This window comes from Notolabrus celidotus, chromosome 20, assembly GCF_009762535.1.
Source record: "Notolabrus celidotus isolate fNotCel1 chromosome 20, fNotCel1.pri, whole genome shotgun sequence".
In the NCBI taxonomy this organism is placed as follows: domain Eukaryota; kingdom Metazoa; phylum Chordata; class Actinopteri; order Labriformes; family Labridae; genus Notolabrus; species Notolabrus celidotus.
The window spans coordinates 10,834,205-10,961,851 of record NC_048291.1 but is presented as its reverse complement, the minus strand read 5'-3'; the positions used below and the strand labels follow the sequence as shown (position 1 = coordinate 10,961,851).

General features: G+C 41.3%; 1 protein-coding gene and 2 long non-coding RNA genes across 4 annotated transcripts; all 3 read right to left on the bottom strand.

The window, feature by feature from the left end:
* Window positions 1-7,092: 7,092 nt before the first annotated feature.
* Window positions 7,093-68,044, bottom strand: fam20ca (FAM20C golgi associated secretory pathway kinase a). Of its 2 annotated transcripts, XM_034710980.1 has the most exons (11): window positions 67,980-68,044; window positions 55,644-56,973; window positions 54,860-55,044; window positions 50,036-50,114; window positions 16,910-17,002; window positions 11,328-11,443; window positions 10,408-10,588; window positions 10,204-10,313; window positions 9,993-10,074; window positions 9,794-9,853; window positions 7,093-8,850 (listed from the first exon to the last, which is right to left on the bottom strand). In XM_034710980.1, the coding sequence occupies exons 2-11, from the start codon at window positions 56,189-56,191 to the stop codon at window positions 8,592-8,594; spliced, it is 1,713 nt and encodes a 570-aa protein (XP_034566871.1). In that variant the 5' UTR covers window positions 56,192-56,973; window positions 67,980-68,044; the 3' UTR covers window positions 7,093-8,591. The 2 variants fall into 2 exon arrangements, with proteins under 2 accessions (XP_034566871.1, XP_034566872.1); XM_034710981.1 differs by lacking the exon at window positions 67,980-68,044 and having other exon boundaries at window positions 55,644-57,129.
* Window positions 68,045-86,903: 18,859 nt separating this feature from the next.
* On the bottom strand, window positions 86,904-88,133 carry LOC117832055. The gene is made up of 2 exons (XR_004635130.1): window positions 87,961-88,133; window positions 86,904-87,732 (listed from the first exon to the last, which is right to left on the bottom strand). It is a non-coding gene; the product is annotated as an uncharacterized LOC117832055 (long non-coding RNA).
* A 26,392-nt stretch (window positions 88,134-114,525) lies between these two features.
* Window positions 114,526-115,590, bottom strand: LOC117832052. The gene is made up of 2 exons (XR_004635126.1): window positions 115,235-115,590; window positions 114,526-115,011 (listed from the first exon to the last, which is right to left on the bottom strand). It is a non-coding gene; the product is annotated as an uncharacterized LOC117832052 (long non-coding RNA).
* Between the last annotated feature and the right edge of the window lie 12,057 nt (window positions 115,591-127,647).

Genomic DNA, 127,647 nt, shown 5'->3' with positions numbered 1-127,647 from the left:
TCTTTCCCTCTCTCTCTCTCCTGCTCTCTAGCTCACCTCCCTCTTCTGCTTGTCTGCTGCCATGTTGAGTGCACGCAGGGCGAGGGGCGGGCTGAAAGCAGAAGGGGAGAGGTGGGGGTGTGATGGTGGTGGAGGAGAGAAGAGGAGGAGGAGAAAGTGAGGGGGACTCAGGGGGATAAGAAAGCAATTAGAAGACAGACCCTCTTCCTTCCAGTCAGGAATGTATAATGGAATTAGCTCTTGGTAAGGAGGTTGGGTTGGGGTGGGGGTGGGGTGGGGGGGGGGGGGGGGGGGGTGGGGGGGGGTAGTGTTGGGTAAAGTGGAAGTGGGGGGCGTTGGGGTGCTTTGTCCTGCAGCCTCTGCTGGGGAGTCTATCTGCCTGTCCCACAGCCACCACGCACAAGTGTGTGTGTATGTGCGTGTGTGTATATGTGTGTGTCTAAGGGTTGAGTGAGAGTAGAAGGGGGTCGTGTGGAGTGATTGCCATCGTGCTGAGCATGTGTGTGTGTGTGTGTGTGTGTGTGTGTGTGTGTGTGTGTGCGTGCGTGTGCGTGCGCGTGCATGTGTGTGTGTGTGCGTGTGTGTGTGGTGTGTGTGTAGGTGTGTCTGTGCATGATGGGTGTGCGTGTGTGTCTGTCAGGGCTAGAAAGGTTGTGATGAGAGAGAGAATGAGAGAGGGAGGGAAAGAAAGAGAGATTGCTGATGAGGGGAAAGAGAGGAGAGGTTGAGCAAAAGGACCACCTGCTCCATGCATCTCTCTCTCTCTCTCTCTCTCTCTCTCTCTCTCCCTCTCTCTCTCTCTCTCTCTCTCTCTCTCTCTCTCTCTCTCTCTCTCTCTCTCTCGCACTCAGGAACAGCCGACAGGAGAGAGAAAGGGCAGGCGGCAGCTTTAAAGCTCTCCTCTGTCTCAGGTTTGCTCTCCCTCCCTCCCTCCCTCCTTCACTCTCTCTCTCCCTCTGTCCCTCTCTGAGTGGGTGGTGAGGAAGCAGCATGTGTGTCTGGAAACACAACTGCTTCTGTGTGTGTGTGAATGTGTGTGTGTAAGTGAATGTGTTTGAGACATTCTTTCATTGTTGTTTCACTTGTGAAGGAAAACAGATGACCAGAATCTGGCGTGAAAGACAGAGAAAAACGAAAAATGAAGGGGACTGTAGTGAGTTTCTGTGGTTACAAGAAAATTAGATAAGAGAGGATGGCATGTGTCTGTCCCTATGTAAAGTTGTGTGAGTATTTGTATGTAAGAGAGAGAGATTTTGAGAGAAGGGGAGAGAGAGGGAGAGATATGTCTTTTGATGGAGAGGGACTCAGCCAGGCTCTGCATGGGGGAGATATGTCTATGTGATGTGTGTGTCTCTGATTGTGCCATGAATGAAAATAAGGAAAGAGGGAGGGGAGGGGGAGGAGAAAGGGGAGGAGGAGGGGGGGCAGTGGGACCCTGACTCTCCTCCCATTCAACCTCTCCTCCTCCTCCTCTTGACTGACAGATGAGGGGCTGCTGGCAGCTTGCTCAGGCGCGCGTCAATAATTAGCATCCTTCTCCTTTCCTTTCCTCTTCTCTTCTCTCCTTTCTCCTCTCGTTTTCATTTGCTGTGTGTCGTGCAAAAGGAGCGATTGTCGCAGCGCACCGAGCCGCTCGTGCGTAGCCTATCTCGGTCATTCTGAATTTCTCCTGCGCAATCAAGGGTGCTTCATCGGGTTTACAAGCCCTACCTCCCCGTCGTGTATGCATTGGCCCGTGATCGCTCCTGGCATGCAGACACACACGCGCCAGGGTGGTCAGATGCGTTGATGAGCGGCGTGCTCAACCTCGGCTGCTTTCTCTCACTTTCATATAAGAATTGCATGCCCGAGCATTAGCTGGCAGTCTGTCAGTCACACGCGCTTACACAATCGCGCGCACACTCACGCTGAGTGGTTCAAGGGCAATTGATTTGGAGTTTAATTTCTCTCCTGGTGCTCCTGACGCAAAATGATGCGCCTCCGTCTGACCTTGACAACAGACAGACGGGGGGAGTTTTGTCTCTTGTCGCCATACAGGCTGAAGCCGCTCGGGAAACACACACACGCGCACACACACTCAAGCACACACTCACATATAGCATCCTCACCTGGAAACGTCAAAACCTTTCATGCACCGTTATAAATGAACGCCTTCCATCTGCTTTCTAATTATAGCCAACATAAGGCTATTCCTAATTTTAGCTGCTGCCGCGAAATAGTCGTCTCTTTAATAATTCATGAGTTCAGACACAGAGCCTGCTCCGACAGGCACGCTGACTGCCGGGGTGCTGCTCTCAGAAAAACAAGCTGGATCCGCCTGGCTTTTTCAGAGGGACACGGTGCAGCGACAAAGCTTGTAAAGTTCCCAGCAAAAGTAATAATCCGGCTGTATTACGCACTGGAAAAGTACGATTTTAGCATGACAGGCGACTTGGTCCTTGTTTGGGTTGAAACATTCAGCCTTAAAGAAGAGAATAATATGAGTTAAGAAAATATGCTGCTGATCTGATATCTGACTGTTATGAAATGCGTCCAAGCCACCCCCCATGCCAATACGTGCTCACACCACTGTGCCTCAATCGTTTGGGTGAGCTATCCTCCCAGGGACGTATTTGTTTTGATCAATGCGGATCTGAGTGAAGCGTGATTTTGCCTACAGCGCTGACATCAATCGAGACGGACAGGGGTTAAAAACGACTGCCTCTGAAGGAGCGTTTGAAAGCGCCTCTCATCTCTCGCCATACGCGCTGCTCTGATGCACGCACACGAACAGGCCTGTTTGTGTGTGCGTGCAGGTCTTCAGTGTGTTTTGCAATCAGATATAGCAGCAGGAGAGATGGTTCATGCGCCACACGAGAATAGCTGAGAGGGAGGCCTTCTCAAATCATCCTAAACGTGTCTACAGAACTCAACTGGTAAACCGTTATTAGAATACCGTACTTTTTTTCCTTTTTGTGATAACCGTCTTATTGTTTAGCATTTCAATGCAGTCCAGATTGAGTGGCATGTTTTAGATTTCTAGAATATGTTTGTAATATTTGTGTTGGATATCACATGAACTTAAAATATATAATTCAAGAAATGCTCATCCAAATGCAAGCAGACTTCAAGTTCTCTGATGGGGGGGAGTGGGGGAGGGACACAGGGGTCAGGGTCATCGAGAACTCCACACACACGGACACCTTGGATCAATGGGAGGCAGGCCAAGAAGGGGGTTGCTGCTCTGTTGCCATAGTGACGGGAGGACAGTGGTGTTGGATACTGTTACTAGGCAGGAGAGGCTGCTGCTGAATGAGAGGCTGCGGGGTGGTCTGCCGTTGAAGGTAACAGCATCAGGCCTGATTGGGACAGGTAGTCTGTTATACTGTTCCTCTGATTTTTTTTTTCTCGGCAGTTAGAATTAAATTACTATTTTTTTTTAATTGAATAAATGCGGAGAAAGTTTGATGCCAAGTAAGAAAAACAGACCACTTTGACAAACACACATTTAATCTAACTAACATGACTGTAAAACTCATGAAGTGAAAGACTTATTAAGTTGTGTTATGGTTGCTTTTGTCGAATCAATTCATAATTGTGCATTTAGTTTTGTGTGTTGTGAAGCTCTAGTGCTCAACCCAGTGGTCATTTGGATGAAGTGCAGCAACAAGGCTCACTGATATTATTGTAAATTCTATCCAAATGAAAATAAAAGTTGTATTCTAAATCTGTATTTTTTCTAAAGTACAAAAAATCCCACTGTGTTTTCAGTTTGTATTATTACTGTCATACTGATGTCATGTGTCTGTCTTTTTTCTCTGTTACCCTCAGTCAATGCAAAGTTAATAATCATAACACTGAAGACATTGGTTTTAAACTACATCAGAAGGACTAACCACGTTTTTAACATTTACTGAGGCCAGGGGCATCACCAGGAATTCTGGGCCCCCTGAAAAGATATGTAAGTGAGCCCCATCACCACAGCCAACCCTACAAAATATAACATTGCTGCTATAATACTGGTTTATTTGCATTAAACAAAACATAACTGATTTAAATCTAAGCTACATATCTAGATTATGATTACTACTTTTTTTTTTTCTTTTTTTTTTTTTACAATTTCTCTTAATGTAAGTGCACAATATTGACCTTCAGACTGTCCACCTCTGTAAACAAGATTATTTGAAGCCAAGTGACTTGTTGATTAACAACAATGGGGGCTTTACTCTAAAAATCTACAGTTTACTTTCAATCAGATTCAGCCACACTTGATGCTATGAAAATATGACAAGTCCCCACTTTAGGCATGAGACGCACATCTCATGGAGCCGATCAATCTAGTCGACAGGAAGAGACTCCCCTTTTTTCCAGAAAGGAATTCTGAATGTTTGTTTATTTATTCAGACAATTTAGTTATCTTATTGCAGTTTTCACAAAAGAAAAGAAAAGCGTAGTAGAGAACACATTTTATTTCAGGCCCATTAAGGGCCCCCCTCCCCACTTGGGCCCTAGGTAGTCAGTCCCACTTTTCCCCCCACTACGACACTCCTGACTCAGGCCAGGGCATCATCTCAATGATCAACGTGTAAGCCTCCCCAACGTGCAGTCAGTGCTCCAATGCCATCAAGTGTCTTTTACTTGTAACAGCTTCACTTCATAGAGCTCTGCAATCAGATCCACGGTATACTAGCGCTCTCTCCTGGTTGAATAAGGTAACCTACATCGTGCTTCATTGTCAATAAAGTATATAATCCGTCTCGTGAAAGCCAGCAGCAACCCCCGGTAGTTTGCTATAAGTAATGATTTAAAAATGAATCAGTGAAACTTGCAATTTCCAGAATAATCCAACTGCATTCAGTTCGTCTGAAAACATCCCGGCGCTGTCCGTGGTGCTGTCCACGGTTCAGACAACGGCGATGTTTTCTTTCAGCACCATGGACAGTGCCTGTCTCTATTTCTCAGCGTCTGACCATCCACCCACGTGGCATCGGAATGATCGCTTCACACGGTTATGACGGGTAAGGTCACGTGAACTCCTAATGCTATCAGAGGAAATTTTGTTTCCCTACTTGCCGAATTGATTTCACATTTCCTAGGAAAATTGCGGACAAAGTACATTTGTCAATGCTAAAACTTACACTACCAGTCAAAAGTTTGGAAACACCTTCTCATTCAATGGTTTGTATTTATTTTTATTATTTTAAAAACTGTACATTCATACAGAAGACATCAAAACTATGAAAGAACATATATGTAATTATTTTATTAACAAAAAAAGTGTTAAACAAACCAGAACATGTTTTATATTTTAGATACTGCAAAGTAGCCCCCTTTTTCCTTCATGACAGTTTTGCACACTCTTGGTATTCTGTCAATCTGCTTCATTAAGTGGTCTCCTGGAATGGATTCTAATTAACATGAGCCTTCTCAAGAGTTCATTTGTTGAACGACTTGCCTAATTAATGTGTTGGAAACCATCAGTTGTGTTGCAGAGGTAGGGTTAGCAGACAATGGATAGCCCTATTTGACTACTGTTGTAACCCATATTATGGCAAAACCATATTATTTCATAGTTTTGATGTCTTCAGTATTAAATTACAATGTTAAAAATAATTAAATAAATAAAAACCATTGAATGAGAAGGTGTGTGCAAACTTCTGACCGGTAGTGTATATTTTAAGCATTTGTTGCTAAAACATTAAGAAACTCTGAGCAATGAAATACATTTGATTCAGCATTTAATGTTTGTTTAACTTTTAAAAAACTATATATTAATAGATATATGTAGATTTTACAGGGAAAAGTTCATATTTGACTCACAGAACTTTAAAAACAACATAGTTTCAATCAAAGAAATAGAACGTGTGACTCATCTTTAATTAGTAGTAACTGCACAAGTTTCATGCAATGTAAATTATGTAGTTTGTGGAACATGACAGATTTAACTTCACCTTTATGCCTGTCAAACCTGTCTAAGTAAAGAATACTACAGAATTTCTCCTACCTTTCAGCACACCCACAAAGAGGTTACAACTTTTATAGTACACACTGTGGAGTGTGCTCAGTATTATCTTGAAAAAAATAATTGACTTTAAACTGAACTCTGATGATAACTGTGAAGCTTTGTGTAAAAAGTGACACCAGTGATTGTTCCATCTTCTTGTCACATTGACAGAATCTTGTTTGGTATCAAATGGTCCAGTAGCCTGATAGACTGAAGACACAAAATTTGTATTTATTGACTATATATGGATCTTTTTTATTAATTTTGATCTTGTTTTTACTGATGACACATTTTAATTGCTTTCATTAGCCGTGCTTTTATTGATTGATTTTTTTAATGTTTTGTTTCTACCTTCTTTATTTAAACCTTGTTTTTACTGATGGCTTATTTTATCTTGTTTTCACTGAGGGTTACCCTTTTAGTACTGAACTCTATTGTCACTTGTGTATCATGTCTTGTGTTCGACTGTTTGTTTGTGTAAAAGGAGGCTTACTCACTCTGTGAAACAGAAGCAGGAGAACTGAATTGTACTCATCATTCATTCATAAGTCATCATTTATTCACTTCAATTCCTGTCCTTATCTCCCTAACTCTTAGCTAATTATGGGTGTTCACTCTTTCAAGCATCAAACCAACCAGATTTAGCCTCTACTTCTATTGACCAATCATCCTGCTGCAGCTGAATATTTAAATCTGTTCTTCTGTCTCCTTTCAGTCACCATTTCAGTTTGGGTGTTTCAACCCTCCTCTAGCCTAGTCACCTCCAGTCCATCTCATCAGTGTCCATCTCTAGTACCTCAGCTCATCCTTCATCCTTCCTTCACCTCCACAGTGTTTAGACTCCATAGGGGTTATAGCATCCTGCTCTCTGCCTTACTTCCCCTTTGAGTACATGAGGACAACACGATGTAGTCTGATCACCATAGACAATGCACATTTCTCATATTTTTTAAACTTGTCATTCACTCATAATGAAGTCTCTCCTGATTGAAATTGACGCTTAGTTTTCTGCATGCAGTGCAACCATTATATAAGACACCTACCTTTTACTCACCCTCACAGAGAAGAAAGAGAAGTGTCAAATGTCTGCAGCCACCTTCACAATGTGATGAGATTGTGCTCACTTTTGTTTTTATTGCACACTTTAATCATTTAGTAAACAGATCTTCACAGTAACAATGCAATAAGCAGAAAACAGAAGCAAATCACTGTGCAGTGAAGCTTGTTAGGTCTTCAACATATTTAGAATTATTTACACTGAGATTATGAAAACAGTGCCAGAGGTTTTCCCTGTAAGGAGATGAGGCATTCTAACCTCTTTATCACCCTAAAAGCACTTCTCAGACTTGAATCCAGCCTCTCTGGCTTTACACTGTTTGTAGCTCTATGAATCCTGTCCACACTGCAAACCCAAAAACATTCAAGTACTGTATTCTGTCATTGCACAGGTACCGGGTTAGCCAGTGCACAGGACTCTCAGGAGGAAAAACTGCATGGCACCATTTCAACAACTTGATGTCCAGAAGTTTTGTCGTTTTTCTATAACCCAAACATGAAGTACCCAGAGGAATGTCAATTTAAATAGGATCCAAATGCTGAGGTACCTAATGTAAATATTCCCCAACAAATGGAGCAAAAACAAAAACCAGAACCTGTTAAAACACTCAAATTCCCAATAAATAGTCATTAGGACATGAAATAAAATATGACTCAATATACAAACTGTGACTTTTTGCATTGTATAAATAGACAGCTGTAAATGTGGCAGACTTTTATGTCAGAATGATAGTGCATTCAAACCGTTTGATGAACACTAATTAGCATGCTGGTCTCCAGGCTTTGCAGTTTAAGTATTTTTGGTTTGAGAAATCAGATTTTAACATTGTGTCGTTGTACTGCATGTAGAGAAAGCCAGATTTGCAGGAGAGATGGGAAATGATAAAAAACAACAACAATAAGGCAAAGTGAAGGTGATGTTTGTAGTACAACATGAGATTATGCTGCTCAGAAGTTTATGCCAACATTTTCAGTCGGTCGGTTGTAGGTCTGTGCTAAAACAAAAAGCTTATAAGATAAACAAAACACACTGTTTTGTTTCTCTCCTGGCTGTAGATTATTTTTGCTGATTGTAGAAGTCGAAAACTGAGGAAGTGACATGTTTGACAAAAAAGAAATCATCTTCCGCACAACTTTTCAACCTTTTCATACATTGTGGTGGCTGATAATAAAGCTTATTGTCTGACCGTATGCTGCTTAGTCAGTGTGAGTTCTCATTTGGTTATGTTCTAATATGATAAAACCCATAAAACAAACTGGTACCCTCTGTGTTTAAAACAAACAGGACTGGCTCCTTTATGATTCACGTAACGTGAAAAGAGCAAAACACATCTGTCTCTAAGAAAGCCTCTGTGTAGCACCGTCTCTCTTGGTGTCTGTGGACAGTCTTTATAAACACACTTATAAGCAGGTTCCATAGAGGCAATAACGGCAAGTCTTGGAATTCACTGAATTCAGCTTGATAGCAGAAGTGGGACTCTTCTTTCCCGTTGCTTTAAAGCCACAGACGTCCATTATCTTGTATTAGTGGCTGCATCAAGTGTTGCCCTCACTACCTGTGGCCTGGGCTCCTGTGGGTGGTTGTGTCCCCGACTAGATCCTCCTCCACCACATTAACATAGCCTTCTTTCTCTATGCAGCCTGCCAGAACCTGCAGGACCAGCCGGAGCCTGCGGTCCATGGCCTGGAGGTGAGGCTGGATCAGGATGGGGGTCAGTTTGTCTCGGAGCAGAGATTCCTCCATCAGCGAGCTGAGCTTGTACTCCTCTTTGGCCAGCAGCTGGAGGCGCAAGTAGGTCGATTTCCTCACTCTGAAAACAAACAACAAAGGATGATCAAATGATTATTTTTTAAAACCCAAACATTGAGTAAGCATTAGTTTAGACAAGCTTGGCCCACAGTACATGAGCTGCTCTTAACAAGCCCCATCAGCTGACAGCTCAGCTGATTACATCTATGCATCCTCCTGGAAAATAGAGAAATGGGCGTTCTATTTAAACTGCTTTAGCCTGCCTACTCTTGCTGCTTCACCTGTAAACAGCTTTGCAACCCACACCTCCTTTATGCTGTTTCTGATTTCATCAGTGTCGTATGTATTGTCACTGTTGCCTGCTCTGTTCTGTAACCTGGGAGGTCTTTGCTGCTGCTGCTCTCCCTGCCGTGGCTTTTCATGTATGCACATGAAAGAGAGGGAATGTGTGCTCTCCCCACCTCAGACTTTGGCCTTCCATGTGGGCAGAAGGAAGTGCAGGGGGCTCCCAGAATCAAGTTATAACACCAAATATAACTTATTGCATACAAATAATACATTATTTTGGCAAGAGTGGTCTTTACGGAAAAACCCAGATTTATGTTCTTACCATGGTGACAATTCAAGACATGTAATCATGTATTCTTCCTTTCCATTTATTGGAAAGATGAATGCTTTAGTGAAAGGCTGCACATATCTTTGATTTTTCATGGAAAAAAAAGGATCTTGTGAGTTTTCCTTTTTGCATCCAGCAGCGAAAGAATTGTCGCATGAAGTGTTTCACTTATTTTCCCTCACTTTCCATACCATGTTCGGTAATGCATTGTAATTTACAGACTATTCTAAGGCGAGCTGGCTGTTGACTCTACTTTCTCATGTCTGAGGTGTTGGAAGTGCTGAAGTCTTGACTTTACCACTAACCAACATCCCTCAGGCTCTTTAGCTGTCAGGACAAAGACACTGTTAACCCGACCAAAAAGAACTGATAGAACCAGAAGACTGACCTGCAGCACTGGCTGAGAGGCACCAGGATGGACAGCTCATCATGGGAGTGTTTCCCAAACCTGCAAAGAATGGAAAATTAAGCAGAATCTTAGACAGTTGTTAACCCTTAATACACATATGATTTGAGTCTTTGTAGGATTTCACATTTACGAGATCAAACATTTAGTGGTTGTTTTGCAGTCGTTTGAATGACTTTACCCTCTTCCGTTGTCCAGGTGAATAATGAAGGTGTCATTTCCGAATTTCTCAAAAGTTTCATAATGATGTCGATCCATGTTACCTGAACAAAGAGTCAGTGAAGAGTTGTGAAAATTGAGGACTGTAGTTCATTGAAATGCTGGTAAAAAACAGAGGTATATATAAGCCCTTTGTTATTAGTGATGTCATAGCCAGCTTCATCCTCTCTTACCCATCAAGAAGTCAAAGACGGTCATATCCATGACGTCCAGCAGCCGGGTGCCTCGGTCATAAGGAGGAGTCTGTTTGACCTCATCGCAGTAATCCTGGTCAACCTCCCATCTGAGAATACAAGCAGAACAGAAACATGTCTAACCTGACAGTCACGATGTGGCCTTGGATTCATGAATGTGCTGATTCAGTGTGGTTTCTTTACTCTGCTTTCTTGCGTTTGTGGTAGGAGCGTCTCCAGGGGTTCCTCCATGTCTTGCGTTTGGCGAGGTTCAGGTCGGGCAGGAAGGCTGCGAGCGAGCCTTCGATCTGGTCTGGTTTACCACAGAGGGCATGCTCTGTGGAGCAGTAGTAGGAGCACTCGCCATAGAAGCAGACGTTGTTAGCTTAGCAGAGTAAAGGAAACATACAGATTTAGAAATGTTGGCAGGGAGGGAGAACTGAGGTTTTGCAGAATGGTCTTTGTTGGTGAGTTTGTACAAATATACGAAACAAAGAGAGCCTGACCATTGTTCATACAGTTTCCTAGTTTGCTTTTAGAAACTACATTAGCATGATGAAAGACGAATAAAATCTTTCAACAAACTCTCTAAATTAGGAAACATGTTCCCTGTTCCTTTTGTATGCACAGGTGGATGTCTAAATTTGCCCCTTTGACCGCAACTAATCGTCTTTGCTGCAACATGGAATCTACTCATATGTTCCACGTGGCTTGCTGAGCATGCTGTGCCTTCATTTTCATTTACAGTTGCTCAGAATTAGACTATTTTTCTTCTTATAATAATCCAGTATATCTAAATTGGTTGGTGTCAAGTTCTAAACTCTTCATCATTAAAATCCTGAGCATGAGCTGACCTACAGTGCCACCTAGTGGCTGCCTTCATTTATGGCGTACGGCTTTATTAATCATGACACCTGCTGTGGTGAATTCCTGCTTTAAAGAGCAGACCACAACATTCAAACTCAGACTATCAGGCACATAGCCCGCTTCATATCTCACTGTGTTTACTTTAAGCTGAAGCCAGTCCTATGCAGTTTGTTTTGTTCTCCTTCCAAACAGGATGAGTGATGCAGCCAAGTAGCTGTATCACCGTGCCAAGCTGCAGAGGCTGGCAGAGTTTCTACCTGGTGAGATAAAGAAGGTCCTCCACAGCTTTTTATCCCGTGTCACGTCTCTGATCTCCCTCGTCATGTTGACAAGTCTTCCCGCCACCGGGGGCACCCTGCGGAAGTCGAGGATCCTATAGAAGGAAGAGACAAAAGGTTCTGAGAGACAGCAAAGAATCCACAAACTTGTGCCCTTTTGGAAAGTTTTGCAAACCTCCAATGTCATGGCAGCATATATACAGTACTTCACGTATGGATTCACACACATCACCAGCAAACCTCTGTGACATATTTGGACATATTGGACATGTTTTCCCAGCACATGTCTATTATCTCTAAATCAGGCATCAGGATAATTTTCCTCATGATTAATGTTGCCAATCAAACCTGTCAGGGCAATGCTTAGTGTGTTATATATTATCACACTTAATGTTCAATAATTCATCATCTTTACATTGCTACCTCGCAGCTTTTGAGATCAGCATCAAAAGAAGCAATAACAGACACGTAGTATCCAAACATAGACACAAAAGGAACACGCCTTTGTGAACAACCTCTATCTCATCTACGCTTTGATGGCAAATTGGATGTTTACTTCGCTCTTGCTCCCATTCTTTCTCCACCTGTCTGCCCGGCTCATTCTTCTGCTCTACGTCTGAACACTACACCTACCTACCCTCTCTTAAGCCTGCCTCTCTGTGTGTTTGCAATCCAAATGACCCAGAACATGGAAACTAAAACTAAGCCTCCTGGGAGCAGACACACACAGAGTTTGGGGAAACTCTAGCCCACAGAGGAGAGTATTCAGGATCAGCAAACTGCAACGTCATGTCTGGCCACGGTGACAAAGGAGCACCTGTGTGTGTGCGTTCCCGTGTGCCAATACGCCTGTGCTAGTCCGTTTGTGTGTTCACCTCCAAACACACATTCATGACTCCGATGAGATGATAATGTATTGCACTGGTAAAGAGCAGAGGAGAAAATCAACTCCTGAGATATCAGTGATTACTAGTGAGAAGTGACGCCACTTCTTCTCAAAGACCTAAAAGATATTTTGGTACATTTGATCAAAATGGTCTAGACTTAGAAATCAAATTAAAGAAAGTTTCAGTTCAAAACATCCTCCTACTCTGCAGTCCTGAGCCAATATAAATCCCAATGGTTTCAAGAGGCTGCTGTGGTGAGGAAATTACTATAATTCTCTGCTCTCAAGACTTGCCCCAGCGGTTTGAAGTGCCTGTGATTTCCTGTTTGGCTCTTTCTTACTGCCTACGTAGACACATGCATCTAAGGTCATCGAACAGAGACTGACAGAGTATTTCTGAGGACACCTAAACTGACTAAACAGGCCTAGCTCAGACTGCAGAAGGTCATCCTTCAGTGTTGCAGTACTCCAGGACTCAGATTTTCAGGTCTCGTGACTCGGACATGTACTCAGGCTTTGGCTGCGTTAAGGCTCGGAGGATGGAATGGAGAGGAGGACATACTGATAAAGACATTTTTACAGTTTTTGACAGTTTTGACAGACCCTCGTAATATATTTAGGGCTGGCACCTGCTTGCCTGCCTGCACATTCATGTGCGGTCTTGTTCAGCTGTAGTTCCAGAATACCGAGGCGCTTTGCATCCTTTGTTTTGCATTCAAACATTTTACAACAAATGCAAGCAAGAGAGGTACAACCTGTGCAATTTGTTTAAGGACTATCGGGGAGAAGATGGGGGACAAGCTCAAACTTTATCAAACATCTGTCCAGGATGCATCCAGAAAAGTAAGGGAGATGCTGAAGTTACTCAGATGGTTGATTAGCAAGCTAACGACAGTGATTAATGGCAGGTGGGCTGCGGGTATTTAAGATAAGATAAAGATAAGATAAGATATGGGGGGGTGTCAGTGGTCAGCATGGTGCAGTCTGTGGCCTCCGTTACTGTTCAACAGTCTGATGGCAGTGGGCACAAAGGAGCGCCTGAAGCGTTCAGTCTTGCACTGTGGTGGGATGATGCGTTGACTGAACGAGCTCCCCATCAGCCACAGCTCATCATGGAGAGGGTAAGAGGGGTTGTCCAGAATGGCTCGCAGTTTGTCCATCAACCTCCTCTCAGCCACTGACTCCAGACTGTCCAGTTCTAGGCCAACCACAGAGCGGGCCTTCTTTACCAGCTTGTTGAGCTTGCTGGCCTCACCCCTCTTGATACCTCCACCCCAGCACGCCACAGCAAAGAAGAGAGCACTGGCCACCACAGACTGATAGAAGGTCTTCAGAAGCCTGCTGCAGACACTGAAGGACCTGAGTCTCCTCAGGAAGAACAGTCTGCTCTGTCCCTTCCTGTAGATGGCATCAGTGTTGGTGGACCAGTCCAGTTTATTGTTTATTTGGACCTCGAGGTACTTGTATGAGTCCACCCTCTCCACTTCCTCCCCCTGGATGAGGACTGGGGTTGGGGGCCTCCTGTTCCTCCGGTAGTTCACCACCATCACCTTAGTCTTGCTGTTGTTGAGCTTCAGGTGATTGCAGTCGCACCACGCGATGAAGCTCTCTATCAGTCCTCTGTACTCCTCCGCGTCATCTTCACTAATGCGTCCAACGATGGAGGAGTCGTCGGAAAACTTCTGGAGGTGGCAGGAACCGGAGTCGAAGCGGAAGTCGGAGGTGTAGAGGGGGAAGAGGAATGGTGCCAGAACAGTCCCCTGGGGGGCGCCAGTGCTGCTCGTGACCACCTCAGAGGTACAGCCATCCACTCTGACGTACTGCGGCCGTCCAGTGAGGTAGTTCATGATCCAGTCTGTGGTGTCCGGGTGAAGCTGCATGGCCAGCAGTTTGTCTCTCAGAAGGCAGGGCTGGATGGTGTTAAAAGCACTGGAAAAGTCAAAAAACATGACTCTCACAGTGCTTCCCTGCTTCTCTAGGTGGGAGAGAGACTTCAGGAAGATGATGGCATCCTCCACACCGATGTGCGGCCTATATGCGAACTGCAGCAGGTCCAGGAAAGCAGTCAGCAGTGTCCTCAGGTGCTGAAGAACCAGTCTCTTGAATGTCTTCATCACATGTGACGTGAGTGCCACAGGTCTGTAGTCATTGAGAGCGCTGGGTCGTCCTTTCTTTGGCACCGGGATGATGCAGGAAGTCTTCCACAGCTCTGGCACGATCATCAACCTCATGGAGAGATTGAAGAGGTGCTGAAAGTCCCCTGCAAGCTGCCCCGCACACACCTTGAGGACCCTTGGGCTGATGTTGTCTGGCCCGCTGGCTTTGTTGATGCGGAGTCTGGAGAGCTCCTTCTGCACCTGGCTGGAGGTGAAGTGGGGGGGGGGGGGGGGGGGGGGGGGGGAGTGCTGTGGAAAGTTGACCATTGTGGAGGTAATGTCAATGTGCGGCAGGAGGGAGCAGGAGGAGGATGATGATGATGATGATGATGATGATGATGATGATGATGATGGGCTGTCCATAGAAGCTGCTGGTGGGCTGGAGGGGTGGTGGGGTGGGGGGTAGCCAAGCCAATTGTATTTTCAAGTTTGTTAGACACCTGCCGTGATCTCACCGCAACAGAATCAATGAGTGCGTCCCTTCATTTGGAGAAGCACAGTGTGCACAGTGTACTCTATTTTATATTATTAACGAAGACCCAACATCAAGACAGGGTAAGATCCAGTCCCATCTTACAGACAGGACTCTGTTTTATCCCACAGTCCTGTAACTTCATTGATCATTTAAAATCTCCAGACATAGTGACAGGATCGGTCAGATTTTCACGTTAATAAATTGTAAAAAAGGCCTGTCACTTTAAGACGGTAGAGAGGGTTAGGGTTAGCCATGATCAGCCAATCGGTGCCTGGCAGAGGGAGCTGCACAGACCATAGACTGTATAAAATATGGATGTAGGATCCGTGACATCACCTATCTGTTTCTGAAGCGCTGTTTTGAGGCCAATCAGCGGTGGCAGCCATATTGCTGCTGTCAAGCGAGTATGACGTAAACAGGGGGAGTTTGAGCGTCCATTGAACAGTAAGTTGTTTGACTTGTCGTAATTGTCTGAGGTTGTAGTATTGTGTTTGTACATTTCTGTTTCATGCTTGTAGAGTTATGTTTGATAGTAGAAGCGTGATTAAGCACATAGAGTAAGATTTTACAGTTATTCAAAGATAGAATAACTAAGTTTGACATGCTTTGTTTGTGTTTTCCAGAAACCACTCACAATTTCAATGATTAAAGGACACTTTTACTACAGAAGCCTGGTCATTGGATTCACCTCTGAGAGTTCTTACTGGACTCTCCACAGCGATTCGACTTATCCTACCTCCCTTCACTAGTCGCACTATATTACCTAATGAAATGTGTTTTCTACACATCCCAGGGTCCCACACAGTCAGTTCATGTTCATACAGTGAATAGTGTGGAGTGAAACAGCCAGTCGCCTTACAAGAAATAACACAATAAGGACTAGACTCAGACTTGGACTCAGGTAATGGGAAGGCTTAGTGACTCGACTACCACACTCTCCATTGAACTCAAAAGGTGAGAGTTCATGGTTAATCTTCTCTATCATCTCAAATGTGCACACGCAAGATTGGAAAATAACGGGTCTTCGATCACTGCAGGATGATGTTCAGATTATCCTGTGTGTCAGAGGGAGCACAACCTTGTTGTGCGAGCTCACATGATCTAATGTGATCTCACAGTGGCAGATGTAAACCGAACGGAGCCTGAGTACAACCTGCTGCAGTAATGCTACAGAGGTGGGGAAACAGAAAAAGAAGAGCAGACAAGACAAGACAGGTCTGGAGAGAAAAGGTGTGGGGAGGCCGGTCGACATGAGTAGTCCAATTGGTGGTGAGAACTGGAGGTGAGACTGTACCTGTTAGCTTCAGTCAGCAGTCACATACTACCCAACATTAGCCTGAGGATAACTGTTTGCAGGAGGAGACCTTGGGATCTTGTCCTTCTCTATCTCTGTTTCTCTCTCATTGGCTGTTAAAGTCCAGCTCAGACTGGAATGATGTAAACATCCAGATTTAAATCCTAAATGTCAAACATATTTGATATAATCTGGACATCTCCAGCTGTTCTGCAAGGAGGTTAGAAATTAGATTTGTAAAACCATTACGTCACTAAATAATCTGGTCCAAACCTCCATCACGACCAAGGGCACAAACCAGATCCTTTCACCAATTTCTCAGCGGGAAGAATCAGGTTTTAATTTGTCCACTTCCAGCCCGAGACAACCTGCACACCATTAATCATCCTCCTAGAATCCAGACTGTCAGATTGGACTCCTTTTAGTGTTCCTCTGCTGAGAATTTCTTTTCCCTTGTCTGCTAAAATCTGCAGAGTAAAAGGATCATGTGGGAATCATTATACTCAGCAGCAAGTAAAGATGATCTGAGTGCTCTGCGTGTTATCTAATCCCTCATGTACTAAATCCCATTCATATTTTCACAGCTTAAGTGCATTACGGTGCACCTATGGTTTAAAAAAAAAGGTGAATGTTTCAACTGAGAGGGAACTAGTGTGACCCCATCTCTCTAGCCCAAACAGACCATGAAAGAAGATTTTTTTTAAAAAGAGAACTGGAGGAGTCCCGGTGAAGTCTCAGCACAAACCTCACCTGTCCAAGTGAAAAGCCGCAATCTCAGCGTTGTGTCTCTCAAAGTCAGAGAAGTAGAAGAAGTCTGGAGGGGTTTCCTGCTCCCGGGTCTGCCTGAAAGAGAGAAGTAAAGAAAACATCAGCAAGGGGGAGGGTTTGAATAAGACCATTAAGTGCTTTTTAATGTATGTCTTTGCTACAAAACAATTAGATGAACGCAAAAAAAAGGAGGGAAAATAAGAACACAGTCGAAGAACAATTAAAATGTCTGTTATTTCTTTATCCACAAACAGCCTAGAGAGAAAAAGATCGCTCAAAACAGGGCTGAAAATATGAATTTGACCTGAGGTGATTGTCTCATGAGAAGGAGGATGATGTTAAATACAATATCCTAATAAAGATATGAGTAAGTAAGCTCCAAACAATATCTCTAACCGCCTTCAGTTTTTCTCTAAATCAGAATCTGTTTTTGTGTGTGCCAACTTCTGATTTCAGACATTTCTGCTTCTGTCTATGCAAATCTCCTCAGCTTTCATCGTTTTTTTTTTTTTCATCTCCTGCGGGCTGAAACTCATCTCGTCGTCTGCATCCCTTTCTGGGACAGCGGCTGACGCACAAGACCAAAGCCTATGTGGACAAGGCTGCTGAGGGGAAGCTGGATGAGAATCTTGCTCACATGCTGCAGTTTCCTCCAAGCAAACACACAGACACACAGACGCACACAGACACACACACTGCACAGACATCCAAGATGTGAATCCCTGCCAGCCGAGCCATGGATCTGAGTCAGAAACTGCTAGAAGCCTCTTTGTGTCTGCCTGTCTGTCTCTCCTCTCTCTCTGTCTGTCTTGCAGCAGGATATTATCCCTCCACACTTGCTTTCTCTTCCTCACACTCATACAGATACACCCGGCATTAACCTGCTGCAACTGCTCCACATCCAAACACACACATATACTCTTACATGCTGCCACTTGCTGCACCTCCACGCGCTCTCCTCTCTGAGAGAATTGGACTTTAAGGTGCAGAGCGTTGCTTTAGCCTCTGTCTTCCCCAAAATGAACAGAAAATAGCCTCTCCTCCTGTTCACTGACGTGTCAGGGAAGAAGAATTTACCCGTAAATCAATTGCTTCTTTTGTGATCCCTTCTTTTCTTTTCTTTTTTCCAAGCATGAGGAAAGGACTAATGGTGTTTTTATTTTTAGAGTACTGTGCAGCAGAGAAAAGATACACTGAGTAAGCAAAAGTTTTAAAAAGGTGACCTGTACAAGCCTGTGACGCATTTTATTATCAGTCAAATATGCTGTTATCAAGACACCTTATCATGCACAGAATTTTTTTTTTGAAAAGGATATGCAGCAAAATGAAGCCAAAATGAAGGGGCAAAATGGAGGCTTTTCTTCTTCATGTTATTCTCATGAGTTGTGCATAGTAATGGCTTTTATTCTCTTAAAATACTCTGCTTAGAAAATCAGTTAGAAAGAAAAATGTAATGTCAAAAGTTGAAGGTTGTTCATCTCCAGAGAATCTTAGAGAGAATCTGTCAGTTGCTATAACAACTCCTTTTTTCCCATTCCACCATGACCCCCATCCCCTCCCCATATTTCTCTTTAGGCTGTGCATCAAGTGTAACGTAAACCTGACTGACACGCAATGCAATTTAAAATGCAATTTCCTGTTAGGTATCAAGCTCCTTAGAGTTCTGAATGTAGGCGGCAGCAGGTTTGTGATGTGAAAAGCACTACTGCAAGAAAACACAAACACACACACACACACACACACACACACACACACACACAGACACACACACACACACACACACACAAATATCAACACACACACTAAAAAAAAAGGAAAAAGAATCACATGTCCCCTCACAGTCGTGTACAGACACACTCATGTGATTGAGTGTCCTTGATAATAAAAGGCTCTTTATCTGAAGCTGAGTGTGATTAGGTTGCAGTGTCTGTGTGTGTGTGTGTGTGTGTGTGTGTGTGTGTGTGTGTGTGTGTGTGTGTGTGTGTGTGTGTATGTGTGTGTGTGTGTGTGTGTGTGGAGTGATGAAGCTGAACTGCTTTCCTCTGTGGACTCTGTTTGCGCTGACTTGGCACTTTTAATGCTCTTTCATGAGCTAAGACCTGCACAGTGGAGGGTTATATTAAAGCGATGGGAGGGGGAGGGGGGTGAACACGACAACAGCTGTGGCCCAGACTCAGCAGACACACTCGTCTTCTCTCTCTCTCTCTCTCTCTCTCTCTCTCTTTCTCTCTCTCTCTCTCTCTCACACACACACACACACACACATGCTATGACACAGGCAAACTAATCAGACGTGTTAACGACAGAAAGAGGGCAGCAGAGATAAAACCAGCTTAAGGAAATGAATGTGCTATGGCCATTGACTGTATATAAAGATGGGCGGCATAGCTCCTTCTCCTGCTTATCAAAAGTGAAGCCAAAACATGCAAATAGGCGATGATATCTTGTTTGCGGTGTCATTTGGAGCCGTAGTCCTGCTCATTCCATCAACCACAAGATGCTTTTGTCCCCTTTAGAGCCCTTGTGGAGAATTTTTACTTGTGATGTAGAATGGCAGGATTTTATGGGTCATGTTTCTATCATTAGTAAGTTTATGAAATTAAGATGATATGACATACACAGTGAAGCACATACTTTGCATGGTTAGCAAAGTTACAATACACAGCAGAACATTTCCTGAAAGGATTTCAGTAAGTTTCAGTAGTTCAGTAGTTTGCTGTTAGTTGTGTATAGCATAGGCTCTACACATGGCTTACGTTAGGTGGTAGCTAGCTAGCTTTCCAGTTTCACAAGTAGTTATCTGAAAGTAGCAGATACAGAATCAGAATCAGAAATACTTAATTCAGTTGTTACAGAATGCTCTTATACACAGTATGAAAAAGTCAAAATAATAATAGAAAGAAGGAATAAAATAAGATATAGATAAGAATAAAATAATATGAATTGGATTAAAAATAAGTATATACAGAAACGCAGAATAGTTACAGTTCGCTATGTACAAAAGCGCTGTCAAGTGGGATAAAAGTGATAAAAAAAATCACCATATTGGTCCGAATATGAGAACCCCCCCCCCCCCCCCCCCCCGCAATTCATCGAGAATCCCTGCAGAATGGCTGCAGAAACACCACATACACACCAATTTAAAAAAGACCAGCTTTACAGCTTTAATAAACATGCTTACAGCCTGGTTCAAAAATGGCTTGGGTCTACGAAGTTAATTTCTCTATTGGCACACACTGTACGGGGACGAATTTTATTCTAACAGAACAGTTCAGAAGATATTAAGATTACGAGTTTTTGCCCAAATAGGGACACGACTGACCTTATTGACACACGCACGTGGGAACACATAGCTGTTGGCGAGGAGGCTCAAGCACCTCCTCTTTATGTCACACTCTTTTGGATGAGTTCAGCATTTCTGATATGGCTACTGCCGACGATTGGCTTCAAAACAGCGCTCAGGAACAGACGGATACTCACGGATACTACGTCCATTATTTATACAGCCTATGATTCCAACACATATTCAGAACAGTGCAGTGAAGCTAACGCCAAAGGCGCTTTTACTGACTGACATAGCAACAGAGACAACAGTAGGACCTGGATGCAGTCAGGGGGTCAATTTAGCTCGAGAGAAGTAGCAGGAAAACACTTCTCCATTTATTTTAAAGAAAGAGAGGAAACACAGCTGAACTTTGACCCCTGTCCAGGAAATATGGTTAAAACATAGAGGCTCCTGTACTGGTGGGAGCAGGATTATCGATAAACTGGAATGTTATATATGTGAGAGAATCCACAGTAAATGGCAATATAAACCTCCACAACTTGATCAGCAAAGAGAAATTTGCACCACACTGAGAGACAGGAGGGAAGGGGAGGACTCTGCTGCTTGTGATTTTCAGTCTCCAAACAGTTTTTCGAACAGATCCAGATCCAGAATCATGAACATAACATTCCTAGAATGCTTGTTGGCACTAGATTCTTCTTGTGAGCCCTTTGAAGTCATACTGAAAAGGCATATTGTAGTGATGTATTTTTACTTAAATCTACATGTGTGAGTACTAGTCAACTAGGTAAAATCTATAGTCAAAGAGGCCCTGTTGTACACTCCCACTGATCTAATACTGTAATGGCATCCTGCTGAGTCACTGCAGACAATGAGAGAGAGAGCTTGCAGGGGAGATCTTTCATCCATTGGTAATCTACACCAGATTACAGCCCCCCACTGACAAGCATTTTGTCTCTGTCTAGCTCCCTGCCATGCGTGTGTGTGTGTGGCTAAGAGGACAACGTGGATTGCATTGCAACAAGATCTGAACATACAACATTATTTGAACCTGAACCTGAACCCAAACTAAAAGATTTTGAACATTTAGAATCACGTTATTTGTTGTAAAGCATCAAAAATTTCCTGATTTGAGAGAAACAGAAATAAGATGAGGAGAACATAATTTAAGTGTTTAAGATCCTGCTTAGTTTTTTCTATCTTTCTTTGATTGACCAATTCTGTTTGGTTACTGTGCAGCCAAATGAAATTCCCTTTCGCCAGCCTGACCCCACTTAACACCAATTATCAAGCATCCTGCAGCTTCTCTCCTTTGCTCCTCCTCTCCTTTTTTCACATCCTCATTTGGCGCCCATGTTTGCATTAAGTCCCACTCTTTGCTTTTTCAAGTTCTTTACCCTCAGATTTTTTTCAACCAATCACTGTTCATTTTCTCCTCCTCTACACTAATTTAATTACAGCAAAAGAAAAACAACAAATTTGCCCTTAACCAAACCAACTTTACCGAAGAAGATATAATTTTCCAACCCTATTGACATGCTTTTAAAGGAGTTGCACCACAGAATGACTCATCTGCAGAGGAATAGTCTGCTGGGAGTTGTGTGTGAATGAGGGTTTTGGAGAAAAGCAAGTGATAAGTGCGATTCATTCCGAACACTCGTGTGTAAGTGGCACCTTGTCGATCGCTCACACATCTCTCAAGGTGACAGACAGGTACAAGGATGGAGTCTACGATAAAAGAATTTGAGATAAAACCTCTTCAGCCTGGTGATTTGTTTCAGAGGACTTGTGTCTGTCAGAAGCATTACATGCAGAAGTCCCAGGCAGAGCACAAGCAAAGACTGTCAAGACAGTGTGTGTGCATATTTGACATAATATCTGCAAACAGCAACAAACCCAATATATTTATTTTGTGTGTTTACCTGACTGTCTGTTTATTTCTCCTTATTTCCCTCCATGCATGCTGTTTTTTCACTTCCTCCAGCATTGGTATCGGAGAGAGGGATCTAAGAATTGGCCCAGGGCCCCAAGGAAGCTGTCTCGATTGAATTTCAAATCAATGTTACACAAGTTGTGTTCTTGCCTCAGCTATTTTCAACACACAGGGTGAGGCATCGCCGGGAGGGAAAAGGCAAGTTATCTGCCTGTGTGGGAAGCAGTATGGGCGAAATTAACATAAGAATGCTGGGAAAAAGACGTGACTCGAGGAAGATGGATGAGGCCCGAGTCGGTGCTTCAATTTCAAAGTTATTAGATACTCATGAGGTCGGAGAGAGTTGGAATTAATATGAAGACTGAGTAAGACTATCAGTGATCGGCTCACTGCTGCTTCAAGCATACAGTATGTGGGAGTGTGGAGGTGCAGATATCTATTATTTGATCTCTTGTAGGAGTGGGGGGGGGGGGGGGGGGGGGGGGGTATTTCTCATTGATGATCCACATAAAAGATACAGTATGATTCATTCAACTTACAGCTCACTTTAAACGCTATACATGTGTACTCATTAACAGGTTATATGTTTGAGGGGTTTTGTCCTTAGTAGATAAGAATCTTAACGCCACGACAGATGAAAATTTCCAGTTATAATTGGCTGGAATGTGTGGTTTAACTTTAGGTAAATGCACATTATAATGGAACAGCAATGATAGATCTGCTTGTTTGAAGGTTTACAATATGGATACGTAGGTTTAGACAGCAAGAGTTGGTGTAAACCCAAGAGCGTGGAGAAGATGAGAGTTACGTATATAACCATCAAAAACAACAGAAAGTTAATGTTCGATGTGAGGTGGTCTTGAAAGTCAAAAAGCTACATTTCAAACAAATGATTAATGATTGATAATAAACACTTAATATCTCTGAACTACCTGTTCATTTCTTGGCAGAAGAATAAAAGAGGGCCTGAATTGGAAAGGCAATAAACTGTATAAAAAGTTGGATGACTTGACGGCTCCTAAAAGTAAAGCCAAAACATTTGGTGGCTACAAGCCTGCCTCCTCAATGTTAACAGATGGGACATGGGTCGAACTATACAATCAGAATACATGTCAAATATATGTTTCTCAAGCATGGTTTCTGTCGTTAAGTTTCAGGCATTGTTTTGCATTTATTTGATAGGAAAGCTATGGAGAGACAGGGAGAGTGGGGTACAAGGGCTGTGGCTGTAATTTGAACCAGCTACCACTGCGAGGACTGTGGTCTCAGTATGTGAGGTGCACTTAGACCGTTGGGCCAACCATCATCCCCCTGGCATTATAGTTAGTTCTTATCATGCTGATTTATTCCCACATATTACTTTTTGGGGAGTTTAATTTTAATTAGTTATTTGATGCTTTGAAAAGCAGGTAGATAGACAGCTCTGTTGAGAAATGAGGCTCCTGCAGTGCTGTGTGAAACAGATTATACGAGTAGAGGACAAGCAGTGAGAGGAGTAAAAAAACACTAACATAAGACTCATTGAACTTTGGAAGCTGATACACTGTAATCTGTAGCAACCTAAGGGATCTATGTCTTTTTATGATTAGATAAATGTGTATTTTCTGAAATAAAAGCCGGTGGAGACGCATAATGCTTCTTTATATGCAGTCATGTGTAAAGGCCAAATTCCACCAGATCTGTGTCCGGTCCGTCTCCAATCCGCCATGGCACCGGATCTGATAGGTTTCTATTCTAGTCAATCTGTTAACCCCCATTGGATCCGCTCCGTTGTGCGCCTCTGATCCGGCAGGTCGCAACACAATGGATCAGATACACAAGACTCCTATTTTTGCCGGATGCCGGAACACATCAATTCAGCACAGAGCAGATCAAGCGGGACAGGAAGTCAGGCACCACAAAAAAAACAAAAAAACTTGCTTTATTGTCAGAATAAAACACTCTGTGTTATTGTTAGATCGTTTTTAACTTAACTATGACAAAAAATGGCATTTAGAGCGGAGGCAGGCCTGGAGTCATCAAGTCAGAGGTTTTCACAGGACCATAAAGACAACATGGATGAGGAGAGGCGGTCCGGCGGTCCTGCTCCGTGCTGCGTTCCGAAAACGCAACCGGTGGGTGTTGACGGACGAGAGAGCATGGAGCAGGACCGCAGTGGTTTGGAGACGGACTGGACACGGATCTGGTGGAAGTCTCATGTAAGACCTACATTAGATCACTGAAGTGTAACTGCAGGGGAGAAGATACAGGTCTGTGGAGGGAATGCAATCAAATTCATATCCAATAGATGGACATTTTAATTTATATTTAGGGGTAGAATATAGCAATTGATTGAGTGGCTACATTTTATGAAGGCAAATGGTTGAATTCAGAGGCTGAAGGAAAGTTTGAGATCAAAATAACCTAATGTATGTGTCAATGCCATTTTTAGTCAGTGCTGGTTTCTCCTACTTCTTGGATATCATCCCTTACTTGAAAAAATCATACATTTGAATGACCTTATTGTACAAAAAAAAGGTTTTATTTATCAATCTTTGTTCACCAGATGTGTTTACTTCATTCTTAGGGCAATATGAATGTGTTGAATTGATTTTTTCCTCCTCTTCCTCATGTGCAAAGTCTTAGTTTTGTAGTTTTCAAACCTGCATTGAATTCCACATCAGTTTGAAGTTATCACCCTTCTTATGAACACACTCTTTTGCCACCAACCTGAATTTCCATCACCTTTGAAGTTTACAAATAAGTGTAACATTGGCCCAGTTCTTCAGGGTGTGCATCATTGTGTCCGTGCTGGTAGAGCTTGCAATGAATTTAATAGGGGCACAGTCAAACACTTCATGAGGTAACGCTCTGAAAACCCTCCCAGGGCAGGAGCTGATGACAAAAAGTTTGAATAACAAACCTCACTCATAAACGTGTATGTTACTGAATGTTACAAAGCTACTTCCAAACATATGAAGAAAGTAGGTGCTTGAATTTACTTGAACACATTTTTCTTCTCTCCATCTTGAATTATCAGTCCAAGCTCACATTTTCCTCCGTTCCCAATTATCCTCTGTTCCCGCTCTCTTTCTTGACCTTCTGTCCATAATGAAACCTGCAGGCTAAAACTGTGGCCTTGAGTTTGGAATCAAAATGCACGACTTTGAGGGAAGCTAAGAAGCCGTGGGCTAGGTCACTATCTGTGACCACCAGAGCTCTCTGGCAACCCTTGAGATAGATGACAGAAAGCCAGAACTACCATAAATTGTGTCTGTGAGTGTGAGGGCGAGTCACGATCGTGGGGAGTCAGAGGCAGAAAAGGAGAGGGCGAGAGAGTGAGCCTATCCAAGTGTCTCATCTGGCCAGATGGCTGGGAGTCCCTGTCTGTATATGTCAGGGATCAAGCCATGGCTTATGGGCCTGCAAAGCCCTGCTGCTCTCTGACTACCCTCTGTGTATTCAGTTTAACAAGGTGGACTACACAGGGATGGAAAATGTACCACCGAATACTATAAGACTGCAGACAGGCTGGGGATCAGGGATGAAAGGAGGAGCTCAACTTCAAAATCAAAATATGAGTAATGGAAGCTCTGATTGAAAATTGACTGTCAGTGATCGAAACACATTAAGGGGCTGAAGGAATTATAGCACATTAACAGTGCTTCATAAATAGAGAATGAGTTGTATTGCATTATTTGCCCTTAAGTTGTCTCCTCTTGTTTAAGTCTGAAAAGGTCCCACAGGCATTTCCTTAGAGGAGAAGAATGCCAGCTAATTATTGCAAACAAATGCCGGGCAGCTCTCTCTTCCATGATAAGATATCAAACTCTTCTTTGTTGCTCCAAAAATAACAGAAAAATATGACAGAAACGCTGCAACATGGTCCAGAGGTGCCAAATGTCTGGAGTGTTCTCTGGCAAAATTTGTACCTGAATAAATTGAATCTTCTACTTTTTTAACTCACGCCTAAAAGTCACCTTCCAACATCATGAATGGGGATTAGGCAAATAATTCCCCATAACGCCGCTAAGGTATGCAGGCCCGAGTCCCTCTTCCTCTGTCTTTGTGCATTTCTGAAATGTGTTTGAGTTATTTATTTATTTTCTGCAGGCCCTAATTGACTGGTGTGTCATATCCAGCTGCGTTCCTGTGGGCATATCGCTCCATAGAGCTCAGTGTCTGAAAGCCTGAAATCAGTGCAAAGACCTGTTCAAAGCTGCAGAATTATATCAGGGCCTTTGGGATCCCTTTTCCTAGAATCATCTTAATGGGAGCCCAGAGTCAGAGCACACATGGAATTTGTCAGGAGGAGAAAAAAAACATAAAATCTTATTAGTATCACTGCTTATTTTTCACATTTTGACAAAGCAACGTTTTGGAGTGTGTTGTCATGTCAAAATAAGTGTTGTGCTTATTCACTCCATAAGCTTATTCACTGGTGGCTTTCAGTAAGAAGTGCAAATAAATGGCAGCTTTCTGATGTCAACAGCCAAAACGTTTGATGACTCAACTGCTATTCAGTTGCATTTCATTCACTCAGAATATTCAGAGAATAAACCCTACAACATTTATTTTGATGTTACAACAGCTTAACATACAAGCTTAACTTTTTTTTTTTACAGTTACAGATGTCAGAGAAAAACTGAACATCGTTCTCCTGTTTTGGAATCTGATGTTTTTCTTTTTTATATTGAAGTGTGTCAAAAATAAGTACATATACAAAGTACATTCTGTTTATATGACATTAGGAAAGAGGGAGAGGAAGGTGGGAGGGAGATGGGGTAGATCTCTCCATTGTTAAATCTCCGTTGAAGGCAAAACGTGGCTTAAAAAGGAGGAGACTGATTTTGTAATTTTGTAATTACTGAAAATGTAAATGCAGAATGTAAGTATGTAGTTTAAGATAAGATAAGATAAGATCTTACTTTATTGATCCCTGGGGGGGAAACTCAGTTGTTGCAGCAACCCAGACATCAGTACAATCAAGAAAAAGTCTCAATTAGTAAAATAAAATAAGTAACAATAAAGATAGATAATAAATATAGAATACAATTTAGATATATACATTGTTACAAATGTAATTTAGATAAATATATATATATTTTATATTTTTGTAATTTATTAAACTTGACCAATCACAGGGTCACGGAATCTATGGGTAAATTATGTCAAAATGGTTTGCCAAGTGTGGCTAACATTAGCAGAGCTAGCATCACCAGCCTTCCATCCTCCTGAGAGGGTTATTGTCGAAATACCTGTGCTGGTTACACATTGCTCCAGTAGAACGATTATATGCCGGTTTCATCAGACACATCCTGCATACAACTGTGTCTCTGTTTTCTAGATAAATAATTCTGCTGCAAAAACTGTGCCGCAAAACAAGATGTCATCAGTCACCTGTGCCTGTTTACATACAAATCACATACAAATTACAAATCAAATAAAAAATAAAACAAATAATTCAGGTGTCTGTCAGCTCATCTCTCATTGGCTAGAGAGTTATGAAGCCTAATGGCTGCAGGGATGAATTATTTTCTGTATCTCTCAGTCCTGCAGCGCAGAGAGATGAGCCGTCCACTGCTGCTGTTTCTCTGGTCCACAAAGAAGTTGTGAAGTGGATAATCTGTGTAATTTAGAATGACCTCTGGCTTCTTCTGTGTGCATCTCTCCGCCACAACCCCCAGTGAGTCCAACCTGGTCCCCATCACAGTGCCAGCTTTTTTCACTAGTTTGTCCAGTCGCCTCGCATCCTTGTGTTTTATACTGCTTCCCCAGCAGACTGCAGCACAGAGTAACATACTTGCCACCACAGACTGATAAGACATCTGCAGCATCTTTCTGCAGATATCTAAGGATCTGAACCTCCTCAAGAAACAGAGGCGGCTCTGCCCCTTCCTGTAATAGATGAGGCTATTAACCAGAGCTACAGTCCTAGCTAGTGACAGTTGGCTGCTCAACAGCTTAGACACACAACATATGACCAGGGCCTACAACAATGGTTATTAATAATTTGTTAAACTTGACTAGTAACTCTGGTGCTGACTAGTAAGGTAGCAACTGGGTTAATTAAACCATTAAGTCGGTTAAGTATGCTCATCCTTAGAGGGGACTCTACTTGCAACACAGACACAAGCTGAGTGAGAGAAAGAGAGAGATTATCCACTAGGGTATTGACAGTGGATGGAAATCTTCTAAGGATCACAAAATAAAAATGCTACAACAGTTTATATTAGGGATGCACCGATCCGATCCTGGTATCGGATATCGGCTGGATCGGACTCAAAAAGCTAGATCGGATATTGGTGACAAAGGGCCGATATATAATATATAGTGCCGATCCATATGGCAGATCTATTCATCTCAGTTCTATGCTTTTCTGTGTTTACAACAGCCATTTGCGCCTCCTACGTCATCAGCGCCAGTTGGTCTGTGCATTTTTGCCCGGTGGAGCATGATGGGGGATAACTACAGAGGCTCTGCAGTTTAGGTGCATATCACGCCTCTTTAGCTAATAACTCCACTGGAAACTTGCAACATGTGCAGCGGTAGTGTTTCGACGGATGGCAGTCGTGCTGAAAAATAGAATGGGAGCCCAAAGGAAGAAGTTTACGTGAGCTGTAGCCGACTGCAAAGAAGCAAGAAACCTTCTATTAATGGATTTAAAGTGTGCAAAAACTGACTTGGATTAAATTGTTCCGGATCCTTGACATTAAGGGATTCCAGCCCCTGGTTTAGCACTTGGAACCTAGGTACAGTTCACCATCAAGTCAGAAAAGCCTGAAGTTGCCAAAAAGCAAAACATGATTCTATCCTCACATTAATGAATAGAGATTGTTAAATCAATACCAGGATCGGATTGGCTAGTATCCGTATCAGCTGATACTAAAGCCCAGGTATCGATATCGGTATCGGGACCTAAAAAGTAGGATTGGTGCATCCCGAGTTTGTACATTGGCACTGGTGTTACATCCTCAACTGCAATAGCTTAACCTGCTTCCACTATGTCTGTATTCAGCTACAGAGGAGCAAAATAAGTCAAATGCAGATAACTCACTCTGCTGTTTGATAAAGGTATAACAATTACTTTTTCAGCTTAGCAACTGAAATTGTTGATCACATGTTTTGATTCTCAACTGTTTCAAGAAGCACTGTTACAACCAGTGTTCAGTACCATAACACATTTTCTAATGCTGTAGAGGCATTTGAATTACACTAATCAAAATGATGTCGTGGTTCTCCTTGTAATATCAGCAAGATTCATACGGTTGTCATCAAAATCAGTATGATAATCATGAACTCATTATTGGCACCTTAAAGCATGGCAGGTGAAAAGGATGAATGACAATACACAGAAAGTAAAGCTTCAAACACAGCAGTGTGGATGCATTTGATGTGCATGTACTGTTAGTTCATACAGCGGAATAATAATGCTGTTCTGAGGAATACATTAATGTTGAGGGGATTATACTGCGTGTTTTCTTAAAGGACAGGTCTTTACACTTTTAGCTACCCTTCTTTTGGTCTCTCATTCACACAGTCATCCACAACAAACACAACACAGATCGGTTTATCCACAACAATCAGAAGTGTTCCAACAACACAGAGCGGCACTCGGTCATATTTACATATCCATCCACCGAGGATTAACGTTTTCTATAGCGCAAGACTGAGACAATCCTTCTCTGGGTGCATGATTCATGACGAGCTTTGCACAGAATCTGAACTATGAATTATGCAGAACAAACACAAACATCAAGGGTATTCCTGGGTCAACAGTGATTAGATGTCAAAATGCACAAGCTTGGGGATGTTTAGAACAATAAGCCTCAAAATGTGGCAGAGTTTGTTGATGCTGCATACTGACAGGATCTCATTTTCTCCTGCAGCTTTCCTCAGCATATCTTCCAGCATAAAAAGTCATGTTGCATCTAGAGGAGGTTTTTTTTTTCCCAAGGCCAACCACCTGTTCTGAAAATATCTCCAAAACCCTGACAGCTATAACTAACCAAACATCCTACCCATGCAATCCACCATATAATGAGGCACGTAAAGGTTCTTTGGGAATGCAGAAAATGCAGTGGGTTATTTTCTACACACAACCACAGTATTACACCTAACTACTCTCAGTATCACTAAGAGCAGAGGAAGGCACTAATACACATTGACAGGGGGGAAAAATCCCTCTACAGTCTAGTCCAGCAGGAAATTCTTTCTGAAAGCCTCAAACAGTTGTTTCCATCCCTCACAGATCCAGAGCTCCACAGGGGGAGGAACCAGTGCATCAAAAGACCTACAGCAAGATTTCAGTTAAATTATGTGGGAAAAAGGAAAAGACAGCATACACTTTGATACTTCTGATCTTTCTGAGGCAACAAAGGATCAAAAAGGCAGACATTACTTCCATAATGAAAAACAAACTGGGTAGCTCTCCCCCTGTTGAGATCAGTGGGGATTTTAAGAGCTTTACCTGTATATGTGTGTCAGTGCATGCTTTTTGTTTCTGCCTGCTCCTTAAATCAATGGGCATTACCCTGAGCCTTCATCTCACAGGGACTGAGTAACGAGGGCTGGTGTTCAGCGCGACATGAAAGCTGAAGATGATGAGAGGAGGGGGGAAAAAAATCCCAGTCTGAGCGTGTCAGTAAACTGCAGAAAGTGCAAGGCTGGCGAAAAGTAGTCCCTCACTCTCTGAAGGGGGATTAGGACAACGATATAGAGAGGAGCTACACTTGAGGGTGTCTTGTCTCAGTCCGAATTCCTTGTCATCCTCACCAATTGGTTTGTTGACTCTCTCTCTCTCTCTCTCTCTCTCTCTCTCTCTCTCTCTCTCTCTCTCTGAAGCCTCCTGTTGGAGATATTTGCAGTTTCTTTATTTGTTTTCTGGAGCCAGAAGTGGCTGCTTTTTGGACAGGACGATGGAGCTGGAGAGGTGCAAGTGGGTTGGCAAACCTCGAGTTCTCAGAGGCATACAGTCTGTGCCTGTCGTTAAATCATTAGCTGGCTACTGAGCTAGCTAACCATAACATTTCTCAGAGAACGAGATTCTAATAGAGATTCTGGCAGCTGAGTGTTTTAATTCATCATACTAAGAGGCTAACAGAGCTTGTAGCAGACTTGCTGCTTGCTCGCCTGAATCCCTGATGGTAGAACAAGTAGTGGCTGACTGAGACTAACTATGGTAGCTTTAGCCGGTAAAAAATGTTTCAAAACATCCAATAAAGACTACATAAATATGATCAAAAGGTGCAGTGTGACTGAATTAGCTGTGTTGACACCAAGCACGTAGCAAGTGGCATCTTCCTGTCACTCAAGGTGGTTAAACCAAGTGGCAACCTCCGGTCTCAAAATATGAAGCCCATGCGGGAGTGTTATAAACTGCAATTCCTCGAGAATCCACTTGAGGCTGGCTGCAGAAACACTGGAAACCACATACACACCAATTCAATAAAGGCAATCCTTGAAGCATTAATAAACATGTTTACAGCCTGGTTAAAAAATTGCTTGGGTCTACGAAGTTAATTTCTCTATTGGCACACACTGTACGGGGGGTGAATTTTTTTCTAACGCAACGGTTCAGAAGATATCAAGATTACAAGTTTTTGCCCAAATAAGGACATGACTGACGTGACTTCTGGTGGGGAACACACAGCTGTTGGCTAGGAGGCTGAAACTCCGCCCCTTTGCGTCACACTTTGCTTGGTTGAGTTCCGCATTTCCAATATGGCTGCCGCCGTTGATTGGCTTCAAAAAAGCTCTCAGGAACAGATGGGTGATGTCAAGGATACTACGTCCATATTTATACAGTCTATGGGTTAAACCCAATTAGGGGCTGTGTCAACCAAAGGTTATTTTTGTTCTGGCAGCACCAACAACTTCAGTGTCAGAGCGCTTCTCACCAGCATTTACTTTTGCTAGTTACAAAAGTTGTCCCGCGGCACCTTAACTTCCCTAAGTAGTGACTGTTCGGTCTGTTTTAAAATGTTCTGTATGCTTCATACTTGCTTTCATTCAATGGCATTTCATCACAAAACTGTAAAAACTAATGGTAGAAATGGTGTCATAGCATTAGCAGTAGCTATAAGCTTGGTAATTGCACAAGTGTGATAACTTTTCTCTTCCGGACTTCAAACCTTCACCATTGTTGTTGACAAAGTTGTTATCAGAATTCCCGCCCCTTCTTGATTTTGATTGGTTGGTGATTAAGAAGTGACATTGATGAGTGCCATAGTGTTCTTAAAGTTGAATTGTTTTCAACTGAGAGTGCGGCGACAAAAATCAGCTGATACTGTGGGCGTTTTTGCCTTTTGAAATGCTGAATAGGTGCTGTCAGCACAAAAAAACAGTGTTAGTGGATACTGTATATATTCCTGAATTCAAGCCTTAACAGTTGATAAGGTGCCTTAAAGGGATTGACTCTCTTTTGAAGCCAGCCTCAAGTGGTCGCTTGAGGAACTGCAGTTTTTGGCGCTTCCATTACTTCTTTTCTCAGCATAAGAGGTTGCCCCTTGCATATATTATTTACAGCAGTCTTCAAAGTTAGAGTAATGCTTTGGTTTTCAGATGGTTGCGGGTTCCTCCTACATCATAAAATCAATTTGAGGTCATAAAAGTCAATAAGACATCTCTGACCAAGGTTAAAACACAATCATGTTTTCCTCTCTAGACAAAATTCAAAGCACGTTCCCTGAGTGAAAGTTGGCAGATAACTCGGACAGAATGAGTGCCGAGGAAAGAGGAGGCTGAAACACCTGCCAAAACTATATAAATCATCCCTTTTTAAACGGAGAATCTTTATCGAAGCCTCTGTATACAGATCCATCCTCCAAACTAGCCTGCGGTACAGACCATTAAGAATTTATTTGATTATAGCTAAGTAGTTGCTGAACAGCAAACACCAATTAGAGCAAATTATGTTAAATCCTGGGAAGCATAAATTTTCCAGACCAACTGCCCCACACAGGCAAGCACAAACACACACACAAACACACACACACTAACACACTAACAAAGCACTCTCCACCGTGAGTGTAAGGTTTGAGCCAAGATAAGTTAATTGGATTGTGAGTAAGCATTTTGGACTTCAATTATCATGGCCATCTGTGGAGGTGAATATCTTGAGGTGTCTCATCAAAAGCAATCCCATTAACCAAGAGATAAGAAAAGTGCACACGCACGCACACACGCACACGCGCGCACACACACACACACACACACACACACTGTCCCTCTGTCTTTCCCCCACATTCTGTTTACTCGCTGCAGCTGTAAGAGATCTCTGCCTCTCCAAATAATGATCCTCTCATCTCTCTCTGCTTCCTTCCTCAGGGAATGTCCACTGTTGATGACCCTGCCACCTTAAGTTGCCCTAGCTATAAACATGTCAGCCATGTCTCCACAGCCTCCATCACTTTCTCCCCTCTTTCCTCTCGCTCTTACTGTTTGAATTCTATTTTCCTGAAGGACATTTTGGCTCTGGGCCAGTTACTCCCCTACCCGACTGTGTTTACTTATCTGAATTTGGACGCACCACAAGAGGTGACAGACTGTCTGATGCAAACGTACACACACGCGTGCACGCAGCCTCAGCTCCACAGAATGGAGCAGTGTTTATTTGACTCACTGTGAAGATGCCAATAAAGCTTGAAAGAATTGGTTCCATTTTCCCTTCATTAGCCCAACGTGAAGCTTGTTGAAATGCCATATTCCAGCAGCGCATGACTGATGGCCAAATAGCATTTGATTTATTGCTGCCGCCTTCTAATGAATGTGTTTATTAATTACCTGAGAAGCTTTGGGGTAGTCGCAACAACCTGTTCTGTTTAGTGCCGAAAGTTACAAGCTCCTTTAGTTCATCCATCAAACCCTTCAGCTCAGAGCGTGAACACTCAATTCTTAGCAGGCTGTCGATTATTTTCAGCGCTGTCGCTTTCCCTTACTTCCAAAATGGATTGCACACGATTGGGTGAAACCTAACTACAAAAAACTCAAAACTTATTCCTCAACCAAAGAAAGCAATCATAAGAGGCTTTCCAGAGAGCCATTTTGCAGACGAGGCCTCAAAATCGAGGCATGGCTGTTTGTGCTCTGTTTTCTCCCACAGCTTAACTTTTCTATTTCGACCTGTCAACAGTCTTGTTGTGCTTGGTGGTTTGTGGTCAGATGCCGTTTCCTAAATAGAAACCATCTATCAGAGGCTAAGTGGTGGCTGAGAGATGTCATTGTGGTCATGAGTGGGTGACGGTGGCGAAGGAGGAAGTGGCGAGACCACTGGAAAAACAGTTCCAATGGTATTTATCCCTGTGTAAGAGATAAGTTGCATGGAATGAATCCAGCACACTTGAGGATGAATAGAGTTAATTTGTACGTGACATAAATGAGGTGGGACTTCAGATGTCTTTGCACTAGAACTAAGAATACATTTCATACACATTTCTGTACATTCAGTCCATTGCTCCAAAGATAGATTTACAAAGAGATGCTTACAATGAACAGAAAGAAACAGATACAGCTTTCACTGTCAGGAACAAGACATCCCTCATTATTCTGTTCACTAATAATGGTCATGGGTCATGAGGCTTGGTCCATGCATCATCATGTGATGGCCGCTCTCTGTAATTTGACCTTTAATGTTGCTGCATACTGTGTCTCAATGCATCATCTTATAATGATGATATGTGGTTGGTGCACAGGAAAAAAAGGCGGGTACAACACTATCTGTTGTGTAATCCAACACCACAAAAACGCTTAGTTGAATCAAGACCTCTGTGACCCTTCGTACACTTGAGAAATGTGAGGATGTCTGTATGCACTGGAGTACATAATGACTGGGTGGCAAAATGTCTTTAGCCACAGTAGCAACATGCCTCTGGAGACGATAATGTCCGGCTGTTGGTTGCTTGGTGCACCACTTTGGTCCTGACTGAAATATCTGGAAAACTATTACATGGAGTACCACACAAATTGGCACAGGCTGCCATTGTTCCCAGAGCAGAGGATCCTGTGGATTGTGTTGATTTTGTCTCTGACTTTTCCTTTGGCACGCCAACCTGATTGACATGTTTGGTTTTCAGCAACATTTCTAAACAACCACATGATAAGTTAAGCTTGGTACAGGCATAAACTGGTGATTCTCTCTGGTGATTACCATTTTAATGATGCAAAATAAGCCTAAGCATAAGGCTGTGCAAAAATATCAATACAAAAAAGGGGACTGGAAATGTAAAACTCATACACAGTGGCTCTAACTTTGGACCTCTACGTTGAATATCACCGTGCCTTCTCCTCAAACGCTTGCACATCACTGACGTGCTCCCATGTAAAGAAAGTCCTGGTTTACAGATCTTGCAGGCAGTTCTATTTATTTGCATCGTCGAGTCTTAAGACATTTTGATACGGGATGGTATTGCATAGGTTGCGGCCATGTTGCTATGTTTTGTTTACCTGTCGTTTCCCAGTTGCTGTTTTGCATGTGCTACACTCAGCAGAGATAGTAAGGATGCAAGATGTCTCACTTCTTGGCAAATCACCTCTTATTTATCAGCTGTTGCTCGGTCAGGACCTTAAAGGGTTAACGGACACGGAGAGGCTATATTTCAAACTGCTGTAGATGCTGATTTCATAAGATGTAATTAAAAAGTACATTTCACACATTCAGAAACTGCAAATTAAAGACTGCTTGGTCTCTTGTTAGATCTAAAATAATTCAGTTGTGTCAAGAGGTGATAACAACATGCAAACACTGATTTCTCTGTGCTTATTATAGCTCTCTACATAACACTATTGTAACTATTTGGTGAAGTCTTCCCAGCATTAGCAACACTGACAAAGAAACTCCTTGCACCTCCAGCACAGAGGTTCTTCTGTTTGCATCACTGCCATCCTGAGCTGCTAAAAGGTGGGTGGAAATGGGTGAGGGGTGACCCGGGCAAGCTCCTGGATCAGGTTCCCCTGGCCCACTGATATCAGACCTGGCCACCACAGCCCCTCCCACATCCTGCCCCTACAATGGGCAAAGCCAGGGAGAGCCCTCCTTTGGTTTAATTGGCAGACAATGATTACATTCTCCTCCCCTTCCACTGGAGTCAGTCAGGGGGATAGGGGAGTCACACACACCCTAATTGCCACCTTGCACAGGACAGGCTTAGGCAGGCGTGGAACGGGTCCACAATGGATGTATTAACCCCTGATCATACAATCACAAAGGACAAAGTTACAGAGCAACAATGTTCTCTCTCTTTCTCCCTGTCCAAGAACTGTCGTTTCATTCATTCAGGCAAGAGAGACATTCAGGTGGACTGTGATGGATCTACCTGGGAAAGGCTGTTATCTAATGACTGAGATCAGTTGTAAGTGGTGGTGCAGTGCGTGTGGTCCTAATGTTGATGGCAACTGTTGATTTAATGACAAAGTAACAACGGAGCATGTGTGTTCTGTCATTTTCCAATTTTTGTCTGGCTAAGCCCCATCAATTATCCTCATTATAGCTTCTGGGAGAGACTAGAAATGGAAAACACAAGGGCCATTAGCAAGATTTTATGCCACATAGCAAGTTGTTGTCTATCCCATCAGGATAAATTGCCAAAATGAACACCTTAATCGCAGGTAGCGTGTTCACCGAAGCCCTGAGCCTGCAAAATCTCCTTTCAATGAAAAGCAAAGTCCCGACTGCTTAATTAAGATAACCATCCTGGGATCATTTCTGTAGTTTCAGCTCTACAACTGAAAGTTCACAAACTATCCAAAAAACAAGTAAGGTTTGGCATGGTTTACCCGCCTTATAAAACAAAATGGGCACTTGAGATGTCTAGAATTCACCTCCTGGAGGGAAATGAGTTTTTAGCATTCCAGACAAATGTCACAGTAACATTCCTCACGGGAGGCTTAGGAATTCCCCCATACAGTTTTTTTAGACTGTAATGATACGTTAGTTTGGCTGGGCGACAGAAAACACTCAAAGCAGTGACAAAACAGAGCCAGTTACCACAACAAGCATGCACAATTGCAAAAATGGGATTCACTTGGATGTGGCATAACAAAGAGGAGCACACCCGTTCTGATTAACAACCATGAACCCTGTAACCTTAACCACACCCATCTGTGATTCAAATCTAAGTCTCAACACTGTAAGAATGAACAAACGTCTTGATGGGGTTAGAAAAAAGAAACCAACGTGTAAGTGCAAACAAATGGAGTTCCTCAAGTGTCCACGAGGGGTGGAAAATGAAGACGAAGAGATTAGTTGTTGTGCCCAAAATGATTTGTATTGATCGGAATTTTTGGCAGTAAAAAGTTGACAATTGGAGCATCAGACATATCATGCATCACAGGAGCTTCTTGTCCTTGTGGGCCACCGTCCCTTCCCCAGAAGGGGTCAGCAAGGGAGCATTTCAGTCTAAAATCTGACAACTAGATGCTGCTGAATATTTCCAAGTCTAGACACTGTACCTTTGACTACTACAATTTGGGGATCTAAATTAACAAATGACACATGTTATTGGCAATGAAATATGTTAGCATACTGTTAGCTTTCTATGCCATGCTGGGTGAACTAGAAATTTCCCCAGCCAAGTTGTTGAAGATAAGCTCTATTAACCAGAACAGAAATCAAAATTTCCATTGCATTAGAACTAAATAGGATAGTAGTTATGTCAGAAAAATACACTCTTAAACCACCTCTGACAGGTGGGCTAGCGATGGAGAGACGACAGGAGAGTAGAGTCTTTTAAAAGTTTACTTGCAAGTGAAGGAGAAAAGTCATTACAGCGTTAATGTACGATTCTAATTGGATACAACATCCAAAACATATGCTAATCTCCCCATCTGTAGCCCCTCCTAAGTTTTCTGATTCGTCCACATATGCATGTCGGAAGATGTACATACAAAGGTCGGAAGACAAGGCAGCCTTACAAGGTAGTCTTATTTCCTAGTTACAAAAATATTTCTATACATGGACATGTGTGTGCATAGCTATATAATAACATGAGAACTTCTGTACACGTCTAAGTGCGAGGCTGAAACTAGACTGGGGCCTCTCTTGACACATGTGCATAGTCGAGCCTGGAGTGTTGCCCCTTGCCCGCTTCTGCATATATAAGAGCATACATATTCTGCTTATACAGATAGCATATTGTGACACATAATGATAATCATATAGCATAGCAAAACATCATTTTCTTCAAAAGTTTCTTTCTCTGGCTTTCACAGGACAGCTGTAAAAGGCTTGCTTTGGATTATCTCTTTTAAAAAACTCCAGGTTTCAATGGAAACGCAAAAGATCAAATAAATAGTCTTTCATAGCAAATAACAGGGATATTAGCAGGATTGTACCCTTTGATATGCTGGAAATATATGGTCTCCAGCAAAGCAATTCTGACCTCCTCTTGGCCCTTAACTTTCTTTCAATGGCCACTTCATTGGCCAGAATCATTTACTAAATGCTCAGCTAAGATTTTTTTTTGCAACATTGATAATTATGCTAATATAATTTCCCTATTCAAATATCTGAAGAGACTGCTCACAGCCTCATGCTCATGTTTCTCAACCTATTGGACTCAATGTGTGCAATTATAAATGTTTGAAATGGTAACATGTCCACATTATCATTAATTCTATGTAACTAAAATATAAGACCCAGATTTGTAATAAATTGGATTTTCCTTCAAGCATCTTTTTTCATTTGGTGGTTGTTTATGAGCTAAATCAGCTCTAACACAAACCAAAGAGAGACACAAACACACATCACTCAGAGTATCATCTCCAGCAACTGAGTTGGCCTATAATCACATTAAGATTAGGGAACTCACGGCTCTGCCACATTACTCTGTGAGAGCATCAACACTTGTTAGACAGAGAGAGAGAAAAACGGAGGGGATCTAAAAATATGGAGCGACAGGCTCTGAACGAGAAGGAGAGGGACAAACCGAGGATTAGTGCTGCCTCAGCGAGTCAAACAAACAAGTCCAAAAAGGAGCATGAACGGGAGGTGGAGACAGAGAGAGAGAGGGGTGGAGGACAGAAGACGGGAGAAGGGAGTGGTGGTGATGAAAGACGGCACTTCCTCAGGAGCTGACCTAGTAAAACATTCATGAGAGATGTCTTTATGGGAGTGTGTGGCGGGTGTGCAGGGAGTTTGAGGCTTGGGAGTCTAAAATAAGACAGTCCTCTGTTTTTACTCGAGTCTGTGTGTCAAAAATCAATCGTAACAAGAATAGACAACAAACGGAGACACCAAAGAACCACACAGGAGTGAGATGCTGAAAGAAAGAGGAACATGGAAAAGGCTCCTTTTGGGAAAATCCTGCAAATTGAGTTGAGTCTGGTAATTATGATGAATGTGAGGGACGTGAAATGACTGACTGCAGAAAACCCAAACACACACTTTAACGACAAGACGTATAAAGATAATGAGCAGAACACATATACATGATTGACACTTCAATTAAAACATCACACTGTAAAATTCTGCTCCAGACGTAAGACTTCACCATGGTAACTCAATCCTCGACTCACACAGAGTATGTGTGTGTGTTTTTGTAAGTCTGTGTGTGTGTGTGTGTGTGTATGTGTGTGTGTGTGTGTATGTGTGATGACAAGGCAGATGTGACAAACCACTGAATACAGCTGGTTACATGATTGTCAAAGCATCACACTAATTAACCGGCTCATCTCACAGCCTACGAGAGGTCAACACATCACGGTGCCCACACACTGACTACACCGGACATAAATTCGCACACATAAACACACACAAACACACACACAGGCATAAACACATACATGTATAGAATAATGCATGGCTAGCCAGCTATTAACTCAAACACATGCAAACAGACCAGATAATTTGCTCAGCAGCAACGCAATGTGAGAGAGATTATGAATTTCATTAAGTTGGTTAGTGTACATGGATGCTTGAAATAAGAAAAAAGTAATTATGAGTGTAAATGAGAGCAAGAGAGAAATAAACACATTGTGGAAAGTCAAACTTTGACATATAGGTACGGGAATCGAGAATGAGTTTCAGATAAGATAAAGTTCCAACTAGTTGGAGCCATGAACATCATTTGCCTTTTAAATTATTCCTTTATCAGTGCACACCACTAGTTGCCTTGCATAACCATGATGTCAAGCATGGCGGGAAGCAGTCAGAGTGAAAGACAACCAAGGAGTAAAGGAAGTAATCATGGTGTACAGGAGACAGAAGAGGTCAAAAGCGTGGCTTATTTTTACGCAAAATGATGCCAACAGTGCAATGTGCAATGTCTCTGGCTGTGTGATTTCAAGCAAGGGTGGAAACATCAGTAACGTGCTGCAGCATGGCAATAAATATCAGGAGTGTAATGTGTTGAAACTCTGTGCCGCAGGTGTTTTGGTTTAAACAGTGACCCTATTATTTGCGACTTCAGCCGCAAGTGGTTGTTAGCTAGAACCACTGGTGGTCGAAACATGAAAAGAGTGCTTGTGAATGCCACCTAGTTCATCTGTTCAATATAATGAGAAAACTACCTCCAAAAAGCATTTGTGAGAGTTTTTTAAAGCTGTTGTAACTATGAAATTCATAGACACATTTGAGTGAAAGAGACCAGTTAGCAGGGTCACTCTTTAAACCAAAACTAGGGTCAACAAGTGTTTCCTGGTCACAGCAGAGCAGTGGAGATACATACTGTGTCCTATCCTATATTAACAATTAGCACAAAGCATACAGGCTGGAAAATCTACAGGAATTGATAAGAGGATCAATAAAGAATTGGATCGATAAACAGAATCAATATTGGTATCAATAAATAGTGTCAATTCCCATCTATAAACATAGTATTATACATCAAGAGAGTTTGAGTCAGAGGCTGGATGACAAAAAAGCTCTTTGATTGACTCGATAGAGAAGAGAGATAGAGAGAGAGAGAGAGAGAGGGAGAGAGAGAGAGAGAGAGAGAGAGAGAGAGAGAGAGAGAGAGAGAGAGAGAGAGAGAGAGAGAGAGAGAGAGAAGCTGAAAAAAGAGGAGGGAGGGGGCAATCCTAAGAAACATTAGAGCAACTTAAATACCAAATTTCTCTCAAAGAGCTGCAGAGGGAGTCGGTCATGCCCAGAGGTTAAAGACGAGCTGCTGGGTCTGCCTGCTGCAAGAACAAATCGACATGAGGAACAGATGTTATGACACAAGATCACTCTCGCTGTGAGAGTGTGTGTGTGTGGGAAAGAGAGAGAGAGAGAGAGTGACAGGGACAATAAAATCTAAAAGAGAGGCGGGGAGGAAAACGCAGCAGACAATGTTTTACCGCAGACGTAATCTTTGCCTTGGAAATTTTCAATATCAGATTCCTCCGGCTTACCAAAAAATTGCCTGAACAGAGTGAATTACGCGCACAGCTGTGCTCAATCACATCACCAATGTGTTTCAGAAGAGAAAGCTTTGATTTCACTTCAGTAGCACCCTATAGCCAGGATACAATAAGACTATGATTATTGTTAATACAGGCAGGTGACATGTGCAGGTCTATGACCTCCAAACCTTGAATTTCTGTGTTACCACATTAAAGGAATCATTCTTCAGCACTGGAGTAAGGAGTAACTGTATCCTATACATGCTATGAACTTATTAAGTCAGAAATGTAATCTTAATTATTACCCAGCTTTCTAACTTATTACCAAGCTGTGTTAAAGACTTGATTCTGATTGGAAAAAACAACAGTGAATGATTCTCAACAACAAATGTGAATCTCAGGATGATTCAAAAACAGTCAAAATTTAGCATAATTGATTTGAGATAACTAAACATTTAGTAGGGCTAAGGTTAGCAGAGCTAGCACCACCAGCCTTCTTTTATCCTGGTAAACTTCCACATCTCTGTTCTGATGTTTTTTTGCTTGATAATGTTAGATTTAAAATAAACAGGAGGTTGGTTAGTGATTTAGTGATCACACCATGTAAACCAAATTAATATGATCCTGACTGCAACACTTCTTTTGTACTCCATTTCTAAATTCATTAAATATTCTGTAGTTCTATTCAAGTGTTGCCACATTTCCAAAAATTATTCCAGGTATGTACAACTTCAGCCATTCGTTGGGAAACACTGTTTGGCATCCTGTGACTGTTTTTCAGCATACATCCTTCAAACATCTTCAGACATCTGATTGCATCTTACTTTTGCTTCTTTATTGTCTTTCTCCCTACATACATAAAACAATAAATACAGGACACCTGTCGAAAAATACTTTACTTTAATCTGTCATGTTCACGATAACATGAGCCACAAAGAGAACCAAAAAACCTTCAGCAGAAGAGAAGACTTTTAACATCCTGGATGCACAACCACACACATAAAAACACACTTTCGGTTTAAGTCTCTGTCCTTGCCCGCTCATAAACAAACCACACCTGCTCTACAGCTTGTCATTGATTTCAACAGCCAGGTCTGACAAATTACTTGGCACCCTGAGCCGCTCTGTCCGCTGCCAGCTGATTGGTCTGCTGTGCTGTGACATGAGCGGACTCAATGGGACGACTGTGAGACCGATCGGATGCCAGGACTGCACGGTAAGGGGGCTGCTGAAAACCTGAGGAGTCTCCCCCCTGCCAAGCACCGCTCTGCAGGCTCAAAAAGTCGTACAGCCAAAGTTTACATAACCAATCAGTGAGTGGAAAGATAGATGGGACAGCTGAAGCTTCTTAAAAGATGTAAGATTGAGGTCAGACTCTTCACAGAAAACTTTATCTTGGACTCTAGGAAGAGGATGACGCTGTAGGGAAGATGTTTCCTGACTTTTAAAATCATGTGCGTCTACATTTTTTTTTTACTTATATAGGTAGCAATCATTAGAAACATGTATAATTTAATTATTTGCCACTTCTCTTTTGTTTTTGCAACAACTTGTGATACATCATCTTGAGTGTGAAACACTCTCAGTTCTGACTAAGTGGCTGCAGCTGCGACTTGGCTCCCTGCTTGCAAATTTTTACAGTATTGGCCCCGGATGGAGGGTGCACAAACTCTGTTTCCCCCCCAGCTTCCTTTTATTTGCAGCTTGTGTGTGTATGTATGTGAATGTGTGTGCATGAGCAGCAGCTGTGTGAACAGCTGTCCACAGTGACATGCTTCATGTGTGCACACACCCAGAGATGAGCTCATACGGCACCTCGCTAAAGTGTGTCTGACTTACTCAAGCCGGCGGCGTTCTTATGACCCCTGTGGGAGCTCTTTAAGGAAACAATTGAAGACATTGAAAAAGTACAAAAGTTCACATGATGTCAATAATACTTTGTTAAGACTGTCTGGGTAAGACTGTCGTCTTTCTTGTCATCACCAGGGACAACCTTATCACGTATGACACAGATGTGAGAGCAGCCTGAGGAGCTGCCAGGCCCCAAGAACCTCTGATAGGGAAAAGTGGAGCAAGGTCCTGTCCTACAATACAGGCGACAACAGCAGAGCTGGTGAGAGCATCTGGTCTCTACAAAGTAACTTCAGCTAAAAGTGTTAGTGATAATAGCAACAATGTTGGAAAGTCGTGACATTTAACTCATTTATAATTAAAAATGTGTGAATTGCAAAACTCAGAGAATAAGGAGAGGTGACTGAGGATATGAAGGTCAATGTCAATATTTCTGAAAGCATTTGAAAGCATTAGCATGGAAGTAGAGGGAATATTTTTTTGGCTGATAGATACATTTTAAGTCAATAATAATATCTTGAATTAAAAATTCAGGACTAGGGATGGGAATTGATAAGATTTTATCAATGTCAATGCCATTGTCGATTCTGCTTATCAATCCAATTCCTTATCAATTCTCCTAACAATTCCTGAGTATTTTTTGAGGGGAAAAAAAGTAGTTCCACACAGCCTTCCGCACCAAAAGGAACCATTTTATTTTTTCCAAAATTATGTCTGCACAAGACTGAACATGAACATATTCAACTTGAACATACTGAACAATAGATTGACCTCATTCTCGGCCGCGTGAGTCTGGACGTGGCCTCTCAAGCCTGGATGAAAATACTTTGAATTTGGAGAGGAGAAACGCTTTTCCTCCGGGGGTCATCGTGGAGGTATTTTACCCACTCTCGGTGCCTAATTTTCGGCCGTGTGTGACACATAATGTAACGTACCGTGACGTGACATTGTGCTGGGAAATGAATCGTTAAGAAGGATCGATAACATTTGAGGTGTACAATACTGATGGAAATGATCAATTGGATCCGGTCCTAAGTCGGATCCGGTTTTCGATTCCCCACCCTATTCAAGACCCTACACTGGCAATGGACACTCTGATTAGTAATAAGGCCAAATCAGGGCCTCAATAGTAGATCGAATAGTGAATAGTGAACTGTACAGTTTGTATGATTGGACATTGGGTGTTTTAATTTAATTTGATTAAAAAAAAAAAAGGTTTTGTTATTGTTTTTGTTTTGCTGTTTTTCTTACTGTCTGGGTGCTTGTTTCCTTGTTGCAGTATATGATTTTTGTCCAATATGTGTTTCTCCACTTGCATGTAGCTTTAGTTAGTAGCCTGTAATAAGCAGGATATTGTACAGTGGACAGGAGGTTCTGTGACTTGCACTCCTTACAGGGTGAGAAAAGACTTACTAGACATTATCCCTAAAATGACTTACACTAACTTTAAACTTAGCCTGTATCTATTCTAGGGATATTAAACATTTTCAGATACTAAAAATATGGCAACATAATAATAGAAACTGCCGATGTAGACACTGGTATACTGATTTGTATTGTACAGTTGAAAGGGTTGAGGATACATGACGATGAAAATATGTCCATTCAGCCATGAAGAGAATTCAGGGGGGGATTTAGTGTGTCTGCATTGCATGCTTACTTTTGCATGCCTATGTAAATTTGTAGTGTGTTTCCGCACATGCCCGGGTATGTAATCTTATCCATGAAATAAGATATTAAGGTCTTTACAAAGAGGCCTGTTTGGATCTGGATGGATCTACAGATGCTTTGTGTGATCTATCTTTTTTCTGTAATCTGATACTATTTTTCTTTCACTGGGTTTTCTATTCATGATTTTGACTGCTTCTGTGAAAGACATGAGAGACAACTCAATCTGTGAAGCAGCTTTTGTTGTCATGTGGTCTACAGATGCTTGTTATCTGGTCACGAGTTTACAGGATTGTGATCTTGTCATATGGATTGAAAATCTCTGCGGTTGAAGAAGATTAAATGGCAATTTCTGTGTAGAGGAAATATCTGTAGTCAGCAGGTAAGCTCCACAAAGACCACAAGCTATCAAAAGACGGTTCACAAGCAGCTCCGTATCCTCCTGCGCTGGACATGAAATGCATGGAAATCAATTATGAAGTCATCAATCTTTCATGATCAGATCAATAAGCAGAGCAGGGAGAGGCTGTCTGCAGGATATTACATGTTTCCATCTCTGGTAGGATTACAATCTGCAGATAAGATCTATGGGGAATGTCAGTCATAACCAAACCATGGCAAAGCAGATATAATGAGGCCTTCAACAGACATGATGATGAGACAGCCTGCAGATGATAAAAACCCAGCAGCCTCTTGGGTTTTGCAGCTCAGGCTCTCCACGGTCAACCTCACTAGCTTTTCTAGCGCATAGAGCCCATGCTCGTCAAAACAGGTTCATGCAAGGGAGAATGCATCCTAATTCCCAAGGTGGACAGGCATGCGTGCCCTACATATATGTTCTAGCACATGTCTGTACATGCAGTGAACCCTGATAATGCAACAGCTCTCAGCACAACTGCAGCATGTGCAAATCAAACAAGGATGATCAAAGTCTTTTCTGCTATACTTTCAATGCATAAAGGATTTCGAGCTGTGAGACTATCAACAAAATCAAAGAGAGGGGGATGGAAACATGTTGTCAGACTGAGAGTGATGGAGAAATTAATTCTTTCTTTGCATATCTGAGGCTTACACCTCCTTCCACAATCCCCCAACCATCCATCTGACAAATCCAATTAGCATGACATAAACATTCTGTGTACACACCATAAACCGGGATCTTGGCAGTGGATGGGTAGGATGGGCATCAGGGATAGGAGCCAGACAGACATGGAGGCCTGGCATGGAGGGTCTCAGCCCAGCATGTAACCTGGCTCCAGCTGGAAGAATTGGTTCCTTGACAGGCTGGCAGTGAAAACCGCTCCCCTACCCTCTACCATCTCCTCTCCTTCCACATCCAACAACGTCTATCTCTCTTTCCACAAGCTTATTCATTTCTCTTCTTCCTCTGAAGTCTTTGACTATAAAACCAACAACTCTCTGAGATCTCCATCTTTATTTCAAATAAAATCTATTTAGTTTTGAACATGTGATAGGTTGGCGACCTGTCCGGGGTGTACCCTGCCTTCCGCCCAAAGCCAGCTGGGATAGGCTCCAGCCCCCCGTGACCCCTAACGGGATAAGCGGTCAAGATAATGGATGGATGGATGGTTAGTTTTGAACCTTGTTTGCTAAGAAGTTTAATGCACCCTTGATTTACTGGTGGTATCACCATCTTGATCCAATCATTTCCCTGAGGTAGCAAAAGCATCATGATGGGTATCGATATTTGTACTTTTGCATGAATCAACCACTGTGGAAGATATAACATCCCCAACTTAGGAGCTACTTTTGAACACATTTCATTGTCAGATTAAAATTCTTAGGAGGAAGTAAATAACCTTAAGTTGCCACTACACTAGGGTGGTTCAAAAACTCATACTGATATCAGAAATGTCTGAAATACAGGCTCAAATGTGTTGAAGTCAGGGGTTCCCGAACTTTCTATTCCGTGACCTCCAAAATAACAGTGCCAGAGACTGATGACCCCCATTATCCTGAGATCTTTGAATGTTGCTCACAGCTGCGTGCAAAAACTAGCAGGCCATTCCAAAAACCTACATATTCATTTGTTATTTCATAAAGAAGAAAATCAATGACGTTTAATATTTGCACATTTTTTCTCAAATTAGCTACAATGTTTGAATATATTTTACAACAATGGAGAAAGTACGTAATTTTAGATCATTCTAAATGTTCATTGTTTTCTGGAAGACATCTAGCGACCCCCCCTTCAATGACCCCAGCTTCAGAAACCACTGATATCAGTCACAGTGAGTCTGAAAGTCAATAGCTGAAAGAAAATGTTTCCAGATGAGCATGTGATGTTAATTTAATGAGTTATTTTTTTAGCCCTACTTTTTAAATCTGTTTTTTTCTTACTTTATAAGTGAAGATAATGCATATCATTCAAAAAGAGTGTGGGTTTCTCTGACCCTCTTTGGGACATCAGGCGAAGCTACAAGCTGACTGCTATAAGTATAAGCTTATATTGTTACTATATGTCCTATCAAAATTATAACTATATAGTATAGTCAACACCACTTACTGATGATTAGGTTATGTTTGTAAAATTGCATTGCACTTATGTCTGAATAGTTCTTGGTATCTGCTTATACCTACACATGTGTATAGAAACTGGTATCTGGAATCAGAACATCTCTACATAAAACACTCAAAGAGGAAATAATACTTTGTGGGGGAAGACCAGCTTATGACCTTAGACATCAAATGACAGTATAAAAACAAGTTTCTGCCCCCCTGAATTTATTGAAGCCAATCATAAAGTTAGTCAGACAGATAAAATGAAGCTTCAAACTTTTTTTCCCAGAGCTGCACAGTGAAAAACATCGAGTGGAGGTGTCTGGCAAGCTGTCAGCTTGTGCAGTCTCCTGGCCCATGCCAGTTTACAGATTTGCATTCAGCTCAAAGGAGGCCTGTAACATCAAAGCCTCTTTGAAGCTCCACTTGATGCTGCACAATGGGACAGGTGAAGAAAAACAGCTCAACACGGCACCGCTCTGAACTACTGTACCCAGAATGCATCACAGTTCCCAAAATAAAAGTGGGACACATCAATGCCGTGACAGAAAAACAAAAGTGGAACAAAGGTTACCTTTTTACATTATTTCTCCCAGAAAACTCTGATATTTTTGTCTCTGTGCTCTGAATACTTTTGCATAATATCTGTAAACACTGGAGACAGATGACTTTGACAGTCAAAGCAGCATCTTTGAATAAAATGTGACAGTCTACACAAAGAGCTGCAGGAATCTGTAGCATATAATTCAGAAACTGACATGTAATTACTGTCAGAACCCATTCTGACAGCTACTGAGAAGGACTGCTTTGCTTAATTCTACTGTAAGAAATCAACATCTCAAGTGAAGCAAAGCCAGTCTGTGCTAAGTTCAAAACCTAATGTGGGGTTAAAATGAAAATCATAGGGGTTACAACTTGAGCATATACACTCTAGACCCTCATATCTCTGAAACTAAGACCCAGATATTTCAATCATGTCAAGGTTTATTATAAAAATATGCAAAAGGCAAATTATTTAATTCTAAGATACGATAGTGCAATTCCCCTCTGCCAATTGTAGCCTGAAGAATTTAAAAATATGTGCTCATGTTGGAATATTTATAATATAAAGCGTCATGTAATGACACAGTCACCTTCACAAGATGTTCATTATCTCATGGCTTAACCAGCATTCACAGCATTCATCACATTTGACTTTCTTCCTGCCATCCCATCACGCCGTTATTTCCTCACACAAACATACTGCTCAATCGATTGTTGGCCAGTATCCAATCAAAATCGGACAAACATTGTCATCTCAGTTGTCAGTTATGACTATGCCATTGATGCCAGAAGAATGCTGTTGTTGCCTTGAAATGTTTGTGTGTATATGAAGTACAATACATGGAAGGATTGCTGCTGTTTGGATCTTATTCTTCTCATTTTTGTATGAAAAGCACTCCATTCTGAAATCCCACTTCTGGTCAACCTTGTTATGATACCCAAAGTTAAGACATAAAAATATGACTCATTCAAACATGAGTAACTGAATGAATTCTTCTGTTTTGTGCATATTAAGAGATCAAGTGATATATAGCGTTCAGGTTAAAAGGAGGAGAGTGAGGGACATAAAGAACAACTTTTAGGAAAACTTTGCTGCCTCTTCATAAATCAACCCTCACAGAGAGACGTTCGTTTTGAAGCTAATTTTGAACTGACAGGCCTGAGCCCCTTGTAATTCCACTAATGTAGCTTTGGCTTGTATGGTTAGCGTGCTTCACTTTGAATCATCACGCTCTGTACCTGTGCAGGTTGTCAAAATGTCATACCTTGAGCCTTATGAGCAACATTTACCGGTGTTTCATGCAAACAAATGCCTAACATCCTCTCTATCTGTCTCACCCTCCCTTTCTCCCCTTCTTCATCTCTCTCTCTCTTTCCTTCCCTGAAATCTAATTCTTTACACAGACGCTTTCATGTAGAAAACCATTCTATATTTCATAGCAATCAAACCAAGCTCCTGAGCAATTACTTCTGATCACAGCAGTTGGCCTGGACACTGTTTATCCGTGTCGGCGTGGGAATTCATCGGGCAAAACTCAGGCAGCTGAAAGGGAGGGCATTTCTTTTTCATGTGCGTTGCGCATTTGCCAGCATATATGCGTCCCTGAAGACGTCTTCATGATGGCTCAGTGCTCATTTTAATTAACACATAAGCCTGTTGATGTTAATTAAAAAGCAGACAAACGAAGATCACACGGAGGGGAGAGCTGTGCATCTGAATGCACCGAAAGATGCAGTGGCAGTGCTTGGCCCTTATTCAGATGAGATTTTCTGTAGCACTCTCCAAACGTATGCATTCCAAGTGGGGGCATCAAACCGAGTGCATCAAAGAGATTTTTGATGCTGGTTATTTAAGGAGAAAATGTGGATTTGCTGAAATCTGAGATGTGTGTGTGAGACACAGAAACCCCTCTAAGAAGTTTTAACAAGGATTCTCGAACAATGATACGAGCAACACCCAGATGTTGTAAAGGCTGATGTGTAAACATATTTGCAGTCAGTTACTTACTTCATTGGTTTGAACAGCGCTTGTCCATAGTTCTGGAAAGTCATGATCAACTTCAGTTGGGTGCCTCCTGATTTCATGGCTGGAAGGAAAGCAATCAAGATGTTAGATCAGTGGTTGAAGCATCATCAAACACGCACGTGCACGTACATGGACGTTAACACACAACAAAGTAATGGCATAAACGCACAGATGTTTTATTATTTACCAATTTGGAGAATGCAATTTTGCATGAATGCATAATAGAGCCATCACATCTGCTGACCAATTTGTCAGACACGGTGGCTGTTAGGAGGTGGGTGCGGCTGTGAGCGTGAAGCGTTATTAAGAGCATCTGCTGAAAACTACCAGGGGTTTGATGAAAGCATGCATGTTGAAAATTTTGATTTTTTCAGAGGGTCACAGACAGTCTGGGTGTTCCTGCAGCTCACGTGTGCCTTTAGAAAAACACATGCTGCTTTGAAAAACACAGAAAGATGAGTTTGTTTTTTTTTTAGTTTATAAAGTTGACCGAAACTATGACGCTTCATTTTAAGTCTAAATTTCAATTCCCTTCTCTCTTTTGAGAACTGAGCGAAACTGTCCTGTTCCGTCCATGTGTGTATAAGTGCACATGTTGCACAACAGACCTGATTCTGAGCAGATGTTTCACTGTAAGCCTGCTTGGCTCGTACACATTTTCAGTGATTGCTTGTGCACTTGTGGCTCTTTACAATCACCTCTCTCTCTCTCTCTCTCTCTCTCTCTCTCTCTCTCTCTCTCTCTCTCTCTCTCTCTCTCTCTCTCTCTCTCTCTCTCTCTCTCTCACATACTGACCTCCTGTGTCCTGGGAGAGGAGCCAGGGGCACATGTATCTGACTATCCGTCATGTCCACGGTGTCTCCCAGAGGCGGATGGAGACTCACTGTGGGCTCCCTGCCTGCCGTCCCAATCAAACAAAGGGACCGCCAGGCCTGTCTAAATGCCTTGTGTTTCTGTCATAATGGACAGGCTTTCGGGGGATTTGCCCATTTATTACAGCGCATTAACTTGAGCATATTACACAACACAGTGCTTCTGTCTAACCCCAATATCAACATAAGCCCCCTGTAGTGGACCCACTTACTGACTGGCTTGCTGGCTGAGGAGCTGACTGCACTTTACCCCCTGTGCAGAGCTTTCTTTTGTGTTTACAGACTTTCATACTGTTTCTCTTCTAATTTGTTCCTCTGTCTTGTTTGGATATGTCATCCTTTTACTCATATTATCTCTGCTATGCTCTGTCTGTCTCATTTTGTCTTACTCACCGCTGGCAAGCCTCCCCATTTACAGTGACTCATTTTCAAAAGCTTTTGTATTCTACTTACACTGTTGCAAAAAAATACAACACAATAACCTTCCTGCAGTGCATTTCTTTACCACACTATATGGATGTTAAGTAGAATAACTGACTGAGAGCATTGGGCCTGCACATGAAGCAGATTTGCTGCAGCCAGGTCAAGTGGATGCTGCCCCCCGGAGTAATCTTAAAACTTGGGACAGCTACAAAGCACGACTAAAACCTCTTAGAGTTTGCAATGCTGAACCAAGTATTATTGCGCTGAACTTGAACCCATAAGCCACAATCCTGGAGGGACTGACCTCAATTCTCAGCTGGACATTTATGAAAATTTTGTTTCTAATTGAAAAACTACCAAAGGTAATCCTAGCCGAGCTGATTGTTTCTGTGCTGACATGCAATCTAACATGATTTAACCACAGTGGACTTCAACAAGACATTTGTTTTCTTCTCCTTAAGGTCATCTGTCTCAGTACATGTGAGCGAAATGTATTTCTCTGCTGATGTGGCAATATATCTCTTGTTCTGTTTCTCCAAGCGTGCACACATGAATCGATACTTGTGTCGTCTCTTTCTACACCCTCATGTTCTCTGGTCTTAAAGAAAGCTCCAGGCCGCACCCACTGTCATCAGATTCCCCCTCCCATACCCTGCTGTGATGATAAATCCACCCAGCTCTCACCTGGGCTACAGCGCCGTACTGTGCATATGATTTATGAGCCCAGCTGAATACTGAACAAAAGGCTGCATGCAGGCCGCCCCGACAGAGAGAGACAAACAGAGACAAGGGGGAGAGGGGAGGACGGCCGTGCAGAAAATGCTGAAGAGGGAAACTTTCTAATGCTGTCTTTGTTTTGTCATTTTAGTGAGACAGATAAGTGGCAGGTGTGTGCACCAATTACGGAGCATGGAAGCTTTAATGCATGCTTCTAGACCCACAAACACACACACGCACGCTGAAATGGGATTTCTTTTCAGCAGACAGACTGTGTTTTTAAAGGTGTGTCAGGGCCCAGATTGATGCTCCATGTCTTATAAACACAGAGGACAAAAAACACAGAAAGTACTCCAGTGTAGACTGAGTGAATGATTGTGAGAGATGGAGGGCCTAATAACAATGAGACGGTGGAGACAGTGTCAATAAGAAGCACAATTGCTCTTCTTTGAACAAAGAGCCAGAGATATGACATGGTTATGTGGCACTCAAATCCAGCTTGTATAAAGCCACTCAAGCAAATGTGATCACACAAGTGATGGCCTGTATATTAAAGTCATGACTGCTGCCGTCATTGATGGCATCTCTTTCACAAAGATGAAGAGTGAGAGGTTTCAAGTACCATACAGCACATTTAATGAATCATCCAGACTAAAAACAGTAAATAAAAGCAAAAATCAGTCACAGAGCAGACTGAAGAATAGAGAGCATTACAATAACCTGCAGAATAATTCAGTCTTAATGGCACTTTGCACCACTGTCGTTTTTTAGGGATAGACCTATTATCAGCCGGGCCGATTGTTGGCGCCGATATTCAGCATTTTGACGCATATCAGCATCTGCCTTTTTTAAAAATCCAACAGCCAATAAGAGATCAATTTCAAACTGGGTTATTTTGGCTCAAAAAGTACTAAATCACATGGCAGAAATGACACCGTCTGCAGAAACCGTAGCCTAGCTTGTGTTCCATTTCTCCCTACAGGGGGCGAGCTGAGCAGCATCCGTTGTGGCCCCTACAATTACTAGTGATTAAAAACTCACAACCCTCAAAACTGAAATATCCCCATAAAACAAAAGATAAGTGAAAGATTAACATTTCAGTTTTATTGACATTTTTACTGTAGAAAACTTCAGAGAGGTATTTATTTGTTTAAGTTTTCATTTAAATTTATAAGACATGCTGCTGAGCCTGGGAGCTCCCTGCTCTTTTTGTTAGAATTTTAAAACAAAGATGTCTATTGTCTAAGATTAAAAAAAACCTTTAACATGTTGCAAATCTAAAAAGCTGTTTAATAAACATATGCTTAAAGGCATTTAAACAAAGTTAAGTGTTGGAGTTTGTTTTATTCAACATTTTGACACCAATATTCCCCCTTTTACTGTAAATGAATATCGGCTCCAAATATCGGCCCTGAAAAAAACATATCGGTATATATACATATATGCATGCATACACTATGGACACTATCTACTTGTGTATAGTTTAATTATTGCCCAGGGAAAATTGCACCAGGCTGCTAAAACACACACAGTATGTGCCATAATGATATGAAGAGAATAATGCAGTGAGCATAGTCCAAGAAAAAACAATAGTAACAGAGTTATTACACAGCAATAATAAGATATGTTTAGAGAATCTGCCCAGCTACTTATGGATTAGTTACAATTCATAAGTTTTGATAAACATGAATTGTTTGAATCTATATCAAGCTCCCGAGAGGAAAGCTCACTATAAAGCTGCACACACAAGCAGAAATGCAGATGTAGGGGAAGATGTGTGATCGTCGCCTTCTTCTTGCAGACAGTCGTAATGTGCACAAGTTAAGCGCATACATCTCACTCTAGGGTGCAAACCCTTTCTGAAGGTTCAGCTGCTCTGGCTCAATTCTCCATTGACATTTTAAGCTTCTCAAAACAATATGTTCAAATACTTCCAGCACTGTGTTACTAAAGAAAAACAGAAAGCACTCTTGTCATTCTTTAACCTTATGCAAATGCTTCAAACACATTCAGGCAAGTTACTTATAGTCCAGTTATTTGTCAAATGCTCCAGAGAGGCATTCATTTGCATTGATGTAGAGTCTGTTACATTCTGTATATATGGTTGTATTTTAATCTATAGTATTCTGGATTTATTTTTCCTCACATGATATCCAAATCTAAGAGCTCTCATTGTATAAAGTGCAATGTGGGACCTTCACTTCTTTAAATTAGCACAGGAGTTGTATTCACTTCCATTTGCAGCAGAGTAAGCTATAGCTTCTGAAGAAAGAACAGAAGAGTGCACCTTGCTGCAAGTCAAACTAAGCAGGACAGGCCTTTGTGGAAGTCTAGAGATAAAGACCCCACTTCCTGAGTCAACTGTAATTCCATCAGTTAGCGATAGTTCTGCAGCGTGTTAGAGGAATGTGTCATTTTCATGCCGGTGACAACATATTGCAGTATATCTTCATTTGAATTTGGATTAAAGATTTTAGATCCTTACTCGTTGGCCTGTAAACTTTGGTGTCTCCTGAATGAGCTCCTGCAGGATATGCATGCTCAGTGTTGGGAGCTTCTTATATGTTTTCAAGAAATGCACTTAAGCATACACACAAAAGATAGAGACACACTGTATGAGAATGTCTTTACAAAAGTCTTTCTACCACTCATTCAGCTGGTTTGACCAACAATGAATTGATCACAACATCCACTGTAGAGTTCTCTAAGCAGTAATGTGTTCCAGTGGTGAGTATTGTAAACAGCCAGCAACACACTGTGTAACACACATGCACGCTGTAAATGACAGACTCACCCACACTGGTGATCCGCTGTATGATTAGGTCCTTCAGTAAAGCTTCCAGCACAGGACTGTGTCTCGAGTACAGCTCGTAGCGGTTGATGCCGATGTGGAAGCGTAACCAGTTGGGGTATGATTCTGCTGTCACCTCTCCTGTTGGAGAAAACTCCTCCTCCTCTTCATTCCCTTCTTCATTGTGCCTGAAAATAAGAGGGTGAGAATAAAAAAAAGAGAGAGGATGAGGTTTGGAGATACGTTTTGCTGCAAGCAGATTCCTGCAAAGACCTGTAGTGTCTGTTATTCATTATTTAAAGCATTGCAATCCATAAGGACTATATCAAAAAGAAACTACTTGTATTTGTCCTATCACACAATATATTTTCAAAATCCAGTCGGGTTGTGATCATAAAGTTGTGTCCTAAAAATGGGATGAAGGCATGGCAAGTGGGCAGATGAGGGGAAGCTGGAGATACATAGAAAGCTTCAAGGTAGAAGATGGATAGAACAGACAGACAGACAGACAGACAGACAGACAGATCGATGATATGTTGGCCTGGATTGACGGTAGGCATGAGGAGCTGGTTGCACACTGGGAAATCATTATAAAGCATCAGCAGGATCTATCCATAATTTTCATTATTTACGTTTAAAAGCCAAACAGATCACTTTCTTATCTCCATGGAGCAAACATGTAATAACACCCACTTTTACCCCTAACTAACAACTTGTGAACAGTGGGACATGTTTCAAATTGTCCCACTTGTACCCCTTTAAGTTGAACAAATATCCAGCAGCTTACCATCCTTGGTTCCCTGTTGCTCTGGGATAAAACCTGATGTCTGTGTTGACATTAAACAAAGTGTCATCGTCTGTGAGAGAAGGGAGGTCAACCTTATATAAAGGATGCTCAAACAGAGCTGAGAGTCTAGAGAAACCGTGGGCTGGGATGGTCCTACTCCCGCTCGCGTCTCCGATGAGCGGCTTGTGGTCCCCCGCCTTCCCCACCGACAGTCCCGCCCGCCGGAGGGACTCCGCTGCTGTGTTCTTTTCCAGGGAATGTGATGTGAGGTTGGAGTTGGGCTCGTTGCTGAAATCCTGCAGGATCCTCAGCGTGTGCTTGTTAGGCCAACCCGCTTCAGCCGCCGACCTGGCACGCTGCTTCCCCCAGCCTTGCGCCTCCCCGCCCGGGTGGCGAGCGCATTGGCAGCCGCCGTCCCCGTTCTCCGCTCCCGCCGCTCGCTTCTCTAGCTTCGGTAACAAGTCTATCATGATGTGCATGGTGCACGCCACCAGAAACACCATCAATATCAACACCCGGAATTTACGAAACAATATCATCTTTATCATCTCTTTTCTCAGTGACACAGTTAGCTTTAAGCGCAGCGCACCTTATGCCACCGACATTGATGTCCAGCAGTGTTATGTGATGACAAAGCAGGGATGTTAATTTGAAGATTTACTGTGATCATTGCGCACGTTATGCGTATCAACCTAGGTTGAAAAATTCCATGATTATCTGTCGTTATTCTTCCCTAAAATAGTCCCAGTTCTTCATTCCCAGGCAGGTGGACGGACCGACAAATTGTGGACACTTCCCTGGCAGCGGCTCAAGCAGTGCTCTTCATTCATTCATTGCCTTGTTGAATAGGATACAGTGTCAGGAGGACTGAGCACTAAATAAATCGTTAACAGGAAGGAGGGAGGAGAGGGGTGTCCTGTTAAAAAGCGCTTATATTCTTCCTCAGACCTACTTGAACACGCACGAAGTGAGATGTCATATGTGCCATCTTCAGGGGCAAAAAGTAACAAGAAACACGGATGTAGTCCACAAACACAGCCTTATCAGTGCTCAGGATGAACCGATGCCTGAAGAGTGTGGTGGAAATTCCATAAAAATAACAGGTGATCCGCAGAGATGCTCGGATGCTGTCTGTCCCGCTTCGAGCCTCGTTGAGTCAAATGAGAGACTGGCCGGCAGGTGCAGGGATCCCGGTTGTCATTTGTTTCCCCCTTCACGCTGCCTTGTCTTCCTTCCAAGTGCTCATCTAGGGTGGGTGTGTGTTAAATATTATGATGGAAGCCCGCTGAGCCCAGCCTCGGTGGCGTCATGAGGAAGAGATTGGCTGCGTCTGCACATACAAGCAGAACAAGACATGAAAGGCGAGCTACAGCGAGGACTGAAAACCCTGCGAGGCTGCATCTCTGAAGTATGCAGCTAGAGGGCGTCTGCACAGCCTGAAACACTGCTACTACAATAGTATATGATCTGGAGGACAATGTATAGCATATGTGCGTCATTCCACAAAGTGCACAAGACGCCTGAGGTTCTTAAAGAGGCTTGGGGGATTTGATAGGTCCTCGAGGACGAGTTAAGTGCAAAACAAGGAAAAACTGCTGTTCACTGTTGCATCGTAGAGAGATAACTGAGTTCTTTTCAGGGTAAGACATTATAGAAAAGTATAAAGATTATTATAAAGAGACCAGGACCTTGAGACAGATCTAATTTGTCCAATTAGAACATTCTAAAAAGATTTCACTCATACTACTGATGATCAGAAAGATGTTCCATCCACCGAGAAAAGAGCAGACAACTTGGATAATTCCATCCTAATTTATTAAAATAAGATGAGTGAATTTTTTTTTACATAGCCTACCGTACTTTACTTTTATATAAAACTGTCAACACTTTTTAAGTCTTATATTTATATATATTTTCAGTGTCAGTGTGCTTCGTGCACAATACGTCCTGGTTGATGTAGGTGTTACTGTATCAGGCATTCAGTTAATTATTAGATGAATGAACATTGAATAAATTTCAGTGAAATTGCTATTTGTTCTACTCTTCCAGTCTCACATTGAAATACATGTTTTATATAGCATCTGTAATGAAAACTGACAGTTTTCTTGGCATAAAAACAAAACAAAATCTCAAAATACATTTTGAGAAATGTAAGACAAAACATTTGTAAATACAAACGAATGCAGTTCACAAAAGAGCAAAGATGTAGTGCCAAACCATCAGCAAGTTCAAGCCTTAAGAAGCCAACTTAGAGGGATGGGTTTTGAAATATTTTTTTAAACATCCAAAAGACTCAGCCTAAATTAAAAGGATGTGTGAGATTGATCCAGAGTCTGGTTTTGGTTTGGTTTCTTTGACGTGTACCACTTTGGTACTTTAGAAATGTATGAGTAATTAAAACTTGCAGTTTGACACTGAATTCCCTCTTGTTCCTTAGTTTTGCATATAAATTAAAGAGACACAGTGAATATGGGGTTATATGTTTGTTTTTGATCATCTTTATATGTACATGTTTACTGTATGTTACATTTCAGCCCTGGTTTAAGCTCACTTAACAGGTCACTATGTTGGGTTCTTTAGCTAAGTTTGATTTTCTCCAGAGCAGACTCATGCTGTACTGTACAGCTTGCTTGCCTGTGCTTGTTTTCTTTAATTGTCAGTCTGCAGGTTTATTTGCAGGGTTGATGAGAGTCTGCAAGGTACCTTTCAAGCATCAATCATGTACTGTATGTGATGTATCTATAATGTGGCATTAACTTCTCATCTTGTGCTCCAAGTATAATTCTATAGGTATCTTGGCTCATGCTTTGTTTTCCCTTGAACCTTAAATAGAACATTTACAATGCACAGCAGTCGATAAATTTTTAATCAAAGGGTTTCAATTCAATTTCTTTATCATCCTCAAACATAAAACCTCTTCTGGGTACATTTCTGAGTCTAAACACACCTGCCTTTCTGCTCTTGAGCTGTTTTTTTCTATTTGCTGATAAAGTTAAATGCACCTTTCATTTAAATTGCAGGGGGACAAAACACTTGGAGCAATTACTGCAGCTGGTACTTATAACAGGCCTTGCTCTCTTTGAGACTTCACAAATGAAATGCATATAAACATTTCAAGAGCCATTGAGTTCATTCAAGCTGCCATACGCAGATGAAAAATACAAAACCAGCTCTGAAAATCCATTTAACCATTTCCTCACAAAGCGGTCAGGGATGATATCGAATCAAAAGCTAGTAATGGAATCAAAAAGTAATGAATAAACAAATTACACATATGCTTTTGTCTTGTGTTTGTTTTGCAAGGCTCACCAAGAGAGCCGATTGGAAGCATTTCATTTGGCGTCCGCCCCTCCTCCCAGGGGCTCTGTGTTTGAGTTCATGCTTCTGCCAGATTTGTGCATCTAAATAAAACAGGATCTGAAAGCTAACAAGCACATAAATTGTCCTCCCGAAGGCGAGCCTGCTGTCCCATTTTATCCCATGCTCTGTACAAAACAAATTGGCACATGCAGACATGTTAGAATCAACTGATACTACATATGAATTATATAATTTGCTTCAGCTCAACGAGTATAAATAAATAAATAAAAATCATATTTTGTTGGAGCAGTCTGAGCCTGTTAGCGTGCTACAGTTGCTTTTGGCACAAAACCTCACTGTGCATTGCCAGTGAACCCAAACATAACCTCTATCAGCTGATGAAGCAAGTTTGTAATTGTCTGCTAGAAGCAACTGCAGCTGTCTGCTTTCCAAACCACTGATCTATTCACACTGTCTACAAATAAATGTAAAAAATATGCATCTGCTAAAGAGGGTTTTTATTATTGTCAGTGTTTACAAAAATGGCATCAAGAAAAGAGAGGGAAATACTCAAATCTGTTGATGAAGAGGAAATTGCATCATGTTCCTGTTAACTAAGAACAGTGAAAAGCAAATTAGGAGATCCATGTTGCATTGCTCTTTATCCAAAAGGGGAATAAACATGTAAAGTAGGTTAGGAAAAGGCAAGTAATATGCACCTGAGCCTCAACATTATGGAATGGGTCTTTTCTGCATTCAAGATAATGGCCTGTGTCCACCAACAGCATCTATCTATCTATCTATCTATCTATCTATCTATCTATCTATCTATCTATCTATCTATCTGTCTGTCTGTCTGTCTGTCTGTCTGTCTGTCTGTCCGTCCGTCCGTCCGTCCGTCCGTCCGTCCGTCCGTCCGTCCGTCCGTCCGTCCGTCCGTCCGTCCATCCATCTATTGCTGCCAGTGCCAATTTTCTGTACAAAACTAATGCAGTTCAGCTTGTTTTCAGCACTTCTAAGCTACCTAAGCTAAAATACACCAGCAATGTCAGCGTATTTTGTCACTGTGCTCAATTGAGAATATTTAAGCCTCTGAAACACTGCCACACTTGTCAATTTCACTTCTCCCTCATAGACCAATCAAAATCAAGAAGGGACAGGACTTCTGATTTTAGGAGGCATACCATAACTAGAATCATTTCCAGGTCTAGAACTGCTGCTTATGCTATGACATGATCCCTTTCCATTGTTTTTAGGTTTTCTTTGTAACATTTCCTTGAATCAAGGATAACAAATATGAAACTAAACAGAGAACTTTCAAACAGACGCATGGGTCAGTTCCAAAGGAAGTAAAGTGTGGTGAGATAGTTTTCATAACTTAGCAACAGTAAGCAACCTTGAGACGCACTTTCAAATTGAGGTCTTTGGGTATTGTGGGTTCTGCCAGTGAGAAAAAACACTGTTAGTGGACACAGGCCCTAAATGAGGCCTCTCTATATTTATGTGCCCTTCTACATTTGAGAAAATTACTGATATTCAATGAATTGCTTATTCAAAATGAAGCAATTGTTTGCAAGTCTGGCTACTTTGTTTGTTGTAGTTTTCAGCTTACTGTTATCTAACAAATCACAATAGGTCACAATCTGCAGTGAAATGTAAAAAAAAAGCTTAAGTAACCACCTTTACTACAGCAATAAATATAGAATTGTTTTTCTACTGGAAAAACAATAGTATATTTTGTTACATTTTTGAAGGGACTTGTTAGAGCCATATGTGTGTCAATATTATGTGTGGACTGTTTGTGTGTTTGATGCACTTGTGTGGACACTAGGTGGCGGGTGTGTCAAACCAGGTGTTAGAAAGCATATAGGGAAGAAGACCCAATCAGTGGCAGGTGAGCTGCCTACCGGGTAGCAAACAGTTTTTGACCGTCTTGATCGTCTCGATCGTCTCGAACGTCTCGTTCCGTCTTGTTCCGTCATTGTCATCGTATTGTCTACAATAGACGTAAGCCTGTAATTCTACAAGTTCGATTAGATGCAAGTGTGGATTGATCGGCTGTGCGTATATTGTGTGTCTAATAAACCTGTTGATGTCAATGCACGAGCGGACTTCATTCATTCATCCTGACGAGGAGGACGCGTCAACTGAGTCCCGGTAAAGCAGCCCCTCAGTGGCTTATAGGTGTTTGTTTCGTTTGGCGAAAGCAAGCCACTACAGGACTCTAAATATTGATTTCAAGCTATGAATACAAACTTTCTGTGGTTAAATATTTCTAAAAACAATCAGACCTTGTTTTATATGTTTTGAGATTGTGTACTCATGTACTCGAATATATGCTTCCTTCGACCCACAGGAAAAGGGAGAAAAATCTAAAGGACATCATGCTGATAGCTCTGGTTATACATGAAACAATGATGTTGAAGGCTAGTTTGTTCAGTAGTAATGTTAGTGGTTCTCCAACGAGCTCAAGGGCAAATGGTTTATCAAAATTATCTTGTAGTTTTAAATATTGTCATTTTGTGGTTAATGGTAGTGGAAGTGATCTGTGAATAAGCCTGATGTACTAAACTTTTGAATTCAACTAAAGTTAATAAAGATATAACAATGCTTTGACTTTATTCTTGGTTCAAGAGCATCAATCCCTGAGCAATTACACTGCATTGAATTTACTTCTGACAGTCTTCAGTGGTGAAAGAGTTTAGTAACCTTTGACACACAGAAGGAAAAGTGAGTTAAGATGGTGCAGTTCAGCCACCTGGGGATTAAAAGTCATTCTGCATTTCATACTAAGAGCTGGTCTCATGCCATTCTGATTAGCCTTGGGTATAAGAGGATGGCTCACCTTGTGTTTAAAATAAGATGGGATGGGAGTTGAGGGAAAAACACAAGCTAAAATACTGTATGAAAAAATCGAAGCATACTCGAGATTCTGGCCTTGCTTGCCCCATTGGAATCCACTCAGGAATATTTTAGTGTCTGTCTGTGCGTCTGAGTGTCTGACCCGAGGCCTCGTCTGTTCCTCAGGTAGGCAACACACTTTGAGAAAGTTCAACCTGAGCTCTCAGACCTCACCAATGTCAAACTTGTCTGCAAGAATCCAGGTTATATAACAAAGCAGACAGCACCAGAGTAAGACAAAAATGTATTTCTGGAGCCAATCAATCAAACGTTTGCAACAACTCTCTGGGGAGCAATAAAAGATATACATCCATTTTTATGGCTGTGTCACATAAAAAGCCGTAAGCTCAGTCACATCAGGCCCAGTTAGGCAGTTTTATGAGCCCAGTGATTTGTTAACAGCTAATTTCAAGCTGAAGGATAAATGGCTGTGCAAATGTCACAAGTATAGAAGTTATAATTGGAGAATAATATGGTTTAGTAATAGCAATAAAAATGTTATTTTGACAAATGGCTTGTCATCATGCACAAATGTTTCGGTTAGAAAAAGGAGGGTGTAGCAGAACGTCAAGGAACTAGTGACTAGAAGTGAGGGGGAGAGAGAGAAGAAACAACTATAAGGGGGTTTAATGACACAATTATTGACTTGCCTGATAATAAGCTGAATTATGGACTTTTTATTGGAGACGTGTTCTAGATATTGAATGAAAAGGGCCGATCATTGAATGTAGGTGTCTGAGGTGGAAACAATTCCATGCATATTACAAAGTATAAACATTTCTTCACTGTGCTTAAGTAGAGCTTACAAGTTAATGTATTTCTTTTACAAACCATTTACCCTCTACACTTTAACACAATTACCTGTACTTCTTACATTTTAAAAAGCTTGTTAGTTTAGCAGTGATTCATTTTAGGCAAACTATTGATTATATTTTGTATCATTCTGTGTGCTTCTCAAAGGCCAATTTAAACCTCAACCTTTTAACCTTGAACCCAAAAAAAAACACAGAAGAGGCATTTCCTTGATGCACTGTTTGGACTAATGTATCAAAGCAAAAGTGCAGCATAAAAGATGTATTAAGACAACAATGTACCATCTAAGTCTGAACATAGACTGTATAAAATATGGACGTAGTATCCGTGACGTCACCCATCTGTTCCTGAGCACTGTTTTGAAGCCAATCGACGGCGGCAGCCATATTGTTAATGCGGAACTCAACCAGTCAAAGTGTGACGTAAAGAGGTGGGGATTGAGCCTCTTAGCCAACAGCTACGTGTTCCCGACTGGGAGTCAAGTCAGTCATGTCCTTAATTGGGAAAAAAATCGTAATCTTAATATCTTCTGAACCGTTGCGTTAGAAAAAAATTCACCCACCGTACAGTGTGTGCCGATAGAGATTAGCTACGTAGGGCCAATCCGTTTTTTGAACCAGGCTATAAACATGTTTATTAATGCTGCAAAGATCGTATTTTTCCCATTTATGTCTATGAGGTTTCCGGTGTTTCTGCAGCCAGCCTCAAGCGGATTCTCGATGAATTGCAGTTTATAACACTTCCGCATGGGCTTCATAGCTTGAGACCAGAGCTTGCTGCTTGAGTCTGAACCATTCAGTGTGTCATTATGGACACTGCGTCTTTATCTCCTCCTATTTTGAGAAGTGAAGCCAAAATACCACCTTAATGGGTGCTGACCTATTGTGAAGGCAGGTTCTTTCTCACTGTTGCTCTTCTACTCTACTAATCAAGTGAAAAAATATTGCAGGAGCCAGCGTATATCAACAGAGCTGACAATCATTCTTTTGTAGTCATCAGAAAACTAACGGAAACTAAACTTCACTAAATAATTAACATATGTACATTATCTAAAATAAGGACTAACTATAAGACAGATAGGATGTTTCAGAAAAAAATTGTTGGACATGTATTATTTTCTGGTTTGACCCATGTTCCATCTGTTGACAGTCCAGCCAGTCACTAGTGGGAGCTCTAAAAGTTCTGGCTTCACTCTTGTTAGCTGTTGTGCTGTAAGTGACTTTATACAGTCTACGGTTCAAACACATAAGAGAAGGATTCAGAGATGTGAATGCAATGTCAATAACCATCAGGGAGTCCTGAAAACAAAATGTTGATGACTAACCAAGCGGCAACCTCCGGTCTAAAAATGAGTCGAATGCGGAAGTGTAAAGAACTGCAGTTCATCGAGGATCCGCTTGAGGCTGGCGCTGGAAGTACCGTAGGTCACATACACATGAATGGGAAAAAGACGATCTTTACAGCAGAAATAAATATATTCACAGCCTGGTACAAAAGAGGAGTGTAGTCTGGATAGCTCATTTCTCAATCGGCACACACTGTAGGGGGGGTTGAATTTTTTTCTAACAAGGCAATTTCGAAGATATTGAGATTGCGAGTCTTCCAATGAGAGGCACAGCTGACTGTGGGAACACTGTAGCTGTTGGCTAGGAGGCTCAAACTCCGCCTCTTTACGTCACACTGGCTCGACAGCAGCAATATGGCTACCGTGCATTTGCCTCAAACAGCTCTTCAGAAACAGATGGGTGATGTTACGGATCCTACGTCCATATTTTATACAGTCTATGTGACTAACACACTTCCTCCTACTACCTAAGTGATTAGTGTAACTCAACACAGGTGTGCATGCCAGTGCTGACAATAGCCCTGATGAAAACCTGAGTAGGTCACAATGACGTCGATGACATGCACCATGTTGGAAATGCTGACTCAACCTAACTTCCAATAAATTTACAAACAAACAAAAAGGTGGAGCTGAGGCGAGTCTTGACTTTTAGCAGCAACAACACATCCACCTGTTTATCAACACAGCTTTCCCTGAATATACAAATGTATGTATAACTCTAGCCTTTATCTTATCTTAATGGATGCATAATTAGAAAAATAAATCCCCCATCATTATGTAGGAACAAATAAATGAGCTTTATACACAGAACAGTTTTAGAGCCAGCATGAAAGCACGTTCATCTGCTGCAAAAATTGACATTTAAATATAAGCTCTGGAGGGGTTTCCTTGGCATGCAGCCAGCCTCAAGTGGAGACTTGAGGAGCTGCAGTTTTCAAGTCTCCTCTTATTGAACCAAAGTTAATGATCATTATTTTTATTAAGTGTCACAGGGGGTTCAGTTGGCTTTGCACTTAAACAATTTACAGAAATGCCCTTCAATGGGCTGCTCATAACTTTGAGTATATAAGATTTGTTGTGGTGCAAATTTGTGTTCTTCTTCTTGAGGATGTGAGTACTTTTGCAACTTTTTCAATGGTTGTTTCTGCTGATGCAGTTTTTATCAGAATCATTCACAACTCTTTTTCTATTTCATCATGAAACACAACCAAGCTGTGTGAGGTGGCTTCATTTTTGACATCTTTTCCTTATTTCAATTTAAATTACTGCACTGTAGTGTCAAATCAAATAGGCTTAATGTTACATGCCATACTGTCCTTTGTGTCCAACATGAATTTCAAAGTAAAGCATTAATCTGTTTTATAGATTATATTAGTCTTTAATTTGGACCCTGTACCAATCACAGCACGACACAGAATTGGAGTAATGAGACTGCCAGCATTGTGCTCAGTGGTACAGTGTTCCTGCTGTGATGATCTCTTCATCTCAAAGACTCAAAGAGTAATTTAAATTAGTGGATTGTCGGCTGTGACCTTGGAAGTTAAGGATCAGAAAGAATGGCAATATTTGCTTTGTATGATTTGATATATATGGGCATGAATGGGCTACTCTTAAAAAAGACATGACAGTGTTATCATCAATCTTCACGTGACGAGCCTTGAGCTGTCCATCATCTGCTGACAATGTGGTTGACACCTCGTTGTCACCCAAGGTCCCACTTAAACCACGATCAAAGGCCAGATGATAGATGTTGGCCTTTCCTTTTACTCAGATGCTCCATCAATATCAATAGCTCTGTATCAAGGATGATGGATGATGAACATTTTGTCATTGCACATTCAACATCATACATATACAGTCCTGATTTCCTGCGAGGTGTTTGGTCTTTGCTCTGTTTTATTCCTTACACAGTCTGTAGAGTAAAAACTAAGATAAACTGAGAGTTTGAACAGCAGAGATGTACATGTACTTGAACAGCCTTGGGAAATGTGTCTTACAGTAGTAACTCAGTTTGTATAGTATCAAAGTTGAGGAACTGATTGCGTAATTTTTTAGGTATATCAGAAAATATTACAGGTGTAAAAATGTCAATTTTTAAAATGTGGCTTTAAACTTCTAAAGACTTCCAATGCTAAGACCCTAAATTACATAGACAGAAGGCTGGTTTGGATTTCTCTTTCCAGTGGCTCAAATATTGCCGTGTTAGTCTGTGCCTGGACCTAGGGCATGCTGGGATGCGCTCCAATCCCCCATTGCCCCTGCTCCACAACTGGTGGAAATGAACTTGGCAGGGAAAGATGCAAGCTGACATAAGTGAGCAGCACACAGTGCACTTATGTTTACAGACCCTGCTGAGAGACTGCTTCAGAGCGCAATATACCAAAAGTTAACAAAGGGAAAACATCTGCAGACTATACCTCCCACTCTACCGACTTAAACCTCTCCCATAGATGTTTTGTATCCCGCTCTCCATCAAACATTTCTGTGGAGGTACAAATCCTAAGGTGCACAAGATTATCTCAGGCGTGGACTCTTTCCTTTGTTGTAGCCTCTGTTTGTAGCAAAGGGTTTCCACTGAGCAATTGAACTTTAAAATAAATTTTTGCAAACAGTAGTGATGCAGTGATGAGACTGCACCCTGCTCCTAAACCCCCTGTGTGTGCACTCTTTCTTTAGGATGTCTAAACAAAAATATTTTGCTGTAATATTGGAAGAAAACTTAATTAAAGAAGTGGTATTGTGCTTTTTAAATTTAAATGTTTGATTTCAATTATATACATAGGCAAAGTTCTAAAAATTGAGAGGTAAACGTGTGTTGGAGTAATCCGAAGATGAGACTGCAGACTTGCAGACTTTTGAACACCTGTTCAAAAAGTCACGAGAAGTAAGCAAGTGGGACAAGAAACTTGACCAATTTGTGACATCACTGATTGGTGATTTTCCTTATCCCTCCTGTTCTGTTCAGGGTCAGATTGACCCATTTCAAAGTTAAAAATAAATACATGTTCAAAGTATTTTATTTGGTGCTTCTTCTGCTTGGTTTAATTAGCGTAATCAACACATAAAATAAAAATGGTTCATTTAACATAGTTGCAACCCCCCTGCATGTTTATATTACATAGATACTGTGTTGCGGCAACACTGTCCAGAGTATGGGGGTGTGGCTGTCGAGCTACAGGTGGGCGGACCTTCCTGGTCACATGACCAATTTATCAATGAGACGGTAACGCTGTGGTCTTGATTAGCTCAGGCAGACACCTGCTAGAGGGGCGCGAGAAGAAAGAGACGCCGTTGTCAGAAGCCGTACAAAGACATTCTTGGGAAGTTTTCCCCTTTTTCCGTTGAGTTTTGTCGTGTGTTATATATGTCACCTTAAATATGAACTGTCATCCGAAACCCTGAGGGGTAACGAGAAGGAAGCAGCGTGAGCTGGTCCCGGAGCCGTGAATGGTGTTCTGGAAAGAAGTTGGCACAGGTAAGGTCCGCCTTTTCCATTTGCCTTTTGCTCGACAGCCACCTGATTCCTTCTTTAGTATGGCACGGGCAGCCAACGCTTGGATGCCCTAGACCGAGCTCGTGCCAGGGTTGTGTTGCCGTGACAACTGTTAATGGGTCAACTTGACCCTGCAGTCAAAGTGGAAGCTAAAAGGAGTCAGGAGTTTCAAATATTAATTGTGTCTTTGCAACTTTGTGACACATTTCACCCCAATCACGAACACACACATGAAAAGCGAGTGAGTTATCCTCATTGAACCATGATCTGTGAGAATTAAAGAACACCATTGCACAAAACATTGATTTAAATGGTTAGTAATGGAGTTAATAATGATATTAAACAAATGTTTATTGGGATTTTTTGGGTTCTGACACTTTTGGATGATTAAATATGCCCTGGGTCAATTTGACCCATGAACATTATTGCTGTTCCTGAGAAAACAAACATAACAGGAGGGTTAAAAGAGCATAATGAACTTAACTCTTACTTAGCATCCTGCTCTGTCCTTTGTCACTGGGGTTTTCCTTGTAGTTTCCATTCCAAATTTTCAGGGTCAGATCAATAGAAAAAGCTTGTTAACTCAAAGATGACAGTTTTGTAACATGGCAACAGTGGAGGAAGTTCTGGAGAGAAATTGGGCATGGGGGTTTTCTTAAAGAGACAGTTTTAAAAATTGCAGTCAGAAACTGTAATGTTAATAAATGGGTTAATAAAGACACTGGCCTTAGATATTATTATGTTAAGCTACTACATAGGTATCAGAGGGACAATATAAAAGCTGAAAATAGCATAGCAGAATGCTCTCTTTAAATGACCATGCTGGAGCTGAAGGAAGCACATATTTTATAGTAATGCCAAGCTTTGCTTCCCAGGTGCAATTTTAACATTACAACTATCTGGCTGGAGTGTAAAGAGCTAAGGATGATATCAGCAAATTTCATTTTAATGAAGCTGAACAAGCTGTACAGGTGATGAAAAACAGAGGCAGACCTCACACAGTTTACATTTCTACTATTCCACTCATGAGAGACACAAAGAACATTCAATTATATATAAGCATGAACATAAGTTTATAGAGAATAAGTGACCGAACTGAAAAACATATATGTTATTACCAGCTGAATCATCATCTTTCCTGCAACTAATGACATATAGAACAACATCAGATGCTAATGCACCTGAAGGAGTTTTAGAATCAGGTCAAGAATTGAAACGCTTGCAGAACCAGGTTTTTCAGGGTATCCAATTTACTCCTCAGCATGGAGACCCATAAAAAGAAGATAGAGCTCTGATTTATCTTAAGAAGCTACATTTGAAAAGACAATGACATATGATGACAGCATGCAGTAAAGAACCTTTAAGTGCTTTCAAAGGCTTCACAGCTATCATAAGATGCGCTTTGAGTAAAGTTACAAAGGGAATGTTACACAGAGCCTTGGTATTATGTATCAAGGATAAAGGGGATTATGTCATTTAGGTTAATATAGGGACTTTACTCATCCTGTGTACATTAGTTGCATGAAACATAGACGTGTGGCTGCAATTTCTAAATCACATTAAGTCCCCGGGCAGTATGACTTTGTGTGTGTGTCTGGGGTTTATGCCCGATGAAGGCCTTATTGAACCTGCGTCTTTCAATCCAGTTCCATTAGAGGAGTAAGATTTTATTAGTCAGAGTTATGTGTTTTTGTTTGAGTATACACACATGCACTGTATATATACCTGGTCATGGTGTCATACAAGAAAAGCTTGGTGAGTTTATGAGCAGACAACCTGTGACCTCAATTAAGCAGCTTGCAAAGAAGAATATGTTTTTAATTTGTATTTGACTTATGACTCATTACGCTTATCACAGGAACCTGTGTTAATGACTTTGAACCTGAGGACTAAGGAGAAAGTGATTTATTGCCGCAGCACTTCCAGCTCCTCATTCACGGTGCACAGTGTTAACATGAAAACAACAATTGCTTGGAATGACATTCAGTGGCTTGGAAGGTTAAATTAACACCTTGTCTACAACTATGACGACAACAGCCTAACAGTGAGAGAGGACATGCCTGCGACCACTCACTGTAGCAAAACAGGGTCTTACATTTCAGCAAGGTTATTGGTTAGCTGGGTTGCAGTGGTAACATGCTGTCATATTAGCTCTCGGGATGTCAAATTTTGATGCCTCAGAGGGAGATCATGGACTGTATCTCCTCCAGCAAGGCCGAAGCTGGAACTCTGCTCAACCAAACAAAAGTAATGCGCATGAGTGAATAATGATGATATTGTTAGCGAGGTGTCACTTCCAATAATACATGTTCTGGATACTGTCTTTAGCTTTTTCTGCCTGCTGTGGGGATAAAATCCAGTACACAGAAAAAAAAAGGATGAATTGTCATCATATTACCCACCATGAGCAGAGCACTTTGCAGCATGAAGCAAGTAACAGCGTCAAGTAAAAACTTTCTTTCAACAGGTAGAAACCACAAGCAGAACCAGACTCATTTTAGACAGCGATCTGCCTCGACTGAGTTGGTGTTGGAAAGAAGGATAGAGGAGATGAAGAGAGAGCTGTAAGTCTTGCATTTAAACTAAATGTGAATGTTATGACGTGTAAATGAAGCACTTCTGACAAGGGTTACTTGATGGTGCTTTTGGATAAAATAAAGTAAAGAAAATCTTGGCCTGGAGACAAAACTTAAAGTGGAAGGACCAAACTACAGACTGGCACTGCATTCATTGTAACATACAGTATATTGGAATGGTTAATAGATATTTCCAAGTTACACTGTGTATTTTTGAAGTTCATGTGTACTCTGTCTCCTATTTGGATGAGATAACCTGGTTGCACCAACAGTGCCAGGTTAACATGACATGTATTCAGGTCAATACACTGACCATCAAAGAGTCAGCTGGTATGATGATGTGGCAATCCTCTCCATTGATTTCACTGTGTGCAGGATACAGTTCCCTGTGCAGTGGCTGCACAGGGCAGCCACTGGGCCACACTTCCTGCTCTTGGCTCTGGCTGATTTAACTGACTGTTTATTACACAACACTTTGGCGAGCCTGAGTCCTGCTGCTGGGTCTCTCATGGGCCACATCCTGTTACCGTTCTGCTCCCACTCGCTTGTTGACACATAGGTCATAGCAGGGCGTTGGCTGAACTTCCAAACATTCAGACGTAAAAAGACACAACACACACGCACAAATATAAAAAAGCACACACACAGCTCAGCCAATCAAGTGAGAAATAAGTGGACATTTCTAGTTCCATTACTCTGCCAGTGTGTGTGTGTGTGTGTGTGTGTGTGTGTGTGTGTGTGTGTGTGTGTGTGTGTGTGTGTGTGTGTGGTGTGTGTGTGTGTGAGAGAGAGAGAGAGAGAGAGAGAGAGAGAGAGAGAGAGAGAGAGAGAGAGAGAGAGAGAGAGAGAGAGACGTGTTGTGTTTGGTCATGACTTTTCATCCTGGATGCCCATAATTAGACAGCACAGGAAGGATGAGGTTAAAGAGGGGGAGCAACAGCATGTTTGCCACGATAAGGAATACTGAGGCCTAATTACAACAGTGACACCCCCGCTGGACCTTGATGACACATTTCCTGTGATTACAGGAAATGATCGGTATCGATTTGAAGAGAGGGAGAAGAGACATGTTTAATTGCATTAGAATAATTGCCTATTGATGGCTGAGGTGAGGCTTGTTCCTGATGATGAGGCTGCGGTGTGTCAGGTCTGAAACCTGACTGGCCACCATGATCTAAATGTTGTTGTACATTGTGATGGTGCAGCAGCATTCCGGGGCTTTTTTAGTGTTTCAATTCTTGCCAAATGTTTTGGCACCATAGTGCTTGCTCAATAAATGATTCAGTCTTTTAAGTCTTGTATAGCATTATGCATACAATTAAATGCAACACAAAGTGCTTCACACCAAATAACCTCTTTCAATAACCTCTTTCAATAACCTCTTTCAATAACCTCTTGTGATTTGTAACTGTTAAAGCACTTAATAATAACAGAATTTAATTAAACATGAAAACCGGAACTGAGGAAACGCTGCCATAAATCTCATAAATATATTGAGAGTAAGATCTAAAAACTCTAACTTCTTATAAATAAGTATATAAGATATAATCAGACTACAGATCAAACATGGACAGATGATTAATGCATCTCTTCAAAGATTTAAAAGATGTACTGAGCGTATTTAACCCTCCTGTTACGTTTGTTTCACAAGCAACAATGTTCCTGGGTCAACTTGACCGGGGCATATTAAATGATTGCATATGTGTGAAATGAGCCATTTTTATTTTATATGAAAATTGTTATTCTAATTAAGCCAAGCAGAAGTAGGGGCCTGTTTCCACTAACAGCATTTTCAGTGCGCAAAACCCCAATTTCAGAGCATCTCCCACAAACGCATGCACATACGAAAGTTTACCTACTGCACTTCCGCTTCCCTTTGTTGTGGTTGTTAAGTCTGTTTTCAAATACTCAGTATGATTGATATTTACTATAATTCAATGATACACAAAACATTTTAAACAGTCAACAGAAATCAGGTTCTGGCATCAGCAGCAGCTCTGGACTTCAGAGGTTATACCCTTGATAAAATGTGTGGTTCGTTTTTCCTCCGTTCAGACCGCCTTTTTTTGTTTACAAAGTTGATATCACTCCCCTTCTTTATTTTGATTGGTTGGTGATGGAGAAGTGATGTTTACAAGATCGGCAGTGTCCCAGAGGTTGAACTATTTAAGTCTGAGAGCACTTCGAGCATGGCGACAAAGAACTGCTAACACAGTGTGTTATTACACTTAAGACACTGAGTGCTGAAAACACTGAACTGCATTGATTTTGTAAAGAAAACAGTCACTACAAGTGCAATAAATGCTATTAGTGGACACAGGCCCTTAAAGGTGAAAAATATTTAAACAATGAAAGCCTTGTTTACACGACAACAGCCACATTAATGTAACACCACTGAAGGACACCAGGCACCTGCACATGAGGCCTCCCTTTGACAGAGCAAACAGGAAGACTATGGTGAATGCAGGATCAAAAACTTTTAACTTTGCCCTGGAGAAGTGTTGATAAACTCAGCAGTCAGCGGCACACAGCTCAGTTTTCAGCATATGTTTTACAAGACAAACCTTCTCCATGCAGGCCAACTTCCTCCAGATTTTCCAGTACTAAACCATTCGGCAAGAGTTTCAAAGTGATCAATATTCTTTCTTGTGACCTCTTGGCCTCCTCAGGGTACTGTCAATAGGTATTTGAGGCTGCGATGTCGGGACTGGCTCTGCAGCTGCCCTCTCACCATCAGTCCATCGATCTTCCACCTTCCTCTTGAGAAATACAAACAAAACCTTATGCTAACTTGTACGATAGGCTATGTGTTCTGCTGACTTTGCTGTTGCTCATAATATTTATCACCCGGCACCAAATCAGTTTAACAGAGAACACCTGAATCATTGTGACTACAGTACCTTGTGTTCATTATAACAATAGAATGCAATGGGACAACAAAGATAAAACACATATGTCTCTTGGGAAAGGACACTATAGTTCACTGGGAGGTAAAATAAGTGTATAATTCATCAGAAATAATAGAGCAGGGACCTTTTAAGAGCACAGCTGCAGATGTGTTTCATTGTATCTGTTATTTCTTATGCTGTCAGTAGCATCTCTTGTCCCTCCCTTTTCCACTCTCTCCTTCCTGCATGCTTTGTGTACTCCTCTCTGGCTGCTTGTGTTTTGTGCGAACCCAGACAGCCTTGATCTGCAGCCAGGGACAGTGGCTATGGGGCAGGCAAGGCCACAGAAAGTTGCCCTGCTCCCAGGTCACTGTGGTCTGGAAGCCAACACGAGATCGCTGAGTAAACAAGCGGTTTTCATCCAAAGGGCGGCTCAGAGCAGCCAATACAAGGGCGTGTGTTTGCAATGGTATGTATGTGTGTTTTTGCATGTGCCAAGAAGTTTTAAAAGTTTGGATGTGCCCATAGCGGGATGTCTCCTGCAGCTCTGTTACAAAAATGTTGGCTGCTTCATGTGTCAGCTGGAGAGGAACGTTAGTGTTATATGTTGGTTAGAAATATTCTGTACTGGATGTAATCTTTAGGCCTTTACATGCCTGGGGTGGGAGGGCTGTTTACACACATCTCATCAGTATCAGTTCTCAGCCACTGACAGGCCATAGTATACTGTCAGAAGAAATTACTGTACGAAACTGTCCTTCATGCATATTCATGCTTGTGTTTCACAATGGGGAACGGACAAAATGAGCTTGGTATCTCCAAATTAACATTCCATGCAAACAGACAGAGTGATTTTGATATAATCAGCTTAAGTATGACACTGCCAACTTCAGGAATTACAGTATGACGGCTTATTTGCATAATGGGTGTCCTCGAACAAATGTAATCATTTCAGATTATGTCAATCTGCTTGTAAAAACATGACAAGAATGATGACACGTGTCTGGCTCTAAGAGAAAAATTCCATCCCATGATACACTCATAATGCTACGTGTCATCCATGATGGGAAGTGATGAGTCACAGTGTTTTACGCAGGCCTCAGCCCTGATGAAGCTTAGATATGATTGCCTCAACTTGGTGTATTTTTATAAATGCAACACACGTACTATGTGATAGCTCCAGTGTTTACTTTTTGTTAATGTGACAGCTGATGCAGTAAATTCCTCTTACATCTCATGACCCTGAAAAGGGAGTTAAAAAACTTACTCAGTTTCCCAATATGAGGATGTTCTTATATCAGAAAAAAGTAAGCAGTGATATGGGACGGAAGCATCAATTTTTCAGAAAAAAAGTTAAATGTTTTAAGAACAGAATCATGATTAAAAGATATTTAAGAATAAAATATCTGTGAATCTAAAAAAGACTGCCTACAGTTACTGGTCTATGTTGTTTAGTCCCTTGAACTCTTAAAATTTGAATGCATTTTCAAAAATGGCCCCAATATTATATTCTTATAAATTGACAGTGAGTCTGGAATAAAGTTAAACTAGCATGAATTCATTTTCAGACAATGCATGCATAACACTAAGAGGTCAGTTTCAGTACTTCAGTCTCTCTCTGTCTCTCTCTATCTCTCTGTCTTGACATTTGTTTTTTCTATACAGTAAATATTAAAGCCTGCCAAACATTCATCCCCTGAAATTGACAAAATAACATTAACCTTCTTCCTCTGGTTGTATTTCCTACATGAGATTAAAGCCCTGATAGAGGCAGAGCCCCATGTCAAACAAATCTCTGCCTCAGTTTATATGGCACACATATTCTCCTGTTGTTTGGATACCTTGATGTTGTCTAAAACTGAATCAAACAGAATATTTCTTTGAGTTATGAATGAAATTCCAGCAAATATCACATTATTAGGCTTACACCTTCTTCTCTGTGCTGCCCACTGATTGTACATAAATATCAGTGGCACACCTCCATCTCCTCCCATTGTAAGAATTGAAGCCAAAATACCCCTGACATAATAAGCTGGTGACATACTGTACTTTGAAGTCAAGGCACGCTTAAGGCTGATTTATACTTCTGCGTCGAATCAACGGCGTAGCCTACGCCGTAGGTCCGCGTAGCTCCCGTACCTACGCAGAGGCCTACGCACGTAGCTGACGTGCACCTCCTCCAAAATGTAACTACGCGTAGAGCCGACGCGGACCGCAAGCTCTGTGATTGGTCCGCTCGACGGCTTTGTCTTTCCCGCATTCACAGCACTTCCGGGATCCCGGACATCGGCCACACATCGGCCGTGTATTTCATCTCCTCCTCTCTATTCTTCATTTAATCATGTCTGTATGATAAACAGCAACATGTATCAGCTGTAGATTAACATAACACGCTCTGAATCGATGTGGAAAAGTAAACAGAGATCGTAGCAGGACCGGAAGCAGGCGACCGGCTATCAGAGAGACCACACTGCCCTCAAGCGTTTCGGAGGAGAATTGCTGCGCGACACGGACATATCGACGCACAAGTATGTGGGGCTCATGTCCGCGTCAGCCCCTGCTGCGTAGGGGCGACGCAGAAGTATAAATCAGCCTTTAGAAGTGATCTAACACGTAGAGTCATGGAATTGACGTCACACCCCTTCCTCTAATGAAAACACACACATTTTAATTACCGATTAAAACATCAAAGATTCTTTAGATTGGTACAGTCCACAGCAGAACAGGTTCTTGTGTTGATTTAGGTCAGACACAAAACGTTTATGACTCTGATGCTAATGATTGTTGTGTTTTCTTAAGCAGGTCTTTCTCTGCTTTACAAATCTAGTAAAGAACTCTGTCGACAGAGTTGTCAATCATGATGTTGCATCTCCATCTTTTTAACATCGAACAACTAATAAAAACTAATGTAGACTTTTCAGGAAAAAGGAACACTCAAACTTAAATCAGCGTGATTTATGAGGAATTAACCCTCATGACAGAAAACATGTTTGAGAAAAATGTATTTGACTTGCTCTTAGAGCCAAGTCGTTCATGACACATAGGCTACTCCCCACCTTAGCATGGATGCTGTCTGTTGCCACAGTTGTGCCTTCCTGCAGTGAAGGCAGGTAAAGCAAAAGTGACTGCATTTAAGAAAACTGAATTTAGAAGGTAAATGTTTCAATAATCGTTTTTCAAATTCATGTCCAGGTTAAAAGTTAATATATGAATTAATAAACCATTAAGAGATGTGTTTCCAGCTCTGTCTGCAGCACATTGTTTTGCTCCATTAGCATCTCCAATTCCGTAAAACAGAAGACAAAAATGAACAAAGAAATATGAAAAAAGAATCAAGTATACGATAAATAGACCACTATGGGCCCGATCTACTAAAGGTTTGCGTGTATAAAAACATGTGCAAACTTGATAGCGCGCGCAAAGCTGACATACTAACCGGGAGCAAATGGGATTGCGTCTGTCAAATGGGCAAAATAGCACTCGCAAATCATTTAGCATGTTTGCCTTCATGAATATGCAGAACACATGTAGATCATCAGAACGCGCAAAATACTGGGAGGAGAAGATGCAAATGTAATCATTTAGCACACGCAATGTGATCTATCAAACCTGAAGCAGATAGCGCGCGCTGTATTTGCGTCTATATTTAGCACGTTTGAAAGGCAGGTGCAAACTGGCACAGCGTTACGCACACATGGCTGCGGTCACTGTAAAGCTCATCATAACATTGCTTTACAACATGCCCGCAAAAGCTGGGCTTACAAGCATTACTACATGTTTTAGTCAATCAGACCAAGAGAACAAAATAATAATAATAATAATAATAATGATAATAATAATAATAATAATAATAATAATAATAATAATAATAATAAAACAACACAAATTCAAAGCAGTTCAGCACCACGGATAGCGACCGCATCATTCTGACACCCACTTTAACTTTTTCATATAATGAGGGCACAGTAGGTCACTGTATCAACAGATATAAAGTTTAGTCAAATTGGCACAGCGGCCCACATCTTCACATACAAACAAAAAACAATATGAACTAGGCCTACTTACCACTGTCTGGACGAGTCCATGATGCACTATATGTCCATTTTCTTTGATCTGTCTTTCTCAATAGATAACATGACATGTCTACTCAGTCTATTCTGTCCCATCGTGCTCATCAAGGGGTTTTTAGTTAGTTTTAACTTGGAGAATGAGCGCTCACTGAGCTGCGCCAGGCAGCTCTGCGTAACTCCTCATCTCGTGCTTGCAGCAGTGTGTTGGGGTGAATTGACTCAAATATGTTCACAGTTCCATTTAAGCTGGTGAATCTTTGGGACAGTTGCTGGATGATGATATCAGGCATTAAAAACGTTCACCCGAAAGTTGCTCCCTGGGACAGTGGCGACTGTCTTCATCCAAGTCACGCCTAACTTTTCTAGAGCAAGACTGGCAGACTTAGCCTCATTAAATTGCTGAACTCCATCAAAACACTGATTGCATTTTGGAGTAGAGTAGATGCGTTTATTTCATTGGCAGATCTTCTGTTTTTTTTCTCACATCATTCACCTTTTCACAGATGGCCTCCCAAATCGCGTTTCTAACACTGAGATGTCTCTGCTGGAGTTCACGGATGTGTTTATTTCCCTCCTCCACAAAGACCTCCTACTCCATGGCTTCAAACTTCATTTATCGCTTAAGGCCACTCTGCTCTCTCAAACTCTCCATGGTGACAGCCGATAGCACACGCAAAATCCTCGTAAAATAGGGCGGTCCGCACCACTTTTGCACTCGTTATCATTTGCGCACGCAGTCTTAGTAGATCACCCGCAACACGCCCAGAAATAGCATGTGCAAAATTTTTATTTGCACACGCAAATTAGCGCTCGTTATTTGGGATTTTAGTAGATCAGGCCCTATGTTGCCTGAATCATAGTCCTCTAGATTTATGACATAGCCCAAACTCTAAATATTCAATTGATAAGTCTGTGGGAGTATTTCAAATCATGCATTGTTACATTATTTAATCAACACATACACGGCTGATAAATAATAAATTAGAACTGAGATTTAAAAAAAATATTTTCCTCTTTTTATTTTCCTACAAGCATTTAAATGACCTCAACAAGAGATCATACAAAGTAATAGTGCAGTCTTAGGTTGAAGACACCTCAGTCTTGCAGTTTATCCATTACATAACATTGTTGTGGGATCATGTGTCCTGATCTCTTTTCTCATAAGTGCTCTGTGTGTATTACATCTTTTAGTTAGTGTTACTGTAAAGGTTAAATTATGATATCAGTAATGGCTAAGAGCCAGCAGTGCAGCAAACTATGTTATCACCCGGAGCACTGTATTATTTTGACATGATATATAGGCTATTCATAATGTGCATACTTAATATTTCATACATTACTGCATATCATACATATTTCATTGTGCACATTCAGTTATGCAGCATAATGTCGAGTCTCTGAAACGGCTTTATGCGACTTGCTGACAAAGTGGGAAATGGCCTGAACCAACAACCAGCCTCTAGGTTGTCCTACATAAGTGTAGCCCTGACTTCCTTTATTCACCAGCGCCGCAGGCTGTCCTTATGCTTCGTGTCTCATCCCTGCTGTCCTGTCGCTTCTGGCACAAAGCTGAGTGAGCTGTGCGAATGTTTCTGCAGTCCGCTGGGAGTAAACCTGATAGACTGGACGAGGAGTAAAGCTTTGCCAAAATGTGTTTATGCCCACTCTGAGAATAGAAACACAGATCTTTAATAGATTCACACGATCACAAAAGTATCGTATGAACATTCTGCAGAGTCATGCTTTCTTGATAAAAAAGCACATCTAATATAAAAAATGCATGGCCTCATTCGTTCAGTTCACTCTGCAACAACACAGAGCTGGAAGGAACATTAAGATGTGTTTTTAAACAGGGTCTTCATTTATAGATTCACTGAGGGACTCAATTACAGCTTTTATAGAGTCTGCAGCTGGTTATTATACTAATCTGAGAGTCTTCAGAGTGTATTTATATAATCCTGCCACACAATAAGAGGTGTGTCATGATAGGGGAGTAAAGCCAAAGTTGGAGTAAGTCGCTGTGATGTCACCAATTGGTTTGTCTGCTACCTTCCTGAAGCTTTGTTTTTGACATTTCTACCATCAGTTTGTTAGTAACCTGGAGCTAAAAGTGACTAAATGTGGACCGTAGTTTTGGGTGATACTGGGGATCATTAAGAGGTTGGTAAAAGCCAAATTATAGAGTCTGTACAGTCAGTGACTGAGACTAATTCATGAGCAAAGAATGAGCCAGTTAACTCACTGAAGTTTAATTGGTGGAGGGTTTTGACTTACTTGAGTTATTTGTTCAACAAAAAAAGCTAACAGAGCTCATAGAAAAGTGGCAAACTCATTTGCTTCAGGCAGATTCACAGGCTTGCCATAGCATATGCTGTGTAACTTAAATAACTGGTATTTCATATATTTCCTGCTCTTTTTTTCTTCAGAGGAATGCCAAAACAATCCAAACTCTAAGGCCGGGCTCACACTGTGCAAATTAACCCAGCAATTTGAGCTGGGGCTAAATATCAGCTTGATCACATGTTGTATGATGTACAGTGTACTGGAAGAGCACAAGGGCCTGTGGGAGTTTTTAAAGGAAGCTTTACTGACAACCTTCAATGCTCTGCCCTGATTTAACACATACAGTGTGGGCACATAATCTGTAAGCTTTGGTTGTGTATCGTAAATGATTCACTCGTTCAGTGTGTGATGGCATTCCAGCATGACAGTTGTACAATTGGACTGTGTTTGCCAGGCCTCACATATCCTTTTATTTATCACTGTATGACAAACACTGACCAAAGTAGTACCCCAGGTATGATGAGCCAGGAAACATATCTCCTACTTAGTGAGATCATATTGATAAAAAAAACAATGCTGAAATTCTACTACCTTTGGTCCATTCTATAAATGGAATTGCGTCACCAGCAACACAAACCCAGCTGATAAGTTACATCCAGTGATTGAATTAGCTGAGTTAGCAGGCACTAACCTGTAAGGCACATCCGTAGTTATGAGTGACATTGAACCTTAACATGGTTTGAAGTTGTGAGTTATGCAAAATTCACCACTCTACCTTTGTAAAGAATAAAGAAATTGAGCATAGTGTGAGTTCAGGCAGGCCACGAAGTCAGCCCATAGTACATCAACTGCTCTTAATGTCCGACACATTTCTGAGACTGTGAGCTGAAATGAGCTCAGCGGAAAAATGATTTAGCATTTCAGGAGAAGTTCTGTAGTCATGGTACAGGGATAGTTGTACCCTTAATTTGTTTCAAGACACAGATTATTTTCGAAAAGCAGGGAAACCCAACTGTTGGTCTGAACAGTCAAAGACAAGACATTGCAGGAGATTGAAAGTTATGAAGGTAAAATTTCTTACCTGATGCAATAACTTTTGGAGCTTTGGAAATGGAGCAATTTCAGAAATTTAGTTGAACCCACCAAAGCCCTTGTAGCCATTTTGGTTGTCAGTATTTTTTCAGTATCAACCCTTCACATAAAGTTATCTTTGGCATCAATCAACTTCACTATACCAATTTTTGTTCTTTCTTCCTCTTCTGTTTCTTTCCCCTCCAGTTTCATCAGCCAGCCTGTCAGTCATGCAACTGTTCAATAATTCAGAACTATATTTCTTTTTCTTTATCTGATACAGAAACCACGGAAAGACCGGAGACCTGGCCGTGAAATTGGAGCGGCAGGCAGGCATTAACCTGGCTGGGTATGTACATATTAATATGCTCATTATCTGCAGCGTGGAGGGGGTTTGTGGCACACCAGTGACATTCAGAAGGGACACAATGCAAAGAGGTGTCTGTTTGCTCAGGGATATGTGTATGTGAATGTGCATACACAAAGCACACCTTGACCCGGTCCACTCACATACACCTGTGCTCATTTTCACCACTTTTCTGTTATTTCCCTCAACAGAAGGTGTAGGACAGCATTATTAATCATATGAAGCTGCCGACACAAACAGCAGCCAAACAACCCCAGGAAACAAACTGTGACTTGTTTACGCAGAAAATTAATTCTCTGTCATGCACATCTTGTTTAAGAATTAAAGAAATTAGCCCGGGGTGAAGACATATCCTCGGTGCGTGTTCGACCTTGTTCTCCGTGTTAGCTGTGCGAGTTGGAGGGGGGCTTGTTAGGTCCTGACAAACCAAAGACTAAATAAATGTGCAGTATCACCAAAGGTTGGTAATTGTTAGGGGGACACAGTAGAGTGTGTATTAAGAGAACAGCAGAGGAGAAAAACAAACAACAATCGAACACTAATTTATTAGTCATCTCACATTTTGTACACTGTGTTTATGCTGCGTGTGCTTTGTTTCCAAGCGTGAGCCATGAGGGTTATCATCATTATAGATTAGTTTGTTTTAGAGTAGCATATTAACTTATAATTGCAGCCTGAGGTAAAGTTTTAATCAAATTTTAATTTTCTGTTGTGTTTTTCTGTTATCAGCTGCCCCTTCATCTCAACATTTAATGATTAACTATCTTCCTGCTTGGCCGTACCTGGGCTCTGCAAGATTGCCTGTTGTTTCCAGTTCAGCTGCAAAGACTCATGGAAGTTTTGTGTGGTTAAAAAAACACTTGGTCACTTGTTTCTTCGTCACACTTCCAACTTTAGTGCTGAGAATGAAGCCAAAATTAGAAGTGCCTAAAACTGCCGTTCTTCTTTTCGCAACTTGAGGCTGGCTCCAATAGTGACTCAACGCACAGTCAGCCCCATAGAAAAAAGTCAGCAGAATAAAAAAACATGACTGTGGTCTTTACAGGTTATTCTGTTTTAGTCTGTACTCATTTCAGTCAGGACGACGCTTGCCAAGTAATTAATTATTTGCATGCGATAAGTTATATTTGGCAGTATGGCTCTGTTCTTTGAGTTCCCTGCCCTTTCATGTGCCTAAGTGGAAAGGAAGGAAGCCTGAGATGGGGAGAGCACACCCCCCCTCTTGTTCATGTGCATACATGAAAAGCCAAGGCAGGGAGATCAGCAGCGGCAAAGACCCCACGGTTACAGAACAGGCAATACATACAACACGGTGAAATCAGACACATCATTAAGGAGGAGCTGGGGTGGTGGTGGGTTGTACAGTGGTTTGCAGAGGAAGCGGCAAGAGAAGGCAGGCTAAAGCAGTTTAAGTAGAATGCCGATTTTGCTATTTGCCAATTGGATGCATGGATATAATCAGCTGATAGGGGCTGGTTAAGCATTACAGAACATTTGCAGCTAAAAAGTCATAGCAAATGTCAGACAGATAAAACAGCTGCACATCCAAAGAGCTGTCTGACAGACAGTGTGATCAGGAGAAGCGCTGGTATGTGGTAGGAGGAGAGGTTTTATGACTCTGTGTGTGTGTGTGTGTGTGTGTGTGTGTGTGTGTGTGTGTGTGTGTGTGTGCGAGTGCGTGCGTGTGTGTGTTGTCCCGTCTGGATCTGTCCTTTACAGTTTGCCTGTGTGTTTTCTGACACTCACACAGACCTTATAGCTTTTATGACCAGCTTTAAATCAGATGTCAGAACAGCCCATATCTTCACCTCAATTTAACTGGAAGACACATATCCATAAAGACATTCTTCGCGAAATCTTTAACAATCCCACATTTTGCTCTTGTTTTACTTTTGCATTTACAACAAAGTCTTGGGTTTTTCATCAGCATTTGATGTACCGTTGAATGAGCGTCCTACATTACATATTTATGAAAGAGTGAACTTCTCATGCAGGCTTGTTTGTTTTGTTCGAGCGTGGAGTTAGAAAAGTGATTCTGATTCCAGTCATCACTTTGCATTGTTCTACCACCACTATATAAAGTTTCCCAACACCTCAAGGCTGGGTTGAAAATGTTTTCTGAATACAAAACAAGAAAATGTGAACTTATATTTTGCATCGTCACAAGAGGAAGATTTCAGAATGATCTGCTCAAAGAGTGTTTAAAGTGCAGAAGAAAGGCATTTTATGAGACTATTTGGAATCTAAATTCAAAGGCTTAACTTTTGGATGACAACATAATGAGGACTAAAGCTGTGAGGAAAAAGTGGTGCATTTTTCAGACTTGTCTTTATTTCTGTTTTGGTGCAGAAAGGCTCATCAAAGAAATAATTTATTGAACTTTATAAAGTTCAATAAAGTTTGAAGGCATGAGAGCTGTCATTAGCTACATGGACCACTTATAATCAGAATAATGGCCTGACCAGAATAAAAGTGCTTCATATAAACATCTCAATCAGAAGAGACTGATCTGATCTTGCCTGTTGGAAGGAAATATTCAGATCGAGAAGGGTGGTGTTTCTGCACAAAGCGACATAACAAGTCTCTGCTTTGGATCTATCTGAAATTGATAGATCCAAAACTAGTTAGCAGCCGACACAAGTCTTTCGCTTGAGACTTTAAAAGAACTCAAAATTACAGAGCCCGCCGCCAGGTCAGTGAACTAACCTCTCCCTATGCAGGCAATGGGCCCTGCAACAGCTAAATTAGTTGTTCTTTTAAAGTAAGAATAAAGAACAAGTAAAACCTCAAGGTTCTTGAATATCTTGATGTTCAGAAAAAAAGGAACAGAAACATCCAAAGTCACAGATACTGGAGAAGAAGAGTGTAGCATCTCTGGTGCACAGCGAGGGAGTGAAGGAATGGAGCGATACATGGAGGCAACAGCAGTTTTTTTCTTGACTTTATTTCGAACACATCATGTACCATGACATTGCGACAGTGATGTTTGTTTATAACACAGGCAGTGGGAACATCTCCTTCTCCTGCTATTTTCAGCACATGTAGACCAGCGGAACAACTCTGGGCATGTCAAAATGATTTCATTCAGACTGAATGCTTGATGCATGTACACGCACGTCTTAGTCAGATCCCATTATTTAGAGTCCACGAAAAAACAGGGAAGTTGGAATCTTTAAATCAGAATGATTTTAATGGGGTTAATGAAAAACTGCACATGTAACCGTAGCTGGTAAAATCACACTCTTGCATAAGGCAGGGAATACAGCAGGGCAGCCTAAAGCTAATTAAAAGTTAACACACCCATATGTAGTTTGTGAAAATATTTCATCATCTGACAGTTTTTTTAATGAGTAATGTTAATTTCTTTCATCATAGATAATAAATAGATGATATAGAGAAAGGAGCCAGACTTAGCCTTCCTCTGATCTCATAGTTTTATAAGTTTTAGGCACATACTGTAGCCTTTATTGTTCATATTTATTGTATTTTATTACTTTCGTATTCTTTCTAGATAAATACACCTTGGATATTCTACATTCAGATTATTTTCTTTGAAATATTGAAATAAGTTTAATTATGTTCTAAATAAGCATTTATTTCAGTTTTTGAAATGCCTGAATGGTACATTAATTTATCATGTACTCATAATTATTATAATTACCATTTAACCCTCCTGTTATTTTGCGGGTCAAATTGACCCTTTTTAAAGTCTATTTTAGGCAATATATGCCTTCCAGACCAGCTAAATACAGCATTAAAATCTGGGCACGTCTGACAAAAGAGGTGTTGTGTTAATTTATCAACATCACTTCATAAAAGAAAATACAATTCAAAATGTAAAATAAAATAAACAAAAATGTATGTCATGTAAAACTATTGTATTTATATTTAGAGCTTTCCAATGTACATTAAAAAAAAGTTTTAACATTAATTTGAATGAAAAACGAGTGAGTTATCCTCAATTAAAGAACGACAATGGACTAAATCTTGATTTAAATGGTTAGTAATGGAGTTAAAAATTAGATTGAAAAAATTGAATTGGGATTGGGATTTTTGGGGTTCTGACACTTTTGGATAATTGAATATGCCCCGGGATTAAATTAACATAGGAACATTATTGCTGTTCCAGAGAAACGGACATAACAGGAGGGTTAATTGTTATTTTGTACATGTGTCTTTTGTGTAAGGCATGAGAGTGAAAACATCACACATGATGCGTTCACTTTTCATTAATAGATCTGATATTTCTGCAAGGGAAAAAAAAAAGTTAATGTTTCAAACTTGTTTGTATTCAAGCTCATCATTTTAAGAAAGGGCAGATTTGGTTCATGAATAAAAATGTTTCAAAATCCTGAACCCTTTGTTTTCTGTCATAAACCACACACTGACTATTGATATGAATATACATGAACGTCATCAACACAAAATTTATTTTTAGACAAGGCAGTCTGTGAGTCAGAACCCCCTGCTGTATTTCCCTGCTGTACAACCCAATCAGGACACACAAATAGAAGCAAACATGGCCTCAGCTTGAACACCACCAGTGATGTCAGGAGCATACAGCAGCTTTTTGTAAGCACACACTGTACAGCAGACATGAAGAAAGACCTATACATCTGTGTAACAAACACTTTATAAACATGAAATGATCTGATATCTCCTTCAGCTGAGTGATGTGCAAAAAGCATATTATCAACAAATTAGTGGGTCAACTGAGTCAGAGAAATGTCCATCACATTGCAGAGTATGTGTGATAAATAGCACTCAGCCTTATTGTAAAACAATATTGAAGAAATGGAGCAACAGAACACTCAGAGAATCTGTTAGGGAGCGTGTCCGGCATTTCAATGCCATCTGAAGGACAGAGGGAAAATGGCTTTTTGGGAGCACCCATGGGGATTTGTAAAACACTGCATCAGGCTTTAAACATCAGATAGACTGTGATTCATTGGTACAGTTTGTACAGTGAAATTGTATTCTAATTCTTATTCAAGATGTTCACATTCACTGTCAGCAGTTGGTTTCTTGCAAAGGTTTTAAAAAGTTGTTTTAAAAAAAAAGTTGTTACTTATTCCGGATTTGTATAAGGGCACATGTATGACACTGCAACAGGGTCACTGGTGCACTAACCGGCTAGTATCCTTGCCTCTTATTGTGTTCTATTGTGTTTTTAAGCTGAATATCGAGTACTGGATGCTTTATTCTGACTCATCCTTCAAAATTACCCCACAAAAACCTTGGAGTGACTTAGGTCTTGAGCCTTTGTATCCAAGGTCAAGAGTTCTAATTGTTTCTTTGATTTTTTGTCAAACCTGCAACTGTGTTTCTTATTACTTTACTATCTTGAGAGGAAACTGTTGCTCCCACTTGGCCCCAAGTGTCCAGATGACGCCATGCATGTAAATATCTACTGTAGCCCACTGTGTTCTTAAGAGAGGACGCAGTGACACTTTTAATATGATACAGTGTTATTTCAGTTACTACTGAAGCAGTCTTAAATGTTGAAACAGTTGCAACATAAAGCTGCCAAGTGTGCAAAAGTAAAAGAGGCAATTAAGGTTCAGAGCATAGCCTCTCATTTGTTTTTGATTTACAGAAAATCTACATAGCATTATCACATTATGACCTTTATATATCCTGCCATGGAGGGTCTGTTTTTATACATTTTGTTAGCTGTATTACAGCAGTATATGTAAACTAAGGGCAGAAGGGTGTGCCACTTGCAAAAGAAGACCTGATTATATTTTGTACCAAATGGGGCAATTGAAGAAGTAGTTTTTGGACTAGTTCCCTATCTTGCTCCACTAAAAGAAACTTAATGTATCTTGTATAATTTATAATAAATGTTACTGATTTATCTAGCACATGAACATCAAAATGTATTCCTTTGTGAAAACATTTTTTCCACGTGTTTGTGAGGCCAAGCTAACCATGAATGTTTGTAGTTTTAGCATCTACTTACGACTTACAAATTATTTTTTTCTGCAAATTACAAATCCGTGCAAAGCTGAGATAATGTAGAATCTGTTCAGCCAACACATATAGACTGTAGTTGCAGCTTTAATTCATACATTAATTGACATTCACGTTTTTTATTTTATTTCATTATACGATAAGACACGTTGAGATGAGATAAGACAAGATGAGAAAAAATAAAATAAGATAATACTTTATTCATCCCCAAGGGGAAATTAGGGTTCCTGCAGTAAAACAGACATAGTAGCAAGAGTTGTACAAGAATAGAGAAACATTAAATAAAGTAGAAATAGAAAAAAAAAAAAAGAATAGAATTTAATAGTAAATACATATGGTTACAGTATCAGTTATTCTCCTGTGTTAGATTACATAATAGACCATATAAAACCAGAGCAACGGCTTTCCAGAGTGTGCCAGAACTTTCAGAGCTCCGCCTGGTGAAACACTTACAATTTGCAAGTCGTGTTATGGGGCATTTACACCTGTGTTCGGCAACTTGTATTCCAAAATGTGTGTATGTAATTCAGAGAATACATCCAGAACTACAGCACTGTGATGTGCAAATACAGCGCCTCAGACCAAACCCCCTACCAGGCGAAGGTTCCAAGTTTCTTTGGTCTTTCCATGCTGTCCTGTTTATTCATGTTTCGCAAAAAGGATGCATCGAAGGGAGTCAACAACACCGCAGCCATTACAGGGACCGGCAAAGATCAAAATGAATCGGCGCCTTGAGTTTACATTACATTTCTCAGATCACATTTGCACATCTGAGTGTGCATTTGCAATCTATATTTGCATCTTCATGTTTCAGTTCTGATTTTTAAAGTTCACACAGAGTTGATTTAAGTCCATAATATAGAACAGATAGAATTAGATTCACTGTTCTGTCCTCAGTATATGTCCTGTATACACCTTGACAGACAGCTAAACTCTTTCTTTACACCAAGACTCTGAAGACGTTGTCTGCTTGTCCACAGGTTTATTGGTACCTCAGAAAAGGGTGAAACTATAAAATGTACAGAAAACAATATCAGTGTTGCTTTGACATATATACAGCGTTAATAAACATACATCACCTCTAATAAATTAAATCCTTTTAACGTAACCTTATTTATATATCTATGTATTTATTTATTACCATTAACTAGGGAACACAGTGTCACACTGTAAAATACGTTAATCCCAAACATAATCTGCTACAAATAAAGATATACGTTATACAAAGAACACTTACCCACGATGCTATCAAAAACAAGAATGTTCAGGCAGATGTCCATGGATTGCTACTGCCATTAAAAAACACCACCATGCTCTCTAATGCTCTTTCACTTTCTGTTCACAGGTCATGTGACCCAACCATTAGAGGCACACTTTCTGTCACTCTTAAAGTGACAACACCAAACTGAAACTTATAATAAAACAGGAATAAAATGAACATATTTCAACTGTGTAACAGCACATTCACACTGAAAAGGTAACAGTGTGAGACCTAAAGGAGGAGACATCAGAACATCTAACATCAAAGGTTCAAATCGTGATGTAGGCTCATTTTTGTAACACAGAACATAATTGTGCAAATATTTCCATCCAAGGTCAAAATGCAAAGAATTTTACCTGCAACTGTAATCAAAGAGTCATCCAAATAATGATATCATCTCTGTGCCATTCTGCAGCTCAAAGCGACGACATGCTTCGCCTCTAGCACTGACCTTTCACAAACCTCTTCTCCAGCACACCTATTTTACACTTCAAAGTATCAAGTTAAATTATTCCAATTAGGCCTGCAGCGCTGTTCTGGTCCTACCAATCTGCTGATGAAAGAACTTACCAAGCCTATCAGCCTCCCCTCAGAAACTCAATGCACTTGTACGTTATACATATTCATCAGACTGTTTAAAGAGGGGTCTGCTTGTTTTTGCAGAACCCTGAAACAGAAAATTATCTGTTGTTTGATTATTGTTTTGAAAAAACCTGGTTGTTAGCTGGTAGCACAATAGGTGGTCACTTTTCTCAATTATCACATGCATATGAAAGATAAAGCTGTGACTTTCAGGTAACAATTATGCAGTTGGTATAAAGTTTTTTGATGCAAACAAAGCCTAAAGATCTCAGACAAAAACTCTTATGTGACTGATGGTTACTGAAGCACTGCAGGATTTATATTTATGGGACCAAACAGCCGGGTAAAGAATACAGCCAGATGGGAGCTTATTGGAAGCGTTTTACCTCTCATGGATTTTTAAACCACTCTATTGATTCTATATGCTTTGCACCGAGGCTGGCTGGAATAAACTACACGCTGTCCATGCCAGTGAAGTACAGTACTGATTCCACCCTCATCCAGTAAGAGCTTCATCTGCCTTTGGAGAAGCAGAACCAAGGGAATTATAAACAGGGGGAAATAGACGATAAAGGCTATTATGTCCACTGTAATATCCATTTCCCAAACAATAATGTCAGGGAAGGAGAAGTAATGAGAGCAGAGCAGTATTACCCCACCATCTGCTCTCCTCCACTGCTCAGTCTGTCTTAACTCTCTGAGGCTGCTTTCTATTTGACTCTATCTGGCTCCTGTGCTGCTTCACTCCCCCACACTCAGCTTTGTCTTTGTTAACCCTCTCATTTCCAACTATCTATATTCTGTGCTTCGAGAATCTCTCGCACATTTGGTAGTAGCAAATACATCCCTGATCCTCTCGAGATCAATTTCTTATTCTTTGTGGAAGTGGGAATGAAGAAAAAAGATCTTGTTCCCTGGCTGTACATCCACCTTACATTCTAGTATACTGTATAAAAATAGCTGCCTTGGAGATTACAAACTCTCTCCTAAAATATGCATGAGAAGCTTGGAAGTTAAATAGGTGTTTTTCCATACATTTTGTAGAGTTTGAATCCGTTTTGCTGACTTTGTAGTAGTCCCATTGCTCTTGAATATTATGAGCTGGATTTAAGTGTAAAATGAGTAATATTAGGACATAATTAGAGCAATGTTCTTACAGTATGTCTTTGCAAAGCAAACCATGTAGTAACTGTGCAGATATTCTGCTGAAGTAGAGCTACTTTTAACTTAACATTTACTTAGCTTAGATGGGGCTCATGTTTATCCTGCTACTTTTTTTTAACCAAACTAGCTACCTGATATTCTAAGACTGAAAGTACTTCAAACATTTACAGTTGAATGCATGAAGTCACCTCAGATGGCTGTAGTTGTGCTGGAGGAGTTCTCAATCCTCCACTTGGCCTGGGAACATGCTCATAACCCAGCTCATGGGCCTTGGCAAAGGATGGAAGGAGCACAAGTTATCAAAGTAAACAAATAATTGATTTCAAATTATGTTAAATAAACTGATAATAACTGATATGAGGTGTGTCGGAGTGCACTAATTCTCAAGTCTAACTGGAACAATGGGGCAGATGCTAGTTTGGCATGGGGGGTGAGAGAGAGACAGCAAAGCAACATGAATCCAGCTAAAATCAGGTGTGGAGCACTGGGCTCAGGTGCTCCAGATCTGGGATGATGTGGCCAATCAGCACTCCTGGAACCCTCTGAAAAAGATTTGCAAATTAGTATGGCCATCAGAATACATACACTCAAGCAAGGCCAAAGGTATTTGTGCAATACTACCCCTGTGTTGATGGGAATCATAGCTTTGTACTGTGGAGATTGAATCTGTCGAGAAAAAGTTGAAAAGTCATGAGCTGAGCGGAGCAGTTCTTCAAAGGTATGGAAAAAGTGAGGAATATGAGAATCATCAGAAAAGTAGTTCACACCTGGTGTCATCATGTTTAGATAAAAGTGCTTTTATGGAGTATGTCACTTTCAAAGTTTCACATTTTAAATGCTTTAAATCATATAATTTCTATGTCCAATCCCTCCTCTAAAAGCACTAAGTGTTGGATACTGAGTGGGTACACCGGCACTTAGGGTGCCCTGCTGTCTCACCTCTGTGGAGAAGAAGCCGCTGTGACATTTAGGCCTCCGCGTTGCATACCCAGGGCCAGCTGTGATGGCAGGCCGGGGAGATCTACTAAGCGTGGGATGGAAATGCCAGCAATCAGTCAGGTGGTACACCACAATCTCAGCGCTTCAATGTCACTGAGTGGAAGCGATTTTCTGACCTCCCTGGGCTCAAAAACTCTGCCTTGTTCTTGATTTCAAAAGCGTTGACACACGTGCTTCTCCACTCAGCACATAAAAACGTATTCCTCGAACATGCTGTGGAATAATGTCGCGTTTCGGAGTAATGGAGTTTTAATGACTGCATCTTATTCTAAGCAACCTACACAGGAAATAAAGGAAACAGTGACTTGTTTGCGTCCTCTGAGAGCTTTTTATTCTCCTCTTCCTTTACAGTGGCCACTGTCCAAAACAGTCACAGCGGTTTCTGAGCAACTCAATTTGGCCATAACCGTAGTGGGGAAATCCAAGTTTTGTACCACAGCTGACCACACACACCCACTCGTCTGAATTCCACAGCTCGACCTCAAACACACATCAAGTCAGCACGGATTGGTGACTGCACGCGGGCACAAAACAGCACCATCCTGCTACCCACACTCCCTGGGTTACTCAGGGCTCTCATTAGAGCCTGTAAAAGTCTAAACATACACCCGCTTGTGTAAGAGGTATGTCTGCACAGAAGCAAATGGACACAGGCTGACTGAGAAAATAAATACATCAAGGCAAAAAAACAAACAATGCTTTAAAACACAACATGCAGTACACATACATAATGAAGTTAAATTTACACTTTAAAGGAACATGGAAAAAAGACACATCTTTGATCTCATCTCTTTTACATGCCGCTGTGTTTTGAACCAGTGGTGAAGAGAATAATTCAACTGATTCTTTCCAAGTCTCTTTAATTTTGTGACTCAATTATAACATAATATATTATTCCAGGTGTTCACACCATGGCTGGATATGAGATTTGACCTTCTTTATCAGTTTGGATGCCATTTTTTTGTGTATTTTTTTCAAATTTCCTTAACAGGTTTATTTTATGTTCATAACGATTTACATTATTTACATTCTATCAACATTTTATGATGATTGTAAAAATTACGATGTCAGATTTTCTTGAGGTATGTGAGAAGTGATGATACTTTTCTCAATCTGCTTGGAAGATGAGATGAAGAGCTGCACTGATTTGAAATTGTTAATATTTAACATTTGTAGTATTTATGATCAGAAATCCTGTTCTGTAGATTGTCATGTGGGACATAATGATCCAAATTTGGAAGCAAGCTGACCTAAGAAGGAATCACGACAAACACAGCCATGGTGACGACAGCAAACGTGACGTATATACTTAAATAGACCTCAGACACAGAGGACTAACTTGTTGGTTTGTGGCAAAAACTCTAGTATTGAAACAACTTTTTACACACACCAGAATCAAGCTGACAAAGAGAGGAGTTAAGCAAAATATCTACTGCAATGGATGTACCTGATAGCTAAGCAGCTAGCGAGCTTTAGCTTGACAACCATCCTATTATCCGCCATATTTGTTTCCTCTGACACATTTGACTGAATTATGCAAGATTTCTAACTCAGAGTGTGGATTCTGTTTGTTGTTGAATGGAATCTGTTATTGTGTGGTGGCCATCTTGTTGTTCTCCAAACACTGTTAGAACAAAACTGTTAACCTTTCATTATTTGTCGTGATGTGTGGGGTCTGTCACATTTTCAGTATCTGTTAAGATTTCAAAACTCTTTCATTGTGCCAGGCTTAAGGCTGGCAGGGACAAAAATACATAATCAATTTTCAATCTAACTTTCAGTATCAGAATCCCTGGCTTCCAACTCCATGCTGTTTGTTTTTTCAGTCAGTATTACTGCTGCTGCAATTTAAGAGATACTCTTGAGGCCTTGGACAGTAAGCAATGTTTTCTCTTTTCAGGACTTCTCCGAGACTTTTGATCATGACATCTTATTAGAAAGTCTGAAAGCTCCTGGGTTCTCAGCATGTAGATGGGTGTTGTACTTCCTATCTTACTGGTAAAACCCAGACTGATAAGTTAGAGGGTGCTACCTAAGAGGTGCTACAAATCCATGAGGGGTTTACCCAAGGTTCTGTTCTTGGTCCACTACTACCAATAATAAGTGCCTGAACAGTGGTGATGTAGACGGCACTGGTGCCTTATAGCAGGACAGTTTCTGCTTAGAATCCTGGCTTTCTGTGTGAAGCTTGCATGTTCTCCCTGTAGGTACTCTGGTTTCCTCCCACAGTCCAAAGACATGCGTGTCAGGTTAACTGGTCACTCTAATTTGCCCACAGGTGTGAGTGTGAGTAGGTCTGTTTTTTTTTGTCTTTGTTTTAGCCCTGTGGATGGACTGGCAGCCTGTCCACTGTATACCCTACCTCTTGTCTAATGACAGCTGGAATGGATCCCAGCACCCCTGCCACCCTACACGGGATAAGGGGTGTAGCTAATGGGTGGATGGATGGACAGATTAATTGTCCATGGACAGATTTTTATTTCCATGAAAAGTGACCGACAACAGTGGCAGAGCTAGGGGGGTTCATGGTCACTCCTGAAATCTGATTGCCCACCCTGAAATTCTTAATCATGATTGGTGATTTGCCTTGTCAGAGGCATTACTAATACTGGAATCAGCTATTTTGGTTGTGTTTCAACAGACTGCAGAGAAGTTTCAGTCAAAACAGTCTGGCTACGCGACTGACAGACAGACATTCATCCACAGCAGCGCCAGTGACCTTTATATGTGTCTCTTGCGTCAACCCAGAGTTGTGGTTTTACAGTCATGAACCACATCAGACACAACGTCACAGTGTTGTATTTATATTATTCAGTGTTTGAATGAACCTGGTGTCTAAGTCTAATGAAGTCTCACTGTGGCTGACATGCGAAATAAAAGATTAAAGAGAAAGTTAATTTATTGTAATTTCATATGTAGAATATGAATGAGTCACCATATTAAGAGTGACTCCCTGATTCACTTGTTTTCTCTCTGACACTCAGCGTCTCTGTGGCAGACTCAGCCCTCTGTTTTCTGCTCTCTCATCCATCGACTACACACACATGCACGCATTTTTTCCACCCCATTGAAGAGACCTAATGCTCTTTATCACAGCTCAAGTGTTTCACACTCTTTGACAATGCCTCTTCTCCAGCGACCACCTCCCCCAGAGCTTTCCCCGGTGCCTTTTTGACAGAGAACAATTTGCACATGCTTCAAGAAGGCGATGAGCGATGAGAGAAAGGTTGTGTGCTGATGCAGACAAGGGCTAATGCGTATTTATTTCATTGAGTAGCGTTGCTTGGCAAAGCCAGCGTAGCTCATACCCAGGGTAATGGCTTGACAAATCAGATCTGTAAGACTATCCACACTTGCCACTTCTCTTTTTCTGCAGGTACAGAGAGAGCTGAGCCAGCAGACGAGGGCGGGAATAGAGGAGGTCTCTAACACACTACAGTTCTGGAATAGGAGAGCATTTGTAATTTGTTAAAATGGCTTTAAACTATTTGTAGACAGCTCTATTTTATTTCCAGATTGTTAGTTCTGAACGTGTGACTTTTTTGTTTCAGCATTGAACATACTGGCCTGGTTCTTCTGCTTAAAAAGCTTAAAGGAATATGTGCAGGGAAGGTGTTGCGGCTTTCAGACCTAACTCTAACACCTTAGGTTAGTTCTGGGGATTTTTTTAGGAGGAACTATCCACTATAGAGTTCCCTTAGAACTACACAACGTGTGGACTTTTTACCTATCACTGTTGTAATGGTAGAGAGAGTACCTACTCTGAAGCAGGAACTAAAGTGCTTCCTCTAAACGGGGGTTCAAGGAACTAAAATTGTTCATGCCTTTGGTGCAGAATCAATAAAAATTGGGAGGGTTCCTACAGTTCCTAGAACTATGAAAAAGTTTCCGTGGTCCGAAAATGCCAGTAGTTTACACATTTAACCCTCCTGTTATGTTCGTTTCTCTGTAACAGCAATAATGTTCCTGGGTCAATTTGACCCGGGGCAATTATCAATTATCCAAAAGTGAGTACCCCAAAAAAATCCCAACACACATTTTTTTAAATCAAATTTTTAATTCCATTACTAACCATTTAAATCAAGATTTGGTCCATTGGTGTTCTTTAATTCTCACAGATCATGGTTCAACAAGGATAACTCACCCATTTTTCATTCATGTTAAAACTTTTTTAATGTACATTGAAATTTTTATTTTTAAGAAGTGATGTTGATAAATTAACACGACTCCTCTTCTGTCACATGCTACCCAGATTTTTATGCTGCATTTAGCTGGTTGGAAGGCAGATATTGCCTAAAATAGACTTTAAAAGGGTCAATTTAACCCACAACATAACAGAGGGTTAAATATTCTTGTATGTTTAGCACAGCCTGTGTGCAAATACATGCATACATTCTGTTAAGTTTGCCAGTTCAATCTGAGGTTAAGCCCTGTATAAGGATAAGGAAAAGTCTGAAAGTTCACAGTAGAGTTTTTTAGTTGGGAGTTGGCGATATTTTGACAGCAGCATTGAACTTGTCAAAACTTTTGGTTTGACTTTTTCGCTCATTTCATTGCCAGATTTCAGGGAGAGGAACAAAATGATCCAATCTTGCAGTGAAACAAGCACTGGATGCTGCATACTTTGTGTGGTTAACCATCCATGCTGCATACAGACATCAGCAGAGCTTCATATATAGTTTTCTTCTCTGCACTTCCGTAGTGAAAGTATGAAGCAATTAAAATGAGATGCACTTCCACATCTTTGAAAGAGAGTTATGAGGAGCTGGATTCGATGAAGCTCCTGTGGAGGGGATATATTTGGCCACCTCAGCACCTCTGTTAGCGCTGCAGCTCAGCAGGGTGGCTCCTCTGACAAACTCAACATTCTCTAGGAGGCTTATTACCTGAAAATCAGTCTTTAAAATCATCACACCTGGCTTAAAGTAAAGTCTAAGAACTGCTGGCACACCGAGAGCAGGATATGTTTAAGGCCTTTGGCTTGTGTGACAAATAATCAGTTTAAGTTGTAATGAGATTACAATACGTATGATAAGATTGAGTTTAAGTAAATATATTGATTATTCATTTTAAGCCATTCTTTTACATGACATACTTTGTTCTGACTGAAAAGGAGTTATAAGTTAACCTTAAAGCTCCTGTAGGGAGTTTTTATCTAGTTATGAAACAGACTGAAATTCAAGATAAACCAGACTTTAAGCATAAAGATGTACTATTTATATGTTGTTATCTTTAAAGCCTGAAACTGATGCTGACAGTTGTCAGACAAAGTGATTCATAGCATACTGCTGAAAAAGCTTTGTTTACATTTCACAAGAAAGCTTCTCGATGAGTGACATGTTTTGTCCACAAGGGACACCAAAAGGGACGTGAAGTGATGTGGGTAGAAAGTCATGATGTTAACATTTACACAGTTATTGTGCATGCTACAATACATTTTAGATACAGATCTGGCAACAATGAGCAGTCGATATGCTAATGTTAAACCAACTGAAATTGAAGAGAGCTGTTTCATAGAAAGACTACTAAAATTTTTGATTATTTTACCTTTATTTGATAGAACAGCTAAGACACTAGGAATGTGGGGAGAGAGAGGGGGTATTGACCTGCAACAAGTCTGTAAGGGCTGGGAATCGATCCCATGACCATTGCCATGAGGACTGCAGCGTCCGTACATGGGGGCGCTCGCTCCGCCAACCAATCCAAACTTGCGCCCCATACAGGTTTGATTATTCAGGGTAGGACAGATATAATTCGCAAGCAGACATACAGATCAACATGGTTCAGCGAACAGGAACAGGGCTTTACTTTGTGTGACCATTTAGCGGGAATGTGGTGGTTACTGTTTGCTGTTGCATTAAAATTCTGGGCCATGGAGACCCAAGCACAAAATATGAGTGTATGAGTGAGTGTGTTTTCCAAACTGACCTCATTAAGAGTTTTTGCAACTTTAGGGGGTTTTACAGTATTCTAGGAAAGTAACACATGCACTTATTAGTAAATATGTCTTTATTTCAGATTTGGTAGGAATCTTGGTGGAGGATGGGAAGGAGAGGGGGAGGAAGGTTGATCGGAAGCCACGTTCTTTTATCTTGTTCAGTGCCCTTCTGGGAATTCAGCAGTCCTTTTAAATGAAAGGACTGGAAACACTGTTACAGAAACTGTCATGCATAAACTTCATTTTAGAAAGGTTCTTGCTCATCGTTTTTCTCACATTGTGATTGGTTGAATAGTAAGGATGCTGTTTGCTTTCTTGATGTATCCAAGCAGAGTTTTGTGGCTGTGCATTGCAGGTCTGCATTGGATAAAAAAAGAGGGATTGAAACTACCTTTATGTTGCCCTTTGTTTCGGCTTCTATACAGTATGTAGCTAAAGAGGCTGCTGTTTTACAGAGACCTGGTGTAACTGACAGACCATGGAATTGTAATAACTGAACGCCAAGTCACATTACATTTTGTTTGTTGTGCTCTGAGCAATTTGTAATGTTCTGGTTTCATTTCATGAGCAATAAAAATGATCATTTGGATCTCCACTGGAGTGTATAAACCCAACTGTTGCTGCTGGTAGATGAAAATGTCACCTATAATAAACATCTGAGTCTCTATTATAAGCTTTTTTTATTCTTAGAGTGTCATAAAGTCATGTTGCTTTGAGTATAATTTAGTGCCCATTACTGTTTTTAGAACAGCATTTTGAGAGCAAAACACCAGACAGGTGTCAATCAAAACTTGATTTGGAACTTGCACACAGACTGGAGAAATGCTCTGAATGGCTGAATACACTGTTATAAACTAGGTTTTCTCACAATAATGAAGTTTATTAAAACTCATATGCCAAAAGACACCTACTACTCAAAATCATAAATGCAATTTTGCCATGTCCCTTAAAGCCAACCAGTTCAGTTCCTGTGGTATCATGTGATATTTTAGTATCCCTGATGTGTAGATATGTGTTAGTTGTTAAACTCTGCAACGGTTCCTTAGCAGAGCAACAGAGCCACCTCTTGAAGGACTCATTGCGAGAGTATAAATCTAATTTTAACTGAGAGACAAAAGAGTGAAAAAATCCCAGCTCTGATTGGGGAGGTGTAGAGGCCTTGCTGCTAATAGTCTGCAGAACAACCCGACTGTGAGTGCAGAGGATATATGTGGTGGCCTTGTTAACACAAAAAAAGGGCAATGTGAACACAGCACGACACAACCTTTTCAAGGTTTGAAAATCCTGTTATAGAGGAGGTGTGTGTTTTTTTTGTATAATGGGGTCAGCAGGTACCAGTAAAAAAAAAAAAAGACTTTAAGTAACAAGGTGAGATGGCCAGTGGACGGATGTGACTGTGGATCATTTGTGGTATTTAGGAGCAGCTGGCCTTCTGAGCCTCTAAAGTTACGCACCTTTTCCATCACATTTACTTTTCTGTCACTGTCCCCTCTGTATTCTCATCTCCACTTCATAAAGCACAAAGGTAATTGATTTCATTTGTGCAACACAAGCTCATATTCAATCACCACGAGCTCCTGACCTTTGCAGTGTGAATCACTTAGCTGTGCTAATTCTGTTGCCATCCGAGCAGCTCTGGATTCAGATACCCGCCAGTTCCCTGCCAACAGGCAATAATAGGTTATCTGCTTACCTTGCTAAATGAGGTGTAAAATTAAATGGCACATGGGTTTGTTTTCCATATTTTTGAGTAAGAGGTAGCTGTGTTAGTTAATGAATCAGTCTTTCCTGGTCACAGTCTACACTGCAGGTGATGATGGTTCAATATTTCATTAATTTGTACTAGGATTGCTTCAGTATCAGTTGAACAACTGCAGTATTTTCATTGCATACAACATTAGGTTAAAAATAGGTTTATGGTGAGAGTACTCTGGTTTATGAAATCTAGTGGAACATTATGGCTCCATTATTGTTATCTGAATCCTGCATATTCAGGTCTAAGTATTTCCATATAACATACGTTTCAAGCTAGAGGTAGGGGTGCCAACCATCCTGTATTAGCCGGGACATTGAGCAGGTTTTTTATATGAACAGGCAGTCAGGGTACCTCTCTCTGCTCCACTCTTATTAAACTTGCAAAACCAGAATGTTCAGGGATGCCGGATCAGCTCAGCGGTGAAAGCCTAATACATGGGCTGTTTTTCAACTACTGCATACTACATACTGCAAACTGTTTTTGAAGGCAGTATGTGCTGTTCGATCTGTTTTGCAATATGCTGGGCCAGATGTCACTGTATTTTCAGTTCGGAAAGTGGAAGTAAACAACGGCCAAGCTGATAGCAAAACTGCTTCTTTAGCATTCACTTATGATTTATAAAGTTAAGAAGTGGTTTGTATGGAATTTAATTATTTTCTCAGACATGAACAGTTACCTGTGTTATGGGTATCGACTCTGTAATTACTGGAAGTTACAAGAGTCGCCTCCCTTTATTTCGCATTACTTCACTGTAATTAAACGGACCGTTAAATGTCTGATACAACTGCAGCACAGTAGGTGGCGCTAATGCACCAAAAAAGCAGGTTGCGCTGTGCGTTGAGGGAACAGTATGTGGGGGAGACTGGTCCACTGCATACTGAGACATTTTCCAGAATCAGTATGATATCCAAGTAGTTTTGATATAATGCATATTTTGCTCTTCTTCACATACTGCACACTACATGCTGAATTTTGGCCAAATCAGTACGTACTGCTAGTATAGTAGGCAGTTTGGATAACAGCCATGGTGTCTAGTTCGCCACTCTTTACTCTACATGATTTTTTGTTCTTTTAAAGAAAAACCCCCCAAAATAACTAAAGAAACTGTATGTTGGCTACATGCAGTTTCAAATTAAAATTGCGTTAGAGTCAGGCAGGCAGATTGGTCTCTAGTGATTGATTGAACCAAATGGATCCCCCTCCTTCATGTGAAACTTTAAGTGTGGAGGTAATGTCAGCCTGAACATGGAAACTGAGAGCAAAGAGTTGACAATTCTGTCTGATATCAGGGAAATGAAAACGTTTTTTTTTTGTCCCTCACTATTACAGCAATCAATACTGCCAAGAGTGTCAGGATGAAGTATAAGATTGCTGTTATTGAAAAACCATAACTTGGCAAGGTCCACTTCCAGAAGCCAATGTGGATGTGATTTGTGTAATGCATGTGTCAGATGGGAGCAGCCGGGTCAGTGCGTACAGGATGTTATTCTTTTCTTTACATGTCTGACACTGTCTGCAGGTTCTGATGAAAAATACAATTTTATGCTTTTGGAGGTGAGATTTCCTCGGTATGAGAGAAAGGTTGCAACAAATTGCCAATGCTGGCCGGGAACATGCTGAAAAGAAACAACTTTTCACCTAAAAAACATAACCCTAGTGAGGAGATTGTAAATCTCAACCTGGCTGCTGCAAAAGAAATACGTTTCCTTTTGCTTTCAAGGAAAGAGCACAATGTGCTCCCATTCAACGAAAATGTTTCCTTTATATGTTACTCTTTTAAAACCAACTGTGTAACATCTTGTCATGAATGATACACGGCTGTGATACCAACTGTGGGGCTTTAGTAGATGTAGAAATAACACTAAGTATGCAAACCTTGTGACTCAGACCGCCCCAACATCAAAAACAGCCTCACTTATTCTACAGCCCTCCATCTGTAAGATTTATTTTGTTATGAGCTTTGGGAGCATCATTTCATCACAGGGATCAGATAATCCTTGGGATTATCTGAATCCAACATTAAAAATAAATGTCAGTACAAGGAGAGACACCTGTTGATTAAATGTCTTTGTGGAAGTCTGCTATCCAAAATATGAGAAAAGAAGCCGAGACAGACATAAACATGTCCGTAAAGCCTTTGTGGTGACAGCAGAATTTATAGGGATTGTCAGCATCAGAATAAATGCACACACACATATACATTTCACATCATGGTCTCAATGTAGAGGGAAAAATTTAATCACATCATGGAATTAAAAAAGAACACAGTATCTATCAAATTCCACATCACAAATTATATTAAAAATTTGAAGGCACCAATAGTCCCTCTTATTCCATGGTCGCTAACGCTTCCATTACAACTGAATCTAATCAACCTACTTATGCTACAAATTGACATTGAACTTGGTGTTTCATTTCGTGATCTAGTTAAAACATTAACCTGCTAAATCGATATAATTCATATTAAATTGAACATTGCCATTAAAAGCAATGTTAAAAAAGTTCAGTAGGACTTCTGCAGGAATATTTATGTTGAGTGGGGATGTGCTCGTTTAAAACGGTTCAATTTCACCACCATCGCTAGTCGGCACCAGAATTAATAGGTTGTTGAATGAGTTATTAATATATTTTTATTCTAGGCCTGAAATGTGGGTAATTTGTTGTATCTGAGCTGGTGACAACCGCCATTAGCTGTAGCACTGATTGATGACATCTACTACTCATTTGTAAACAAGCATGGATGACAGTTGGCATCTTGCAGCACGGCGTAGCTCGGTCATTACTTTGGGAAGAGAAAGTGCTGCAGGACAACTTTCAAAACCTAGCAACGATGAACACAGATGAGAAGTGCTCTGAAAATGAGGTCCTGGGCACAGCCAGTGCAAAAAACCCACCCACCTAAGTCGACATAGCCCCCTTTTTTCTATTGTGTTTTGTCTGCATAGAAAATAGCTTCCCACATATCTCTTCAATAAAATGCACGTTAAATGAAAAAGTAGGCAGCAAGCGGACCGACTGATGTCACTCAGTAACACTGTTCCTTTATGTTCCTTTGGTTGAAATAATATTCCTTTTTGTAGGAGATTTTTTTTCATGGGAGAATCGGCGAGTTGACAAGATATATTAGATCATGCATTTCAAGGAGTTTTTATTCAAAGATAATCAGATTTGTTGCTAACAGAGGAAAGGATATTTCTTTGTAGGCTGAATTTCTATTAGTTGGCGTCCTTCCTGTGTAATGTCAAGGTTGCAGATGCTTCTCACTTCTGCTTTGTGCAGTGACAAATCTATCAAGGTGGAAATGTTCCCTCAAAGACATCAGGTCAGTCTGTCTCACATACAGCTGTGTCACGTCAAGATAACTCTGCTTGCTTTTACATTCACAAATGAAAATAATACATCTTTACAGGTTGACATTTGCATGTTGCTTGAGTTATTCATTTCCCTTGATGTTTTAAAGCCTTCCAGCTGGGTTAATAAGCTTATTAGGAGTTTTGGCAGTGAATTAAAACTGCTAATCTGGGATTATTCAGAAGTAAAAAAGGATGTTGTTTTTTCAGTAATCCAATGAGCCCTTAGTTTAACTTGAAATTTAAGTCAAGCCCTAATCATTTTTATTCACACAGCAGAGAGCGAAGGTTCCTGGGAAGAGTGCCTCAACATCACAATAAGTTTTTTTGGTTCAAGCTGTCACAGAGTCATTGATGATTCAAGGAAAAACTCTTTTCATCAGGGACTGTCATCTAAATGCAAAGTAGAAGTCAGGGGGTGTTGATCTTGAAACTGTTTTCACAAGGTTCAGCCTTACATGTTAAGGCCTACAAATTGCTGCAATCCAGTTCTCTTTCACATAAGGCCATCGCTGTGCTTCTGTTGTTAATATATATGCAATCACCCTTTACAAGACATTCTATTAATGTTTCATAAAGTGTATCCTACCTCCCTACTTTACCATAAAGGACTGAACAACACACAGGTAGATTTTTTGTGTCTCCAATAGTTGATTACATAGTCATAACGTGTTTTTTTATTTTAAAATCATTCTTCCAGTTTGCCATATTTGCTTTGCTTCTCTGACGTCAAACTCAGAAGTTCAACAGCATTTACCTCCCACCCTGTGTTTCAGGTTTGCAAATTCATATCAACACAGGTAAACTAACAAATCATTATCATCTCAAGAGCTCCCCAATAACTTGCTACTTAAAAAACACAGTGATAGTGAGATTCTGGCAAGTTTGCAGCAGCTGTGTAACATAGAGCCACAGTCATTACAACTTCGCTCTTGAATCTACAGGCTGATTTATACTTGTGCGTCGAATCGACTGTGTAGCCTACGCCGGGGGTCCGAGTAGCTCCTGTAGCTATGCAGAGGCCTACGCACGTAGCTGACGTGCACCTCCTCCAAAATGTAACTACATGTAGAATCGACACGGACTGCAAGCCCTGTGATTGGTCCGTTCGGTGGCATTGTGTTTCCTGCATTTACAGAACTTCCAGGATCCCGGGCATCGGCCGCACATCGGCCGTGTATTTAATCTCCTCCTCTCTATTCTTCTCTGTAATCATGTCTGTATGATAAACAGTAACATGTATTAGCTGTAGATTAACATAACACGCTCTGAATCGCTGTGGAAAAGTAAACAGAGATCGTAGCGGGGCCAGAAGCAGGCGACCAGCTATCAGAGAGACCACACTGCCCTCAAATGTTTCAGCGGAGAATTGCTGTCACAAACACATTGACGCAGAAGTATGTGGTACTCATGTCCGCGTCAGCCACTGCTGCGTACGGGCAACGCAGAAGTATAGATCAGCCTTAAGTCAGCTGGAAATTTTTGTCCCAATGTGTGATTTTGAATTTTTGACATAGATGTTTCTGAAGCACAAGAAGCACAACGTGTAAACAAATAGCAGGAGCTTTACAGGAGCTTTACTATTGTGCAGCTGCGCCATGGCCACTCTGCTGTTTTACATTGGTGAAATTTTGCCCCTGTTACTACCTCTAATGTCAGCTCAATGGTGGATCGACTATGTCCCACCCATAGACTGTATAAAATATGGACGTAGTGTCCGTGACGTCACCCATCTGTTCCTGAGAGCTGTTTTGAAGCAAATCGACGGCAGCAGCCATATTGGTAATGCGGAACTCAACTAGGCAGAGTGTGACGTAGTGTGAGTCTCTTAGCCAATGGCCGGGAGTCACGTCAGTCATGTCCTTATTTGGGCAAAACTCATAATCTTAATATCTTCTTAACCGTCACGTTAGAAAAAAATTCACCCCCGTACAGTGTGTGCCATTAGAGAGATTAACGTTGTAGGGCCAAGCCGTTTTTTGAACCAGGCTGTAAACATGTTTATTAATGCTGCAAAGATCGTCTTTTTCCCATTCATATCTATGTGGTTTCCGATGTTTCTGCAGCCAGCCTCAAGCGGATTTCCGATGTATTGCAGTTTATATCACTTCCGCATTGGCTTCATCGTTTGAGACCGGAGTTTGCCGCTTGGTCCCACCATTACCCCTCATGGACGTTAACGCAGAGAGTCACCTTGGAGTTTGTAATACCATCAAATGGTATTGCTAGCATTTAACTATTTTAGCTAGCTGCTGTCTTAAAGCGTCAAACAACTTGGTAAACATGAGTTGGCAAAAATGTGCCAAATGTGTTTTTTAATTGGAATAATGGCTGATTGTCCCTCAAGAATTTCATTTTCAATAACCATAAACCTTGCAACATCTAACATAAGCCATAGCAATCTGTTTGGGGGTCCGCCACAGAGAAAAATGGCCTGACCTATCCTCCTATGTGATGATGTCCATTGCATTCAGCAAAGTCCAAAATGTGCAGTTTCTGTGCAGGTGTGTAGCTCCTTCAAGTACCATACGCTTTCACCATGTAGAGTTTGCAGCCCAGCTTGCTACTGTTACAATAGTTGACATCTGCCATTGCTAATTTTGATAATTGTAAGGAACTGACCCACGAAAAATTCATACCACCTGCCTCCCTCGGTCACTTGTTGTCTTGAAATAAGAAATCCCTTCAATCAAACCAGACCTCGACATGTTTATTAAATCAAAAGTATAGCACTGTTTTCTTTGAATGCATGATTATGAACCAGTGAGGGAGAAAACCCATTAGAAAGTGGATCTGCTAGCCTGGTGTGCAACATTATGTATCCAAGATGCTTTACATACTGGTGTACAGAGTGCCGATCACTTTTTCAGTTACCAAAAAGTTAGAGTTAGAGTTAAAAGAATTTCACAATATTTTTCGAGTTACTTACCAATTTTGAGGAATTGAAATTATTATGATTTGTTGGATTCCCCATGATTTGAAAAACTGGAACACTTGAGTGCAGCTGAAATGCTGCATTTCAGCTTCCAACATTGAGCATGAAAAAATGGCGTGTTGGTGAATATTCTGTTTTTGAGATACTTGAAAACGAACCTTTGGATGCCTAGGTGGGAATTTCACTTGAAATATTTTCTTGTCATACTTTAAGTTATCAAAACGTATTGCTTTTTGAGGCATTGTAATCCAAACTTTCAAAATGTATCTCACGACAACAGCTCAATCAATCACTCTGACAGTGTTCTTCATTCCTGTGTAACTCAGCTCTGTATTGACACTGACAGCTCTAAACAACGGCTTGAAAAACAAGTGTCAAGGCCTCTGTCAAAGGGATGAAAAATAACACAGATACTCTCAATCATGGTCTCTGCAATATTTAGCAGTCAGAGCCACAAGGTTCACCATATATAAATTTATGTTATGTCAATTTTGGTTTGGATCGCAAACAAGAACCTGGAACTAGAAGCCTCACTTTCTTTCCTACCCTAAAATTACTGTCACTCCAACAAGAGAGACATTAGACTTCTGACAACAGCTATATAAGAAGAAGATGTGTCCCTGTTTTTGGTGCTTTGCATGCATAGAGACTTCTCTAACATAAGAACTGCAGCACCCAGATTTATCTTATTTTCGTCAATCTTTTTACCAAGCTCTGTCTCTGGGGAAGTAAGCCCCTTTGGACTTGGACAAATAAAGTACAGTTTAAGGCTATCCAGGCAATCACCTGCTTCCCAGTGCCTATTATCCCCGAGAGGAACCTGCACAGCTCCTCTAAATGTCTCTCAGCAGCAGCGCTCTCCAACTGGCTCCCATATTTCTGCTCCACTGGACAATAAAATAAAATCCCACCAGCTGCGCACACACTCACGCACACATACGTATACAGTTCTAAGTGCCTAGCAAGAAGGATTTACAATTAAAGGCGCCGCGACTCTGAATGCACTGAATACAAAGCAGGGCTCTTGAGTGATCTATTGCCTTTGAGTGCGACAGACCCTGTCCATCATCATGACAGACAACACTTTGAATATTTTACTGTGGGCCAACCACAATTACTTGGGCCTCTTTTTTTTAAGCATCCCATAAATAAGAATGAATTTTAACAGGTAAACACTAAAATAAAAGCCTGCTACCAGCTGTCCTGAACTGCAAATTATGAGTCTTTAAATGATAACAGAGGAAACTGATGACAAAAAGAAAACCATTTTATAGATTATGTGGATCAATAACATTGTGATGGAACAGTATTCTCTATCATAGTTAAAAACTGTGGCTTTCCTGCCATACATGGACCATTGATCTACCATTGCTAAAAGAAAAAGTCCCACCATTAAAACCTGTTTGGAACACTGGTCACTATCACAGGAGCCATATTGATATTGATTTTTCTCTGGTGCATTGGGTGACTCCAAGAGGTCTACACAACAGAAAACAGCATTCAAGGAGCATGTGCTCCACTGTGAATGGGCAAACGTGGTTTTCATGTGTGGGAATGATAAAAAGCTGGAAAGGTTAGGTAAGGGAATTAGAACGAGAATGGTATAATCAAATTAAAGAAAATCACCACAGGGCTCTTCAAGCCAGCTGTACTGCCTTTCAGTCATATTGTACTTGTATCAGAGTTATTCAATCGCAATTAAGACAAAGACATTAACCTCTGCTCAGGTATAAGTCTTTCTATCTGCTGTGTCTTTCTGTATGTGGGCTTCAAGCTCATGGTTTTGCAGTTGTTAAGCTGCTGTGTTCCCACATTTTCTGTTGAAACACATATTTATGGCACTGATACCACCCTCAAATGTATGGAATCCAACTGTTGGTAAAAATAAATAAGGAAAGACAAAATAAAAAGAGAAACCGCCCACAGTGTCTGTGAGGCTTACATAACTTGTTGACTCTCCCGCTTGTTGGCTGGTTTTCTTCTTCTTCTCAGAGGTTTTATTTTTCTTTGGGTGGTGTTCATACCACATCCCTCCGTTTTCCACACGTTCCTCTCTCCACTTGAGCCCTCTCTCCTCTTCTCCCCAGAGTATAAGCCTCATTCTCTGCGGCATTGAAATTAGCATCAGTAGTAGTTCCTCATCCAGAACTTGTGCTTTGTTGTAGCCTGAAACCAAATCAAAGCTCTCTCTGTCTGTTTTCTCCAAAGTGTCACGTGAATTCATGGAGAAGATAAAGGCCAAAAGCCTCGGCAGCTATAGAGCTTTGTTTGAATGGATGTGACATGTTTTGCAGCGTGTGTTTACCGATATTGCTTTATATCTTCAGTGAGGTACAGCTCCTATTGTGGTTCAAATGCATCTGTGTATGAATGCACGAATAAATACAAATAAAGTTTTGAGCATAACAAAAGATTTGGAAACCTTTTCTCAAGGTGAAAATGACTTTGAAAGCCTTTTCAACTCAGGCATTCATTATTTGCTGAGACTAAATATTACATTTTAAGAGTTTCTTACTTTATTGTCCAAGTTTTTTTTTCTCTTGTAGTTGATTCAGTTTGAGACTCAGAAATCTCTCACTGCAGAGGTTTGCAGCTGTCCAGGTGCAGAACCAACATGAGAGATTATGACTACTAAAATAATCAGTTTTAAACATGTAAAGTGTCTAAACTTTATGTCAAAATGTCTAGATGTTTGGTGCCATTATTTTGCTTGTTGAAACAGATCCACTCTCAAGTCTGGAGTAAAGTCTGATACCAGTTTAGAACTAATACAAGCCAGATCCTATAAAATGACATGTCAATGATGGAAAGACTCTACTTATGTTGCACTTTTCTTGTCTTCTCAATATTCAAAGTGCTTTTACGCTACATGTCACATTCCCCCATTCATACACATTCTTACACTATTAGCAGAGGCTGCTATGTAAATTTCCCGCACGCACGCACGCACGCACGCACGCACGCACGCACGCACGCACGCACGCACGCACGCACGCACGCACGCACGCACGCACGCACTGCTGGCTATGCTCTTGGTGATATCTGGGGTGCAGTGTCTTGTCCAAAGACACTTTGGCATGTGGACTGCTGGAGCTGGGATCAAACCACCAACCTTTAAATTGAGGGTTGCTGATATTTTACTAGCTGACTCTTTTTGGGCAGCACTGTTCAATTTGTCATCTTTGCATGACTATTTACCAGAAACAAGTGGATTTTTTACTGCACTTTTAAGTTACAGTCTTCAATTGGTGCATTGACTGGCCTACTCTCGAACACCCATTAATGCATTTTAGGGAGTATCTGTGGCTGTAGTATCCACTATACTTATAGGGTTAGTTAGTTTTTTTAGTAGGGTTGAATGATGAAGTTAGACTAGCGGTTTAAGCACCGCTCACATACGGAGGCTATAGTCCTCGTCGTAGCGGTCAAAGGTTCAACTCCCAATAAAGGCAAAAATGTCGCAAAATATAACTTAAAAAATAAAAAGAAGTTATCAGTAGTAAGTGTACAATAAAGTAGACAACTGTCGAACATTGGAGAAGCTGGCTGGAATCCTTTCACAGCAGCAAAGCTATGCACAGCAGCAGACGGGGTCCCAAGAAACACATACCTAAGCCACTAATTTAAGTCCTAAATGTAAAAATACAAAATTATAGAGATATTTTAGTTCAGTTGTGAGCAACATTTTGGAACCTTTTTCTTCTTCACCCCAACGCCAGTCAGCACCCTCTGTTTTTTAAACTATCGTCTTGCTCATGCTGTGCAGTGTACAGTACTATGCCGGTTGTGAGCTGTTTGGGACCTGCTCAGTCCAAAGATTTACGACAAGATGACACCAGACGGTTTGTTACTGTTGCAGAGAAAGTAACAGTGTTGTCATCTGGACCACCTCAGCTCTTCTTAAGCTTGCCGGTGACATTGCCTGGGACTTAACTTGTCAAGTCACCATAGCCTTTTTGTAAATGTTAAGCACAAACCCGTTCCAACAGTCACATCTGCCCATGGCAAAGTCAGCTGGTCAAGTCAGTCCCAAACTGTCAGTTCCATGGAAATGGCAGCGTTTTAGATGGGGTCAGCCTTGAATTCTACGAAAATAAAACAGACTCAACAGTTATAAGAGCTCCAAATTCTTCACCCTCTTGTTTATTATCTATGTTTTTGGTGTTTATTCAATACTAGAAACCCAACTGTAGCTAGGGACCCATTATTCCTATCCTCTTTCATAGTTGTAACTCCTTTGTTGCAACTCTTTGGTTGGAAAAGGAAAACATGACAATAACTGTTCTCAAATGGCAGCAAAAAAACAGTACAACTGTATGAACCCAAATATAATCAGATATAACATCTGAGTACTGTAGGTCCATACAAAGTTTGCATTTTAATACAGGCAATCTTTTTCGATTTCATCCTGTGGTGCAGAGATTTGTCGCTGAAGTGGGAAATAAAGACTTTTCATGACGTTTTATGGCATGTCATATACTCTGTCTTTTGTCATATAAAAAGGTGTCCATCTCAATCCACACCCCGCTCTGTCCCTGATAGCAATGGAAATGAACGCCTCTGCTCAAATCCTCTCTTGAAGGAGACGACAACCTCTCAACGACCACCCACTCAGGAAGATTGCCAGAGGATAGCTTTGCAATCATGTCAGCAGAGTGCAGCTTGGTTTTGATGTACCATAAAGCCATTATTTCTATGGGGCTGATAGAGACTTAATTAGAAACATAATGAATCCGCTGCACATCAGACAAGCCTAATTAAGCCTGACTGAAATGCAGAGATAATTGGGTTTTCAGTTCAGGGCCCCAGAACATCGACCCAGACCCCTTTCCCTGACCCTCCTCGCAGGTCCCCAGGTCCCTCTGCAGCTTACTCCGACCAGACAAGATGGACAGTGAGCGTATTGTTACAGGAAGCAGAGACCTATCTCACTATGTTGACTGTCTGGTCTGGTACTCGCCCTGTGGATCTGTTGGGAGCCCTGTGATCCATGGAAACTCTTCTGATGCCCTTTATAATCCCATTAAACCTTTTGTTTCCAGCTTACTGCTCGCTTGCTGGAGGAAAGGGAACAAAAGGAGGCATCTGGCTGCTGGAGCACAGCACACATCTTGTGGTTCAGGTGTGTTTGTCAAAGGTAGAATAAGGTTATCAGACTTGCAAGGAACGCATTCCTTCCAGCTTAATGTCTGCAACCTTGAATTTGCAATGTTAAAATACTGATAGTTACTGTTGCATTTTAAGTTTCTGATATATAAATGTTGTCAATTTAATGTGTTTTATTTTCCGCTGAGAGTGAGTGCATTGTTATTTATTTATTACCATGAAGAAAAGTGGTGCACAGCATAAAAACACAAAAGAGTTACATCAATCCATATTTACACAGAGAAACCAAACCAAAGGAAACACCATATAACAAAGAACATACAATATATTGCACATTACTTTTACTGCACAAGATCAAAACAACCTAAATAAGATAAAAGATAAGAAGATGAGAACATCATGATATTATTGCACAAGACATACTGCTTCAAGAAACATTATTTAAAGTTTGATCAAGGAGGGCACTAAATAATTTTTAAAGGGGTCCATTATGTTGAGGGACTGCAGTGCCCATCCGATGGTAAGGGCTCAAGGGAGGAGGACAAGTGATGGGTTAAAAAAGATGGGTTAACATGATTGGATCCCTATCTAAAGCTGTCAAGACGTTTGATATGTAAGATACTTTTCAATACCTCTTGCTTAAAATGATAAAATCTACATTATTTTAACGTTTGACCGTATCAAAAAGTAATGAAAAAATACAAATCCATTGTCATATTTTCAACTCATAGCTGCTGTAAGTTAGAGAAAGAGTGATAAAGAGTGAGACAGAGAGAGCAGTGGTGGTCAATTGACACAGAGATTAAGTAGAGAGCAACGACTACTAATGAAAACAAAACTGTTAAACACAGACACAATGCAAATTTTCTTATTGTTTCACAGCAGTTACTCTCTTATGAACTCAAATAAACTTTATAATAATAAATCTCCAAATTTCCATACACGCACGCAGCAGGGTGTCCAATTTTGTTAAAGTTCTGCTTCTTCCTGCCTGCTGTGTCTCTCTGCTCTGCCCTCCATCACAGCCACAACACTAACTGCTCTCTTTCACAAGTCCCTTAGGCATCCCACAAAGTGTACGAGTTATGTTGTAGACAGTTTGAAAAGATACCCAGTATATTGATCAGCCTGACGTTTAAAATGAAGAATACTCTTGATAGTTTAAAAACAACAGAGACAAGCAGGCAGACACAGGTGAGACAGAGAGATGGCCAAGACCACGAGGGAACAAAGAGATGGTAAGCTCTCGCAGAGGAGGCCGATAGAAGCAGCAACAATAGAAGTCAGATAATCACAGCTGCCTGGGTGACAGCACGGCATGATTAACACTAATGACCCTGCACTTCATGACACTCTACAAAGACAATTAGTCCTCCCACTCGCCTCCTCCTCTGCTCCTCTCTGGGGCCGTGTACATGAATTTAACCCACAATCCTCCCTACTCTTCTCCATCCTACTCCTGTTTTTCCATTTTTGTGGGCGTCTTTCGTTTCTTAGCCTCTGATCAAAACTAGAAAAAGAGCTACCGCCCCTAAATGTCATCCTTGTTACATCCAAAAGCAGCTAAAATGCTCCTCTGTGTTTCCGTCTGGACTAACATCACAATGAGTTTGGTGTTTTTTGTCACATCTTAGAGGACTTTTAGCGGATAATTCATGTACGACCATTTGCAAACACAGCATGCAATTATATGTGATTGATGATCCAATAATGTGAAAGCTACTAAGGTGTAGATGACATGTGATTGATCGTATGGTCTCTGATTGATGACTTCAGAGAGTATGATTGCCAGCTTGTCCAACACTACCAGTCGAGGCCTGTGAAAAAATGTTATTTTTGCATTCAGCAGGGAGAAAAGAAAATTCAAGTCATTTTAAAATAAAGATAAGTCACGCTGCAGTGACCTTGAAGTATGTCATCATTAGCCTACCTATAAAGCATGATCAAAAGCATCATTAGATTTAAAGACAGACCCATGATGCGAGGAGGACACTGGGCCTCATGTCAGGACACTTCAGATATTCTTACTCTAAACTCTGTATTTTGAGGGTTGTTGAGGGGTGATTTTGTAACTGCGTCCCCCCTGTTGTCACTGGCACTCTGGCACCTAGAACTAATCCCCATGACAAGACTACATGCCAATATATCTGTGGCCTGTGGGGGCTCCAATAATGACTTGCAGCCAAACCCACAGTGCTAGACCTGGACTTCTAACTCTGCGTATTTAGCAGACTATTGACTCCCTCAGACATCTTGCCTGTGCAAGTTGAAGAATGACTCCAATTTATCTTTTGCTCCCAAGACTGCACTGAATTAGAGACCTGACAAGAGTGTGTGTGGTGCAGAGTGTGTGCGTGTGTTTTCTGCGAAGGCAATATGCTATAGGTTTCAAGCTGACTGTATGTAAGCATGAATGTTTGTCACTTCCCCCTGCAGCTGTACGACATACCCGTGCAGTAGAAGACTAAATTAATTCAGAGGCAGAGGCCTGTTAGCTAGCTTATTGAAATCACTTATTTTCAATGTTTTGATGCTCTAGGTGGTTATAGGAACCGTTTTTGATATATTAGGATGAAGATGTCCCACAGAGGCATTCTAGGTACCAGAACTAGGGTTGCTAACTGTCCCCATTAGTCGGGACATCCTGTATTTCAAACCGAATTGATTTGTCATGAACAGGACACCCCTTGTCAGCAATGTGCCCTTGTTCAATATACGAATGTTACTTCTATGTAATCGCTATACAACGCTTCACTGATCCTTAATCAGATTTGACAAAATGAGTAACCCATCATGCACTGATCACATCCATCAAGTGATACCTGTCATCCAATCACAACCCCCTTCAGCATCATGAGGCCTAAATCCTACCGAAATAAGTTTCGTTTTGGACTGTGTTGTTCACTTAGCTTATGGCGCACAAGTGTGGATAAAAATATGGACAAACTGGCAATAAAGAAAAGATGTTGCAGCTTCAGCAAGCAACAGGGAGCAAAGGAGATGGTGGGTCAAACCGACCACAAGCGGCTTAACAAAAGCCTTCTGCACTTTGTACCGTTGGCAATAATGATGTATTTCTTTGTCACAAAAGACTGCTTGAAGCTGTTAAGACCAAATATCAACAGAAAATGTGAACTTGGTGAGTCATGCCTCTCTTTTGGATTTAAAATCCATTTCTTTTTGGTATTTTTTATTGTAAGTCTCCAACCTGTGACTTATCTTGTTATTTATTTAAAGGTTTATTAGAGATGTTCTCTTCAGTGGAGTCCAGGGCTGCCAGAGGTCAATAATGGGGGTTTCAGGGGGTCCAAAGTTAAGAGGGGAATAATTTATTTCCACTCTAATAATTTCATTTTTAAATAACACAATGACAGAATGTGATACTTAAGGTCATGGTTTCATTATTTTCTGGGAAAACGAATACCTTCACTTACTCTCAGATGAAGGTCTGTGGTGTAATTTGTCAGTTCAAGGGTCCTCCTTGGAAGACAAAGTGGTTTATTCAAATAAACTTGCATGAGGATAAAGTTTGAACTACTGATCAAATACAAAATCACTCATCATGCCCAAAGCTCCAAACAAAATATTTTGTTTTTTATTTGCCACTAAAAAGATTTGGCAACCCTAAACCTGCTGAAAAGGTACACATTTCATCGAACCTGAGGAGACGGTTCAAAGAACAACGTTTGAGCCAATTTGCCAGAATTACAGATCATAGATGAATGGAGTAAGGGACGTAGTGAAAAGTCTTCCACACACAGCAATCTATCTTCTGCACAGAGGCATAAAAACCTTCAAAATGTACACTAATTGGAGCAAAATGTGGCAGTTTGTCTGCTGATAGAGGCCAGAGAGTCTGTGAGCAGAGCTCCCCACCGAAAGGTCTAATGATGTGCTGCATTTCCACCCAAAAAGACACAGCACTGATTGGATGGCCCCTCAAATGACAGCCTGATGGAAACACAATCAGATCAGAGGAGATCGATGCTGCTGTTAAGTATTCTGACCACATCTGTCCGACTGAGTTCCCACACGAGAGGCTTCATGCCGAAGTGACTGTGTGATGAACGGAGGGAGGAAGTGATACAGAAACATATCTCTCTCACTGTCACATTCATCTTTACATGTTCAGAAGGGCAGCGTAACAATCACACACATGTGCTTCCTCTCATCAGTCACATCTGTAGTGCAGACACGAACACGCGGAATGATCTGGAGGATACACTGTGTGCATTTCCATTTCTGTCTTCACTGGCGCTCTCAGTGTGTGTCTGAGTGAACTCTGTGCACATGTACGCAGGGCACGACACCACCACTGCGATGGCACGTCTGCAGAATACTAAATATTTCATCCCTTATATAACTTCTTGAGTTGTCTGCCATACTCTCAGGACTCAGTTCAAAAGGGGCTCTGAAGTCAGAAGTCATCATTGTGTGGTTTATAATTAAAGTTTAACTCACCGCTGCCCTGTAATGTTTCAGGGAAACAATATTAGCTGTTTGCTTTTTTTTTTCTTAGCACATTCACACATTTTAATTACTCCACGAGCAGCTGACCTTTAGCCTTTGCCTCTCTGGTATGTAACCCAGGTCCCATGTAATTAAATTTAAAACTAGAGTAATTAATACAATGGGACAGGGCCTGAGCTCTTTTAGAACAATAAAACTGTAATAAGGTTTGTAACTTTAATAAGGACCACCACAACTGTACTTTAAATGCAAAACCTTCAGAGGTATTTATTTATACAAAATGAAATAAAAGGTAAAAAACAACAATAACAAATATATAAAATACTTGAGTTATATTCAACAGTTCTCTGTTAATTTCCAAACACTAATACATCAATAAACATTTACCTGTGGGCCCACACACACTCACATGAAACACACAACATTAAAACAACCTGGTATTCAAAACCTTAACCCGTTGCAGGCCTGTTGAATGTAGCTTGGGTGCGGTGTGGCCTAAAACGGTGATGGCCGCTTCACTCAACTGAGCTTAAAATAAAAAGCACGTGCACAATGTTCAGTTAGTACTCACAAACTCCCAGTTGGATTAGTATGGATAGGTGGGGACAAACAATGCAGTCTCACGAGGGCAATGGCGCACAACAGCGAAGTTCAAAGAAGACGTAGGAAAAACAGCAGGGTCGTCTGTTGGAAAAACCCGTCTCGACCTCTCTCTCCAACGTCCGTCCTTTAAACATATCATTCAGTTAAGCCACAGTATCAAACACTATCTCTTGTTGACTTAGCATTAGCTCGCTTTAGCATATTAAATGCTAAGGCTACGATACACAGGCACATTAACACTGTATGCTACTGCTAATTAGCATGTCGCTAACCACGTTACACATTCAGTCTCATTAACACTAACAGTTAGATATAACACGAAATACAGGCATACACATTATATTCACCTCTTGCAGGTCACAGAAGTTTAAATCAGGACCACGAGTAGTCGACCTTCACGATAAAACTTAACTGCTCCCCACTCAGAATATCTCCGTCTCAGCTCTCTGATCGATAGCGTCTGCGTCTCTCATGCTGCATGTTCACCTTCACCCCACACTAACCTGCACCACTAGTCCCGCCCCTTACGTAAATGGTGTACTCTGATTGGCTCGTGAGGTTGATAACAACCAAACACAACACAAGAATGGAATGATTGACATAAGACAGGTATCAAGTTAGATTACACACAGAAACTAAACTGCTTCTTCATCTCTCCTTCTTTCCTAATCACAAATGTTTTAAATAAACTTAAGACCTTTGTAAATACTTTATCTTTTAACTGTAAATAGTAAAATGTATTAAACTGAAAGTATTATATTTATTCCCTTTTTATAACACTTATTTTTAACAGTTTTAAATCTTATGACTCTTCTTTTGAACATATTATGAACTTTTAATACAACTATTTATTATACTTTTAACATTGTATTTTATGCACTGTAACCAAAATGATTTTGTACAGGGCTACACCCTCCCCCTTCTGACCGTGTAGATGTCCTCATCACACCTTATGTCTCTCTTTAACTACGAAGGATGATACATTGTCTCCTCCTCTGCGAACCTTCTGGACGTTTTGCACCTTGTTCTTGGTTCGTTTGTCCTGGTCTGGAGGGTTTAACTTGAGTTGAATGACCATACCATGGTGCATGATGGTAACTGGCTCACAGGATGGGTAACCAGGTTTCTCATAAGTTAATCTCACAGCTGGTTTTGTTTTCCTCAGTGATTTTCGGATTGTGGAAGATTTGTCACTGTCATGTCTTGCACTTTTAGAAGCTTTAACATTTCTGGGTCTGTTGGACGTGAGTGAGCTTGCTCCCTCTTCTAAATCTTGTTCTTCCACAGAATCGTTATTTGTCTCTTGAACATCAGAGTCTGACAAAGGAGGTGCAACGCCGTCAGACGATCCCTCATACTCTGCTTCTGTATGTTCTGGATTTTCTGAAACTTCACAATCCTCTTCAGACTTCTCGTCCTCTTCAGAGCTTTGATCCTCTTCAGACTTCTCGTCCTCTTCAGAGCTTTGATGTTCAACTGCCAACTGTCTTTGGACTTCATCCACATCAAAATCAGGTTGATTATGGACAGTTTCAAACTCTGAGTCTGATGACTCTGTGTCACTTTCCTTTGCTAGGTCTGTATACTCAGCTTTTGGTTGACGTTGCCGGGTAAGTTGAGCTCTCGTGACAGGTCTCCGAACAGGTTCTTTATCCTCAGACGGATTAGACATCCTGACCATATATCCGATCGGCAACAGGTGGTTTCGATGGAGAGTTTTGACTGCACCTGGGCCATGTTCTGGTTTGACCTTGTAAACTGGCAGATTTGGCAACTTCTCCACAACAACATACGGTGTTGATTTCCATCGATCTTGGAGTTTATGCTTGCCTTTTAGACCCACATTGTGAATGAGGATTCTGTCACCAACCTCCAACGGTAAGTCTCTCACACGACGGTCATAGTGTGCTTTGTTTTTCAGATGACTCTTTGTAGCAGCGTCAGATGCCAACTGATAGGCTTTTTGCAACTCCTTCCGCATCCTGGCGACGTACTGTTGGTGAGAGGACTCACTTTCACCGTTTGGTGAGATTCCAAAACAAATGTCAATGGGTAGCCTTGCCTCTCTTCCAAACATGAGATAATAAGGGGAGTATCCAGTAGCATCATTTTTGGTACAGTTGTACGCGTGTACCAGGTAGGTGATGTGCTGGCTCCAACATTGTTTCTGTACAGTGTCCAAGGTACCAAGCATCGCGAGGAGCGTTCGATTGAATCTTTCTGGTTGTGCATCCCCTTGAGGGTGGTAGGGGGATGTTCTTGACTTCCGGACGCCAAGCATGGACAAGAGCTCTTTGATCAGGCGACTCTCAAAATCTCGACCTTGATCTGAGTGTATCCGGGCCGGTAATCCGTAGTGCACAAAATACTTATCCCACAACACTTTTGCCACAGTGATTGCCTTTTGATCTTTGGTAACAAAGGCTTGTGCATAACGCGTATAATGATCTGTCACTACTAACACATTAGCAACACCTTTTGAATCGGGCTCTATCTGTAAAAAATCAATACAAACCAAATCTAGGGGCCCATTACTTGTTATTTGGTTTAATGGCGAGGCATGCTGAGGGAGTGTCTTCCTGGAGATACATCTTCCACAGGTTTGAATGTACTGCTCGACCTCAGCTGTCATCCGCGGCCAATAAAATCTGTCTTTGATCAGTTCGGTAGTGCGTTCCACTCCCATGTGTCCACACTCATCATGAAGAGATTTTAACACCATAGGGCGGTATCTCGCTGGCAAGACAAGTTGTTTGATCTGTTTTCCAGACAATTTTTCTTTTACTCTGTGGAGCAATCCATCCTTTAGTTCCAACTTGCGGCTTTCTCGTAACAACAACACCATCTCAGGTGAGTCATTTTTTGAGCGAGTGAACCCTTTGTTGTTCTCCATGGCTTTCTTTAACGGCCCAATTGCCGGGTCTATATCCTGTGATACCTGGATATCTTTCGGGCTCAACTGGTCAAGGGTGTTGATGCTAAAGTTCACTGGGAACATGTAGGCTTCTGGTACTGATGTGGCAGGAGCTCCCAGCTGATCCACAAATCTGTCGGGCACATCTGCCTCTTCACTGCTGCAGGCTTGTTTGCAGAGGGCTTTGATGCCAGCAGGCGGGACACTGATCCACTCTTTAACCTCCTCTGGAGCATACTGTCGAGACAGCAAGTCAGCATCGATATTTTGCCTCCCAGGACGATACTGGATGGTGAAATCATAGGTGGCAAGGGCAGCTAACCAGCGATGTCCGACTGCGCTGAGTTTGGCAGAGGTCAACACATACGTTAATGGGTTATTGTCCGTTCTGACAGTAAACTTGGCACCATACAAGTAGTCGTGAAATTTGTCCACGACAGCCCATTTTAATGCAAGGAATTCCAATTGGTGGACTGGATAGTTGTGCTCAGAGTCTTTAAGCTTCCGACTTGCAAAAGCTACGGGTCTGAGGCCCTCAGGGTATTCCTGGTTCAGGACAGCGCCTAACCCATTCATACTGGCATCTACATGTAATATGTACCTTTTGGTTGGGTCGGCGAATGCCAACACTGGGGCATTGATGAGGCAGGCACGGATTTGCTCAAAAGCTTCCTGGCAGGCTTGAGTCCACCGTTCTCCAAAGGGCTCGGATTGCTTGAAATAGGCTTTGCTTTGGCCACCACTCTTTTTGGACTTGGGATCTTGCCAGGTGGGGGCATAACCCTTGGTGAGCTCGGAGAGGGGGCGGACAATGGCAGAGTAATTTGCAATAAATCTCCGATAATAACTGCAGAATCCGAGGAAAGACTTGAGAGGCTTCAGGTGAGTGGGTACTTTCCAGTGTTTTACTACATCCACCTTGTCTGGATCAGAAGCTATCCCATCCACAGAAATGAGGTGACCCACATACTTGACTTGAGGTTGACAAAACTGGCATTTGTCAATGGAAACCTTCAGTCCAACCTCCTCTAGTCTGTCCAGCACTTTGAGAAGACGTTGCTCATGTTCTTCAAGTGTTTTGCCAAAAATAATAATATCGTCTAGGTACACAATGGCTTCCAGAAGGTGCATATCTCCGACTGCCTTCTCCATTAGACGCTGGAACGTTGCAGGCGCTCCTGTGATTCCCTGTGGCATGCGCTCAAATTGGTAGAAACCAAGGGGGCAAATGAACGCTGTCTTTTCTTTGTCCTCTGGTGCCATCTCTATCTGGTAGTAGCCACTACGCAGATCTAGGACCGAGAACCATTGGCTGCCTGACAAAGAGTCCAATGCGTCGTCAATGCGTGGCATTGTGTACTGGTCTGGTGTGGTGCGGTTGTTGAGTGTTCTGTAGTCGATACAGATTCTTATTGTCCCATTCTTTTTGCGGACTACAACGATCGGTGAGGCATAGGGACTGCGGGACTCTGTGATAATCCCAGTGGCCAGCAACTGTTGTATGTGTCGCCTCACATCATCAATGTCTGCAGGGGCAATTCTCCTTGATCTCTCTCTGAAAGGTCTGGGATCATGCAGGCGAATGTTATGTTCAACCCCTTTGGCCACACCAACATCCCACTCATGCAATGAGAAAACATTCTGCCTCTCTGCCAACTTCTGCTGAAGTCGACTCTTCCACTCTTCAGGGATAGGGGAATCTCCGAAATTGAAGAGACTTGGATCAAGGGTTTCTGATGAGAGGTCGGATGGCTGGATTGGGGTAACTGTGTCCACAGCATACAGCTCAGCAATGACGGCCCCCACCGGTATGGAGGTCGTTTTTTTGGACTCATTTTGAATGAGCACAGTGAAACCGTTACTGTCTATATCAGTGTCTGGGAGCACACCTGGCTGTACCAGCACACCAGCGGGGAGACACTGGGCAGTGGGTGCATCAATCATCACAAGATCTTTGGATGGGGCACTCTTTCTGTCTACTGAGCAGGTTGCATAATACTTTGCACCTGGAGCAATAGAGAGTGGATTGGGGCCTTTCCACTTAATCTGTCCCAAAACTTCATCCTTAGTTAACTGCTCTTGTGCTTTAGCTGGGGCGTACACTGACTGAATTCTCATGGAGTGAACAGCATTCTGGTCTCCCTTTGTCTTCACCAGCTCCCACAGGCGGCGGAACAGAGATGTATTGGTTCCAACCAGCACAGGGGTTTGTTGCTGGTTTCTTGGCTCAGGACAAATCAAGGCGAGCACTTCTACACGCCCTGATACACCAGTGATCTCCTCAGTAAACTCCATCTCTACGACAACATACCCTTTGTACGGATACTCTGTGTCAGCCAGGCCCCAGAGTCCAAGGCAAGAGAGGGGCTTTATTGGGACATCTGACAAGTGTTCGTTGTACCAGCTTTCAAAGATAATAGTCACGTTGGACCCACTGTCGATGAGAGCATCGCAGACCACATCATTGACTTTGATGGTATGAATAAATGATGGACCTACAAGACCCTCAGGCAAGTCCGTGTTATTCTCTGGGACTTCAATCTTGTTGGTTCTAGCTACACACTGCTCTTCAGCCGTGGGCTTTGGGTTTTCTTTGTTAGGGTCAGAGGAGCTTCGCACCAAGCGTATGAGCTTGCTAATGACTTTCCGGGGGTTCTCCGGGGCAGTACATCTAGTGGCTATGTGACCATTTTCCCCACACCGATAACAAAAACATTCATCGTCTTTGAATACTTTGGAAGGAGTGGGCTTGTGACCTGGAGCTCCTTTGTGTCGGTGGGGCTGCATTTTGTGTTCTCGTTGGGGTTCTGAGGTGTATTTCACTGTCATTACACTCAGTTTATTTTCCAACGCCTTCACTTGTTTTTTCAGAGAAAGTAGTTCGCTCTGTGATCCATTCTTCTGGTTTTGCTTCTCTTTAAAGCCTTTGAAGGAATCATCAGGTAGTGACTGAGGTGGTGAGTTGTTTCTCTCTTCCAACTGCGCTCTCAGTTCTTGAATCTGCGCTTGTAACTCACTCCGAGAAACTGAGTCAGGTTCTTTCTCTTTTTCTGCCTGGATGGTGCGTACACGCTGGTGACGCGGGGGTGCCACTTGGCTTAGTCTGGCTGATTGACGACTTTCCTCTTCCATCACTTCTCTTAACAGGTTCAGGAATGTAGGGGGATCATTTCTCCGCTCCCTAATTTTCAACTGAAGCAACATGAGCTCAGAGGTGGATCCTCTAATGAGCTGCTCTATACGAGCACCGTTAGCTGCGCCGACAGATAAACCACCTCCTTGTACTACTTTGACAAGGGATCTCTCTAATCTTCGCAGGAACTCAGACAAACGTTCACCAGGCTGCTGGTGGAGGGCTCTGAATGACAGGTATAGTTCTTCTGCAGACTCTACTGTACCAAAAATGCTCTCTATAGCCTCTATGTACTCACGCGGGCTAGCATCAGGTTGAGTCAGACGCACAGCTTGAATGATTTCAAAGGCGGGCCCTTTGAGACTTTCCAGTATCCGGCGTCGTTTCTCTTGGTCTGAGCATTCACCTTCATCTACTAAGAGTGTGGCTTGCTCAAGCCAGTTGTCTAAGGACTCTTCTCCAGCAGGGGTGGGACCGGTTCCGGAAAATGTCCGTAGACGTCGATATGTGTGGCTGTCAGGCTGTTTGTTGGTTCTTTGCATAACATCACCGACCGCACGGATGATGTCTGCTGGGTTACTGTTACCTTCTTTGGAAGGGATACTTAAACCTTGGATGTCCTCTAAGGTTTTCCCTTCGCCCTGCAGAAAGGTGAGTAATTTCTCTTCAAACACATCATGTTGAGGCTCAGTGTAGTAAACAGCTTTCCAACCACTTCCGCCACTTATAGGCATTATCTCTGGGGGAATTCTGGAGGGGTGGATCTCTTCACGACACTCGCATAACACCATCAGCGATTGTTGTTGAGGGTGAAACATTTTGCCCCTAACTGCAACTCTCCCCAGGGATTTGATAGTCCCTGCTGTTTCTTCAATGTCTTCTGTAGGAACTCCTTCAGGCACTCCATATAACAGAAGTGCATGCTTTAAATCTACTGATTCTCCTTTGCACCAGTTAATTAGCTCTATTTGTGTTGGACTGCTTGCTTGAACTTCCATTATTGTACTTGGTTTAAGTTACTTTTAATTACTGTCACACGTGTTACTTTTACATTAAAGCTCTAAAGTTGTGGGGTCCAGTTACTTTTGATTGTCTCATTTACTTTATGTCAATAAAAATCCCAGCGGTGCCTCCATTTATGTAACCCAGGTCCCATGTAATTAAATTTAAAACTAGAGTAATTAATACAATGGGACAGGGCCTGAGCTCTTTTAGAACAATAAAACTGTAATAAGGTTTGTAACTTTAATAAGGACCACCACAACTGTACTTTAAATGCAAAACCTTCAGAGGTATTTATTTATACAAAATGAAATAAAAGGTAAAAAACAACAATAACAAATATATAAAATACTTGAGTTATATTCAACAGTTCTCTGTTAATTTCCAAACACTAATACATCAATAAACATTTACCTGTGGGCCCACACACACTCACATGAAACACACAACATTAAAACAACCTGGTATTCAAAACCTTAACCCGTTGCAGGCCTGTTGAATGTAGCTTGGGTGCGGTGTGGCCTAAAACGGTGATGGCCGCTTCACTCAACTGAGCTTAAAATAAAAAGCACGTGCACAATGTTCAGTTAGTACTCACAAACTCCCAGTTGGATTAGTATGGATAGGTGGGGACAAACAATGCAGTCTCACGAGGGCAATGGCGCACAACAGCGAAGTTCAAAGAAGACGTAGGAAAAACAGCAGGGTCGTCTGTTGGAAAAACCCGTCTCGACCTCTCTCTCCAACGTCCGTCCTTTAAACATATCATTCAGTTAAGCCACAGTATCAAACACTATCTCTTGTTGACTTAGCATTAGCTCGCTTTAGCATATTAAATGCTAAGGCTACGATACACAGGCACATTAACACTGTATGCTACTGCTAATTAGCATGTCGCTAACCACGTTACACATTCAGTCTCATTAACACTAACAGTTAGATATAACACGAAATACAGGCATACACATTATATTCACCTCTTGCAGGTCACAGAAGTTTAAATCAGGACCACGAGTAGTCGACCTTCACGATAAAACTTAACTGCTCCCCACTCAGAATATCTCCGTCTCAGCTCTCTGATCGATAGCGTCTGCGTCTCTCATGCTGCATGTTCACCTTCACCCCACACTAACCTGCACCACTAGTCCCGCCCCTTACGTAAATGGTGTACTCTGATTGGCTCGTGAGGTTGATAACAACCAAACACAACACAAGAATGGAATGATTGACATAAGACAGGTATCAAGTTAGATTACACACAGAAACTAAACTGCTTCTTCATCTCTCCTTCTTTCCTAATCACAAATGTTTTAAATAAACTTAAGACCTTTGTAAATACTTTATCTTTTAACTGTAAATAGTAAAATGTATTAAACTGAAAGTATTATATTTATTCCCTTTTTATAACACTTATTTTTAACAGTTTTAAATCTTATGACTCTTCTTTTGAACATATTATGAACTTTTAATACAACTATTTATTATACTTTTAACATTGTATTTTATGCACTGTAACCAAAATGATTTTGTACAGGGCTACAGGTATAAACTCACTCATAGCAATACAGCTGATAATATGCCAGGAAAACAAGTATTCTACCAAAGAATGTCGACAGAAACTGATGAAATAAAACATTAACTGAGAGCAGAGCAGGCTGCAAACTTTAAATACTTTGTGGAATAGTTATATTAAGCATTTAAGACTGTTAAACTGTTTTATTCTAATTCACATTTGTGTGTGTTTGAATGTTAAAATGAAAGCAAGCAAAGAGTGAGAAGAGAAAAAGCCTGCACAATGTGACAGCCTGACTTATCATCTAAAGTGACACCCTTGTAGCACAGAGGGCTCAACTCGAATCCTGTAAAACAGTCATTTGTGTGACCGCACGTGCTGATTCCAGTCATTGACGGCCTTCAGAAAGAATATAAAGATGCAGATAAAGAATGTGAATGAGTGTTTGTGACACAAAATCATTCAGGGGTTGTAAATAATACAGAGTGTACTCAATATTTAAGTGGTGCTAAAACCAGGGGATCAGCTAGGAGCTCACACTCAAACTGCATCTACACTACCTGTCTTATTAAAAAGTAAAAGTGATAATAAACCTTTACGGTGTGCATCTATTACACTCAACATAGGGGACAAAACAGGGAAATGAAAAGTAAGCTATATATTGAAACATTCTGCTCTATTTCACAGCGTCTGCTCCATGGGAAGTTTGTTTATCTGTAACTCTGAGAGATGCTTCTGAGGTGGATCTGAGACCCACTGTGGCTACGTTCACACTGCAAGGCTTAATGCTCAATTCCGATTTTTTGCTCAGATCCGATTTTTTGTTTGCCTGTTCACATTATCATCTATAATGTGACCTGTGTCCGATTCCAGCGTGAACTGTTTGCGGCTCCAAACTACCCCGCATGGGCAAAAGAACAGTAACAATAACGTCACATGCAGCTGTTTCACAAACGTAAACATGGAGGAAGTCAGCATTTTCGCCTTTGTGACAAAGTTTTTGTGCAGTGGGAACCGGAGAATGAATGACCAGGTGGGGAGGAGGTGTCACCCAATATATTTATAAGCTCCGAGACCTTGCTGTTCCTCCATTGACTTGCTCCATCGCTGCTATCCTCCATTTTTGCAAGGCTACGGCCGCACAGAATTGTGACGTGTGTCGCTATAAATTGACGTGAAAGTACCAAATGCGCATCAAATCCACCTTGGCCGTTCACACTGAGGTCGCATTGAAAACAATCTGATCTGTCTCTGATTCAGGACCACATATGGAAGTGGTCGAAATCTGATTTGAAATAATCTGATTTGGGCCAGATTTGAGTGTTCACACTGCCTCTAAAAAATCGGACCTGGTCACTTGCCCCCCAAAAAATCTGATTTGGGCCACTTTTGCCTGCAGTGTGAACATAGCCTTTGATTACATACAGTATGAACAACCAAAATGTTATATTTGGTTAAATGTAGAAACACTTAAACCACCCTGACTTATTGAAACACTGAGAAAGTTCAAATGTCAACCATCCACTTGAAGGAAACTCTAACAAACGTGCATCTCTCAGGTGCATGTCTACTTGCCTCCTTATGAAGTGTTGAGTGGCACTACACTTAAGAAAAAAAATAAAAATATGTTAATCTTTGTACTAAACAGTCTATTCTAATTCATGGGCTTCTGTGTAGGCTCTTTAATTTGCAAGTAACCGTCTCTTTTTATGCATTTTTCGAGTGAAGTGTCTTAAAATAACCTCCAGGTGCTTTAATTCTCCAGCTCAGCAGTGATTTTGTTTTCATGTAATGACTGCTGCTCACAGGTTGAGAGACGAGCAGCTGTTGTTTTCACACACAGAGAGATGCTCAGGCACCGCTGCAAAACATTTAGCATATGCCTTTCAGTGTTTGTCTTCCTGTGTATATACGAAGTGCAATATGCTTTGCCTGCTCTTGCTGATTTATGTTTGCATCCGTCTCGGCCTTGTAAATGTATGTTAGCCCACAGAGTTTACTGTTTGGGAAATGTGGACTATCATTCATCCTGACCGCAATCCCTCAGATGTCACAACGACACCCAAGTCAAACAAAGCACGGCTTAGCTTTATGCAAAAACTGACATTTATTACAACAAGTAAATCTATGACCACATAACTATATAATTAGCCAGCGGTGACACATGTTGCTCCTTTCCTGTTATCATATTTTATGAAGCGTGGGATCGACTCCTTTTTTTTTTAAACAACCTCCATTCAGGCATCAATAAAAGTTTTTGACAGCCTTTTTTTTTTGCACAGGGATCCCCCCATCTTTTCAAAACACTATGAAGCCGAGAGATGCAATAAACGATCTGATTGTGCCCGCTGCTCAACTTGATGCACTCCTGTGACAGGGAGACTAAATTAATTTCTGCTCTCATACCTAAACTGTGGGCAGCAAGAGAGATAAATGGCTGCTGAGACACTGGGTGGAATGCACACAGTGGACTTTTTTCTATTACTCTCTATACATATTGAGCAAACAAGAGAGTATTTGTGAAGGGCAGTGAGGGAAGACAGAGAAGGGGGACATGTGAACAGATCTGCCTGCAGGGAAGTGCTTCATAATCCTGCAAACTAGGTGCCCGAGCAGACCCAGTGGAGCTCTAAAATACACAGTTTATTATGTGTGTGTATGCCTGTGTGTGTGTGTGTGTGTGTGTGTGTGTGTGTGTGTGTGTGTGTGTGTGTGTGTGTTTGTGTGTTTGTGTGTGTATGCTTGTGTGTGTGTGTTTGTGTTTGGTGCGTGTGTGTGTGTGCGTGTGTGGTTGGATACCTGAGATGGATAACAATGTATATGTTTGCAACTTCCCTCTGCGTGCACGGATCGGCATGATCATTGGGATGAATAAGAGCATGTTAAGCATTGTTTGCATTTGCGTGTGTGTGTGTTTGCATGTGTGTGTGGCCAAACAGAAGTCCCACAAGGCCAGACAGCTAAGTGGAACAGACGAGTTAATGGGATATTTATCAAGTAAGGACACTCAGCCAAAGACGAGGAGAAATAAACAAGCTTGTCTGACCGGGCCATCCTCAGCTATTATGATAAACAAGCACATTCTTTGCAAGTCTAATGACCATTGGATGAAACGTGCTGCACTGTACCCTTCAAGAGTTTCAGTGGCACACTTACTGCTTGATAATATATTATGGAGTTTGCTGTGGAGAACTATCAATCTTTTTTTTTTAAACCAATCCCAGATGTTACCACAAAGCAGAAAAAAACTACTTGAGCCTGAAAATGAAAACTCCACAGAAGTAGCAAAAACTGCAGTTCCTCAAGTGTCCTTGGGGCTGGCTCCAAATGTGAACCAATCCTCACTAGACCACATGTTGAATATCCAATCTTCACAGAATTAATTATGTTTACAGTTGTGGAATCTTGATTAATATCCTCTATTATAATCATGCATTTTCTTTAAATATAATCATGTTTTTCTCATGTATTCTTCTTTTAACAATTATATTCATATGTTTTCCATTTTATATGTTTTATTGAAGAAACCAGCAAATAGTAAGGCATAAGGCCAGAGATCTGTGCAGATCTCTGAATAAAGGTGAGACTCAGGTCAGAGCCCCAGCTTCTGCAAGATTCAATGTAGGTTCAGCTTAGAGGTGGAAAAGTTCATCTATTTATAAGTTGTATTGCAAAGATCAAAGAACCAATCCTAGCTTTATATTACATTTGAAGGTAAGCGAAGGGGATTTTTGGTAACTATGCTAAACATGTTGTTAGGTAAAAGAGCCGACGTACGCTTTTAAGAATTGTTGATATGTGCTTTTGATAACCAAATGTCATAAAATGAATAGGAATATGTGCAGACGTGTGCTTTTTGAAAATCACTAGACTAAGGTAAATGTCTCTGTTGCTTCCTGAGTATTGTATTTACCTGACATGACCTTTGTCTCACCCTTGATTGCAATTCACCCACACCTGTTCCCCCCCCTTTTTTTCCCCCTTTCTTTTGTTTTTCCTTACGTATGAACACCTGTATTAAAGGTCACACGTACACATGTTTCCCCCCCTCCCTTTTTCCTCCCTTATGTTTGAAGAACTATACAGTATTGAGCATCTCTGTCATTCAGCGGAGAACTTCAGATGCTCTTGAGTATGCTGTAACTTCTCTCATGCTGCATGAATAAACTTTGTGTGTAAACTATGATACTGAGTTCGA

What these genes read in the sequence shown, in the direction of transcription:
- fam20ca (XM_034710980.1), bottom strand. Translation starts at nt 56,191, where the DNA reads ATGATAAAGATGATATTGTTTCGTAAATTCCGGGTGTTGATATTGATG. An exon ending in ACAGCGGATCACCAGTGTGG is followed by an intron (nt 50,115 to 54,859) that starts GTGAGTCTGTCA and finishes CTTTCCTTCCAG; the next exon opens with CCATGAAATCAGGAGGCACC. An exon ending in CACCTGGACAACGGAAGAGG is followed by an intron (nt 9,854 to 9,992) that starts GTAAAGTCATTC and finishes CATTCTTTGCAG; the next exon opens with GTTTGGGAAACACTCCCATG.